This window comes from Bubalus bubalis, chromosome X (genome assembly GCF_019923935.1).
Source record: "Bubalus bubalis isolate 160015118507 breed Murrah chromosome X, NDDB_SH_1, whole genome shotgun sequence".
Classification (NCBI taxonomy): Eukaryota; Metazoa; Chordata; class Mammalia; order Artiodactyla; family Bovidae; genus Bubalus; species Bubalus bubalis.
The window spans coordinates 19710838-19855016 of NC_059181.1; the positions used below are offsets into that span (position 1 = coordinate 19710838).

The 144179-nt window shown below is 38.6% G+C and overlaps 1 pseudogene; it reads left to right on the forward strand.

The window, feature by feature from the left end:
• Positions 1-142966: 142966 nt before the first annotated feature.
• The window catches only part of LOC102403939, a 3916-nt pseudogene continuing 2703 nt past the window's right edge, over positions 142967-144179 (forward strand).

Below are 144179 nucleotides of genomic sequence, written 5' to 3' on the forward strand. Positions count from 1 at the left end.
GGTTGATTCTTGCATCTTACAAAAATATTGAATTAACTTACTAGTTCTCGGAGTGTTTTTGTAGATTACTTGGGATATCCTACATAGATAATCATCTGCAAATGATTGTCTATGGGCTTCCCTTGTGCTTTAGATGGTAAAAAATCTGCCTGCAATGTGGGAGACCTGGGTTCGATCCCTGGGTTGGGAAGATCCCCTGAAGAAGGGAAAGGCTACCCACTCCAGTATTCTGGCCTGGAGAATTCCATGGGCTGTATAGTCCATGGGGTTGCAGAGTTGGACATGACTGAGCAACTTTCACTTTCACTTGTTTCACATAGACAATCATCTGCAAATAGATAGCTGTATTTCTTTCTGCCTAATCTGTATGCTTTTGTGTGTGTGTGTGTGTGTCTAATTGCAGTGGCCAGAACATTCGATATTATGTTAAACAAGAATGGTGAGAGAATAATAGCAAATGAAGCAAATGACAAACAACTAATCTCAAAAATATACAAGCAACTCCTACAGCTCAACTCCAGAAAAATAAATGACCCAATCAAAAAATGGGCCAAAGAACTAAATAGACATTTCTCCAAAGAAGGCATACAGATGGCTAACAAGCACATGAAAAGATGCTCAACATCACTCATTATCAGAGAAATGCAAATCAAAACCACTATGAGGTACCATTTCACGCCAGTCAGAATGGCTGTGATCCAAAAGTGTACAAGTAATAAATACTGGAGAGGGTGTGGAGAAAAGGGAACCCTCTTACACTGTTGGTGGGAATGCAAACTAGTACAGCCACTATGGAGAACAGTGTGGAGATTCCTTAAAAAACTGGAAATAGAACTGCCTTATCATCCAGCAATCCCACTGCTGGGCATACACACTGAGGAAACCAGAAGGGAAAGAGACACGTGTACCCCAATGTTCATCGCAGCACTGTTTATAATAACCAGGACATGGAAGCAACCTAGAAGTCCATCAGCAGATGAATGGATAAGAAAGCTGTGGTACATATACACAATGGAGTATTACTCAGCCATTAAAAAGAATACATTTGAATCAGTTCTAATGAGGTGGATGAAACTGGAGCCTATTATACAGAGTGAAATAAGCCAGAAAGAAAAACACCAATACAGTATACTAACACATATATATGGAATTTAGAAAGATGGTAACAATAACCCTGTGTATGAGACAGCAAAAGAGACACTGATGTATAGAACAGTCTTATGGACTCTGTGGGAGAGGGAAAGGGTGGGAAGATTTGGGAGAATGGCATTGAAACATGTATAATATCATGTATGAAACGAGTTGCCAGTCCAGGTTCGATGCACGATACTGGATGCTTGGGGCTAGTGCACTGGGACGACCCAGAGGGATGGTATGGGGAGCGAGGAGGGAGGAGGGTTCAGGATGGGGAACACATGTATACCTGTGGCAGATTCATTTTGATGTTTGGCAAGACTAATGCAGTTTTGTAAAGTTTAAAAATAAAATAAAATTAAAAAAAAAAAGAATGGTGAGAGTAGACATATTTACCACAATTTTGATCTTAGGGGGAAAAGCAGTCATTCACTCACCATAAGGTATGAAGTTAACTGTAGACTTTTTAAGGATTCTCATTATCAATTTAAGGTAGTTCCCCTGTATTCCTAATTTTCTGAAAGATTTCTTTTTCCATGTATGGGTATTAGATTTCTTTCAAATGATTTTTCTACATCAATTGATATGATGATATTTTTGTTCATTAGCCCTTTGATATGGTGGATTGCATTGATTGACTTTCAGACATTGAACCAGCCTTTCATACCTGGACTATTTTGATACCTCTTATAAGTAGAATTGTGTAGTGTTTGCCCTTCTGTGATTGGACACTTACACTTAACACTATGTCTTCAATGTCCATCCATCTTGTCACATATGACAAGATTTCCTTCTTTTTAAAGCCTGAATAATATTTCATTGTATGTATACATCACATCACCCATTCATCTGATGATGGACATCTAGGTTGTTTGTATATTATGGCTATTATGAATAATGGTGCAATGAACATAGGAGTCCAAATCGTTTTTTTGAAATTCTGTTTTCAATTCATTTGGATAAATACCCAGAAATGAGGTAACTGGATCATATGGTATTTCCATTTTTAATTTTTCAAGGACCTCCAAACAGTTTTCTATAGTGGCTGTACCAGTTTTACATTCCTACCAACAGTGTAGGAGGGTTCCCACATCCTCAATAACACTTCTTACTTTTGGTTATTATTTTATTTTGGTTTGTTTCAGATAATGTTTATCCTGAAAGATATGAAGTGATACCTCATTGTGATTTTGATTTGCATTTCCCCTGTTGATTAGTGATGTTGAACATCTTTACATATACCTGTTAGTCATTACTATGTCTTCTTTGCAGAAATGTCTAATGAAGTCCTTTGCTCATTTTTAACTAGGTTATTTGGTATTTTTTGCTACTGAGTTGTAGGAGTTCCTTATATTTTTGGATATTAATCCTCTATCATATATATTTTGGCTTACATTATTTTCTTCCATTCCACAGGTTGTCTTTTCACTTTGTTGATTATTTCCTTTGCTGCAAAGAAGTTTTTTAGTTTGATGTAGTCCCACTGGCCTGTTTTTGCTTTTGTTGCCTGTGCTTTTGGTATTATATTCAAGAAATCATTGCCAATACCAATTTTATGAAGCTAATCACCTATGTTTTCTTCTATGGATTTTATAGTTTCAGTATCAGGTCTTAGATTTAAGTCTGATCCAGTTTGAGTTGATTTTCATGTATGGTATAAGATATGGGTCCAATTTCATTCATGTGGACATCCAGTTCCCCCAACACCATTTGTTGAACCAACTATTGCTTCTTTCTTTCTTTAATAATATATTTATTTTTATTTTTGGTTGCACTGGTTATTCATTGCTGAGTGCAGCCTTTCTGTAGTTGTGGGGGCTACTCTTCGTTGTGGTGCATGGGCTTCTCATTGCAGTGGCTCCTCTTATTGTGGAGCACAGGCTCCAGGCACACGGGCTCAGTAGTTGTGAAGTATGGCCTTAGTTGCTCTGTGGCATGTGGGATTTTCCCAGACCAGGGATCAAACCCACATCCCCTGCAGCAAGCAGATTCTTATCCACTATATCACGAGGGAAGTCCCCTGAACAAACTATCTTTTCCTCCATTGTGTAGTCTTGGTATGGGAGGGAGTAGTAGCCTTCTTTAGCATTTCGCTACTCTTCAACTTACATCATAGAAGTGGATAAGTGTTTATACCCGAGGAGGATTCTTTATACTGGGCATCTTGGAGATCAAATATTTTGGGTGGCATAAAACATTTATTTTATTTCTTCTTTTCCCATCTAAAAGATTTACTCTCTCTATTCCTCTACTTCTGAAAGTAATTCTTTTCATGTACACATTTTTCTCATTCTTTTCTTGTACAGGCTTTCCCTTTCATCTAATTGTAAATTCCTAAGTGAGATCTCATTTCCTCCTTTCTGCAAGATTTGCAGTTTACATGACATAGTACCCAATTAAACATCATAAAATTACAAATATCATAAAAATTACATTTAAAAAGGAGGAAACTGCATTTTTTTTTTTTAAATTTTATTTTATTTTTAAACTTTACATAACTGTATTAGATTTGCCAAATATCAAAATGAATCCGCCACAAAGTAAAAAAAAATGCAAGGATATCAACCATTCAGGGAGATTATGTTGAAATTAATACTCTCTCTTCCATTATAGTTGACAGCTAAGAAAGAAAAGGAGAAAATAATTTGTTTCTTAGAAGGATAGGAAGAAGCAATAGAACCTAGGGCTTGTGGTAAATTCTAAAGGAGAAGAAAAATAGATAGCATATCACTTCTAAAAAGGGTCTAGGACAGAGCGAGTAGTCAAATGTAACTAGGCAAACTCAAACTCATCTAGTTTTAAACAGAGACAAATTAAAGTATCTGTTTCTTCTCTTTTCCTCTGTGCCCCTAGAAAGTCACAGAATTGGCAAAGATAAACTAATTCCTCCTCTTTATAAGAAGTGGAAGGAGACATGGTTCTAGAAATTTCACAATGTGCATTCATCTCATCACACTTTCAGAAAGTGCCATCAAATGGATTATATTTGGACACCAAGGAACTTAGCTCCTGAAATCAATCTATCATTTTCTGAATGTTCTAACCATTCAAAGTATTTTGTAAGAATGTCCTGAATAGAAAAACTAGAGCACCAGTCGCTTATGGCTGCAGACCAGGGCATTGCACATGCTTCCAAAGGTTGCTTACTTTAATATTAGAATTCAGAAGAATTAAGTTTACTTGTCAATTCCTCCACCCACAAGGAAACATCAAAACACTAAGTTAACCTGTTAAGCTGTTACTCCTCTGGGTTGTTTTAGGAAGAAAATGGAAAAATGGTTCCCCAGGCTTCAAACTTCAAAGTCATCTTTGATACCCTCCTTTCATCAGACTCTCCCCAACAAGTCCTTTAACTAGTTATTTCTTCATATTATCGCTTATGTCCTGCCCTTCCTTTCCATGTTCACTATCAAGTTGGGAACATTGTAATAATACTTCAGCAGTGGTAGCAACTAAACAACAACAAAGGGGTATTCCTACATTTATTCTCTTGTCTCACTTCCAGTTCATTACTCCCACAGAACAGAGATTTACATTTCTAGAACCTATCATGGCAGACCCATATTTATAAAACTTCAGTGATTGCCCCTTGGATATAAGATGAAGTTTAAAATATTGCAAATAGCTTCTTGGACATATTTGTTGTTCTGTCGCTAAGTCATGTCCGACTCTTTGCAACCCCATGGACTGCAGCATGCATATCTTGGACATATAATTTACAGTAATTTACAGATAGTATCATATTTTAATTCTCCTTAGCCATGCCAGCTGTTCTTTTTGATACCACATACTTAAAAGAAGGAAGGATGACGATATATTGAATGTGTAAAACAGATAGAAAAGGAGAAATGGCACCAAATCCCAGAGCCTTGGTTCCAGGGTTGAAGATTCACTTAATTAAGAAGAGCATTGTTTCTCTTGGGGATGGATGTGGCTTGTAACTATCAAGGTGATAATAATACATATGTCCCCATCTTTCTCATCTTATGGAAAGCCAAAGGTCAGAGTTTTAAGACTCAAAGCATAAGCCTAAGTGAAAGGCTACAAAACTCATTATTGCACTCCAGCTTATGATAAGGACTCAAATTTCTTAAAGTGCACAGAACTGCCCAAACCCTATTCTTTAGCGCCAAGCCAACTTTTCCCTGATGCCTTTTCCACAAAGCTATTGAAAACTAAGAAGATTCAACTCTCTTGGCTCAGTTTATCCTAAGACCCAGTAAGAGAAATGTGGGAAGAAGGGATCTAAAGCGCCTACTCTATCTTACTTGGAGGCTACATTTAAGAAATCAAAACATAGTTTTCAAACTAAGCACGGATCAAAATTATCTATGATGCATAACACATTTTTGAGCCAAAGCATATGTACCATCTAAAACCTAAACGTTACTATGGCCTTTGCTGTAAACATTGATATTACCCTTTAGCTATAAGCTAAAGTTCAAACATATTGCAAAATGGTTCCTGAGCTAACCTCAGTCATTTACCGGCAGCCTATTATTTTAATTCTCCATAGCCATACCAGCTACCTTTCAAAAGGAAAATAACTCTGATAACATTCTGCAAAAGAAAATTCTAATTCACATACAGGTAATGGCATTATCTGATTTTCCAATTTTAAGAAACTCAGAGAACTATTTTAAAAAATCTGTCTTCAAATATCCCTTTATTAATCTAGCCCTAACACAATTTTTTTCAGCCAGCATTCTCTCAGTGTAGTTTAAATGAGCTAACCTATGCACAGAACTTAGAACTGTGCCTAACACACAGCAAGCCCTATTGAATTATTTACTATTATAAATATATAAATACTAATGGAAAATGTGCAATCCTTGGATGAAGAGAGACCTGAATCTTGGATTCTGTGTCTGGACTAACTAGCTTGGTGATCATAGGTGATCAATATTCTGAGCCTTGGTTTCTTCTTTCTCAAAATAAGAGAGAATAATAACTATAATGAAAGTTGTAGAATAAAAGATAATGAAGACAAAATGATTAGCACAAGACCTGGCGCATAGCAGGCATTCAATGAAGGAAAGATTTTACTATTATTCACTGCTGTACTTTGTTTCTTCTGCCCCCTAGATTGAAATACCCCTCACCCCTTCTTCTGTCTCCTCATCTGAACCCCATTTGTCTTTTACTGAGAAACCAGACACAGGGGAATTCTTCTTTCTTGTTCCCACCTTTGCATTTACCTGTACAGCTCATTTGGATCATATATGATAAGTATATTGTATAGTTAAGGACTCAATTTCAAATTTGCCTGATATGTTTTAACAGTTTTAATGATAAATAATTCACATGCCACATAATTCATTCATTTAAAGCATGCAGGTCAACAGATTCTAGCATATCCATAGAGTTGTCTGTATATGTCAAGGCTGTATATTGTCACCCTGCTTATTTAACTTATATGCAGAATACATCATGAGAAATGCTGGGCTGGAGGAAGCACAGGCTGGAATCAAGATTGCCGGGAGAAATATCAGTAACCTCAGATATGCAGATGACACCACCCTTATGGCAGAAGGTAAAGAGGAACTAAAGAGCTTCTTGATGAAACTGAAAGAACAGAGTGAAAAAGTTGGCTTAAAGCTCAACATTCAGAAAACTAAGATCATGGCATCTGGTCCCATCACTTCATGAGAAATAGATTGGGAAACAGTGGAAACAGTGAAAGACTTTATTTTGGGGGGCTCCAAAATCACTGCAGATGGTGATTGCAGCCATGAAATTAAAAGACGTTTACTCCTTGGAATGAAGGTTATGACCAACCTAGGCAGCATATTAAAAAGCAGAGACATTACTTTGCCGACAAAGGTCCGTCTAGTCAAGGCTATGGTTTTTCCAGTTGCCATGTATGGATGTGAGAGTTGGACTATAAAGAAGCTGAGCACAGAACAATTGATGCTTTTGAACTGTGGTGTTGGAGAAGACTCTTGAGAGCCCCTTGGACTGCAAGGAGATCCAACCAGTCCATCCTAAAGGACATCGGTCCTGGGTGTTCATTCGAAGGTCTGATGTTGAAGCTGAAACTCCAATACTTTGGCCACCTGATGCGAAGAGCTAACTCATTTGAAAAGACCCTGATGCTGGGAAAGATTGAGGGCAGGAGGAGAAGGGGACGACAGAGGATGAGATGGCTGGATGGCATCACCGACTCAATGGACATGATTTTGAGTGGGCTCTGGGAGTTGGTGTTGGACAGGGAGGCTGGGGTGCTGCAGTTCATGGGGTCACAAAGAGTCGGACTGACTGAGCAACTGAACTGAACTGATAGATTTGTCCATCCATTGCCACGGTCTTTAGAACATTTTCATTACCCCCCCAAAGAAATCTCACTCCCCATAGTCACCAACCCTAGATCACTCTATCCCCGCTAAAGACCTAGGCAACAACCAACCTAGGCAACAACCAAAGCCCTAGGCAACAAACAACTAACTTTCTATCTGTACAGATTTCCTTATTCTGGATATTTCATATAAATAAAATCAGATGTAATCTGCTGTGACTAGCTTCTTTCACTTAGCATAAGGTGTATCTAAGTTGTAGCATTATTTGTACTTCATTTCATTTTACTGCTGAATAATATTCCAATGTATGAACATAACATTAAAGTCTTTTTAACTGCTTTTCGATTCTGTGTGCTGCCTCTCAGAATACAATCTCCAAACTCTAAATTTCAATGTAAATGTCTACAGCAGGTGGATGTTAAGTACATGCCACATATATGAAGTTATTCAAATATCACCACCCAGCAAAACACATCTTCAGCCAAAATTTATCCACAGCCAATTAGTTTGCTGCCTACTCCAATAGGCATGAAAGGTAGTATAAGAATATAATCATTAATTAATTTGAATGTCTATTGAACACCTCCTATCTTAGTTTGGGTTCCCCTAGGAATAGCCCTTCGGAGAAGGCAATGGCACCCCACTCCAGTACTCTTGCCTGGAAAATCCCATGGATGGAGGAGCCTGGTAGGCTGCAGTCCATGGGGTCGCTAAGAGTCGGGCATGACTGAGCGACTTCACTTTCACTTTTCACTTTCATGCATTGGAGAAGGAAATGGCAACCCACTCCAGTGTTCTTGCCTGGAGAATCCCAGGGATGGGGGAGCCTGGTGGGCTGCCATCTATGGGGTCGCACAGAGTCGGACACGACTGAAGTGACTCAGCAGCAGCAGCAGGAATAACCCTTGAGACAAGGATTTCAGTGCAAATGGTATATTTGGGGGGTGCTGTCAGGAAACACTAATAGGGAAATGAGGGATAGAAAGTGAGCTATGGAAGGGAAGATAACTAATATAAGATGTGTGCCTCAAGCAAGTGGCACTGTGGCCAACTAGAGCTTAATTGCACTGAAAAACTCTGGGAGTTAGTCTAGAACATGTATCTTAGAGTTATACCAGCTGAGTGGGGAGCATGCTGAGGTTTTGATTTAACAACTCTGTCAATCAGCCAGTAGTTGAGGGCTCCTCTTAGACACCACTAATTCTCTGCCTATCTGGCCTATCATTTGCTTCATAGCAGAACAGGTTCTTATGACCAAAGAAATCCCTTTGGTAAAGAGATGATGCAAGCGCAGGTAGGTGGAGGTCATTCTGATGTGCTAGGAGGGGTGGAGGCCAAGGGGATGGGAGATGTGGACAGTGTCTGCTGTACCTCCTACCTGGATTTCCATACAAAAGGAAAGAAATACAAAAAATATTAATTGAATTTCCCTATGTGCAAGACAGTGTTATAGGCACTGAGGATACAATTGTGAATAAAACAGGAAAATACCTACCCTCAGGTAATTTATATTCAGGTGAGAGAGAAACAGTAAACAACATAAATAAATTGTAGAGTCTATCGGAAGAGAGTGAGATAAGGAGTCTGGGGAGTATCCTGCTAAATAAAATGGTCACTGGAATAGTAACATGTGAGCAGAGCTCAAGGGTCTTGTTTTATCCTCCAGTCTCCCTTTAAAGATGCTTTAAGATAATGACCAAGTTTGAAGGTTTGTGAAATCAATTCCAGATCCAACATTCCAGAAGAGGTTTTTGTTAACACTCAAGGACTCTCAGCAATGTTTCCCACTAATTAAGCTATGAGATGAAGAGAGCTAGGCAACACTAGAAAAGGGAAAAGGGAAGCCAAGTGTGGCTGGAGTCATGAGACTAGGGAGCAACCCCCTCCACAATCCCTACCACCATCCTATGTAGCTAAAAGTGCATCTTCACTGCAGCCTCCCTCGGGTATGGCACTCATTCCAGAGCTTCTCCTGGCACCAGCAGCAGGCGCCCACTGAGAAAATAATGAGCAAGCACCTCCTAGGAAAACCTTAGTGGAGCAATCCTTTACCACGTGTAGGACCTATAGCAAAGCAGCTTCTCTTTCTCTCCAAAGAACTTTGCCAGCTAAGATCATGTCAGGGTTCAAATAGCATGTTTGTTTCTGGCCCTGGGGGACATATTCTCATGGTTCATAAACCTACTGTGCTGCAATGTATAAATGTGTACAATAAAACCAACTCCAGGGCCCCCTTCCTACCTCCAGCACTTAATGCAAAGCCCTTAGCATTCTGTTCTACCTACTCTTTCAGTCTCATCTCTTGCTGCCCCCCAAGCAGCTGTTGCACTGGAGAGGGGGCTGGGGAAATGCTATTGACATACCGGACCACTCTCAGCTTTTGGAAAGTACCGCCTCTGTAAAACCTTCCTTTATCATCCTCTTCCCCTCCTCCTGTGTCTTCTCACATAATTCTCCAGCAGAATTAGCCTCTTTCATTCTTTGAAAGCATTTTTATAATAGCATTTAGCTCATTGCATTGAAACTGATTTTACACCTCTCTCAGAGCAGCCAGGCTGTGAACATTCCCATCGATATATTGGCAAACAAGGCCTTCTGCAGTCTATCCCTTCATCTTATCCCAGCTCGTCACTTACTTTTTTCTGCCATAAGCCCTCTGACTAGCCAGTCTTTTCACTGTCTCCTTCACTTCTACCCACCTTGAACGTGCTATGTTTATTACTGCCTGATACTATGGTCCACAATTGATAATTATTCATACTCTATCCTTCTGAATTTTGAACCAATTGATGAATGGATATAGGACTGTAATGGGAGTCAAAATCCCAGCTTCATTTCTACTAAAGCTGCCTTGGAGAATGTAGTTCAGGTCTGAAGCCAGAATGAACTTCCTATTTCCTTACCCCAAGTCCAGACCTTGAAACCCACACAAGGGAAACTAGATCTGCAGAAGAGATTCTTAACTAGACACTCCAGGGAACTTGGCCTTCCTCACACCTTAGCAAGCACAGATGGGCCAGGAGAAAAATATCAGTAGTCTCTAGTCCACCAGTGTAATTGTGTAGACTAGAATGGTCTTAAGGGTGCCACAGTCTAATCATTCCACCACTCAGATAAATAATTTCTGTTCCCACAGAGAAGACAGGAGTAAGGAAAAATAAAAACTTTCTTTTTAATACTCCCACCAGAGTAGATGTTTTCATTCAACAGGCTGAGGCAAGCATGTGAAGAGAGAGGCAAAATGTTCTTCCTTCAACTGTACATTTCCTTACCCATTACCCTCACCTACCTTACCCTCACCCAAGGAAACTTCTTGCCCCCTGTTTTTAAAAAACCTCTTCATTCCTCAAGTCTGAGTTCAAGGCTATCTTTTCCCTGAAGACATGTCTGATCACCTAAACCTCCATTTCCCTTCTCTTAAATACTGAATGTGTGTTCACAATAGGCCACTTGGTTGCATGTGGTTTTATGTTATTTTTGTTTCATATGTATGAGCTGGTCTCTCCAATGGGATTCTGTGTTGTTATAAAACCTAATTCACTTTCCATCTCCGAGCACCCAACTATTCTTTGTTGGATATTCATTGGTTGTGGAAACTAGCAGAATGAAATGGGACTAGATGGAATCAAAAGGAAAAGAATATGATAGGATGGGATGGGATGGCATGAAATGACATGAAGACTGGGGATGGGAAGTGGGATTAAAACACAAAGAGCCTGGAAGTCAATCAAGCATATATTGAATGTTTTACTACAGCAATGTCATCACATAGTCATTGAAAACTGATTTCACAGAGGCCTTTAGGAGCCCAAACATCATGTCTTCACCAGCATTCATCCAGAGGTTGCAGAAGCAGAATGGCCACTTGAGGTTCACCGAGCCCAGTTCCTGACACTGGGGACACCTGTACCCTGTCCTTCCAAGACAAAAATCTCTCCATCCTGACGTCAAAGGTGTTTGGGTATTGAGAATATTCTTCCTGCTATTATGTGCTTTCTTGCCAGAGAACTCAAGTCACCTCATAAACAATTCATTACTCTCCAAATAAGTTTAAAGGCCAGTTTTTATGTCCTTTCCTCACAATCCTTGAAATTAACTCTAAGCAAAATTGAGAAACTGAAAAATCTTATCTTTGGAGTATCTCCATTCCTCCAAAAAATGTTTCTTCTTTTCTTATCTCAAATACTATCTTTCCTTCAAAACCATATTGATCAGATATTTGGGATAAATGAGGCTTTTCTTGGTATCCTTCATATCACCCCACAAAGGTCTGAGGGAGAGCTCACAAGAATAATACAGATGAGCTGACTTATTTGAGGTTACAAGAGCTACAGAGACAATCCCAGAATAAGATTCAAAGCACTTTGTAAATGCCACCAGCCTCGACCTGAAAAAACACACAATTTTGCTCTAACATTATTATACCCACATAGTCTCTCAGAGTTTTTAAAAATATATATTGTTTTCAGGTCAGTAACTATTTTTCAATTTCCTTCTGTTCTTACAAAATAAGTACAATGCAATTCCAAATAGCATCTATATAGCTCTAGATTAAAAAAAAAAAAACTTCAGAACTAATTTAAGGCTCAAATGTTATACTGTCAACCTTAAAGTATCAGCAAAGGCTAGAATAAGGTGTAAAATAACAGTAGTGGATAATCTCCTACAGACAGAGGGGCAAACAGCTATATTTATGACCCAGACAAACTTTGCTCTCCAGCTTTTCTGTAAGGGACATTGATTTCTTGCTGCTACTGCTAAATCACTTTAGTCGTGTCCGACTCTGTGCGACCCCATAGATGGCAGCCCACCAGGCTCCCCCATCCCTGGGATTCTCCAGGCAAGAACACTGGAGTGGGTTGCCATTTCCTTCTCCAATGCATGAAAGTGAAAAGTGAAAGGGAAGTCGCTCAGTCATGTCCAACTCTTAGCAACCCCATGGACTGCAGCCTACCAGGCTCCTCCATCCATGGGATTTTCCAGGCAAGAGTACTGGAGTGGGATGCCATTGCCTTCTCCATTGATTTCTTAGGCACAATATATAGTAGATAGGTAGTGCCCAATGCTGAATCTCTTTCCCAATTAAGAATTTTATTTTAAAGCTCTTTTCAAATTCCATGTAAACAAAATATATTATAAAATGTTACCAAGTTACATGTCTAATAAAGAAACAACCTAGTGTTGCAACACTCACTTGCACCTAGTTCATAATATTATGGTAAAAGGAAGTACTGAAAGTAGCTTAGAATCCAAATTTTTGTCTACAAAAACAATGCTGATCTTTATTGCATAAGTACTGCAAATTAATAGTGTGTGTCCCCATCCTGATGGGGAACACGTGTATACCTGTAGTGGATTCATGTTGATATATGGCAAAACCAATACAATATTGTAAAGTTAAAAAATAAAATTAAATTAAAAAAAAAATAGCGTGTGTCTGTCCAGGATCTTTCTCCACCAACAGAGTGGCTATAAAGAGAGAACTATCTCACCACCTAATATGGACATCTGGATATATAGGCAATAGCTTCTTTTCATAGCCAGCTGTTGTGTGGCTGTGTTATGTGGTGCTGCTTATTACATATATCTGTTTCACTTCTTACTGCCTCTACCTGCAGATTCAGCAGTCTCACAGTGCTGACTCCCTAAAAATGGCAAGAGCTGCACAGTCAGTCAGTTCAGTCCCTCAGTCGTGTCCAACTCTTTGCGACCCCATGGACTGCAGCACACCAGGCTTCCCTGTCCATCACCAACTCCCAGAACCTGCTCAAACTCAGGTCCATCGGTCGGTGATGCCATCCAACCATCTCATCTTCTGTCATCCCCTTCTCCTCCTATCTTCAATCTTTCCCTGCATCTTGGTCTTTTCCAATAAGTCAGTTCTTCACATCAGATGGCAAAAGTATTGGAGCTTCAGCTTCAGCGTCAGTCCTTCCAATGAATATTTAGGACTGATTTCCTTTAGGATGGACTGATTGGATCTCCTTGCAGTCCAAGGGACTCCCAAGAATCTTCTCCAACACCACAGTTTAAAAACATCAAAAACATCAATTCTTTGGTGCTCAGCTTTCTTTATGGTCCAACTCGCATATCCATACATGACTACTGGAAAAACCACAGCTTTGACTAGATGGACCTTTGTTGGCAAAATAATGTCTCTGCTTTTAAATATGCTGTCTAGGTTGGTCATAACTTTTCTTCCAAGGAGCAAGTGTCTTTTAATTTCATGGCTGCAGTCACCACCTGCAGTGATTTTGGAGCTCCTCAAAATAAAGTCTGTCACTGTTTCAATTGTTTCTCCATCTATTTGCCATGAAGTCATGGGACCAGATGCCATGATCTTCGTTTTTTGAATGTTGAGCTTTAAGCCAGCTTTTTCACTCTCCTCTTTCACTTTCATCAGTAGGCTCTTCAGTTCCTCTTCACTTTCTGCCATAAGAGTGGTGTCATCTGTATATTTGAGGTTATTGATATTTCTCCTGGAAATCTTGATTCCAGCTTGTGCTTCATCCATCCATTTCACATGATGTATTCTGCATATAAGTTAAATAAGCAGAGTGACAATATACAGCCTTGACATACTCCCTTTCCATTTAGGAACCAGTCAGTTGTTCCATATCCAGTTCTAACTATTGCTTCTTGACCTGCATACAGATTTCTCAGGAGGCAGGTAAGGTGGTCTGGTATTCCCATCTCCTAAAGAATTTTCCACAGTTTGTTGTGATCCACACAGTCAAAGGCTTTGGCATAGTCAATAAAGCAGAAGTAGATATTTTTCTGGAACCTTCTTGCTTTTTCAATGATTCAACAGATGTTGGCAATTTGAGCTCTGCTTCCCCTGCCTTTTCTAAATCCAGCTTGAACATCTGGAAGTTCATGGTTCATGTACTGTTGAAGCCTGGCTTGGAGAATTTTGAGCATTACTTTGCTGGCATATGAGATGAGTACAATTGTGCAGTAGTTTGAACATTCTTTGGCATTGCCTTTCTTTGGGATTGGGATGAAAACTGACTTTTTCCAGTTCTGTGGCCACTGATGGGTTTTCCAAATTTGCTGGCATATTGAGTGCAGCACTTTCATAGCATCATCTTTTAGGACTTGAAATAGCTCAGCCTGAATTCCATCACCTTCACTAGCTTTATTCATAACAATGCATTCTAAGGCCCACTTGACTTTGCTTTCCAGGATGTCTGGCTCTAGGTGAGTGATCACACCATTGTGTTTTTCTAGGTCATGAAGATCTTTTTTGTATAACTCTTTTGTATATTCTTGCACCTCTTCTTAATATCTTCTGCTTCTGTTATGTCCAATGACTTCCCTGGTGGCTCAGACGGTAAAGCGTCTGCCTATAATGTGGCTCAGACGGTAAAGCGTCTGCTTACAATGCGGGAGACCTGGGTTCAGTCCCTGGGTCAGGAAGATCTCCTGGAGAAGGAAATGGCAACCCACTCCAGTATTCTTGCCTGGAAAATCCCATGGACGGTGGAACCTGGTAGGCTACAGTCCATGGGGCCGCAAAGAGTCGGACACGACTGAGTGGCTTCACTTTCACTTTCACTACAATGTGGGAGACCTGGGTTTGATCCCTGGGTCGGGAAGATCCTCTGGAGACAGAAATGGCAACCCACTCCAGTACTCTTGCCTGGAAAATCCCATGGACAGAGGAGCCTGGTAGGCTACAGTACATGGGGTCGCAAAGAGTCGGACACGACTGAACGACTAAACTTTCTAATCTTTCTTGCTGTTAGATCCATACCATTTCTGTCCTTTATTGTGCCCCTCTTTGCATGAAATACTCCCTTGGTATCTCTAATTTTCTTGAAGAGATCTCTAGTCTTTCCCATTCTATTGTTTTCCTCTATTTCTTTGCACTGATCACTGAGGTAGGCTTTCTTATCTCTCCTTGCTCTTCTTTGGAACTCTGCATTCAGATGGGCTTATCTTTCCTTTTCTCCTTTGCCTTTAGCTCTCTTCATTTCTCAGCTCTTTGTAAGGCCTCATCAGACAACCATTTTTCCTTTTTGCATTTCTTCTTCTTGGAGATGGTCTTGATCACTGCCTCTTGTACAATATCACAAACCTCTGTCCATAGTTCCTCATGCACTCTACCTATTAAATCTAATCCCTTGAATCTATGCAGTTCCACTGCATAATTGTAAGGGATTTGATTTATGTCATACCTGAATGGTCTAGTGGTTTTCCCTACTTTATTGAATTTAAGTCTGAATTTTGCAATAAGGAGTTCATGATTTGAGCCACAGTCAGCTCCTGGTCTTGTTTTTGCTGACTGTATAGAGCTTCTCCATCTTCACCTGCAAATAATATAATCAATCTGATTTTGGTATTGACCATCTGGTGATGTCCACATGTAGAGCCATCTCTTGTGTGTTTGCTATGTAGAGAGTGTTTGCTATGTAGAGAGTGTTTGCTATGACCAGTGCGTTCTGTTGGCAAAATTCTGTCAGCCTTTACCCTGCATCATTTTGTACTCCAAGGCCAAACTGCCTGTTACTCCAGGTATCTCTTGACTTCTTATTTTGCATTCCAGTCACCTATAATGAAAAGGGGCCTTTTCATCTTTTTTTGGTGTTAGTTCTCGAAGTTCTTGTAGGTCATTATAGAACTGTTCAATTTCAGCTTCTTCAGAAATAGTGGTTGGGGCATAGATTTGGATTACACATACTAGCACATACCTAGTCCACTATAGAGCACTTTTTTCATCCAGTTTTCCCAGGAGCCTACTGTCCAATGATAGTCTGTGCTACTAATGTAAATCAAGGAAAACCAAATGGGTAAGTAGTTCGACAGGAGAAAAAGAACTAGGAAAGGGCTTTGGAATCATTCTTAACTAACTGTAGTGAAATGAGAGGCTGTGAATTGCTGTTGTACCTGAAGAAATTATTTCCGGTTAAGTTTTTTGCCAGTTTTCCCGAGTTAACCTTGTGAACATTGCTGCCTCCTCTTGGCCAACAGTTGTCCAGTCACTGGTCTATAGAAACACAGGCCTGGAGGTATTCATCCCTACAATCTCCTGTCCCTCTACAAACACAGTCTCCCCAGTAAGTTCTATGGTCTTCTACTCATTCAAAAATATAGAGGCCAGTTGGGGACAGCCATCTAGGCAGGGTTTTAATGGGCATTAAAATATCTTTTCCTTTGCCATGGCTATGATGAGAATTTCTCTTTTCTCTTCATTCCCTTTTACTCTAGACTAGGAAGAGGCAAACTTTTTTTCTGAAAAGGGCTGGATAGTACATATGCTAGGCTTTGCAGGCCCTATAAGGTCTTTGCTGTATATTCTTCTTATTTTTTTAAACTACCTTTTAAAAATATAAAAATCATTCTTAACTCATGAGCCACACAAAAATAGGCCATGGGACAGAACTGGCTTACTGGCCACAGTTTGCCAACCTCTACTCTACACTATCAGCTACAAGTCAGTTATTGACACATAATGCTATATAGCAAACCACTCCCAAACTCAGTGGTATACAACAAGAAGCATTTCTTCTCCTACTCCCAGGTCTGTAGGTCAACCCAAGTAGCTCTGCTCACTTCTTAGCCTGACATGTATGTCTAATATTATTATACCCATAGTTTCTGTTTTTAAAGGGATTTTGACATAGGAGAATATTGCTGTTTTGGAAAAATATATCCTTATTTACAAAGGAAAGTCACTAAAGTTAAGAGTGCTCTGTATTGGAAAGGAAACATTATGCTAGCTGAATTTCTTCCATACTTACCATCTGATCTCTTTTAAATAATAAAGTAGCTAGCATTTATTAGCATGTGCCAGGCATTACAGTAAGCCCTATAAACATATTGATTTATTTAATCCTCATAACTATCATTCCCAGAGGAAAGCCATTGCCCAAGGTCATACTTCAAGGAAATGGAAGAGTCTGTGAATCACCAGACTGTACTGCCTCCCAAGATTTCATTATGGCCTTTGATAATCTTCATTGCACTTCTAACCGTGTAGAATAATAGAACAAACAAAAACAGGAGTCTATATTCCGATTTTAAGCATTAAATTACATTTTTTAAAATAAAACTAACCCTCCTGGGATGCAAGATAAGTGCCCTTATGAATTAGACTTACTGTGTTCATAATGCCCACATTGTGAGATCAACTCATAAAGCCTTTGAGCTACCTGAACAAAAGAATGACTGTATAATCACAAGCCAGTTTTGTTATGACAACCGATTGGGTATGCTGAAGGGTGATTATTTCAGGCACACACATGTGTTGAACATTGAAACATCTGGCCTTAGCCATTTGAATGTAAATGGCTTACGGAAAATTGCTTCTATCTTTTTATAACAGTGTATATCTCAAATTTTCTTTGAGATATAATATATACAGTGTAAACTATGTAAATGTACAAATCTTAAGGATGCAGCTTGGTAAATTTTACTACATAAGTACACCCTCCCCTTAACCTTCCTTCTCTCTTTCCTGTAACCATCATTCACATCGAGATATAGAATATTTCCAGTACCTTCCAAAAGCTCCCTCCTTCCTCTTTCCATTCTACACTCTAGTCCACACCTACCCTCAGGTAACCAGTATTTAATCTCTTATCTTCCTCACCTAGTTTTCCTCTTTTAAAATTTGATATAAATGGAATCGTACATACAGACTCCTTTGTGTCTGGCTTTTATCACTCAACATAATACATGAGGGGTATATCCATGTTGTTAAGTACACCAGTAGCTTGTTCTTTTTATTGCTGTGTAGTTTTCCATTGTATGAATATACTACCAATTATTTATTCACTTTCCTATTGAAACAAACATTTGGCTTGTTTCCAGCTTTGGCTATTATGAATATTCTTACATACATCTTCTTGTGGACATATGCACTCATTTTTCCACGGTATGCTAAAGAGTGGAATTACAAGGTCATAGGGGAGGTGTGTCTTTAGCTTTAGTAGAGCTTTCCAAAACGATTTTGTGGAGTTCCTTGTTAAAACACCTAAGCAAGATCTCTAACACTGCTTAATGATAGTGCTCTGTTTAATGGCTCATTTGTAAATAAGGTTTTTACATTATGTACACACACAATCATATTAAAATGCAATTATTTTCTAAATATCTCTAGATATGTTGGTTTCCTTTGTCTACTTTAAGAAATCTAGGAGTTAATAATACTATTTTTTATCACAGACAAATGAAAATATTTCTAAAGTATATCATCTCAAAACTGTTACAATAAAAAAAAATTATAAAACCAATTTTATGCCTCAACTGTGAGAGTTAAATCTCTCTGGGCCACCAGGGAAGTTCCCAAAATCTCCATCTTAATGAGGTAAGTAATAAGTGATCAGGATAGATATTGGGGAAAAAAGTACCTACAATAAAACTACAGGAACATGAGGATTTGGAGAGATAAAATGCTATTTTCGATACAATAAAATTTTGAGTTTTGATGTGATTACTAAGTTTGGTGAACATACTTGGTTATTTCATAGAACATGTCTTCATCTTCTAATTACATGCTTCATTTGAAATGAATCAAAAGGTTATGTTTATTGATTATGGCTATAATTGCATAGCAATCAGTTTTCTGAGCTCAAGAACTGAATTCCACTGGAACTTTTCTATTGGTCCAACAGTCAGAGAAGGCAAATCTCTGTGCTCTACAGCCACTGTAGAAATATAAAAGAGAAGACACCAGGAAGAGGGTGTTCCATTTTGATGGAGAACAAAATTCCCTGCTCTTTCTGAGTTAGACCTGGAGATCCTAAACTGAGGCAAGTTGTAGGATCTTGGTTTTCCTCCTGTTGGACAGGCTGTTTGGCTTATGGCATGCTATCTTAGGAGATATACTGCTAAGTCACTTCAGTCGTGTCCGACTCTGTGTGATCCCATAGACGGCAGCCCACCAGGCTCCCCTGTCCCTGGGATTCTCCAGGCAAGAACACTGGAGTGGGTTGCCATTTCCTCCTCCAATGCATGAAAGTGAAAAGTGAAAGTGAAGTCGCTCAGTCATGTCTGACTCTTCGTGACCCCATGGACTGCAGCCCACCAGGCTCATCTGCCCATGGGATTTTCCAGGCAAGAGTACTGGAGTGGGGTGCCATTGCCTTCTCCTAGGAGATATAAGAGGTGGGCAAAAGTCAGGACATGGGAGGAGATTGATATTAGAGATAGAGGTAAAGGCTGTGTGTGGCAGAGCAACCAGGAAGATCTGACATAGTATAAAAAATTGTGCCCAGCTCCATGGTAAGGGCTACTGTCATTTAGATTGTCAGGCTCTACTGGGGACCACATTTACACATAAGTCATTTGGTTCAGCTTTGGTCCTACTCTTCTCTCATTATCTTTTTGTGACTGAAGTCCCAGCCTGCTTTGGGAGCCACACATTAGTTCTTTCAGAGAGAACCACATTTTAGGCTTACCTGAGGGCCAGGATCCTTGTGAAACAATGTGGAAGCCCAGTTCTCTTTTCTCTTTCAGTTCTGGCTTACTAGATAGCTTTAATCCAAGCCTTGTCATCACTATGACTACTACTTCTTCACTTGATGCTGTGATTGACACTAGTGTAACTAAAATGTGCTCAAAAATAGAATGTAGTGATCATGAAAGTTGAGGGACATTAGTCAATTCACTCTGAGAAATTTGGGAAGGCTGAAGGTGAAGAATAGAACAAAGGGTAACACCAAGGATTATAGAGCAAAGGGCTACATTCATGGGCTACACACTAGGAAAACATGCAGATCAGGTGAGGAAATATTTCAGCAGAGCAGCTATTAGGGGAAAATACCTCAGCTCAGGCCAGGCTGAAGCTCAGTAAATCAGTGGCCATATCCAGTTAAATTTGTAATAGTGAAAGTGAGGCTGGGAATTTCCACAAACAATTATGCCCCCCAAATATATAACAGCAAAGGGTACTAAAGTGGCAATGCCAACAGAAGGCAAGGCATTGCAGAAGTATCAATGAAGTTGATCAATGAAGTATCAATGAAATGCACGTCAAAGCCAAAGATGATGATAAATACTCACAGGAGGGAAGAACAATGACCAGTTTCTCTTGAATGTGTTTGTTTATACTTCCCCATGAATTATCTAAAAGCAAATGGAAAAAAAAAAAAAAAGCTCCCTCATGAGAAGGACTCATGCAAGAGAATAATACTTTCTAAATACAAACATTAAGTTTTTTACCAATAAGAAATGTTATTTAAAGTAGGTAAATAATTAACTCTAGGAAACAGAATGTAAAAGTACACAAAGTTTGTATATTTGCCATTTGTTCTTTTCTGTAATTCTGAAGTGAGATATCTTTATCTGTGATATCTATATATCCTAGATCTCAACCCTAGTTGCAAATTAGAACCCAGGGTGGGTGAGCTTTAAAAAAATGATGCTGAGACCCCAAGTGCAGACCAAGTGAATCAAACTGGGAATGAAGCCTCATCAGAATCCAATTTAACCATATGTCAATATGGTTTGCTTTTTTTCCATAAAGGAGTTTGAAGTGCTTCACAGTTCTTAGGATGAAATTTAGTCTAGCATGAATTCACCTTACTTGGCTTAGTTACTACCACTGTTTAGGAGCCTGGTGGGTCACAGTCCATGGGATCACAAAGAGTCAGACACAACTGATCATGCATGCATACCCTCTATGGCTTGGTTGGGGTCACGTGAGTGAGGGTATGCATGCATTATCAATCATGTCTGACTCTTCATGACCCTGTGAACTGTAGCCCGCCAGGCTCCTCTGCCCATGGGATTTCCCAGGCAAAAATACTGGAGGGGGTTGCCATTTCCTTCTTCAAGGGATCTTCCCTACCAAGGGGTCGAACCCGCGTCTCCTGCATTGGTAGGTGGATTGTTTACCACTGAGCCACCTGGGAAGCCTGGGTGAGAATCTACCCACCTCTTGTTAAACCCTAAGAGGGTCCTGGCAATATCTTGGCTCTAATGTCAGAATGTGGTATATTTAACACCTACTGTCCTCAGTTTGCAGACTTTAATAGAAATTCAAACAACAGAAATATTTTTCAATCTCCTATTCCAGAGATTCTGTTGTACAAAAATAGTAGGAGGACAAACTGGATGGTGTTCCAAAAGAAGAAAGAGCCAAAATACATGTGCAATGAAGTAGCACTGTTTATAACTCTGAAAAAATGAAAACAACCTAAATACCCACCAATAAGGAAAAAGTTAAATAATTATGGTGCCTCTACATATGGTAATATATCAAGTATGAAACACTTTGAGAAAATAAGGCCAATGTAGCTGTACTAATTTGGAAAGGCTGTTAAGCAAAACATCAAATTACAGAATATAGAATAATCTTAATAATATATACATACACACTCATGAACATGTATACATACATATATATGTAAATATATAATCCATTCATACATCCCTATAGCAATCCTTTCCCCTTCTTCTAAAGAGTATTTTTATTTTTTTTCTGTATCTCAGATCCTGAGTCTTTGTAGTGCTGTTTAGAGGTAATAGGTGGCAATACTAACTTAGAGAAGCTTAGAGACTCTAATTTGATTCACAATAAGCAGAGTATAAGAGCTCCCTGGGGGTGGGGGGAAGAAATAGGTGGGCTGTAGTTTGTTGGAGAGAGGGAAAAAAAGAGACAGACAGACAGACATGGTGATCTTGAGTGAAAGAACTGTTTAAAGAGAAATTTTTGGAAATTTTGCTTTTTGTATGTGTTTACTGGGATATTATTTCCTGCTCCACATTCTCAGTTCAAGAGTTTTTGGGAAAAGCATACATTAGAGTTCAATGTTTTAGAAAGTTAAATTAGGACTCTTTTGAATGTGACATTTTGATGAGATCAGTTTAAGGTAGTAGGAAAGCCTTGTTTTATTGGTAGGATACATATATATTTTACATACTATATGTATTTCATATAATGTGTAATTCACATGTACAAAATGGATATTATGTGTGAAATATAGATTATATACTATATTATATATTACATTATGTATTATATGGAATTAGGGTTACTATATTACATTTTATTCATCATATTTATTTTATATGCATAGAAAATACCTTTAAAAAACATCCTATAAACTGTTGTAGCCAGAAATAATAATTTCTGGGTAACTAGGTTGGGTGAGGATGTTGGAGAGGAATGGAATGTATACATTCATATTATATATTTCTTCTATACAATATGAATTTTCACAGGACTTCTTTTTAATATTGATAATTTAAAAATAGCAACAAAGAAAATGGAAAAAATTGTAACCTATTCTAGGATCAATTGGTAGAGCAGTTGGGTAGCTGGATGCTAAGTTCTTGAGAAACGTTTAGAGGTGAGATTAAAATATTAAGCTGAAAACAGATTACATACCTTTATGTGCCTCACCAAGAACTTTGAACTTAACCTGGTTGGCAACAGAGGACCTACAGGAATTTTTGCCCTGAAATGACCTGACTGGTTGTAGTTTAGATAGAGGACACAATTTCTTAATATTCTTTAACTTAATACACTTACCATCCTTACTTCTTGCATTTTTTTTTCCCTAAGTAATTATCTCAGGTACATTAACTTGTTGGGCACCTGAATAAATTAAGATGTGTAGTGAATTCTTTGTTTATCATCATCATCATCATTATTACTATATCATCCAGCCTTAATTCATAGCTTTTGTATTTGAATAATTGTTTTTTTGGTTTATTACCAGGTTGCCAATCATGTAATGTATTCTTTTATTAGTATCTTTCAGTTTAGTCTTCTATTCCAGTTTTAAATAACATTTTAATCACCATATATTTATTCTTCCAGAGTCTATGCATGCCTTCCCTTTCTGCTTTATGTACTATTATTTTAAAACCTTGCTATTTTATCATTGCCTGTTATTGAACAAGTACTCATTTTGTCAGAGGGAGAAGAAATAGACTTATTACCAGAAAGTGTCCTCTAATATATACTATCAGACACCTGTGCCAGGAGAAAGAGAAAATTCAAGACAAGAGCAGATTTGGATTAGAAGTGATGTAATTGAAAGGCCTATGTAATGTCAATATGTATTTTCCAATAAAATAAACCTAATCAAGCCTTCCAGGACCTTCAAAAACTCAGAGAAAAGAGAATATTTAGCATTAATCAAGCAAATACCTAGCAGGTAGCAAAAGGAAGCCATATACCTGAGGCAAAAGGGAGAAAGCAAAAGGAGGGTAGTCCAACCTTCGTTTTGTTTTCTGAAACATGAATAGACTCCTGGTTTTTTTCTTACAACAAAGGGAGACCATTTTCATCATGACATTAATCAAACTCCCACTAACTCCTTTAGGAAAAGAAAGATCTACAGAATCCAAGAACTTGAGCTTCTTAAGAAGCTGTTTTCTCCCCTCTTGAAGAGCTTAATGGGAATTCATTTTGCCTTCAATTAAATCCAATATCAGAGTTCACTGCAGGCCAGAGACTTATCCTAGATAGTAATTCAGGGAAGCAAACAAATTTGCTGGATTCTCCCAGCAAGAAATTTTATTCCACATTAGTCTCCTGGAGAACTCGCAGGTGGAATTCTCCCAGAGAGAGATAAATGATGGCACTTTGGTTCTCATTTACCTTTCTAGGCACAGTGAAGCCAGAGATTCCTTGTTGCCTCATTCTGTTGGTTGTACAATCAGGTTCGGAACCTTTAAAGCTAGCAAAGGTTTTTCTATTCAGATTTGCCTGTTACGAAATCTGTTTATGCTCATATCAACCTCTTAAAAAATTTTTTTTTAGAATTGTCACTGTGATGTTTTACATGTTACTCATGAATATCCATTTCATCTTCAAATGATATCATCTAGTTTAAGTTTTTAGGGGCACAAAATTTGAACAAGGAGTAGTTAGTATTTAAAACAAAACTGAATAGAACAAAAGCACTACTTTGTGACTCATGGTGTTGTGTGTGTTAGGGGTGAGGCGGGTGTTATAGGTGTGGCATTTTCTGGAAGCCTCAAGATTATAAAACAGGGAGTTTAAAAACACATGTAAGAAAAAATTTGGCTGACTTCAATTTCAGGCTGTATGTCAGATTATATAGCATGAATTATTACTCTCTCAACTGAAACACTAAAATGCTGGATAAAATAAAAAGGGCATCATCACTGTTGAGCTCAAATAAAAGTAGAGAATCAATGGAGTCAGAAGTTTTTAAAAGTTAAACCAAGAATCTGGAGGAGCGGGATGTGGGGTCAGGTAGGAAGGGAAGACAAAGGCAACTTTTAATCTTGGGGTTTTGTCAAACCTTGGAGATTTTGAGCTTCTTCCTTTCACAACTGACAACTGTGCAAGGTGCAGAGGATAGGACTAGGGCCATTCCAAGAGGAGTTAGCAGTAAATCATCCTCAGTGTATATATGGGGCTCCAAAGGACCACACCCACCACACCCATGAGATAACAGTGAATGGAAAATCAAATTCCACAAGAGACAGAAGGAAAACTTGTGTATCTTGCCTTGCTACTAGATGAAAACAGCTTGAAATATTCCCTGAGAATTCAAAATCATAAGAAAGCCCTCGCTAGAGTTTACAGTTCAAACTCACAGTATTTATATGATCCAAACATTTCAAATGGAAACTTAAATTTAATATAGTTTAGGTTTGGTTTTACTGTTTCCCAGAAACAGAAATTTGTTCTCGAAGAACTCAATTTTAATCTAGACTTTGAAAAGTTACCTAAAATTAAATTGTAAGGAAAAAAAAAATCTCAGAGTTAAAAATCACAAAATACATCAGAAACAAACCATCAAGAGTAAAAACCAGAAAGATGACTAGGCAATAGAAACAGACACAAAAAACCTGAGATATTAGAATTGTCAGGTGCAGAATAGAAAATAATTATGTTTATAGAAATAAAAGAACAAGGTGAAAGCAGATATGAAAATAGCCAACTAGAATTTCTAGAAAGGAAAAATATAATACAGTAATTTTAAATTTTAAATAACAATAGAGTCACAGGAAGTTGTAAAGGTAGTACTGAGAGTTCCCATGTAATCTTCATTCAAATTTCCCCATTGGTTCTATCTTACATAACTATAATGTAATGTCAAAATCAGGAAATTGACATTGGTATAAAGTATGTATATTGTACTATGTCACTCTATCAAATAGATTCTGAAACCACCATGGCAATCAGGATATCATCCCAAAGACTTGCCTTTATGGTCATATCCATCCCCTAAACCTCCACCATCTCTAAACCGTGGAAACCACTTATCTATTCTTCTTCTCTATAATGCAGTGTCGTCATTTTGAAAGAGTCATAAAAATGGAATCATACAATATGTAACCTTTTGAGTTTGGCTTTTTTTTCACTCAGCATAATGCCCTTGAGATCCATCCAAGTTGTTGTGTACATCAATCACATATTCCTTCTTATTGCTCTGTAGTATTCATAGATGTACCACCCAAAGACTGTAGAACAATTTGGTAGTTTCTAGTCTTTTACAATTGCAAATAAACTGCCACGAACAATCATGTAAAGGTTGTGTGTGTGTGTGTGTGTGTGTATACAAGTTTTCATTTTTCTAGGATAAATACCCAGGAGTGGGTCATATGGTAAATGTATGTTTACTTTTTTAAGAAACTACCAAATTATTTTCCAGAATGTCTAAATCATTTTACATACCCATATTTTCTCCATCTTCTTGCCAGCACTTGGTATTTTCACTATTTTTTCTCTTAGCTGTTCTAATAAGTATGTAGGAATATCTCACTGTGGTCTTATTTTCTAATGACTAATGACGTTGAACATATTTTCACATGCTTATTTGACATCTGTATAGCCTTCTCAGTGAAATGTCCCTTATGTCTTTTCTCATTCTAATTGAATCATTTGATTTATTTATTACTGAGTTTTGAGAGTTCTTTATGTGTTCCATTGATATTTCTCCCGGCAATCTGGATTCCAGCTTGTGCTTCTTCCAGCCCAGCATTTCTCATGATGTACTCTGCATGTAAGATAAATAAGCAGGGTGACAATATACAGCCTTGACGTACTCCTTTTCCTATTTGGAACCAGTCTGTTGTTCCATGTCCAGTTTACAATCCACACAGTCAAAGGCTTTGGCATAGTCAATAAAGCAGAAATAGATGTTTTTCTGGAACTCTCTTGCTTTTTTGATGATCCAGCAGATGTTGGCAATTTGATCTCTGGTTCCTCTGCCTTTTATAAAACCAGCTTGAACATCTGGAAGTTCACAGTTCACATATTGCAGAAGCCTGGCTTGGAGAATTTCAAGCATTACTTTACTAGCATGTGAGATGAGTGCAATTGTGCAGTAATTTGAGCATTCTTTGGCATTGCCTTTCTTTGGGATTGGAATGAAAACTGACCTTTTCCAGTCCTGTGGCCACTGCTGAGTTTTCCAAATTTGTTGGCATATTAAGTTCAGCACCTTCACAACATCATCTTTCAGGATTTGAAATAGCTCAACTGGAATTCCATCACCTCCACTAGCTTTGTTCATAGTGATGCTTTCTGAGGTCCATGTGACTTCACATTCCAGGATGTCTGGCTCTAGGTCAGTGATTACACCATCATGATTATCTGGGTCATAAAGATCTTTTTTGTATTGTTCTTATGTGTATTCTTGCCACCTCTTCTTAATATCTTCTGCTTCTGTTAGGTCCATACCATTTCTGTCCTTTATTGAGCCCATCTTTGCATGAAATGTTCCCTTGGTATCTAATTTTCTTGAAGAGATCTCTAGTCTTTCCCATTCTATTGTTTTCCTCTATTCTTTGCATTGATCACTGAGGAAGGCTTTCTTATCTTTCCTTGCTATTCTTTGCAACTTTGCAATCAAATGGGTACATCTTTCCTTTTCTCCTTTGCTTTTCGCTTCCCTTCTTTTCACAGCTATTTGTAAGGCCTCCTCAGACAGCCATTTTGCTTTCTTGCATTTCTTTTTCTTGGGGATGGTATTGATTCCTGTTTCCTGTACAATGTCATTGAACCTCCATCCATAGTTCATCAGGCACTCTGTCTATCAATCAGATCCAGTCCCTTAAATCTATTTCTCACTTCCACTGTATAATCATAAGGGATTTGACTTAGGTCATACCTGACTGGTCTAGTGGTTTCCTCCACTTTCTTCAACTTCAGTCTGAATTTGGCAATAAGGAGTTCATGATCTGAGCCACAGTCAGTTCCTGGTCTTGTTTTTGTTGACTGTATAGAGCTTTTCCATCTTTGGCTGCAAAGAATATAATCATTCTGATTTCAGTGTTGACCATCTGGTGATATCCATGTGTAGAGTCTTCTCTTGTGTTGTTGGAAGAGGGTGTTTGCTATGACCAGTGCATTCTCTTGGCAGAACTCTATTAGCCTTTGCCCTGCTTCATTCTGTACTCCAAGGCCAAATTTGCCTGTTACTCCAGGTGTTTCTTTGCTTCCTACTTTTGCATTCCAGTCCCTATAAGGAAAAGGACATCTTTTCTGGGTGTTAGTTCTAGAAGGTCTTGTAGGCTTTATAGAACTGTTCAACTTTAGCTTCTTCAACCAGGAGAAATATCAATAACCTCAGATATGCAGTTGACACCACCCTTTTGGCAGAAAGTGAAGAGGAACTAAGGAGCCTCTTGGTGAAAGTGAAAGAGGAGAGTTAAAAAAGTTGGCTTAAAGCTCAACATTCAGAAAACTAAGATCATGGCATCTGGTCCCATCACTTCATGGCAAATAGATGGGGAAACAGTGGAAACATTGGCTGACTTTATTTTTCTGGGCTCCAAAATCACTGCAGATGGTGATGGCAGCCATGAAATTAAAAGACGCTTACTCCTTGGAAGGAAAGTTATGACCAACCTAGATAGCATATTCAAAAGCAGAGATATTACTTTGCCAACAAAGGTCCATCTAGTCAAGGCTATGGTTTTTCCAGTGGTCATGTATGGATGTGAGAGTTGGACTGTGAAGAAAGCTGAGTCCCAAAGAATTGATGCTTTTGAACTGTGGTGTTGGAGAAGACTCTTGAGAGTCCCTTGGACTGCAAGGAGATCCAACCAGTCCATCCTAAAGAAGATCAGTCCTGGGTGTTCATTGGTAGGTATGATGTTGAAGCTGAAACTCCAATACTTTGGTCACCTGATGTGAAGAGCTGACTCATTTGAAAAAACCCTGATGCATGGAAAGATTGAAGGCAGGAGAAGGGGACGACAGAGGACAAGATGGTTGGATGGCATCACCGACTCAATGGACATGAGTTTGGGTAGACTCCGGGGGTTGGTGATGGACAGGGAGGCTGCGCATGCTGCAGTTTATGGGGTCGCAAAAAGTTGGACATGACTGAGCAACTGAACTGAACTGAACTATGTGTTCTAGAGATGAGTACTTCATTGGATATGTGGTTTGCAAATATTTTCTCCCAGCCTGTAACTCATCTTTTCATCATCTAAACAGGGTTTTTACAAAGCAATTTTAATTCTGATGGTCCATAAAATGAAAAGAGAAGGTTATTATAGGCATTATGTTGACACATATAGATAAAAGATTCAATGTTTCAAGAATATACAATTAAAAATTTGTACATGTTTAATAAATTACCCTCAAAATATAGTAGTGGACCACCTATAATTCATGATAAACAGTTCAAATATCCACCAAATTAATGCCATACTCTCCTTAGGATTCCTGAGTTTCCTTTTGATGGCCATGTCTAGGATTAACTAGGATCTAAATGAGGAGCCAGACAAATAAAACCACCGGGACCTGAACCACTTCTTTTGTAGAGACCACGTTTAGGCATACGCAATCCTTATAGGAGTGTGTTTTGAAGCGGTGGAGGGTAGAATGGAGGGAGGAACTTGCTTAATGAAGCTAAGACCAGAGTTGTTGTTCAGTCACTTATTCATATCCGACTCTTTGCAACCCCATGGACTGCAGCATGCCAGGCTTCCGTGTCCATCACCAACTCCTGGAGCCTGCTCAAACTCATGTCCATTGAGTTGGTTATGCCATCCAACCATCTCATCCTCTGTCACCCCTTCTCCTCCTGCCTTCAATCTTTCCCAGTATCAGGGTCTTTTCTAATGAATCGGCTCTTCACATTAGGTGGCCAAAATATTGGAGCTTCAGCATCAGTCCTTTCAATGAATATTCAGGATTCATTCCCTTTAGGATCGACTGGTATGATCTACTTGCAGTTAACAGGTGCCAATAATCAATCAAACACACTTCAGCTTTGTGAATGGAATTGTGATTGGTGAGAAAATAAATAATATCTACCCCTGATGTTCAAACAATGTATAATCTAATTAGGAAAATGTTAATTAAATATTTGGGAGAAAAACTAAATAGTTCCCCCATTACATACATAAAACTCTAAATAAAAACTATGACAAAATATATATCACTTACATATTGAATCTAAAAAACATGATACAAGTGAATTTGTTTACAATACAGAAACAGATTCACAGACATAAAAAAGAAACTTATGGTTACCAAAGGGGATAGCAGGTTGGGGGTTGGACATAAATGAGGAGTTTAGGATTCTCATATACACACTACTGTATACAAAATAGATAAACAACAAGGCTCTACTGTATAATACAGGGAACTATACTCAATATCTTGTAATAACCTATAATGGAAAATAATCTGCAAAGGTCTAGATATAGATAAAAGGTCACTTTGCTGTACACTTGAAACTAACACATCATTGTAAATTAACTATACTTCAATAAATAAACTTTAAAAAAATTTTTAAATATAAGAAAATCCCCAATGTGGTATATAATCATTAATCTGTTGAATATCATTCAGTAATACCAAAGGAACTTCAAGTATGGGGTGATTCTTGTGTGTAGTACTGCAAAGGGTTTTAGACTGGGGGACATCATGGATTCCTTCAGGTACACAAAAATTATCCAAAGGGAATGCGAGCATGGATGGTTTTAAAGCAATCAATTTCTAAATCTTTAACTCTCCTGTGTATTCTTCCTAAAATTGGCCTGACCAAGACCAATCTTGCCATCATTTTGCTTCTCCTTTCCCACTTTTGCTATTAGAATAATATATCTCCCACTTTACCAAAAGAAAAGCCTATTTCTCAATCATCCTGAACATTACTCTTAAGCATTGCCCTCAAGTGTGGAAACTTCCCCAGTGCTAAACAAGGAGACAAATCGAAATATTGATTTCAGTGTTGTAAAAGCGAATGGTTCTGATGAGAAGATAGCAAACCCTTTGCCAAGTCACAGTTTGCAATTCTGTGCTTTCAGCAAAACTGAAATTAGTGCTTAATCAAATTACTGGTTGACAGATCATTAAAAGTAGTTTTTGATAAAGCATGTGTGATTTTTGGCATAAAACTCAGAAGATATTCAAAGACCTGAGTGACACTGCTATAACTAAGCTCCTTCCCTCTCATCCACTTCTGTATGTGTGCAAGCTTGCTCAGTGCTTACATAACATGTAAAATCGGAAAAGAATTGATGCTGACCCCTGTCTCATTCTAGCAATAAGTTATTGTCATCCTTAAACACATAAGTAAATGGAAAAAAGCCCCATTCTCACCATCAAGAGATGCATTTTCAATGAAATTTGGCAGTTTATTTTGATGATTATAAAAACTTTTAACATATTTATATTGTTTGGGTTATATACTAATATTGGCAAGTCAGGAGTTTTGGCAATTCTCAAACTCTGTAAGAATAATAAATATCTCTCCCACCCCTGCCACAAACACACTATTAAGCCTCCTACCATGACTTCATTTGTATCTGTTCTTTAAATTTTTTAAAATTTTATTTTATTTTTAAACTTTACAAAATTGTATCGGTTATGCCAAATATCATAATGAATCCGCCACAGGTATACATGTGTTCCCCATCCTGAACCCTCCTCCCTCCTCCCTCTCCATACCATCCCTCTGGGTCGTCCCAGTGCACTAGCCCCAAGCATCCAGTAACCATGGATGTAAGTTACTGTTAAAATATTCCAATGTGTCACAATTAAAGTTACCACCAAAGCAATGGTTATAAAGGCTCATCATGCTCTGTGGGGCAAGTATGTGGCTTAGCACATTGCACTAGGAAGAGTTAGATTTCCAGAGCTATTAACAGTCAAGCTTTGTAGCCATCCAAAGTATTTCCTTTTATTTGTAGTTTACTTCTCATTAGCCAGTATCTCACCTTCAGTTTATTTGAGATTTTTGTCATTTAAGTCAGAGTTTATTCTCAAACCTATATCAGTTATAATTTTGATTAAAAATATGCCAAATTGTATTGTATCTTGGCTCAAACTAAGCTGACTTGGGTTCCATGAAATGCCTTAGAAGATGGATGAAATCAAGGGCAGGTGCAGACATGGGGCTGACAAACTAGTTACATGTACACACTCCCCATAACAGTCTAATCTGGACCAGGTAGTGACTACAATTTGGTTAGACAAGCCAAGGTGGAGAGTGGCATGAGCTTTCAAATCAAGAGAGGGAATTTGGATGGGAGTGATCAGAGCTCCTATGCTGGCACAAGTCAGAGACGGTCAGGAGCTATCATAAATAGGCAAGAAGACATGATTAAGGAAGAGGAGATTCATTCCTTAAAAACAAAGCAGGCCTCAAATTCTACGGGGACAAGGAGAGGTCTAAGTTAATAACTATGCTGCTATAAGGCAAAATATGTTGATTGTCTTAAAAGTTCAGGCAAGTTTCCATAAGGATTTGTATTTATTTAGTAAAGTCAGGGAAAGCTTTCTCTGAGATGTGATCTTGAGATGGGCAGGATGATAGATCTTGACATTTCTCTTTTTTTCTGACATTTCTTTTTGTTTAACAAAGGTTCTGAAATGCATTTCTTTCATGCCCATGATTCTTCATTAATACTGTACTTAGAAGCCTGGTGGGAGGCTGAAGTTTGGAAAGAAATGTTCAGAGAGAAATTCTTTATGACAAAAATGGCAGAAGGATATTAAGACAGGATTTTCAGTAGTCCAGTGGTTGGGGAGGTTGTGTAATAATGTAACCATCCACTATTCCCAAGCCTCAAAATGTGGTACAAGCAAAAGCCTTTTCTAGTGATTGCTTTGTGGAATCAGGGAAATGGTCAATGTTCCATGTTAGGATTGGCAAAAAGGGAAGACCTGTCACTGGAAATGAGATATGAGGATGCAGAGACATGCTGACCAATACAGTAGCTACTAGCCACATGTGGATATTGAACATTTAAATCATAGCTAATGCCACATGTTGAAATGATAACAATTGGGCATGTTGGGTTTTAAAAGATATAATGCTAAAATTAATGTCATTTGTCTCATTTTGCTTTTCCTAATGCAGCTACAAAAAATTAAAATTCTATATATGGCTTTTATTATATTTCTTATTTTGGGGGGCCATGCTGAGTGGCTTCTGGGATCTTTGTTCTCCAACGAGGGACTGGACTCAGGCTTATGGCAGTGAAAGTGCTGAGTCTTAACTACTGGACCACCAGGGAAGTCCTATAATGGACAGTGTTGAATAAAGAATGAAGAAGAACACAAGTATTATTAATAGGACAAGAGATGACTAGGAGAAAAGTATGCTTCCCCAAGAATTCTTAGAGATGTTAGGAAATGCTAAGTCTCCCACAATGTGAGATGTGGACTCAAGCTACTTTAAGTATTAAATTGAGAGTACTCTCCCAGGGCTGAGGAATTTGGGAATATAAAGTTATAGGAATTACAAATCAAAATTTTAATCCAATGACTTTCTTATTTTAATAAATGATACCACTTAAAATTTACTAATTTCACCATTTTTTAAATTTATTTTTAATTGGAGGATAATTGCTTTACAATATTGTATTGGTTTCTGCCATACAACAACATGAGTCAGTCATAGGCATACATATGTCCCCTCCCTCTTAAAATTCCCTCCCACCTCCCACCCCATCCCACCCCACCAGGTTTGAGTTCCCTGTATCATACAGCAATTTCCCACTGGCTATCTATCTTGCATACAGTAATGTATAGGTTTCAATGCTTAAAAAAATACGTATTCTTATAAAACAAAATAGCATGTTGTTCACAAGAAACCCTGTACTGTGTTCTAAGTATTATATAAAGATGTTTTAAGTTCTCTCTTAACTGTCACATAAACAGTGAAATTATCCGCTCAAAGTTATCCACAACATAACATCTCTGGTAGGAGAGAAATAACAAGAGGCAGTCTATAAAACAGTTCAGCAGGTAGAATTATTCCTGCCCTTTACTCTCTCCACCTGAAGCAGAAGGTACTAGAAGAAAGAGAATGCTAGAATTAGCCCTTAGTTCTATAGAAACTAATATATTTTTTGATTACTGCTTGTGTCTCTTCTTCCTCTTACCTGGATATAATGGTGATAATGGTGAGTGGTGTCTGTTGAAAACAATGCCATTCCACCTGGGAAAATTCTGAGACAAAGGTTGTGAAGTAATGTTCCAATGTATCCTTCCCCTCAAAATAGCACTGGGTTTTTTGTATGTAGAGATGAGGAAAAGGAGTATGAGGCTAACATTGGAAATCACTTACAATGTAACTCCCCTCAGGAAAGTTAAAAGAAATGATGGTGGAATGGTGGGATTTTAAGTATGGTGTAAAAGGCCAGTCCTTTACAGTCAGTCTATGTGGAAATCTATGCCTTCAGATTCAACTGGACTACCTTCCATACTTTCGATAGAACCCCATCTAGGCTGGAAAATAATTTTCTTAGAAAAAACATCCAATGGGGATGGACACACTCACTGCTTTGAAAATTTTTTTTATATCTAACGTTAAAGGGAGATGATATTGTGAGGAGTGGTGTAGTTCATATTCTTTGAGATGTTGGAACAACAACAACAAAAATGTGTCTTTAACACATAACTCAGGAGAACAGGGGCCTTGTATATAAGAATGTATGCCTGACTAGTATGGTACTTGGCACAGAGTAGGTGCTTGCTGTAGATTCAAGATGACATGCTCAACATCACTAACTGTTAAATCAATGTAAATCAAAACTAAATAAGCTATCACTTCACACTGTTCAGAATGGCCATCAATAAAATGTCTACAAAGAAGACATGTTAGAGAGGGCGTGGAGAAAAGGGCACTCTTCTACACTGTTGGCGGGATTGTAAGTTGCTACAATCACTATGGAAAACAGTGTGGAGGTGCCTCAGAAAAATAAAAATAGAACTACCATATCCAGCAATCCAATTCCTGGGCATATATCCAGACAAAACTCTAATTTGAAAAGATACATGCACCCCCATGTTCATAGCAGCACTATTCACAATAGGCAAGCCATGGAAACAACCTAAATGTCCATCAACAGATGAATGGATTAAAAAAAATGTGGTACATACAGACAGTGGAATACTACTCAGGCATAAAAAAGAATGAAATAATGCCATTTGCAGCAACATGGAGGGACTTAGACCTTATCACACTAAGTGAAATAAGTCAGAAAGAGAAAGACATGTACCATATGATGACTTCCCTGGTGGCTCAGACGGTAAAGTGTCTGTCTACAATGTGGGAGACTTGGGTTCAATCCCTGGGTCGGGAAGATCTGCTGGAGAAGGAAATGGCAATCCACTCCAGTACTATTGCCTGGAAAATCCCATGGACAGAGGAGCCTGGTAGGCTACAGTCCATGGGGTCGCAATGGACTGTGTGGAGGTGCCTCAGAAAAATAAAAATAGAACTACCATATCCAGCAATCCAATTCCTAGGCATATATCCAGAGGAAACTCTAATTTGAAAAGATACATGCACCCCCATGTTCATAGCAGCACTATTCACAATAGGCAAGCCATGGAAACAACCTAAATGTCCATCAACAGATGAATGGATTAAAAAAAAATGTGGTACATACAGACAGTGGAATACTACTCAGGCATAAAAAAGAATGAAATAATGCCGTTTGCAGCAATATGGAGGGACTTAGACCTTATCACACTAAGTGAAATAAGTCAGAAAGAGAAAGACATGTACCATATGATATCATTTATATAACACAGCACAAATGAACCTATCTACAAAACAGAAACAGATTCACAAAGAGAACAGATTTGTAGTTGCCAAGGGGAGGAGGAGAGGGAAAGGAAGTATCCTGTGATATCCTGTGATACTGTGATCAATATCCTGTGATAAACCATAACGGAAAAGAATATTTAAAAAAGAATGTCTATCGTATATAACTGAATCACTTTGCTGCATAGCAGAGATCGGCACAATATTATAAATCAGCTATGTGTGTGTTAGTCACTCAGTGGTGTCCAACTCTTTGAGACCCCTGTAGTCTACCAGGCTCCTCCATCCATGGGATTTTCCAGGCAAGAATACTGGATTCATGTCAATGTATGGCAAAAACCACCACAATATTGTAAAGTAATTAGCTTCTGATTAAAATAAATAAATTAAAAAAAAATCAATACTGGAGTGGATTGCCATTTCCTTCTTCAGGGGATCTTCCTGACCCAGGGATTGAACCTGGGTCTCCTGCATTGCAGGCAGACTCTTTACCATCTGAGCCACCAGGGAAGTCCTAAATCAACTATACTTCAATAAAAAATTTATAAAATGTGTCTTAAAAGGATAAGTTATTTGGTTATCACTGGTAAGTGTGCTCAACACTTCATTTTGAGCTCAGAATATATCACCTTTGTTCTACTATGGGATTATAACAAAAATCCTATATAAATCACACATCTCTTTACCTGTGCTTCTTGTTGCATTTCCCCTGGTAATCTTTTACATCAATTTCTCTCTCTTACACCTTCCAGGACCAAATACTTTCTCATGTCCCACCATCATCTTGGAATATTCTCTTCTCTGGCAATGAGTAACCATGTCACTCATGTTCAGAACTGTCTTAAATGGCAATAACGTGTGTATGAACTTGCTGAAATCAGCTTGGGTTGTCTCCCCAGAGACTTGTCCACTTCTTCGTTTCAGACAGTACAGGACTACATGGTCCTCCATGTTGCACTTCAGGAAATCTGGCTCCATCCCTAGCCTCAGTGGGTGATTTAATTTGATCAAGCCAATCATTGAGATTCCATCACCAACTCATCCTGACCAGTTACTGACTGGCCAGTGAGATGTGAAAGGAAATCTTGTCTTATCGTCAGTTGTAAAGGATATAGCTGGGAAACATTTCTTAACAGGAAACATGCAAGTACTTTTTTTTTTTTCTGCCTCTGAATTTAAGTGTACAAAAATGTGATGATAGAGCTACTGCAGCCATTTTACAACCATGAAGGAAGCTATCATACAGAAAATTAATCTTAATAGTCCTAGTTTTCTTCCATTTTACAAAATAGCCTTAGGAAAATCTCTAAGTTTGGGCTTAAAAGGGATAATCCAACGAATAAATAAAACATAAAGGCTTTTAAGGTAGAGGGCTCTCTCTTTCATCATAAGTTTTATTATTCATTTTCTCTACCTAAATATCTCATTTTCCATTTCTCATATACTACAGGATTTTAGGTCTACTCTCCTGGCTGCTTTAGCAATCAGAGCTTTCTCTTCAGTCAGAGACTGATTTGTCTAGACCCCTGATAGTTGTAGCAAACATAGGCTGGCCAACATGAGTAGTGGTAGTGGCAGGAGCTGCTGTTGCAGATGCTTTCCAGGAAATCGAACAAAGAATCGAGGTCTACTATTGGGAAAGTTGAAGGAACATTAAAGCATAACTCAGCCAAGGTTATATGTAACATCTGAGTTCTCTCTGAGAAAATCTTTTGTACTAATAAAGTGTGCATTTCAGAGGCTAAAATTTCAGTAAAAAAAAAACAAAAAAACAAAAAAAATCATGTGCAAACAGAACACCAAAGAGACTATTTGAGGCTTCCTGATTCTTTAAAATGTGTCCTTAGAGGAACAAGACATTTGGTCAAGAAAGATATATAGTTTAGTAATTCCTTAACATTAACAGATTTATTTCAATTCGACAAGCCTTCACTGAAAGCCTAGTTTGACCTCAGCCCTGTGCTAGGCAGTTGGCATAAGCATACAAGAAAGAATCATTCTCTGCTTTTAAGAAGCTCAAACTTGGTCTTGAATCTAGCTAAGAACTAATAAATGGAGGTATAAACAGGGTTCTTTGTGAGCAAAAGGTTGGAGCTATCGATGCTAACTGGGAGAGTAGGGGATATGCCACAAAGAAGTAACATTTGAACTATATCATAAAGGATGAGAAAGATCAACAGGGAAGAATGGAACCCAGATGGTTTGATTTGAGTGGTGCAAAAAGACATCCCTGGAATGACAATAGAGCTGAAATTAGGTTGTATGGTTTTTATGACTTCATCTTTGGAAGTTAGGTAAACAATGAGACTCATTTCCCCCACCTTCCTTTCCCTGACTTGCCAGCTGTTAGGATTTCTCCCATCTTTGACTATTGTTCAGCTCCTCAGTCTGAGAGCTGCAATTTCAGTCTTAATGTCTGCTCTTTGTGTGACAGTTCTTGCATAAAATGCATTCTCAGTCCCTTCCATGGTACTTATTCTTGATGGAGGGAACAGATGGCAGAAGCCAAAGTCATTTCTCTTTATGAACCATTCAAGATGTAAGTGAGGGACATAGATGCTATGACATATGACTGTTACAGACCTTTTACACTGTCCTTACTTCAATCATTTGATGGTTTTCAAGAAGTACTTAGCCATTTTCCTCATTTAGATTTAACAGAAATGACCATCAATTCTCAGTCTTTTCCTAGTCAACTTCTACAGATTTTAAATATGATGGCATGATTTAACTTTTTACTATGGATTTAATAAAGGACTTCCCAGGTGACTCAGTGGTAAAGAATTTTCCTGCCAATGCAGGAGATATAAGAGACGCAAGTTAGATCCTTGGTTTGGGAAGAGCGCCTGGAGTAGGAAATGGCGACCCACTCCAGTATTCCTGCCTGGAAAATCCCACGGACAGAGGAGACTGGCAGGCTATAGTCCATGGGTTGCAAAGAGTTGGACATGACTGAGCACACATGCATGCGCGCGCACACACACACGGATGTAATGGCTATACTATATTGTTCTTTGGCATTTGCTCAGTCCTGGTGTCTTCAACATATAATATACACAGTAGGTACTACTGTTTGTTTGACTCATACGAAGAGATAGGTCACCTATCATTCCTGAGCAACATCATGATGATGAGCACTGGTCTAGATAAGACATAAAGCTTGGGTTCAAACTTGAGATCCACTACTTGATAGCAGTGTGGTCTTGGGTAAATAATTGCAACTTTCTATACTTAAAATCATTATGTTTAAGACAGGGATATCCACACTTAGTTCCTAAAAATTACTAGACAGAGTGCCTAAAATAATTTACGTAAAGGATTTAGCACAGTGTGAGGCACAGAATAAATGGTTACTATACTCATTATACACAGGGTACTATGCTCGGAACATGACTTGAGACAGTCAAGAAAAGCCTCATAGAAGAGACACTATCTGCATTCAGACTAGAAGGGTAAGTAGGGCTTCCTAGAGGGCAGAGACATGAAGGATCTTCTGGGCAAAAGGAACAACATGCAAAAATGTATGGGGACAAAGAAAATGACTTCATATCATTTGAGGACCTGAAAGTATGTTGATAGTATAACTGAAACCCAGGGTGAATCTGAAAGAACAGGAGTCAGGTCAAAGGAGTAGGTAGATGAGGCCAAAGGAATAGGCTGAAGGCAAAAATAAAAGCTTCTGTATGCCAGTAGAAGATATTCATACTTTAACTTGTAGCTGGTCAAGACTAACCATTTGCTATAGCCTGCCAGTCTCCTCTGTCCGTGGGATTTTCCAGGCAGGAATACTGGAGTGGGTTGCCATTTCCTACTCCAGTTTTAAGTAGGAGAGTGACATGGTCATATTTTCATTTAGGGTCAAGTTGGTAAATGTGTGTGTGGTGGCGATTATCAGGGAGGATGACACCAGAAACAGAGCAGCCATTAAAATCTGGCTATTGTGGTAATCCAGTCAAGAAACTACAAGGGACTGAGCTGAGGTAGTCAATGGGGATCTACAAGAGGAGGGCAGTATCAGCAAGGTGATCAAAGGCAGAATCAGTAGGAGCTTATGACCAATAGAAAAGACCAGGGGTTGATAAGAAGAGAGAAACATGTAGGATATCTGTCATCTTTCTAATTTGGAAAACTATGTGGATTGAGAGGTCATTAACTTACATTGTAAAAAGGGCCTAGTTCTGAACATGTTGAGCTCGAGGGCTCTGTCAGATGTCCAAGTAGAAAGATCAATTTGGCAATTCTACAATTCAGAACAGACTAATGGATTGAAGTTGTGGATTTTGTAGTGGTCAATTCTAAATTAACTACGACAACTATGACGGAGTTTGTAATAAAGAGTCTAACTCCATTTTTTATTTTTGACTGCTGATAGCTTTCAAGCTCTACCACTCTGTCTTTCTGTATATCTGGGCAAGCTGATAAGAAGGCCTAGATGCTCACCACTTTGGTGCTAGAGAAAAATTCAAACTATGGAAGTCCCAGCCCAAACAAGGGAACCCTCGTCCCAGCCCCACAACCTAGCCACAATAAAATCCAAAGCCAGGTGCCCCTCCTTGCTCTCTAAATCCATTTTTGGACCTACTTGGGAACCCAAACTTCTCTCTTCAGAAAGTCTCATTATGTGAAAATAAATATTATTCCTACCTTCTTGATGCATATGTGGCCTCATCAGTTTCAATATCCAAACCAGTTTTGAGGGGATTCCATTTCACCTCTCTAGTAATGACAACAACAGGGCCATTATGTAAAAGTCCAATGTTGGGGGTCTTTCTCATGGTAATATGTAGCTTTTGAGTACTTAAGTGATTAAGATGATAGCAATGGAATCACTTAGAGATGATATGTATAATGTATAATATGTATGAATATAATCAAAAGGGAAGTAGTCAGGGTATGTAGAACCTTGAGAGAAAACCAGCATTTAAACATTTGGTAGAAGAAGAGGAGTGCAGGAAGGAACCAGAAAATGACTTGGCAGAAATCTTTTAAGAAAGAATTCAATCAAGGAGAGCATTTTAAGATTTGAGAGAATAGCACTGAATCATGTATATTATCATATGTGAAACAGATCGCTAGTCCAGGTTCAATGCATGAGATAGGGTGCTCAGGGCTGGTGTACTGGGATGACCCTGAGGGATGGGATGGGGAGGGAGGTGGGAGGGGGGTTCAGGATGGGGAACACATGTACACCCATGGCTGATTCATGTCAATGTATGGCAAAAACCATTACAACATTGTAAAGTAATTAGCCTCCAATTAAAATAAATAAATTTTTAAAAAACAAATAAATACAAATAAGCTTAAAAAAAGGAAATAAAATAATTGATTAGGATCAAACAGTTAATAGGATTCAAATTAGATTTGAAAAAAATGTTATTAGTTTAATAATTAGGACATGACTGGTAAAAAGAAAGTATGGTTTATATTTACAGAACATCTCCATATAGGAAGAAAAAACTGTCCCTTGAAGTTTTGACCATTATTATCCTTGGTCCACTTTCCTTCAGAGAGTTAGGAAACTTTCACTGAGACAATCACACAAGCTGCTCTCACTTTAACACTCTAGGTAAATATGGATTATACCTGTGGTGGATTCATTTTGATATTTGGCAAAACTAATACAATTATGTAAAGTTTAAAAATAAAATAAAAAAAATAATAAAAAAAGAAAAAAATTATTGAATAAGCTCTTTAAATCATATTTCATTTGAAGCTCAAGGTTAACAAAGAACAAATAAACTCAAAGAATATCTGGCTGAAAAAGTACAGCCCATTGGCCAGAAATTATAGAATTCTTTCCTATCCTAAATTCTAGTCTTATTCCTGGTATTTGACACTAGCTTAGGACTCACCTAGATATTTGCACTTCTAAAATCCTAGAAACAGTAAAGCCAGCACAGCCTTGCACCAGCATTAAGATTTGTTATATGAACAGAATGTTATGGCTTATGAGAGTCCATGAGTTCCAGTTTGATATTATCTGCCAAAATCAGTTAATGTCGATGTTCCAGGTTGAAGAGGATTCTAATATCACAATGAATTTTGGTGTGTTTTCTGACTTTGATTTTTCCACAGTGAATAGAGATTTGTTCTGTCATCTGTTGACTGACTGTGGCCACATCTTACAGTACCTGTTAGCTCATAGTTCTGCCTTTAGACACCACAAGCTAATCTGTTTCTCCTCCAGTTTCACAGCTACAAGATCTATCTCAGTTATATCTCAAAGCCAGTATGTGATTTATGGTTTTTACACAAAGTCCTTTTTTTATACATTGTTGAACTTGCCAAGGAACAAGTCAAATTAGCAAGCACTCCCCACACTATGAATTAATTGTGATGTAGGTCAAAGTATAGGTTCAAAGTTAGTCTTTCTTATTGGAACACATAGAGGTTGTTTAGTTTTGTAGATTAGGATCATTGTCTATGGAATCAGACAGACTTTTGCTCAAATTGAAGACTGACCACACACAAGCCATGTGACCCTGAGTGAGATGTATAAGTTATCTGAGCCTCAGTCTTTACATCTATAAAATGGGAATTAAAATATCTATCTCATAGAGTTTTAAGGGCATAGGGTGTGTGTTTGTGTGCACACGCACATGTGTGTTATGTGTAGTATAGCACATAGTGCAGAGAAATACTTTAAAAATGACAAATATTATTACAATGAGAAAAACTTAGGTGAGAGTAACATTTTTAGACCCATTTTATATATCAGGAATCTAAGGTTTGGAGAAGATAAGTAAACATCCTGTGTAATAATGGATCAATCTTCAACTGTGGAGATGCTTGAGTAGTATTCACATCCGTGCAAGTCAGGGAAAATTTGGCTGCAAACAGAATACCCAAACATAACTAGCTCAGGCCAAAAAAAAAGAATGAAAGTAATTTATTGATTTACATAAATGAAATTCAGAGACTGCCTGATCCAGAGGCAGGGCTGGATGACAGGCACTGTTGGAGTCAATGCTCAAATGTGTCATCAGACTCATTTTGCTAGAAATGGACCCACATTTATATGGGCAGTTAATCAAAGAAGGCAACAATATATAATGAGGGAAAAAGCAGCTTCTTCAATAAATGATGCTGGGAAAACTGGACAGCTATGCACAAAAGAGTCAAACTGGACTAGTTTCTCATGATAGGCAGAAATAAACTCAAAATGGATTAAAAACTTAAAGGTAAGACCTAAAAGCATAAAACTTCCAGAAGAAAACACAGACAGTACACTCTTTGACATTGGTCTTAGCAATTTGTTTTTGTATATGTCTCCTCAGGCAAGGAAAAGAAATCAAAAATAAACAAATGAGACTAATCTAACTAAAATGTTTTGTACAGCAAAGAAAACTATCAACAAAAAGGCCACCTACTCAATGGGAGAATATATTTGCAAACAATATATTTGATAAGGAGTTAATATCCAAAATATACAAAGAACTCATACAACTTAATATCAAAAAAGCCCACATAATCTGATTAAAAAATGGGCAAAGGACCTGAATAGACATTTTCCCAAAGAAAATACACACAGGTGGTCAACAGGCACATGAAAAAAAATTCTCAACATCACTAACCATTAGGGAAATGCAAATCAAAACCACAATGAGATATTATTTCACACCTGTCAGAATGGTTATTATTAAAAAGACAACAAATAATAAGCATTGGTGACAATATGGAAAAAAGTGAACCCTCGTGCATTGTTGGTGGGAACGTTGATTGGTGCACCACTGTAGAAAACAGAGATTCCTCAAAAAGTTAAAAATATAACTACCATATGATTCAAGAACTTCACTTCTGGGTATTTATCTGAAGAAAAACAAAACATTACTTTGAAAAGATACATGCACCCCTATGTTCATTGCAGTATAATTTGTAATAGCCATGACATGGAAGCAATCTAAGTGTCCACTAATAGAAGGACACATATATACACAATGGAATATTACACAGTATAATAAAAAATGAAATCTTGTTATCTGAGACAATGTGGCTAGACCTAGAGAGTATTATGCTCAGTAAAATAACTCTGACAAAGACAAATGATGTATGATTTCACTTATATGTGGAATCTAAAAAAAAAAACATGAACAAACATAACTAAATACAAACAAAGTCATGTTGTTTAGTTGCTAAGTCATGTCTGAGCCTGGCAGGCTCCTCTGTCCATGGGATTTCCCAGGCAAGAATCTTGGAGTGGGTTGCCACTTCCTTTTAAAGGGGATCTTCCTGACCCAAGGATAGAACCTGCATCTCCTGCAATGGCATGCAGATTCTTTACCACTGAGCCACCAGGGAAGCCCAAACAGAGTCACAGATATAAAGAAAAACTAGGTGGCTACCAGAGGGGAGAGGGGTGGGGGAATAGAATAGGTGAGGGAGATAAAGAGGTACAAAATTTCAGTTACAAAATGAGTCATAGGTATGAAATGCACAGTGTGGGGGAAGTAATCAATAATTATGTAATATCTTTGGAGACAGATGGTACATAGACTTATCATGATGACAATTTTGAACTGTATGAAAGTGAAAGTTGCTCAGTTGTGTCCAACTCTTTGAGACCCCATGGACTGTACAGTCCATGGAATTCTCTAGGCCAGAATACTGGAGTGGGTAGCCTTTCCCTTCTCCAGGGGATCTTCCCGACCCAGGCATCGAACCCAGGTCTCCTGCATTGCAGGTGGATTCTTTACCAGTTGAGCCATATGGGAAGCCTAGAAATATTTAATTACTGTGTTGCATATGAAGAACTTAGCATCACTGACTCAATGGACATAAATTTGAGCAAACTCTGGGAGATAGTGGAGGACAGGGACGCCTGGTGTGCTGCAATCCACGGGATCACAAAGAGTCAGACATGACTTAGCAACTGAACTACAACAATACAAGGAACTAACATAGGACTGTAGGTCAATTATACTTCAAAAAACACACACACTCATAAAAAAAAAGAAGAAGAAATCAGATTTGTGGTTTCCAGTGGTGAGGATGAGAGGGAATTAGACAAAGGCAGTGAAAAGGTACAAATTTCCTGTTAATAAGATAAATAAGTACTAGGGATGTAATGTGCATCATGATACATTAACACTGCTGTATGTTATACCTGTGCTTCCCTGGTGGCTCAGATGCTAAAGCATCTGTCTGCAATGCAGGAGACCTGAGTTCGATCCCTGGGTTGGAAAAATCTCCTGGAGAAGGAAATGGCAACCCACTCCAGTATTCTTGCCTGGAGAATCCCACGGATGGAGGAGCCTGGTGGGCTACGGTCCATGGGGTGGCAAAGAGTCGGACACGACTGAGGGACTTCACTTTTACTTTCATGTTTTACCTGAAGGTTGTTAAGAGAGTGAATCGTAAGTGTTCTTATTGCAGGGGAAAACATTTTTTTCTATTTCTTTAATTTTGTACCTATATGAGATGATGGATGTTCACTAAACTTACTGTGGTCATCATTTCATGATGTATGTAAGTCAAATTATCATGCTATATGCCTTAAATTTATAGAGTGCTGTATGTCAATTATATCTCAATAAAACTAGAAGGAAAAAAAACACTTTTTTTCTCTCCTTCTGACTATTTCTGACCCCCTATTTTATTTTCTTCAGTCTCAGGCTCCACCTTGTAGCAGTATGAGAGCAGAAATACAGGCTTTATAGTCCTTCATGTTCAAGTAGAGCAGGAAAGAAGAATCGTTTCCCCAGAAGCTCTGGAAAAGCCTGAGTGTTCATAGACACTTGAAGGATAATGGGACCATCACTGAACCAACTATTGTACCCTGGGAAATGCAATATGCTGATAGGCTGTCATCTCACATGCTAGTAAAGTAATGCTCAAAATTCTCCAAGCGAGACTTCAGCAATATGTGAACCGTGAACTTCCAGACATTCAAGCTGGTTTTAGAAAAGGCAGAGGAACCAGAGATCAAATTGCCAACATAAGCTGGATCATGGAAAAAACCAAGAGAGTTCCAGAAAAATATCTATTTCTGCTTTATTGACTATGCCAAGGCCTTTGACTGTGTGGATCACAATAAACTGTGGAAAATTCTGAAAGAGATGGGAATACCAGACCACCTGACCTGCCTCTTGAGAAACCTGTATGCAGGTCAGGAAGCAACAGTTAGAACTGGACATGGAACAACAGACTGGTTCCAAATAGGAAAAGGAGTACATCAAGGCTGTATATTGTCACCCTGCTTATTTAACTTCTATGCAGAGTACATCATGAGAAATGCTGGGCTGGATGAAGCACAAGCTGGAATCAAGATTGCTGGGGAAATTATCAATAACCTCAGATATGCAGATGACACCACTCTTATGGCAGAAAGTGAAGAGGAACTAAAGAGCCTCTTGATGAAAGTGAAAGAAGAGAGTGAAAAAGTTGGCTTAAAGCTCAACATTCAGAAAACTAAGATCATGGCATCTGGTCCCATCACTTCATGGCAAATAGATGGGGAAACAGTGGCAGACTTTTATTTTTTGGGCTCAAAAATCACTACAGATGATGACTGTAGCCATGAAATTAAAAGGCGCTTGCTCCTTGGAATGAAAGTTATGACCAACCTAGATAGCATATTAAAAAGCAGAGACATTACTTTGCCAACAGGTCCATCTAGTCAAGGCTATGGTTTTCCCAGTGGTCATGTATGGATGTGAGAGTTGGACTGTGAAGAAAGCTGAGCGCCGAAGAATTGATGCTTTTGAACTGTGATGTTGGAGAAGACTCTTGAGAGTCCCTTGGACTGCAAGGAGATCCAACCAGTCCATCCTAAAGGAGATCAGTCCTGGGTGTTCACTGGAAGGACTGATGTTGAAGCTGAAACTCCAATACTTTGGCCACCTCATGTGAAGAGTTGACTCATTTGAAAAGGCCCTGATGCTGGGAAAGATTGAGAGCAGGAGGAGAAGGGGATGATGGAGGATGAAATGGTTGGATGGCATCACCGACTCGATGGACATGAATTTTGGTGAACTCCGGGAGTTGGTGATGGACAGGGAGGCCTGGCGTGCTGCAGTTCATGGGGTTGCAAAGAGTCGGACACGACTGAGTGACTGAACTGAACTGATGGGCTTGTGTCTTAGTCAGCTTGGGCTGCTATAACAAAATGCCACAGACTCGGTAGTACATAAACAAAAGGTATTTATTTCTCACAGTTTTGGAGGCTAGAAAGTCCAAGGTCAAGATACCAGCATGGTCCAGTTCTGGCAGGGGTGGAAGGAGGGGGTTCTTCCTGGTTCACAGCTAGTGCCCTCTCACAGTGTGCTTACATAGTGGAAGGCACAAGGGATCTCTATAGGGTCTCTCTTTAAGAACACTAATCTCATTCAGGAGGCCTCCACCCTCATGACCTAAGGACCTTCCAAAGGTCTCACCTCCTCATACCATCATACTGGCCATTAGCATTTTAACACATGAATTTTGAGGGGACACAAACGTTCAGACCATAGAGGCTTACTCTTGGCCATATATTTCATCCTAGTATCCCACTCAAATTCACAGCCTATAAAAAGGAGACAAGTAAATCCTCAGATATCTGTACAGATAGGATGAATAGATGCCCAGCCACCAAAATATAACATCTGTACCCTCTCTTCTTTATACCCCTGAGTATTTCCAATGCATCCCTCCCCCTATATGTAGGTCATGGGGTAAAGAATATTATTTCTATATTTAATTTCTGCTCACAGGTACTCTTTATGGGAAAAAAATTGCTCAAGTAGCAGTGCCCAGAATATATATTGTAGGAGTTGGCTAATAAGAATCTTTTGCATTCTTCTGCCACCTGTCATTTGGGATCTCTCACCATTCATTATCTGGTAGCAGGCCTGCAGTGCACAGATGGAAAGTCACCCCAGAGGGAAGAGAGCTGTTACCCCTACCCCCTTCTGGTTCCACTTCTGTGCAATGCTAATTTAATCGGGCACATGATTCACTCACTTACCTTAAGCTCAAGCCAGACCTCATTCTATTTTTAATGTTTTAATTTTATTATTCATCCACAAATGTATCCATCCCAGCTTAGGTATATTTTTGAATAGTCAGAAATATAAGCTGAAGGAAAAGGTCTTCTGACTCCTATTCCAATCCTCCCCAGGTCATTTCAAATACTTTGTTCTAAGCCACATAGAGGATCAGACTAGCACCCTGATTGGAAAGCCAAGTCAACATCCAAAATGGCCCTTTCTAACAATACCACTGGAAATGATGGACAAACCAGTGGAGAAACCCAAGCTGATTCACATAGGGCCAGGTTGGCATGTTTGGGTTATCATGCAAAAACAGAAAGCCTTTGGTCCCGTTATCAGATTCCTTATGATCAGTTTCAGGATTTGCAAAGGGTAATGTAGGTAGAGAAATGGAAGCAAGAGAAAAGAAGGTGGTAAAAGCCCAAGGAACCCATAATCACTACCTTTGGATAACAGAAACTCCAAAGCAAGAACCTAGGAGGAGAGATTTGAAAAATAAGAGTGCAATAAGCTTTCAGGTGATATTTGACTAAGGTCTTTCACAGCTAATTAAAATTCCTTTAGCCACAATAGTGACTGTGCGTGGGTGAGGGTTATAATGCACTGCTGCTAATTAACCATTAGAACTTGGTCAATAGCTTATGAGTCATCTCATCTCATTTAATAATACCAAATTATATTTGATTCAGCTACAAAGAAATGCTTAGCTGCACGACTGAAATTCACACTATATAGATAAATGCTCCGATTTGATTTTCAACTTGAAGACAGAGATATGGAAAAAAACCTGATAATATTATTTGCTGTCACATACATGCCTGGTAAAGTGTGTTCTGATTATCTTTCCAATATTCTGATTTATGGGAGGAAGAGAAGAAGGGAGATGGTGAAGTATACAAGATAACAGTCAAAATTTACATGAGACACCGCCATGTAAACAACATTCTGAAAACATTGGTCTTGAAGGCAGTCTCCTGCATGATAAATAGTCCTATGATGAGTCAATAATTACTTGAAGCACTAAAAATTATTTTAGACTTACTCTATAGTTCCATTAGAGCCTGTGAAATATCCAGTAATGAAAGTTGTAGTTTAATGTCTTTTAGTACGGGCATTATAAATTAGCTAATTGAGAAAGTTATTTCAGGAAGAAAAATAGAACATTGTGGATTTTTAAGTAACTAATAATTTTTAAACATCTCACTGTAAATTTTCACATCTGATAGCAACAGTTTAAAAGTCTTACTATTGATTGACAATGAAGATATTAAATGGTCCTTTCTGTGAAATTTTTAATAGCCATGGAAAATATGACTGAAAAGTTTTACCATCTAAAGCTGTTCTCCATATATCTTTGATTTAATGAGAAGCATTTTCATTCAACATTTTTTCTCATTCAATTACACCAACAGTTATTGAATGCCTACTATTTGGAAAGCAAATTACTAGTGACTGTGGGAGATACAAGAACATTTTGGATGCTTAGAAATTAGTACGAGAAAATAGACAATTGCATAAATAACACTTAAAACAAGGCAATGCTATAATAGAAATACCATTATTTAAAATTAAAGCAGAACAAATAATGTTTTTGTATTTGAGTAAAAATAATTTTAAATGTTTATTTTCCAAGTTGGCTACTGATACTGTCAGACATCCCTCTAGATGACAGATAATACTGATGGACAGCTAGAAAAGTACTCTGGAAGCCCTCAAATGAAATGTAGTACAGTATGGTGCAATGGTTCTCAGACGTGACAATGAATCAGTCATAAAGGGCCTGATTAAAACACATTATTGGGTCTCGCCTCAGAGTTTCTGATTTGATAAGTCTGGGGTGAGGTCAATTAATGTGCATTTCTAATAACTTCTCAGGTGATGCTGATGCTGCTGGTCTGGGAGAGAAGCACGGGAGAGCTCTAGTGCATGATCACCCAAGTCTGAATCCTGGCTCACTATTTCTACCTGCATAATCTGTGTAGCATGCCATTGTCACCTCATCCAAAAATTGTGCATAGTGAGAGCACTGTGGCTGAAACTGCTAGCCAATGACCAAACCTTTGTTTTGTCTTCCTGGTCCTACAGCTAGGCAACAGTGGGTGTTAAATGTGGACCTGTGACTGAGATCTAGTGAAGGAATATGAGCGGAATTGATGTGCATCACTTCCAGGCTTGACTCCCAACAACTCCCACACACTTCCTTCATGCCCTTTCACTTCTGGCTGGCAGCAAATGAGCATGGGAAACTTGGCAGTATTAAGTTGAACACAACAGAGCCATAAGATGGGAGGAGACTTGAATCCATAAAACAAAACTTGGAAGAGAGCTGCCCACTGAACAGCAACATCCATTTGGGCTTTACATGAGAGAAGTTGACTTATTCTTCTTCTTGGTATTCCTGACAGCCAGTATGCCATCTGAGACACAGCTGCTCAATAAATGCATGCTTAACTGACAGAGAAAAACTTAAGGAATGATTGAGCCTAACAGCAGACCTGTTTGAAAATAAGCTCCACAACAGTGGAGATATTTAAGCAAAACTAGAGGGATGTCAATGAAAGGTTCTATAGACGGTATTCCGGCGGTTGGGATAGAGGGAATAGGATGAAGGCAGTCAAAAGGTAAAAACTTCGCCAGTTATAAGTATTGGGGATGGAATGTACAATAGTTAAATATAATTAACACCAGTATATGCTATATATAGGGGCTTCCCTGGTAGCTCAGCTGGTAAAGAATCTGCCTGCAATGCTGGAGACCCCAGGTTGATTCCTGGGTCAGGAAATACCCCTGGAGAAGGGTTAGGCTACCCACTCCAGTATTCTTGGGCTTCACTGGTGGCTCAGATGGTAAAGAAACTGCCTGAAATGCAGGAAACCTGGGTTCGATCCCTGGGTTGGGAAGATACCCTGGAGGGGGTGACAGCCTACTCCAGTATTCTTGCCTGGAGAATCCCCATAGACAGAGGAGCCTGGCAGGCTACAGTCCATGGGGTCACAAAGAATTGGACACGACTGAGGGACTAAGCACAGCACAGCATATGTTATATACAAAAGTTAAGAGAATAAACACTGAGAGTTCTCATCACAAGGAAAACATTTTTTCTATTCCTGTAACTATAAGAGATGATGGATGTTCACTAAACCTATTGTGGTAATAGTTTCATGATGCCTATAAGTCAAATCATTATGCTGCATATCAAACTTATATAGTGCCATATGACAATTATATCTCAATAAAACTGGAAGAAACTAAAAGAAGTTATTCTTTAACAGGTAGATAGTTAGGTAAGATCATCTCTTGGGACCCTTCCAAATATAATATCCTATATTATGTCCTAAATTTAAATGATGAGGATGCAACTTTTGAGAACTGTATATTTCTCCCCAGCTCCATTATATTTCAATCCTTTCCCCCTTCTTTTTCAAATATTTCATCTTTCCCTGGTAATAATTCAATCAGCATTCAATGAACACGTAAAATATGCCCAGGCCTATCCACAAGATACTTGATATCTAGCTAAGGAAAGTGCTTGTGAAACAACAATACATTTGAAACAACTGGTAAACAATATCAAAGAGATCATTAACTGCTACAATAAAATGTGAGCAAGTTGCATCAAATGTATTACTGTGCATGATAAAGCACATCAGTCCATTGGACAGACAGTCAAAAAGCTCAAATTCAATTTTCTTTTCTGTAGATAAACTGTACAAATGTGGGTAAATCATTTAACCTCTCTTCTCTCATCTATAAAATAATAATCCTGTCCAATTTGTGTGTGTGTTTGCGCACTCAGTCACTAGGTCATGTCCGACTCTTCGCGACCCCTTGGACTGTAGCCTGTCAGGTCCTCTATCCACGGAATTTTCCAGGCAAGAATACTGGAGTGGATTGCCATTTCTTCCTCCAGGGCATCTTCCCAAACCAGGGATCAAACCCCCATCACCTGTGGCTCCTGCATTTACAGACAGATTCTTTACTACCGAGCCACCTGGGAAGCCCCTCTGTCCAATTTACTAAGGAGCAAAACAGAAGAAAAAATATTCATGAGTTAGGGAACATGATCCTTTGGATCATGAATGCTCTATTTTGGAACCTATTGCTTCAGTTCGGCTTTACTTGCCTTGTTTATTATTCCTTCTACATGCAATCTGAATTTTTGTTGTTAGTGATGGTTCATCTAAGAGTCCTTCATTCCACCTGCCTGCAGTATCCAAAAAACTGCCTGTTTGTGATCATGTTGGAAAAGCACAATAGACCTCTGCTCCTCCAGAGCAAGGAATGAGATCAATGTTTTTCATTTTGGACTTATGCCCCTTTCAGTAGCCAGTTGTCACCGCTGCTATCGACCTGCCACCTGCTTGAGTTCAGGGAGGAGGCAAGAAATTCAAATGTTTCAGCAGGACTTATTAGGCCAGCTGCTGATGACCAACTTGGAGATTATATTTCATGCGCACGATTTCATGTTCTAGTAGGTATACTAAACATCTTTTCAAATCTAAAGAGATGGCAAAGAAAAGTTACAAAGAGGAACATTTAACATTTTTCTAAATGAACATAATGTAATAATAATAGATGTAAAATTGGGCAAGTTCACCCTGACTAGCTAAGCTTCTTTCCTGCCAGCTGTAAATGTTGCATCCAGCTGCATTCTTTTCATGGGGAAACAGTTTAAGTTTCTTACATTTTTATCAGAGTCATTTTAAAACCATTTCCAAAATGTTTTACTCAGTTCTGTTTTAAAGTTCTTGCATCTGTAATATATTTATTAGATATTTCCCCCAATTAAACCATTTGAAAGAGAAATGAATGAAAAGTTCTATGTCAGCTTTTCCAAAAGTTTGACTCCATTTCAGATGGCCCCTTGGATCTCTATGAGCTGTACTTATGAAACGTCTTTTGTCTGATAATATTTCTGTATTCCAAACTAGTTACAATGTTATTAGCCCAAGAACAGAGACTTGGGAAAGAAAATTACATATCTCACTGTTCTGTGTTTTTAACTAAGCCAAAGAGGAAGGATTTTTCCACAAATGCTATAAATCAGTGCCTCCTAGACTTTAAAGTGCATAAGATTCACCTTAGGACCTTGTTAAAATGCAGATTATGACTCAAGATTTCTGAAGGGCCTAAGAGTCTGCATTTCTAACAAGTTCACAGATGATGCTGATGCTGCTGGTCCAAAATTTTAAAGCTTACATCAACTCTCAGCTTCCACCTGTATCTCAGTAGATCTTGCAGAGAGAACCAGTTGAACCAGTTTTACACAATTCCTTACAAAGGTAAGGAGATTTACTTTAAAATGACTTTTTAAATTCAATTAAAATGAAGTGGGGTAAACACCAAGTAGAAAGATGTCCTGGTAAGCATGGGTCAAAGATACATAAGATTCAATTAAAGAAAGAAAACAAATCTATTCTGTAACAGCATACAGAAGTGGAGTAAATAAAATACTCATAGACATTTTGCAAAGACCTATTCTGTTTTGGTTGGTACAACCTCTGGTTGAAATCGTCCCTCTAGGATACTAAGAAATATCCTCCACACTAGATGTCTTGTTGAATTTAGTTGCTTGCTCAAGTGTAAACATAAACAGACAATGGTGTCCTTAATCTCTTTAATCCAAGAAGCTGTCTGACCTGTCTCCTGATTTAGGAATCTGTTTCAGCAAAATTCTCAGGTAGCTAAAGATGAGAGTATTTAGTCTTTCCAAGTTGTTACATCCACGCTGAAAGAAGGGATATACTTTTGTCAAATGTCATGACATACTCATGCCTTTAGATGCCCATTTTCACAGTCATCCCCCGCATTACTAACCATGAGTCATTTTATAGGCAGATTTAAATTTGTTATGGAAGTGCATTCCACAAATGGAATAAACTCTCGAAGTCTATTAACCCCAAAGAAAGGAGAGCCACATTAAAAAAAAAAAAAAGTAACTAAAAAGACAGAAGGAACACAATAAAGAATTGATAAAAAATGAAGTTGATTGTTTTGTTACCAGAGCTTCTCTAGGGCTTTGCTCAAAACCCATCACAACCACCACCACCACCCCACCATTTAACAGGAGTGTTCTGAAAACCTGCCAAGCCCTGGAACCTTTAGCAGGAGTTAACATAAATCTTTTGAAGAAGGAAATGACAGCCCACTCCAGTACTCCTGCCTGGAAAATCCCATGGATGGAGGAGTCTGGTGGGCTGCAGTCCATGGGGTCGCTGAGAGTCGGACATGACTGAGCGACTTCACTTTCACTTCTCACTTTCATGCATTGGAGAAGGAAATGGCAACCCACTCCAGTGTTCTTGCCTGGAGAATCCCAGGGACGGGGGAGCCTGGTGGGCTGCTGTCTATGGGGTCGCACAGAGTCGGACACGACTGAAGCGATTTTGCAGCAGCAGCAGCAACATAAATCTTTAACTTAAAGTGTTCAGAGATAAGAAAGGAAGCTAAACAGACAAAAAACCAAATGGAACCAGTTGGGACCAAGACAGCGATGAATCAGATCTCCAACAGACCTTGAATCTCATTATTTGCTGATTTAACTACATTAGCATTTTAAATGACACAGCTAACAGGAGCCATGACCAGATATTAAGGACCAAAAGGAGGTGGCACCCCACTCCCTCAGAAAGAGTCCTGCCCCTTCCCTGGTACTCCCTCCCTTTATCTTTACTATTTAAAATTAAATCCTTTTCGCGAGGTGGGCAAGAAGATGATCTGTGAACTTAGTTCCCCTCCTCCGTTCTTGGGCCACTGAGTAAAGTGCTGTACCAAATCTCAGCTTCGGTTCATTATTTGCCTGCTGCTGCTGCTGCTGCTGCTAAGTCGCTTCAGTTGTGTCCGACTCCGTGTGACCCCATAGACGGCAGCCCACCAGGCTTCCCCGTCCCTGGGATTCTCCAGGCAAGAACACTGAAGTGGGCTGCCATTTCCTTCTCCAATGCATGAAAGTGAAAAGTGAAAGGGAAGTCGCTCAGTCGTTCCCGACTCTCAGCGACCCCATGGACTGCAGCCTACCAGGCCCCTCCGTCCATGGGATTTTCCAGGCAAAAGTACTGGAGTGGGGTGCCATTGCCTTCTCCAATTTGCCTACTAGAACCCAAACAGAGGCAGGGTCCATACAGCTTAATTTGGTAACGGTTGCTTTTCTCATTTACCCTTATCTGCTGAGACTGCTCATGCCACCTCTTCTTTACCAAATAGGTTAAAAAGGCAGGTAGAAAAGGACAATTGAAAGAATCAAACACTTATTTCCACCTGTGTTTTCTACCTGCCCTATTCTTCCTGCTACTCTTATTATTTCAGAGTTTGTTTGGCATAATTATTCAGTCTATGTTATTACTAATTCTACAGACCCAATGGCTAGTGCAGTGCTGTGATACGTAATGGATGCTCAATAAATATTTGCTAAATGAATGAATTAGTATATTATCCATATGGGGAATCATTATTTAAACCTTTTTCACCGTTTCCTGACTCACTAAGAGAATGGAAAAATACACATTGACATTTAAACACATATGTACACTGTAAAACTGGAATGAGTAATCTGTTTGGTTTTTATTCAGAGTAAAGGATAAAAAAATGCATTTCTTTTTATTAATTTTCTGAATACTAAGACCAGTGAAATGACTTTTCATACTTAGCAGAATTGCTTAAATATTTGCCCCAGGAAATGATTTATGAATCAGAAAGCTTTTCCTAATTTAAAAGTAAAAATCAAATCTCACTTATCTGACTTTGGAGCTCTTGGTACTTTGAAACCACCACTATTTGTGGTAGACACTGTGATGTACAATCCTGATTCCCCTTCAGAGAAGAGTTTGTTGCCTCAGCTGCTTGCAGTGCTGTTGGCAGGCAGCCTTCAGCTGTCGGCTCCTTCATGGTTGCCTCAGCTGAAAAGAGCCATCTGGCCCAGTATCTCTCCCCTTAACCGATGACCCATATCCAATGAACAGTCAGTGCAAGGGAAAAAGATATGGCCATCCTGACCCAACTTAGAACAACTCTGAAGAGCCATTCTAGTTACAGAGCTCTCTGTAAGGTAGGCCATGGCTGTTGTTGGGCCTACCTTGTAGCTCAAATTCTCCCTCTTTCCAAGCCTTGCTTCCTTTCCCCAGTACCCCAAGGGTACTCTCTAATAAATATTTTGCAAGTCAAGCTTCATCTTAAAGTCTGTTTCCTAGGGAGCTAAACCTATGATAATATTATTTCCATGAGCTCTTTAAACATAATACAGAAAAAGTATTCACTGAAGACAAAGTGCTGCATCATTTTATGGAGTCTACTCTCTGAAGGACACTTGCTCTGTGTCAAAGTTGGTTGACATAAATCCACGTTGCCAAGGTTATTGTTCCTAAATTTGTTTTGATTTAATCATTATGTTGATGACACAGGTGAGTGGACCAGGAGTCTTACTGACATGGTGATTCCCTTATAGTAGAAAGAGCCTCGTTTGAGGTTCTTTCCTTGTACTACAGGGATAGAGTCAGTACTAGTTTCTAAGTTGACCTTCTTCTAATCACCCCATGCTGGCATGATCTACCCCATGCTGACATGAACTAAGCTCTGGAAATTTCTCTTCTTCCCTGAAGAAACTACATAGCACCCAGAAACATGTGATTTTTGAAGACCAACTTTAGAAATTTTTCTGGATTATTCATTCACCCTATCACCAATCCTTCAAGGACTCTAGTCTGCTTGCTTTGTAATCTTCCCTCCCAAATGTATTTCTGTGTCTGTTTATATGATGTACTGATCATTTCAGGCAGAGAGAGGTAAGGAGAGATCTCCATGGTGAGAGTTCTTTGTTGTCTCCATGGTGATCTCTGCATAGCTAATAAATCTACAACTTAATTTTATTTCTTATCTTGAAATTACCAATGGCTTCAGCTTTGGAATATGTGTGGGTGAAACCCATAGGACTCATGGTGTAACTTGTAAAGCACGTAGTGCCAAGCTTCATTAAAGACTCGGTCTCTCTTTCCATTTCTTCTTTTCCCTTCTTTAAGAACCCAAGGTCCTCATATATTTTGTACATTGTTTCCTCCCTATTCCTTCTTTCATTATAAAAAAAGAGACTAAGGTATAAATAAATGATAAAGCAGTGTATTACCTTCATCTAGGGGATTGCTTTTTCAATAGAAACAAGGGAATGAATCTTTAAGGAATTTTAGAAATTGAGAAAATATGTGAATGAGGAAGAGAAAGAAAAGGCTGGAGAACAAAATCTATCCACTGATTACTCTGTGCTCCATTTTCCCCATCTGTAAAAGGGGACAGTAATATTATCTACCTCTGAGGGTTCTTGCCTTTTCATACTGTTCATGGGGTTCTCAAGGCAAGAATATTGAAGTAGCTTGCCATTCCCTTCTCTAGTGTGACGAACTGACTCATTGGAAAAGACCCTGATGCTGGGAAAGATTGAAGGCAGGAGGAGAATGGGATGACAGAGGATGAGATGGTTGGATGGCATCACTGACTCAATGGACATGAGTTTGAGCAAGCTCCGGGAGTTGGTGATGGACAGGGAAGCCTGGCATGCTGCAGTCCATGGGGTCACAGAGTCAGAAACGACTGAGCAACTGAACTGAACTGAGGGTTGTTGAGGGATTAAATAAGATACGACATTTAAAGTGCTTGGAACATATTTGGCTTGTTCCATTACTGCTATTTTTATATTAATATTTATCTTTATCCATAAGGACAAATTAAGAAAAGTTCCCCTCTTCACCTTTAACCCGAAATATTAAATTACCAAAGGTCTGGTCTCTCCCTTAATGGGGAAGCTGTGAAGCCTTTGTATTCAAACAGTGGTCAAGAAGCATCAGCCATAGCAGGGAGCTTGTTAGGAACCCAGAATTTCAGGCCCCACTCCAGTTGTGCTAAAGCAAAATCTGCATCTAAACAAGATTCTCTGGTGATTTCTACACACATTAAAGTTCAAATAGCCTTGAAGTAGGTATTGATGTCTCAAATTGGGGCTTTGGAATCAAAGACACCCAAGTTCCAATTTTCTAGCTGTGGGACCTTGGGCAATACTTAATATCTCTTGGTCTTAGGTCCCTCATGTGTAAAATGTGGGATAACCACATCTATTGCATAGGGTTGTTGTGAAGATTAAATGTGAAACTATGTATAGTACTTATTGACGTGTGTGCTGGGCAACTACCGACTGCTTTATCAATTGTGACTATAACTACTCTCAAAACAATCTCCAGGCTTTTGAAACATGGAATTTCAAGCTCCCAAGGGCAGAGAACTTCAGTGTAGGATTGTTCATACACTCATTTGATTTTAAAGATATCCAAGGAATGTTAGGGATCATTTTATTTATTTATTTGGATCATTTTAGATAAATCAAAAGAAAAATGGTTAGGTCTATTCTGTATTGGAAAGCTTGGTTGGTGGGGAAATGATTTTCCTTTGTGTCTCTCTGAGTCTTCCACTTCCCTGCTGGGAAGATACATTCAGGTTAGACAAAAAGTTGATCAGCTGGCTATGACTCCTCCGCTGGTACAGAGGAGTACCAGCAGGTTTCTCAGAATCTTTTAGACATGATTCTCTGCCAGTGAAGGTGACCAGCTTGTTTAGGTCTATGAACCTAAAATGTAATGCTCCCAGAAACTCTTTGAAGACTGGAACCAGAAGTTATTGAACTCAGATTGGCAAGCACAGATTCTACATTCTCAAATGTATTTCATTTTCATCTCTTGTTTAAGAGCAGGGGCTCAAGCATCAAATCACTAGGGTTCAAAATTCATTGTTTGTAAAGTAGGGATTTTTATAGCTCCTCTCTCTAAAGATGTTCAGGAGAATTCACTGAGATAACCTATGTAAATCTGTTAGCACAGTACCTGGCCTAAGAGTGAGCTCTCAATAAATATAAGCTCTTGTTGTTGCTATAGTTATCATATGTGCTGCTTCTGCTTTCCCTAGAATCCTACATTTGGCATGTCTGAGTCCAGCCTATTTTCTTGAACTCAACACTGATTTGGGGGCAACATTCAGCCTCTAAGTAGATCTATCATAACAGTTTGGTGAGAAGAATTAGAGTAAAAATCAAGACACACCACTGGAAAGGTGAGACTACTTAGTTGGAGATTTCCACATAATAGTCATCTACAAAGTGCCCTTGGGAGAACAAATTTCAGTACTGTTGAAGTGCTAGCACACCCAGACTCTAAGAGACTGCCAGCCATTTTCAGGCTTTTAATGAGTTCCCCAAGGAGAAGCAGAAGCTACCACCCCAGCAAGCCTTTCCCCACACTTAAGTTGTATATCGTTCAGTTGCTAGTGCTCTGGAGGCTAACATACTGGTACTCTTTGCTACAGAAAACTGAAACAACAAACTGACAAATTCTTGATCAACAAGTACTGGCAATGGACACCTGTTTGGAAATGGAATAGAGTGGCTAACATGAAAAGTTGGACTATTTTCCTAGGGACTTCTGGAAACAGAACACAGTATTTGGGAGTATACAGGACTTGAGGGACTTCAGTCATCTGAACTGAGGCAAATGACAAGGTTTTCAATGTGCTTCTATAGCCTGACTGAAATTTTACTTTGAGTGTAAATATCAAAGGACCTCATCACAAGATCTGTGTTTAAGAAAGAAAGTTCCTTGCACGATATAAAATTAACACACAGAAATCCATTGCATTCCTATACACTAACAATAAGAAACAGAAAGAGAAATTAAGGAAACAATTCCATTCACCATTGCAACTGAGATAACCTATGTAAATCTGTTAGCACAGTACCTGGCCTAAGAGTGAGTTCTCAATAAATATAAGCTCTTGTTGTTGTTATAGTTATCATACTTGCTGCTTCTGCTTTCCCTAGAATCCTACATTTGGCACGTCTGAGTCCAGCCTATTTTCTTGAAGTCAACACTGATTTGGGGGCAACATCCAGCCTCTAACTAGATCTATCATAACAGTTTGGTGAGAAGAATTAGAGTAAAAATCAAGACACACCACTGGAAGGTGAGACTACTTAGTAGGAGATTTCCACATAATACTCATTCTTCTACAAAGTGCCAGGGATAGACTTTTGTTTAGGTTCATAGACCTAAACAAGCTGGTCGCCTTCACTGGCAGAGAATCATGTCTAAAAGATTCTGAGAAACCTGCTGGTACTCCTCTGTACCAGCGGAGGAGTACAACGAAAAGAATAAAATACTTAGGAATAGATCTACCTAAGGAAACAAAAGACCTATATATAGAAAACTATAAAACACTGATGAAAGAAATCAAAGATGACACAAATAGATGGAGAAATATGCCATGTTCATGGATCAGAAGAATCAATATAGTGAAAATGAGTATACTACCCAAAGCAATCTATAGATTCAATGCAATCCCTATCAAGCTACCAATGGTATTTTTCAGAGAACTAGAACAAATAATTTCACAATTTGTATGGAAATACAAAAAACCTCAAATAGCTAAAGCAATCTTGAGAAAGAAGAATGGAACTGGAGGAATCAACCTGCCTGACTTCAGACTATACTACAAAGCTACAGTCATCAAGACAATATGCTACTGGAACAAAGACAGAAATAGAGATCAATGGAACAAAACAGAAAGGTCTGAGATAAATCCATGCACCTATGGACACCTTATCTTTGACAAGGGAGACAAGAATATATAATGGAGAAAAGACAATCTCTTTCACAAGTGGTGCTGGGAAAACTGGTCAACCATTTGTAAAAGAATGAAACTAGAACACTTTCTAACACCATACACAGAAATAAACTCAAAATGGATTAAAGATCTAAATGTAAGACCAGAAACTATAAAACTCTGAGAGGAAAACATAGGCAAAACACTCAGACATAAATCACAGCAGGATCCTCTATGACCCACCTCCAAGAATATTGGAAATAAAAGCAAAAATAAACACATGGGACTAAATTAAACTTAAAAGCTTTTGCACAATGAAGGAAACTATAAGCAAGGTGAAAAGACAGCCTTCAGAGTGAGAGAAAATAATAGCAAATGAAGCATCTGACAGAGAATTAATCTCAAAAATATACAAGCAGCTCATGCAGCTCAATTCCAGAAAAATAAACGACCCAGTCAAAAAATGGGCCAAAGAACTAAACGGACATTTCTCCAAAGAAGACATACAGATGGCTAACAAACACATGAAAAGATGCTCAATATCACTCATTATCAGAGAAATGCAAATCAAAACCACAATGAGGTACCGTCTCATGCCGGTCAGAATGGCTGCTATCAAAAAGTCTATAAACAATAAATGCTGGAGAGGGTGTGGAGAAAAGGGAACCCTCTTACACTGTTGGTGGGAATGCAAACTAGTACAGCCACTATGGAGAACAGTGTGGAGATTCTTTTAAAAACTGGAAATAGAACCGCCATACGACCAAGCAATCCCACTGCTGGGCATACACACCGAGGAAACCAGAATTGAAAGAGACACGTGTACCCCAATATTCATCACAGCACTGTTTACAATAGCCAGGACATGGAAGGAACCTAGATGTCCATCAGCAGACGAATGGATAAGAAAGCTGTGTTACATATACACAATGGAATATTACTCAGCTATTAAAAAGAATGCATTTGAATCAGTTCTAGTGAGGTGGATTAAACTGGAGCCTATTATACAGAGTGAAGTAAGTCAGAAAGAAAAACACCAATATAGTATTAACACATATATATGGAATTTAGAAAGATGGTAACAATAACCCTATGTATGAGACAGCAAAAGAGACACAGATGTAAAGAACAGACTTTTGGACTCTGTGGGAGAAGGCGAGAATGGGATGATTTGAGAGAATAGCATTGAAACATGTATATTATCATATGTGAAATATATCACCAGTCCAGGTTCAATGCATGAGACAGGGTGCTCAGGGCTGGTGCACTGGGATGACCCTGAGGGATGAGATGGGGAGGGAGGTGGGAGGGGAGTTCAGGATGGGGAACACATGTACACCCATGGCTGATTCATGTCAATGTATGACAAAAACCACCACAATATTGTAAAGTAATGAGCCTCCAATTAAAATAAATTAATTAATTTAAAATATAAAAAAAAGAAAGAAAGTTCCCCTTATCTTCCACATTGTAATTCATTAACATTCCACCATCTCTCCACAAAATAGTATTGTATTCTACCCAATGAAAGAACAAATCTGCTCTGGGTAGGACAGAGTCACAAAGAGAATAAAACAGACAGGGGATGGGGAAGGCAAAACATGGAGCAGGATTCTGACAAGCCTGCTCAGTCTGGCAGGACTGGTTCTAATGAATTTTACAAGATTTTTAAAGTATTCATAAGTTTAATTTAAATAGCATCTCTGGTGACACAAATAATATATGTTCCTTGCTGAAAGCAGAAGAGTATTAAGAAAAAATAAAATCTCCCATAATTAAATCACCAGAAGTTAACATTTTGATATATTAAATTCTGGACAATTTTCTCTATTTACATTAGTTCTAATTAACACAACTTGGATTGTTTGGGAACATGATTATTAATGGCTATGTAATAATCCATTATGTATCACAATTTCAACATCTTTGGGTACTTAAGATATTTCCCAAATTTTTGCTATTATGAATAATATTGTGTTACATCTTTCTTTAAATTGAAGTATAGTTGATTCACAATATAGTGTTAGTTTCAGGTGTACAGCAAAGTGATTTGATTATACATATATATGTATATATTTATATTCTTTAAAAAAATTCTTTTCCATTATAGTACATTGCAAGATATTGAATATAGTTCCCAGTGCTATACAATAAATTCTTGCTGTTTATCTATTTTATATATGGTAGTATGCATTTGTTAATCACATATTCCTAATTGTTGAACTGTGCTTTTGAACTGTGGTGTTGGAGAAGACTATTGAGAGTCCCTTGGACAGCAAGGGGATCCAACCAGTTCATCCTAAAGGAAATCAGTCCTGAATATTCATTGGAAGGGCTGACGCTGAAGCTGAAACTCCAATACTTTGGCCACCTGATGCGAAGAAGTGACTCATTTGAAAAGACCCTGATGCTGGGAATGATTGAAGGCAGGAGGAGAAGGGGATGACAGAGGATGAGATGGTTGGATGGCATCACCAACTCAATGGACATGAGTTTGAGTAGGCTCCAGGAGTTGGTGATGGACAGGGAAGCCTGGCATGCTGTAGTCCATGGGGTTGCAAAGAGTCGGACACAACTGAGTGACTTAACTAAACTGAACTGAACAACTAGCAATGTTGAATATCTTTTCATGTGCCTTTTGGCCATCTGTAGCCTTCTTTAAAGAAATGTCTATCTAGGTCTTCTGCCCATGTTTTGATTCGGTTTTCTGCTGTTGTTATTAAGTTGTATGAGCTACTTGTATATTTTGGAAATTAAGCCCTTGTTGGTTGCATCATGTTCAAATGTTGAATCCCCATCCATTGGTTATCATTTTGTTTTGTTTATGGTTTCCTCTGCTACACAAAAGCTTATAAATTTGACTAGGCCCCAATTGTTTATTTTTGCCTTTATTTCTATTGCCTTGGGATCTAAGAAAACACTGCTATGATTTATGTCAGAGAATGTATTGTCTGTATTCTGTTCTAGGAATTTTATGGTGTCATATCGTGTATTTTGGCTTCCCTGTTGGCTCAGATGGTAAAAGAATCAGCCTGCAATGCAGGAGAACTGGGTTCATTCCCTAGGTTGGGAAGATCCCCTACAGAAAGGAATGGTTCTTGCCTGGAAAATTCCATGGATAACTGAACCTGGTGGGCTACAGTTCATGGGATCCCAAAGAGTTGGACACAACTGAGTGACTAACACTTTCACTTTTCATCTTATATTTACATCTTTAAGACATTTTGAGTTTATTTTTGTGTTTGGTGTGAGGGTGTGTTCTAACTTCACTGATTAACACACAGCTGTCCAGCTTTCCCAACACCACTTGCTGAAGAAACTGTCTTTTCTCCATTGTATATTCTTGCCTCTTTTGTTGAAGGACAAATCTTGAAAAATCTTCTCTAAAACTTTGCCTGGCTATCTAATTGTTTCCTTAGGATAGATTCTTAGAAGTTAAATGCCTCAACGAAAGGGTAGGAACTTGTTTAAGATTCTCAGTACATTTGCCAAATTGTTTTACAAAAAGATTGTCCCATTATATCTTCCCATAACCAATGTATAAACATGCCTTTCCAAGAGCACTAGTGACTAATTGGAGTGTTATCTTGGATCAGCCTCCTAATTTCACAATCAAAACCATTATCTCGTTACTTTACCATCTTTTAAAATACATTTTATCATTTCATACATCAATATATTGATCATTTGTGGGTTACTTCTTTTTCTTTTGTGATTTGTTCATGACCATAGTCCATAGTCAAGGCTATGGTCTTTCCAGTAGTCATGTACAGATGTGAGAGTTGGACCATAAAGAAGGCTGAGCAACAAAGAATTGATGCTTTCAAACTGAGGTGCTGGAGAATACTCTTGAGAGTCCTTTGGACAGCAAGATCAAACCAGTCAGTCCTAAAGAAAATCAACCCTGAATATTCATTGGAAGAACTGATGCTGAAACCAAAACTCCAATACTCTGGCCACCTGATGCAAAGAGCGGACACATTGGGAAAGACCCTGATGCTGGGAAAGATTGAAGGCAGGAGAAGAAGGGGATTGAAGAGGATGAGATGGTTGGATGGCACCACCACCTCAATGGACATGAATTTGAGCAAGCTCTGGGAGATGGTGAAGGACAAGGAAGCCTGGTGTGCTGCAGTCCATGGGGTCGCAAAGAGTCAGACGTGACTGGGTGACTGAACAACACAACATGATCATCTCAGGACTTAATAAATGAAATTACCTTTAATATGATTGTCAGATATAAGTGAAAACACACAGTACCTGTCTTTCTCTGTCTGACTTTATTTCACTAAGTGTGGAATATAAAATATAAAATGAACAAATATACCAAAACAGAAACAGACTTACAGATACAGAGAACAAAGTAGAGGTTACCAGAAAGGTAGGGATAGGGGCAGAACAGATGAAGGAGATTAAGAGGCACAAACTACTAGGTATAAAAAAACAATAAGTTACAAGGATGTATTGTACAACACAAGGAATATAGTCAATATTTTATAATAACTTTGTATGGAGTATAATCTGCAAACATATTGAATTACTATGTTGCACTACTGAAACTAATATATCAATAATATTTTAAGTTAACTGTACTTCAATTTTTTTTTAAATGTAAGAAAAGAACAGTAGCTGTTATACATGTGAAATTTAAACTAAACCCTTCAGAGAAGTTCCACACTTCTGATTCACCAAAGGGAACAAATTTATGTCATCCTTGTCTTCATTCAGTTATCTTCATTTGCAACAAATTAACAAGCATCAAGTACTCAGATACTAATATATTATATTAGCAACATTGTGTAATACTGATTCACTTGGCAACGGCCTTTCTTGCAATGCAACCAACACACTTCAAAACAATTGAAGACACTACAACTGTATATTTGTTAACAAACTTTATCTTAAGAATACATGTTTCCATAATGAATATACACACAGGGAAAAATGTATGAACTCATATAAAGTAAACACATGAAAAGTAGAGAGGGATGGAGAGAGGAGGGCTGGTAAAAAGACAGCTGAATTCATTAGTTTCTATAAAATCTAAAAATATTTCCACTCAGTCAAATTTATTCTCTGAAAAATGAAAGTGATATGTAAAACTTTGCCCACATCACAGAAAACAGAGTCTACATTGGGAAGGAGGAGGGGAAAGCACTGGTTGTCAAGAAGTCATCATAGTCTCTGCCAATACCATTATCAGTGACAGCTGGTTTCCAAAAGGGTACCTTCAGGGAACCATTAATCAGAGAATAATGGGGACAACAAAAGGCAATGCTTCTCAACTGTTTACCATACTATTAGCAATAGATTCTTGTGGCATATATACTATGTGCATGAATATTGTGCTGGGTCACACGTTCTCAATAAATATATGGTGTGTGTGTGTTAGTCACCCAGTCATGTCTGACTCTGCAATTCCATGGACTGTAGCCTGCTAGGCTCCTCTGTCCATGGAATTCTCCAGGTAAGAATACTAGAGTGGGTAACCATTCCCTTCTTCAGGGGATCTTCCTGACTCAGGGATCGAACCTGGGTCTCTTGCATTGCAGACAAATTCTTTACTATCTGAGCCACCAGGGAAGTCTAAATATATGGTAGATTGTGGTAAACTGATTGCACTAATAGTTCTAGTTTTTAATTCCTTGTATTCATGTCCTTTTATAGTATTCTCTCCCACTGCCTTTGGGCCTGGCCATGTGACATGCTTTGATCAAAGGAATAGTTACAAACTTGATGTAAGCAGAGGCTTGAAAAGGCACTCACGTGGTTCTGGTTTCAGTAGGTCTGGAAGGGCAGAGCCCAAGCATGAGCATTTTGAAAAAACTCCTTGGGTGGTTCAGATATGCACTCTTCTTTAAAAATCTCTGACTTAGAACATTCATAAGTCCTGAAAACTGTGAATGCAGTGGTTCAGGATTCTTATATAATCCTAAAACATTAATACCTGAGAGAAGCTTTCACAGAAATGGATTTTTAGATTCTAAAACCATTGAAAATACTTGATGTTATCCAACCTGTAGCCCTAAGAAATAATATGAATTGTTTAATCAAGCAACTTTAGGGCTGAAAATGCCTTTAGAAACGTAGCCCACTTATTTCGCAAAAGAAGAAGTTAGTCTACCTTAAGGAACAGAGGTAAGAACAAGGCCAAATCTCAGGCCTCTTAGTTTTCAGTTCAACATAGAAAATCTAAGTTTATTTTCAAATGTTAGTTTTAATTTCCTCTACTATTACTTTTTCTCATCAGGCTTACTAATTTCACTAAAGTGAATTAATTTGAGATTTATCTCCTTTTATATTTTTCCCACTCAGTTATAGAGATGCTAATAAATGGGAAATAGTAAAAAAAAAAAAGCTTCTTATACTGTCAGGAAGGAAGAAAAACAGCAGAAATTGGCAGGCATGAGCTATACAAACCTTTGGGAGAAAAGGGTCCTAGACAGAAAAAATAACAAGTATGCATAAGGAAGAATAAGAGAGTCAAATGATTTGAGTGAGACAAGAGACACAGAAAATTGCAGATGATGGCACAAAGATTAGTAGTGTCTGTCTGATAGTTATTTGGGTTCACCTCTTTCCCTCACTACAATTATTTGCAAAATCTTAGATAATTACACTTTTCCCCACAGAAGACAGGAAGTCCATTAGGAGACTCTCCCTACAAAAAGCTATGACCTCAAAGGGCTACACTCTCAAGGAAGTGTAAGTGGTCTTTCAGCCTGGAATCCTGTCGTTTTTGTGGTTCAGGGAACTTAAAAAGTGAACTTGGATTAAAGGGAACCTAAAAAGCAAAGAAGAAAAGGAAAGATATAAGCATCTGAATGCAGAGTTCCAAAGAATAGCAAGAAGAGATAAGAAAGCCTTCCTCAGCGATCAATGCAAAGAAATAGAGGAAAACAACAGAATGGGAAAGACTAGAGATCTCTTCAAGAAAATTAGAGATAAGGGAACATTTCATGCAAAGATGGGCTCGATAAAGGACAGAAATGGTATGGACCTAACAGAAGCAGAAGATATTAAGAAGAGATGGCAAGAATACACAGAAGAACTGTACAAAAAAGATTTTCATGACCCAGATAATCACGATGGTGTGATCACTGACCTAGAGCCTGACATCCTGGAATGTGAAGTCAAGTGGGCCTTAGAAAGCATCACTACGAACAAAGCTAGTGGAGGTGATGGAATTCCAGTTGAGCTACTCCAAATCCTGAAAGATGATGCTGTGAAAGTGTTGCACTCAATATGCCAGCAAATTTGGAAAACTCAGCAGTGGCCACAGGACTGGAATTTTCATTCCAATCCCAAAGAAAGGCAATGCCAAAGAATGCTCAAACTACTGCACAATTGCACTCATCTCACATGCTAGTAAAGTAATGCTCAAAATTCTCCAAGCCAGGCTTTAGCAATATGTGAACCGTGAATTTCCTGATGTTCAAGCTGGTTTTAGAAAAGGCAGAGGAACCAGAGATCAATTGCCAATATCTGTTGGATCATGGAAAAAGCAAGAGAGTTCCAGAAAAGCATCTATTTCTGCTTTATTGACTATGCCTAAGCCTTTGACTGTGTGGATCACAATAAACTGTGGAAAATGCTGAAAGAGATGGGAATACCAGACCACCTGACCTGCCTCTTGAGAAATCTGTAGGCAGGTCAGGAAGCAACAGTTAGAACTGGACATGAAACAACAGACTGGTTCCAAATAGGAAAAGGAGTACATCAAGGCTGTATATTATCACCCTGCTTATTTAACTTATATGCAGAGTACATCATGAGAAACACTGGACTGGAAGAAACACAAGCTGGAATCAAGATTGCCAGGAAAAATATCAATAACCTCAGATATGCAGATGACACCACCCTTATGGCAGAAAGTGAAGAGGAACTAAAAAGCCTCTTGATGAAAGTGAAAGAAGAGAGTGAAAAAGTTGGCCTAAAGCTCAACATTCAGAAAACAAAGATCATGGCATCTGGTCCCATCACTTCATGGGAAGTAGAAGGAGAAACAGTGGAACCAGTGTCAGACTTTATTTTTGGGGGCTCCAAAATCACTGCAGATGGTGACTGCAGCCATGAAATTAAAAGACGCTTACTCCTTGGAAGGAAAGTTATGACCAATCTAGATAGTATATTCAAAAGCAGAGACATTACTTTGCCAATAAAGGTTCATCTAGTCAAGGCTATGGTTTTTCCTGTGGTCATGTATGGATGTGAGAGTTAGACTATGAAGAAGGTTGAGCGCTGAAGAATTGATGCTTTTGAACTGTAGTGTTGGAGAAGACTCTTGAGAGTCCCTTGGACTGCAAGGAGATCCAACCAGTCCATTCTGAAGGAGATCAGCCCTGGGATTTCTTTGGAAGGAATGATGCTAAAGCTGAAACTCCAGTACTTTGGTCACCTCATGCAAAGAGTTGACTCATTGGAAAAGACTCTGATGCTGGGAGGGATTGGGGGCAGGAGGAGAAGGGGACGACAGAGGATGAGATGGCTGGATGGCATCACTGACTCGATGGACATGAGTCTGAGTGAACCCTGGGAGTTGGTGATGGACAGGGAGGCCTGGCGTGCTGCGATTCATGGGGCTGCGAAGAGTTGGACACAACTGAGCGACTGAACTGAGACTTATAGTAACTTCAGGAATCTGGTAGAAACAAATCCAAGTTATTCTGAAGGAAGTTAATCTATGACTTAAGTTTTTCTTACAGGTAATTTCCAGGTACAATGAACAGCAAATACTCAAGGGCAACAAGACACACAAGGGGAAAAGAAAACATGCAGAGTCAATATACAATGGAAATAGACCTATAATGACTTTATATACTGCAATTATTAAATACATACTGTGAATAAACTATAGTTACTATAAAATTTTATATAGAATTTTTAAAGAGAAAATATTGAAAAACAAACTGTCACAATGTTTTGCACATAAAAGGCATTAAATAAATGTTTGTGGCTTTATTTAATGAACATCTTGCCTTTTCCATGTCAACTACTACTTCATTCACTCATTTTATCCAACAAACATTTTTACCTATTCAGGGTGTTTCATGCAATGCTTTCAGTATGAAGGATACAATAGTAAACAATATGCACACAGGGTTATTGCTGTCAAAAACTCTCACATCTAGTGGGAAACATATAGGTAGACAGCTAAATATAACCTGGTGGGATTAGTACTCTATCAGGGACTACAATAGGACTAGATAATTGAACACACAAAACTCAAAAGAGCCTTCCAAACACAGCTCTCCATGGTCCTTCTTATTCACCCAAGGATGTGAAAGATTTGGGCAATGAGTCTTTATTTAGGGAGAGCTGCCTAAAAGGTTCCAGCAGATTTTTCCATGACCTTCTGGTCACATTACCAAGCCAGACTGTCAAACTAGCTACACCAGCTGTAAAACCTCAATAAACTGGCCCTAGATCAGGAATAAGACAAGGGTACAGTGGCCAGGAGGACCAACCCCTCGTCCAAGGAGCCATGGCTGCACGGGTGCAGGAGGGCCTAGAGGAGCTATCCCACGTTGAAGGTCAGGAAGGGTGGCAGTGAGGAGATACCCCTCGTCCAAGGTAAGGAGCAGCAGCTGTGCTTTGCTGGAGTAGCCGTGAAGAGATACCCCACGCCCAAGGTAAGAGAAACCCAAGTAAGATGGTAGGTGTTGCAAGAGGGCATCAGAGGGCAGAAACACTGAAACCATAATCACAGAAAACTAGTCAATCTAATCACACTAGGACCACAGCCTTGTCCAACTCAATGAAACTAAGCCATGTCTGTGGGGCAACCCAAGACGGGCAGGTCATGGTGGAGAGATCTGACAGAATGTGGTCCACTGGAGAAGGGAATGGCAAACCACTTCAGTATTCTTGCCTTGAGAACCCCATGAACAGTATGAAAAGGCAAAATGATATGATACTGAAAGAGAAACTCCCCAGGTCAGTAGGTGCCCAATATGCTACTGGAGATCAGTGGAGAAATAACTCTAGAAAGAATGAAGGGATGGAGCCAAAGCAAAAAAAAAAAAAAATACCCAGCTGTGGATGAGACTGGTGATAGAAGCAAGGTATGATGCTGTAAAGAGCAGTATTGCATAGGAACCTGGAATGTTAGGTCCATGAATCAAGGCAAATTGGAAGTGGTCAAACAAGAGATGGCAAGAGTGAATGTCGACATTCTAGGAATCAGCGAACTAAAATGGACAGGAATGGGTGAATTTAACTCAAATGACCATTATATCTACTACTGTGGGCAGAAATCCCTTAGAAGAAATGGAGTAGCCATCATGGTCAACAAGAGTCCGAAATGCAGTACTTGGATGCAATCTCAAAAAAGACAGAATGATCTCTGTTCGTTTCCAAGGCAAACCATTCAATATCACAGTAATCCAAGTCTATGCCCCAACCAGGAATGCTGAAGAAGCTGAAGTTGAACGGTTCTATGAAAACCTACAAGACCTTTTAGAACTAACACCCAAAAAAAGATGTCCTTTTCATTACAGGGGATGCAAAAGTAGGAAGTCAAGAAACACCTGGAATAACAGGCAAATTTGGCCTTGGAATACGGAATGAAGCAGGGCAAATTTGGCCTTGGAATACGGAATGAAGCAGGGCAAAGACTAATAGAGTTTTGCCAAGAAAATGCACTGATCATAACAAACACCCTCTTCCAACAACACAAGAGAGACTCTACACATGGACATCACCAGATGTTCAACACCGAAATCAGATTGATTATATTCTTTGCAGCCAAAGATGGAGAAGCTCTATACAGTCAGCAAAAACAAGACCAGGAGCCGACTGTGGCTCAGATCATGAACTTCTTATTGCCAAATTCAGACTGAAATTGAAGAAAGTAGGGAAAACCACTAGACTATTCAGGTATGACCTAAATCAAATCCCTTATGATTATAGAGTGGAAGTGAGAAATAGATTTAAGGGACTAGATCTGATAGACAGAGTGCCTGATGAACTATGGACTGAGGTTCGTGACATTGTACAGGAGACAGGGATCAAGACCATCCCCGTGGAAAAGAAATGAAAAAAAGCAAAATGGCTGTCTGGGGAGGCCTTACAAATAGCTGTGAAAAGAAGAGAAGCAAAAAGCAAAGGGGCAAAGGAAAGATATAAGCATCTGAATGCAGAGTTCCAAAGAATAGCAAGGAGAGAGAAGAAAGCCTTCCTCAGCGATCAATGCAAAGAAATAGAGGAAAACAACAGAATGGGAAAGACTAGAGATCTCTTCAAGAAAATTAGAGATACCAAGGGGACAGTTCATGCAAAGATGGGCACAATAAAGGACAGAAATGGTATGGACCTAACAGAAGCAGAAGATATTAAGAAGAGATGGCAAGAATACACAGAAGAACTGTACAAAAAAGATTTTCACGACCCAGATAATCATGATGGTGTGATCACTGACCTAGAGCCAGACATCCTGGAATGTGAAGTCAAGTGGGCCTTAGAAAGCATCACTATGAACAAAGCTAGTGGAGGTGATGGAATTCCAGTTGAGCTATTCCAAATCCTGAAAGATGATGCTGTGAAAGTGCTGCACTCAATATGCCACCAAATTTGGAAAACTCAGCAGTGGCCACAGGACTGGAAAAGGTCAGTTTTCATTCCAATCCCAAAGAAAGGCAATGCCAAAGAATGCTCAAACTACTGCACAATTGCACTCATCTCACATGCTAGTAAAGTAATGCTCAAAATTCTCCAAGCCAGGCTTTAGCAATATGTGAACCGTGAACTTCCTGATGTTCAAGCTGGTTTTAGAAAAGGCAGAGGAACCAGAGATCAATTGCCAATATCCGCTGGATCATGGAAAAAGCAAGAGAGTTCCAGAAAAATAGCTATTTCTGCTTTATTGACTATGCCAAAGCCTTTGACTGTGTGGATCACAATAAACTGTGGAAAATGCTGAAAGAGATGGGAATACCAGACCACCTGACCTGCCTCTTGAGAAATCTGTATGCAGGTCAGGAAGAAACAGTTAGAACTGGACATGGAACAACAGACTGGTTCCAAATAGGAAAAGGAGTACATCAAGGCTGTATATTATCACCCTGCTTATTTAACTTATATGCAGAGTACATCATGAGAAACACTGGACTGGAAGAAACACAAGCTGGAATCAAGATTGCCAGGAGAAATATCAGTAACCTCAGATATGCAGATTATACCACCCTTATGGCAGAAAGTGAAGAGGAACTAAAAAGCCTCTTGATGAAAGTGAAAGAGGAGAGTGGAAAAGTTGGCTTAAAGCTCAGCATTCAGAAAATGAAGATCATGGCATCTGGTCCCATCACTTCATGGCAAATAGATGGGGAAACAGTGGAACCAGTGTCAGACTTTATTTTTGGGGGCTCCAAAATCACTGCAGATGGTGACTGCAGCCATGAAATTAAAAGACGCTTACTCCTTGGAAGGAAAGTTATGACCAACCTAGATAGCATATTCAAAAGCAGAGATATTACTTTGCCAACAAAGGTTTGTCTAGTCAAGGCTATGGTTTTTCTGTTAGTCATGTATGGATGTGAGAGTTGGACTGTGAAGAAGGCTGAGCGCCAAAGAATTGATGCCTTTGAACTGTAGTGTTGGAGAAGACTCTTGAGAGTCCCTTGGACTGCAAGGAGATCCAACCAGTCTATTCCGTAGGAGATCAGCCCTGGGATTTCTTTGGAAGGAATGATGCTAAAGCTGAAACTCCAGTACTTTGGCCACCTCATGTGAAGAGTTGACTCATTGGAAAGGACTCTGATGCTGGGAGGGATCGGGGGCAGGAGGAGAAGGGGACGACAGAGGATGAGATGGCTGGATGGCATCACTGACTCGATGGACATGAGTCTGAGTGAACTCTGGGAGTTGGTGATGGACAGGGAGGCCTGGCGTGCTGCGATTCATGGGGTCGCAGAGTCGGACACGACTGAGCGACTGAACTGAACCCATTCTTACCACTCTTATGCTGGAACGATCAGACAAGAAAAAAAAATAAAAGGCATCATAACCAAAAAGGAAGAAGTAAAACTTTTTCCATTGGTAGATGACATGATTTTATATATAGAAAATTCTAAAAATTCTGCCAAAATACTGTTATATCTAATCAACAAATTGAGTAAAACTGCAGGATAAAAAAAATCAATATTCAAAAATCATTAGTGCTTCTATACAATATACACTTCTATAGAGTAATAACAAATTATCTGATAAAGAAACAAAGAACAATCTCATTTACGATTGCATCAGAAACAATAAAATACTTAGGAATAAATATAACCAAATTGGAAAGATCTCCACACTGAAAACTATAAGACACTGATGAAAGAAACTGAAGAAAACACAAATAAATGGTATGATATTCTGTGTTCATGGACTGTAAGAATTAATATTGTTAAAATGTTCATACTATCCAAAACCACTTATAGGTTGAATGCAATCCCCATCAAAAGTCCAATGGCTTTTTTTTTTTTTTTTTTACAGAAATAGCAAATTCAATCAACAACAAAAGACTCAGAATAGCCAAGGCAATCCTGAGGAAGAAGAACAAAGCTGGAGGCATTAAATTTCCTGATTTCAAACAACATTACAATGCTATAATAAGCAAATTGGTATAGTGTTGGCATAAAAAAGACATGTATCAATGGAACAGAATTTAAAGCCCAGAAATAAGCTTTTGCATATGCAAATAACCAATATTTGACAGGGGAGCTGACAATACTCAATGGAGGAAAGACAGTTTCTTCAATAAATAATGCTGGGAAATTGGATATTTGCATGCAAAAGAATGAAGCTAGATCCCTACCTTACAGTGCTCACAAAAATTAATGGGAAATAGATTAAAGGCAAATGTAAGGTCAGAAACCATAAAACTCCTAGAAGAAAACACAGGGGGAAAGTTCCTTAATATTGATCTTGGCAATGATTTGTTAGATATGCACAGTTAGGAAAGTAAGAAATAAAGAGGTGGGACCACATCGAATTAAAAAGCTTCTGCATAAAAAAGGAAACAATTAACAAAATGAAAAGGCCACTTACAGAATGAGAAAAAACTATTTGCAAGCCACACACATGATAAGGGATTAATATCCAAAATATATAGGGAACTCATATAATTAAACAGCAAAAACAAAACAATTCGATTAAAAATTGGGTTCAGTTCAGTTCAGTCACTCAGTCGTGTCTGACTCTTTGTGACCCCATGAACCGCAGCACGCCAGGCCTCCTTGTCCATCAAAAACTCCCAGAGTCGACCCAAACCCATGTCCATCGAGTCAGTGATGCCATCCAACCATCTCATCCTCTGTCGTCCCCTTCTCCTCCTGCCCTCAATCTTTCCCAGCATCACAGTCTTTTCAAATGAGTCAGCTCTTCACATCAGGTGCCCAAGTACTGGAGTTTCAGCTTCAACATCAGTCCTTCCAATGAACAACCAGGACTGATCTCCTTTAGGATGGACTGGTTGGATCTCCTTGCAGTCCAAGGGACTCTCAAGAGTCTTCTCCAACACCACAGTTCAAAAGCATCACTTCTTCAGCACTCAGCTTTCTTTATAGTCCAACTCTCACATCCATACATGACTACTGGAAAAACCATAGCCTTGACGAGACGACCTTTGTTGGCAAAGTAATGTCTCTGCTTTTTAATATTTTTTCTAGGCTGGTCATAACTTTCCTTCCAAGGAGTAAGTGTCTTTTAATTTCATGGCTGGAATCACCATTTGCAGCAATCTTGGAGCCCAGAAAAATAAAGTCAGCCACTGTTTCCACTGTTTCTCCATCTACTTCCCATGAAGTGATGGGACTAGATGTTATTATCTTAGTTTTCCAAATGTTGAGCTTTAAGCCAACTTTTTCACTCTCCTCTTTCACTTTCATCAAGAGGCTCTTTAGTTCTTCTTCACTTTTTGCCATAAGATCTGCATATCTGAGGTTATTGATATTTCTCCTGGCAATCTTGATTCCAGCTTGTGCTTCATCCAGCCCAGCATTTCTCATGATGTACTCTGCATATAAGTTAAATAAACAGGGTGACAATATACAGCTTTGAGGTACTCCTTTTCCTATTTGGATCCAGTCTGTTGTTCCATGTCCAGTTCTAACTGTTGCTTCCTGACCTGCATACAGGTTTCTCAAGAGGCAGGTCAGGTGGTCTGGTATTCCCATCTCTTTCAGAATTTTCCACGGTTTATTGTGATCCACGCAGTCAAAGGCTTTGGCATAGTCCGAGAGGAGCTACCCCGCGCCAGAAGGCAGGAGCAGTGGCCGAGAGGAGCTAACCCACATCAGAGGTAAGGAGCAGTGGCTGTGCTTTGCTGGAGCAACCATGAAGAGAGTCCCCACGTCCAAGGTAAGAGAAACCCAAGTAAGATGGTAGGCACTGAGAGAGGGGATCAGAGGGCAGACAGACTGAAACTACAGCCACGGACAACTAGCCAATCCGATCACATGGACCACAGCCTTGTCTAACTCAATGAAGCTGAGCCATGCCATGTGGGGCTACCCAGGACGGCTGGGTCGTGGTGGAGAGGTCTGACAGAATGTGGTCCACTGGAGAAGGGAATGTCAAACCACTTCAGTATTCTTGCCTTGAGAACCCCATGAACAGTATGAAAAGGCAAAAATATAGGACACTGAAAGATGAACTTCCCAGGTTGGTAGGTGCCCAATATGCTACTACAGATCAGTGGAGACATAACTCCAGAAAGAATGAAGGGATGGAGCCAAAGCAAAAACAACACCCAGCTGTGAATGGGACTGGTGATGGAAGCAAGGTACAATGCTGTAAAGAGCAATATTGCATAGGAACCTGGAATGTTAGGTCCATGAATCAAGGCAAATTGGAAGAGGTCAAACAGGAGATGACAAGAGTGAACATTGACATTCTAGGAATCAGTGAAATAAGATGGAATGGAATGGGTGAATTTAACTCAGATGACCATTATATCTACTACTGTGGGCAGGAATCCCTTAGAAGAAATGGAGTAGCCATCATAGTCAACCAAAGAGTCTGAAATGCAGTACTTGGATGCAATCTCAAAAACAACAGAATGATCTCTGTTCATTTCCAAGGCAAATCATTCAATATCACGGTAATCCAAGTCTATGCTCCAACCAGGAATGCTGAAGAAGCTGAAGTTGAACAGTTCTATGAAGACCTACAACACCTTCTAGAACTAACACCCAAAAAAAGATGTCCTTTTCATTACAGAGGACTAGAATGCAAAAGTAGGAAGTCAAGAAACACCTGGAGTAACAGGCAAATTTGGCCTTGAAGTACAGAATGAAGCAGGGCAAAGGCTAATAGAGTTCAGTCAAAAGAACGTACTGGTCATAGCAAACACCCTCTTCCAACAACACAAGAGAAGATTCTACACATGGACATCACCAGATGGTCAACACTGAAATCAGATTGATTATATTCTTTGCAGCCAAAGATGGAGAAGCTCTATACCGTCAGCAAAAACAAGACCGGGAGCTGACTGTGGCTCAGATCATGAACTCCTTATTGCCAAATTTAGACTGAAATTGAAGAAAGTGGAGAAAACCACTAGACCCGTCAGGTATGACCTAAATCAAATCCCTTATGACTATACAGTGGAAGTGAGAAATAGATTTAAGGGACTAGATCTGATAGACAGAGTGCCTGATGAACTGTGGATGGAGGTACATGACATTTACAGGAGACAGGAATCAAGACCATCCCCAAGAAAAAGAAATGCAAAAAAAAAAAAAAAAGTTGGGTGAGGGACCCAAACATACATTTTGCCAAAGAAAACATACATACAAAGGCCCATGAAAAGGTTCTCAATGTCACTAATTAGCAGAGAAATGCAATTCCAAACCACAAAGAAACATCACCTCACATCCGTTACAATGGCTATTATCAAAAAGATAAGGAATAAAAATGTTTGCAAGGAGGCAGAGAAAAGGGAACCCTTGCACACTGTTGGTGGTAATCTAAATTGATACAGCACTATGGAAAACAGTATGGAAGTTCCTAAAAAATTAAAAACGGACTACCAACATTTTCCAATAACTGACAAGGTGGCAGAAGTGAAGCAAAAGAAGCAGACCTTCCACAAGTCCACCTACTTCAGGTGTGGACCTTGACCAGCTGCTGGAGAAGTCCTACAAGCCGCTGATGCAAATGTAAAGCACCTGGCAGCAACAATGGCTGAATTGGGCCTTCAGAGGAAGCAGCATCCCATGGCTGAAGTGCCTGCACAAGGCCAGAATGAGGCACCACCCATGGAGAAGCCTAAGGTTGTGATGACACACCTGTGGGACATGATCATCCTGTCCAAGATGGCAGGCGGCTACAATAGCAAGACATTCACCCAGGTGGAAATCAAGCCTGGGATGATTGGACACTGTGCAGGCAGGTTCTCAATGACCTACCAGCCTGTGAAGCATGAGCTGCTCAGGCACCAGGGGCACCCACTTCTCCAGCTTCAACCTCTTCAAGAAGCCTGCTTGGCCAATAAAGACACAGACTTCTCTAAAAAATAAGGAACTGTTAAAAATAACAATAGGACTACTTTATGATCCAGCAATTCCACTTCTGGGTATATACATCCAAAGGAAATAAAATCACTATCTCAAAAAGATATCTGCACCCATGTGTTCATTGCAGCATTATTTATAATAGCAAAGACAAGAAAATGCCTATGTGCTCATCCACATGAATTGATAAAGATGTTTTGATATATATATATGTGTGTGTGTGTGTGTGTGTGTGTGTGTGTATGCTTCCCTGGTGGCTCAGTGGTAAAGAATCCGCCAGCAATGCAGGAGATGCAGGAGAGGGGTTCAGTCGCTGGGTCTGGAAGATCCCATGGAGGAGGGCATGGTAATCCACTCCAGTATTCTTGTCTGGAGAATCCCATGGAGAGAGGAGCCTGGCGGTTACAGTCCATAGGGTCACAAAGAGCTGGACATGACTGAGGCAACTGTGAACACACACACACACACACACACACACACACACACACACACACATATGAATATTATTCAGCCATTAGAAAAATAAAATCTTGCCATTTGCAACAATATGGATGAGGGCATTGTGCTAAATGAAATAAGTCAGATAGAAAAAAAAATACCGTTATGACCTCACTAATACATATAATCTAGTAAAACTGATCTCATAGAAACAGGGAACAGATTGGTGGTTGCCAGAGGCAGGGAGTTGCAGAGGTGGAAGGGCGCCTGGGTGAAGGTGGTCAAAAGTAGATACTTTCAGTTATAAGATAAATTGAAGTTCTGGGGAATGTAATGTAAAGCATGGTGACTATAGTTAAAAATAGTGTATTGCATATTTGAAAACTTCTAAGAGAATAGATCTTAAAAGTTCTCATCACAAGAAAAAAAAAACTACATGAGGTGGTAGATTTAATTAAACTTATTGTAATCATTTCACGATATAGACACATATCAAATCTTATGTTTTAGACCTTAAACTTATACAACTGCTGCTGCTAAGTCGCTTCAGTCGTGTCCAACTCTGTGCGACCCCATAGACGGCAGCCTATGAGGCTCCCCCATCCCTGGGATTCTCCAGGCAAGAACACTGGAGTGGGTTGCCATTTCCTTCTCCAATGCATGAAAGTGAAACTTATACAACGCTATATGTCAATTATATCTCAATAAAGCTAGAAGAAAAAAATTAAAATAAACCAGTCCTAGGTGCTGCTAGGAGAAGGCAATGGCAACCCACTCCAGTGTTCTTGCCTGGAGAATCCCAGGGATGGGGGAGCCTCATAGGCTGCCGTCTATGGGGTCGCACAGAGTTGGACACGACTGAGCGACTTCACTTTCACTTTTCACTTTCATGCACTGGAGAAGAAAATGGCAACCCATTCCAGTGTTCTTGCCTGGAGAAACAGGGACGGCAGCACTGGGCTGCTGTCTATGGGGTCGCACAGAGTCAGACACGACTGAAGCGACTTAGCAGCAGGAGCAGCAGGTGCTGCTAGGGCAGTTTCCAACTTCAAACAGCATGTTACACATCGTTAGTTAGCCCACTGTCCTTATCTTGGCCAAGAGTCAGTGTCAGACAGTGTTCCAGCCTAGTTGTAAAATAATTCTATCCTTTGCAGCTACAAAGGTGGTAGCCTAGAGAAAATGCTGCTTAAGCCAAGTTTTGATGAATAAATAGTCATTTATGCTCTTTGTGAATTTAGTAGTGCCTGACAACCTAGATAGCATATTAAAAAGCAAAGACATTACTCTGCCAACAAAGGTCCATCTAGTCAAGGCTATGGTTTTTCCAGTAGTCATGTATGGATGTGAGAGTTGGACTGTGAAGAAAGCTGAGCACCGAAGAATTGATGCTTTTGAATTGTGGTGTTGAAGACTCTTGAGAGTCCCTTGGACTGCAAGGAGATCCAACCAGTCCATTCTAAAGGAGATCAGTCCCGGGTGTTCTTTGGAAGGAATGATGCTAAAGCTGAAACTCCAGTACTTTGGCCACCTCATGCAAAGAGTTGACTCATTGGAAAAGACTCTGATGCTGGGAAGGATTGGGGGCAGGAGGAGAAGGGGATGACAGAAGATGAGATGGCTGGATGGCATCACCGACTCGATGGACATGAGTTTGAGTGAACTCTGGGAGTTGGTGATGGACAGGGAGGCCTGGCGTGTTGCGATTCACGAGGTTGCAAAGAGTCAGACACGACTGAGCAACTGAACTGAACTGAACTGACCTGACATTTACTTGATAGTCAATAAATATTAAATACTTGTTAGTTGCTATATGAAGAAAGAAAAATAATTTCTGACTAAATTCTACAGTAGTTTAAATTTTCTTTCTTTAGCATTTGTATTACCTGTAAAATCTTTTGCCAGCATGTAAGATTATAATGTCTTACTATTTGGGGAATGAGCTCAATTTAGATCTGAGAAGCAAGATTTATTCTTATAATAACCAAAGCTATCTTTTTTAGGTCCTTCGGTGGCTCAGTGGTAAGGAATCCGCCTGCAATGCAGGAGCCACAGGAGACATGGGTTTGATTCTTGGGTCAGGAAGATCCCCCAGAGGAGGAAATGGCAACCCACTCCAATATTCTTGCATGGAAAATCCCATGGACAGAGGAGGTTGGCAGGCTACCTTTCATGGGGTTCCAAAGAGTTGGACACGACTGAAGCAGCTGAGCACACACAAACATTAAGTGCTTTAAATTTGTTATTTTACTGACTTTCGACAATCACTCTACGTGGTATCTATGTCCTCTCTGACTTGTTGATGAGGAATAGATGCAAAGAAGCTACATAAATCGTCTAAAGTCAAAGAGCTACTAAAAAGGAGAAATAAGCACCAAAGCTCTTAAGATCAGCCTAACTCCAGAGCTAGGGCTCAACAACTGTAGCAGATTCTATCATGCTCCAGTCATATCCATGCTTGCCCACAGCATTCCACTGCAAGGACCCATGATTTTCCACCTGAACAGCAAAGACCACGGGTACTGGGGATTTAATGTCCCACAGAACAGGGTGCAGCCAGGGATGAGGATGGAAGATAGATGCCCCTGCTCACTTACCCCTTGAGTAGGACAGTTCTGAAATCTGTTCCAGAGGTCCCTAGCAAGACTTGCGTCCCTACCATCCTACTGATACTTCCTGGGTTCGCTTCCACAATAAATCACTTGGATTTAAATCCTTCCCTGAGAGCCTACTTATGGTGCAACCCAGCCTAATACCACATGCCCTTGCCTTCCCTCCCAGCATTAGTTCACAAGTAACCTGAAAGATCAGCCAGCTCCATCTCCCAAAAATTGCAGTTTTCTACATCACTGATAGACAACCATCAGATCTCGCTTATAGAATTCCAGAAAAAAAGAGCTGAATATCAGCACAACAATCTATTTTACTTGTTTCTTACTTGAATTGAGAAAAGTCACTCTTTTGTGTAACTGAAAACTTTGCATTGTGGCTCAGTCCTCTAGAGCTAAGGCAGAGTATTTCCTCCTCTACTTGCCAGCCTTTTGCATATCTGAAGACAGCTTTCCAGTCCTCCCCAAGTCTTCCTCACTCTGTTTTTTCTAATGTTTACTTATGTAAAGGACCTGATTAAGAGATAATCAAAACTCTGGAAACACCTTTTAAGAGTTACCTGACATAGTCCCCCTTCCTGAAGCAAGGCTAGATCTAAGTCACTGAAGACAGATGGTAAAACTATGTAAATCTGTGCTCAATATAAATTTGAACACTTTTTTTTTTCCTGGCAACCACCCAGAATTATGCTCCCCTTCCCCCCACCCACAGTTCTATTTCCTAATTATAAAGTAGAAAAAGAAGGCTAATTGGAATTCATCTATGGCATGGCAATTTGCAGTAAAATATTAAAATTCATTTTTATGGGATTTTCAATTTTAGGGTTTGGCAATGATGAAAAGCACCCAGATCCTGGGAAAAAAGGAACATGATTGCTCTCTAATTCTGTGATCTTTCTAAGAGTAGAAAGTATGTCTTTTTCCTTTGAAAAAACTGTCCAAATTTGAAGAACTCAAAATTAACATGAAACTACTTCTTTCATAAGTGCTGGCATTATCAGCTTTCAAAGAAATGAACTACTCTCCATCATTATGTACAAATTTACATCATTATGTAAATGTCATCTATCCATCTCTAAGCCTTTTACAATGAATTCATCTTTTATTCATCTTGCGGGTGTGCACTGGGCATTTGTGCCATGTCCAAGATAGTCATTTTGGAGAGGGTAATCTTAAGAATTTTGTTTTCCTGGCTTTCTGTTAAGGTCTTAGAAAATTGTTGGACTAACACAACTAACAGCAAAGTGTCCTTACTGTTAACTTTTCCAAGTATGTGTCCCTTGGACTTATTATAACATTTCTTTTCTATTTAAAAACAAACCATTGGGTTTTGAGTAAGCTCAACCCTTAGCAACCCTTGGGAAGACTGTACCAAATCTGCCCATTCTCTCTGGAAGATGATGCCTCCTTTGCCCATGATTGTACATCAGGTGACTTCTTACTCTTCCCTATTCACCTGTTCTTATTAGTTGATCTTTTATGAATCATTTACACCTTAGACATGTTAAAAGAAAAAAAGAAATCTCTTTATCATGATGTGAATTGAAAGATCTTCTCCACTGTCAAAAGCATTTTAAAAATCAACCCAAAGATATGTGAGATATATGGAGGCAGGAGTGCGCTTTCTTTGCCCTTAAAATCACCTATGATTAGTCAGCTACCTACACAGAAGGCAAGTCCTGTTTTGAAACCTCTAGGAACACTGGAAACCTCTAAGGTATTCGCAAAACCAGTGCTGGGTTGACTGCATTAGGATGACAGGAGTGTTTACAAAATCCAAATGCCTGAGATGCATCACTGGAGATTCTGAATCTCTAGGTATGGGGAAGGAATCAAGGGAGGGAGAGAAGAAGAAAGTTAACAAATAATTGTGATAAACACCAGGTCCAAGTTTTTGTAATGATATATGTCCCAAGCTCATGAAATTTCCTCTTCTGAAGCCTGCTCTGAAAATTCATCTGCCTACATATGGCTGTGCAGAATGCCAGAAGTCTCCTCAATGTTAACAAGCATGCCTATTTGGGGGGCAGGGGAGATAAAGCAAAGAGGGTTATGATAATCATCCTGCTTCATAGAAAGTAAAGTACAGTGTTTCCTCAAGTCAGTTATCATTACAAGTCCAGTGGTTTCATACTTAAAACCTAGAATTCATAAAATTAACATGGTGTTTAATTAAGGCCTTGAACATAGTTTTTAATCTTCATTCTCTCCCAAATAGACATTTGTTAAGGTTTCTCTGGAGCCTCATATCAGATGGATTAGTGCTTTTGTTATAGTATTTCCCAGACACTCTTGGAAAATGGAGCAATATTTTACAGGCTTGTCAAAAATTTTCAATGGGGATCAAGAAAATTCTGCCATAACACAGCTGAGGCTTCAGGCCTGGTGGTCTTCATTTCTTTCTGATCCTCAGCTCACTCCATTAGAAACTGTCACCTGCCTGACAGTCCCATCCAGGTATACATGGAAATATCCAACTAGGACTTTCCAAGTAGAGACCTGTCATGATTCAAGACTTATTTGTATATTTGAAGCACATGCTACCTTGTCTCTGACTCTGCAGAGAATGTGCCCCTGTACTGATGATTCAAATGCCTTCATAGTCACAACTGCGGTCTGTGGGTAAGTTCCATCATTACCTCCTCCTCCTCGCCCACCTCTTCCCTTGGTGCTTTCCTCTTCATGCTTCCCTTTTTCTCTTCGCCCACTTGTGACTCCACTGTGCCTTATTTCCCTGATGTTCCCACAGCCTAATGCTGTCTTCTTGTTCTTCCTAGATCTTTCATCCCCCACATCCAGAAACATATCTCACAACTCCATATAACTCATTTTTTCCTCTTGGCCTTCCAAATTCTCCAAAAGGAAGCACTCTCACAGCTGGGTGTCTGGCTGTTCCCTAGTCTCCAGTTTTCTCACACGGGAGTCTGTTGTAACAATTTTGTTCTGTGTAATTTAGTAGTACTGCATTTTCTTAGGGAAAAAAGCTCAAAACTCCATTATTCTATCTTATTTCCTTTCCTTTTCTCCCACTTCTTTCATTAAATCATAATGCATTTTAGAGCTTCTTTCCATTTTTTAATGTTACAAACAGAGAAAAAAAATGCAATGAGTTTTTTCCCTCACTCCAAAAAGAACCCAGAGCTGATAGCATTAGAGATTCAGTCCAATTTAAGCTTTATTGAAAGTACAGTGTAGGCTTGTGGTGTTCTATAAATAACAACCACATTTCCCAAAGCTGTCCATGGTTTATACAGAGGACCCCAATTAAACTCAAAACAGCTGAAGGAATAAACCCATCAAAGAAAACGCATTTATAGTGTATCAGGAAGGTTAGACTACAGAATAAGTCAAATTTTAATTTCCTTAAAGTCATTGAGCTTCCATGTTTTGGTGAGATCAAATCCTAAATAATAAACCCATCTGATTTTACACACTCCTACAAACAGGCTTTTTATTTTACAGGTTCTTGGTAGCAATTTTTTTTTTTTTTGGATGAGATCACATTTAGGGCAATCTAATGAAAATAAAATCTCTTCTCTCTAACCCTGGAAGTATGAATCCACCCTTTCTACAACTTCTTCTTTGATAACTAATACATGGACCTCAACTCCATATGTAAACCTTTGGTTCTATGTTTCATAACATTGTGTTAGGACCCAGGTCAAACATTGGTGCTAAAATTCAACCCCAAATCCCCTGGTATGTCTAGGTTAGGGTGTGAAGAAGAGTGTGGGAGATGATACTAATGAGCACACAGTGACATTTGACTTCCATGAGCAGGTTTGTATCCTGATTTACTAAGAGTAGGTGGGCACAAATAATGGAGAAGAAACATGGTGGCAGTGAGAGATTTATCTGTCAATGAAATCCAGCTAAAGCCAACATTTGCCTTAGCAGGCTGAGGTATTTCTAGCTGATGAAATGTCTTGATTTGACATGCTGATTTCCAGATTAGAAACCAATCTTTGATAAAATTGTCCCTATCTCTAGTTCTGATATAAGGAGTTAAGAAATTATTTTGCCTTTCAGTAGGTATTGGATAAGAAAATTCTGCATTTTAATAAACATCACAAGTTCCCTGAGTGATGCCCTATAAGAGAGAGTACTTGAATCATTCTTAGACTTTACTATTAAGCATTCAACAAGAACTTTCTTCTTCCCTTCTAATACAATCACTTCTTCCTCCATTTGCTTCCCCAGGTTTGTCACCTAAGAATATTGACAATGAAGAGCTGGAAATAGTAAAATCAAATTGTTTTCTTCCCTACGTGTGCTAGCACCATGCTTCTATTTGCATGCCATCTTTTTAAACCAACACTATTCTTTCAGGGAAGGACAATGGATATCCTTCTACATCTGGTCTTGGGTTTAAGAGTAGATTTTCTAAAATGACCTCATAGATGGGGATGTCAATCCTTCCTACCCATTACTATTTATTATCAACATCCTGAAAAAAATGTCCATTTTACAAGTTAGTTCACACACATTTGGGGAGAAAGATGTCTTCTAATCCCCTAGAACTGAAGGATCCAAAAAAAAAAAAAAAAAAAAAAAAGGAAATGCAGTACCAAGTTGTGAGTATTTTGCAACTCGTGGTGCAAATTTCTTCTAAATATTCACCATAGCAGCTTCCCCAACATATTTAGTGGGCAAATAGACCCTAGTAACACCTGGCCCTCTCTATTCATTCATATCATTTCATTAATTTGTTTAATCTAATTGTGCTTATTCCATTCATTTTGCTCCTATTAGACTACTGAATTTTTCCCTACATTTTATCTAGCTTCCAAACAATTAGCATTAATCCTTATTCATTCAATCACCTTACTAGGAACTGACACAATACCTCTGCCTTCAACTTGCTTTTGAAACATTCATTACCATTCTCACTGTTTAAAATTGTGAAATATTCCTGATATGCACGCTTAGCCTGAGGTAGATGAATACAGTTCCATAAAATGAAACAATGGGGTGTGACAGTTCTTCAAAAAATAAAGTCCTTTGAAATTAGCTCTGCTGGGAGTTTATTAACCCCTCATTCATGTCTTCTGAATATTCTATATAAAACATAATACACTGCTAATATAATCTCTGGATTCTTTTAATCTTTAACGAACAAAATCTAAAGGAGAAGAGAAATTATCCCACAAGGGTGATATTTGAGAGCATAGTTAATTCTTTAATTTCTTTCTGAGAACTGACAATTTGTATATGTGACAGGTGGTTTTTAATTCATTCATTTATTCAGAATGTTATTATGCCCCAATCTGATCCAGGTACTGTGCTAGGTACTGAGGTATACAGTTATTAAAGACAACCCTTCACTCAAGTAGTATCTAAGCTGGTGCACAGAGAGACAAAGATATATATATATAAAACCGCATGTTGTTACAAGTTATGGACAAGCTAAGGAATATACCAGTTTAGGAGTTGAGGAAAGGCCTCTTCAGGACAGAAGAAAGAGGAACAAGACAGGTTAAAAATCAAGAATGGTATTCCAGGCAAGGGGAACAGCATATGCAAAGGCATAGACACCAGAGGATAAACTATGTGTGGGAGTGGGCTACATTTTAGGAAGGCCTCTATCCACCTGGATGCTCAAGATTGCAATGGGAGTGCTTGCCTTGAGTTTCCCAAATAATTTATTTGTGATATGGACCATTGTGAGAATAACGTATAACAAAACAGTATATGCCTGCATATAAGGATCACTTAAAACTCCATGCACTTGAATACTCTCAAGTGGTACTTGTTTGTAGATGCATTTGATAGGAATAGACAAGAAGGTTATTTATCTGGTAAGCCAATTTCAGATTATCAGTATGGGTGGAAAAAGATATATTATTTAGGAAAATTATTTAGCTAAGACCTTTCTTAGACCAGTAGTTCTCAAAGCTTAGCATTCATGAGACTCCCCTGGAAGCCTTGTTAAAACACAGACTGCCAAGCCCCATCTCCAGGGTTTTGATTCATCAGTTCTGAGTAGGGGTGAGAATTTGCATTTCTAACAAGATACTTACGCTGCTGATTTGGGACCATACTTGGAGAAACTGGTCTACAGACTTCTTTGAAGTCATTGCAATCAATAGAACTGAAAATAGCAAGTCACATGGACTTTATATGTTAACCATAAATCAGTTTAATGTTTTCAAAATAACAGATTGCACCCAAGATGTTTTCTAACTGAAGCCTAGAGACCTTAAATAGCATTCAATCCCCAGGCCCCCACTTCCTTAGTTTTGTCCTCTGGGCTTTGAGAAGCAACATGATTTAAATAATTTATTCCCATACTAAAAGCCTTGTTTTTGACAAGTGCACTCTCTCCTGTACTCTGATGCTTTTTGAAATATTTTGTTACGTAAGGAACAAATTACTCCCAAATTTAAACGATGTCAACAGCTATTACCCTTGTGAAAGCTGCTCCTGAAAGTGTACAGAGCAATCTTTAATGTTTTCTGTTTCTGGTGAATGGGAAATCAAGCAAAATAAATACCAGCCTAAAAGTTTAGATACTTGTAGGTGAATTTAAATAATGAAATATTTTAAGGACACGTTTGTCTTAAAAAAAAAAAAAAAAGCTTTCTTTGCTTCCCAAAACGTATATGGCATTTTGACTAAATGAACTTTTGCTAATACATCAACTGAGAACATTCACAGAAACCTTCAAGAGAACCAAGCCTCAAAGTAGCCTCGGGTTTTTCAAAATGACAAAATGGCTGTGGTTAAACAAAACATAAGCAATGAAGCTTCATTTTCACCCAGAAGAGCCTGTTCCCCACTTGCCTTGTTACGAAACTCTGCTGGCTGAGGAAGCCTCTGGTACAATGACTCCACAGTTATTTTAAGTATCCACGTGGGAGGGATGGGGGATGGGATGGACACAAGTTTGATAAATTCCCTTACCTACCTCTGGAGAAGAGGAACTCTGGGCACAACGCTGTCTTATTTATACAGCAAAAAGTGGAATCCATTAGATTTGGCCTTGGGGCGGGGAGGGAAGGAGGAAGAAGAAAAGGAGAACATTAAATTTAAAATATTTCCATTTGTCCATAATTTTTGAAGCAAAAACCACACAGCAAGCAGTAGGACATTTAAAAATTTTTTTCATTTTAATGAATATATCACCGATCATTCATCTCTTTCCTGTTTCTGTGCTCTTGATAAATTGAGCTGAAATGTCTCTGCAGCTCTTATCATCTGTGCAATTGGGGCTGTCAGAGGTATGATCGAGAGCAACCTAAGTCAATCTGAGTTAGAAGCAACAGATTTCACTCTGGGCAACGTTTTCTTCTTACATAAAAAACTATATACTATTTGTGGATCTCTTGGTGAGGTGATTTCTCCTAGGAAATTTGCCCAAGCCAGAACTTCTGTGTGTCTAGCCACTTGTACAGAGTCCCCTCTTTGTGGCTTCCCACCTCTCTATCCCAGGTCATGAGTCCAGAGCCCTGTTCTTTCCCAAGCCTCTCCCAGAATCTCAGATTAGAGAGAGCAAGAATAAACAAAAACAAGTGAAAAGCCACCTTCTCAAATGTAGGGACCCTGACATTCAAATCATGTAATTTAAATGAAGCCTCATTAGTTTTAGATCCAAGCCATATACCTAAAGAATACCATAATATGGTAAATACTATAATATTTAGAGAAAACATTCCTGATAACAGAGAAGACATTTGTCAAATGCATAAGCATCAAGAATAAATGAAGCATAAGTGGATTAGTGTAAGTATCCATTCTATGGGGTTTTGAGAGAGTCTAACTCAAAATAGTTATTTCTGTTTTTTAATATACTGCAAATTATCCATAACTAATGGCTTTGTAGAATAAATTATATTGCTATTAAACCATTAAACAACAATGATAACTACTTCCTTCATAAATTCTAAGGTGCAGATTTTTTATACATTTTTACATCTAAAAAATCAGGATGCATCTTACAGTCAATGATGTATCATATTGTGAATTTGTTGACAATTTTTAAAATTTAGTTATTTTATTCAGCTCATATAACAATATGGTTTATACTCAATGCTGTCTTTGATTTGGTAATATGCATAATTATCTACAACAAAAAGAGCTTTAGCATGAAACATTTCAACTAACAAATCATAATTTGAGTGACTTACTAAGTACAAGGCATTAGGTTTAGGCAATGGGGAAGCAAAGATAAATAGAATGTATCCCTGATTTCAGAGTTAACAGCACATTAAGGTAGAATCACAGAAAAGCAATTAAAGAAGTGCAAATTATAGTGCTATGGGAACACAAAGGAAGGAGAAAGTCATCTTGATTAAAGGATCAGAGAAAACCCATGGAGGAGGTGATTTTTGAGATGAGTATTGAAAAATGAGAAAGTCTCATTATGCACATTTGGTGTAAGTAGATATAAATGTAGAAGGTTGAAGGAGTAGGAGCTAACCTGAAGAAGAGGAGTCTGAAAATTGCTCAAGAAATATCAGAGTTGTGATATCACTGAATAAGAAAACCAACTGGCAAGCCCAGTTTGAGCAGAGGGTGGGAAGAGTGAGGGTGGAGTAAAATACAGATTGGGTAGGGTATGTTAAGTTTGAGGTATTCATAGGACATTGTAGTAGGCATTTGCCATTTTTCATTGCTCATCCCACACCAGAGAATATCCCCACTGTCTAAGTCTGGTTAGAAGGTAGAAATTCACTTCCTACTACAGCAGTTTAATAAGCCAAATATTTGTTTTCTTGCTCCTCTTCCTGCTAGGGTATAGCTGAGACTAGATTTAGCTAAACAGACATGCCTGTCTTGTGGGTTGAATCTTGAGTTAGTGATGCAAAAATGTAAAGCTCCAGTGTCCATTAGAAGCTGCAGTCTCCAGCATTCAGTGCTGTCTTTACCACTCTGGCTTTGCTGAGAGATTTTGGCCAGAGTCCCAGGTATGAAACCTCTCTACAATCTTGCTTGTTTTCTACCCTTGTTTTCCAGCTTTCCCAGGGATGCTGGGAGATAGCCAACATCTTTCAAATAGGTTGTTTTTTTGGCTTAAATCTGTAAGAGTCAATTTCTGTGGTTTGCAAAGTAAGAACCCAGAGTGGTAAGACGTATATCAGGAGATGCCTGACAAAGACTTGGAAAAGGAGCACATAGCATAAGAGGACAGTTGGCATAGAGAACAAAACAGGGGAATTATTTGAATAGGACTGAAAAGTAAAACTAAGAAAAAAAATACAGATACAGATAGAGAAAAGAGGGAGGAAGGAAATGGCATTGTTATGGAAGGAGGATGGAACAAGAACATAGAGCACATGTAGAGAAGGGAAGGAGGAAGCAGAGAACCATGGAAAGCACACGTCCTGTGCGCCTTTCATGTGCCCAGTATCTTGCATAAGCTAACTCATTTAATTTCTACAAATAGTAAGCATTGCTAAATAGGAAAAGGAGTACGTCAAGGCTGTATATTGTCACCCTGCTTATTTAACTTATATGCAGAGTACATCATGAGAAACGCTTGGCTGGAAGAAGCACAAGCTGGAATCAAGATTGCCGGGAGAAATAGCAATAACCTCAGATATGCAGATGACACCATCCTTATGGCAGAAAGTGAAGAGGAACTAAAAAGCCTCTTGTTGAAAGTGAAAGAGGAGAGTGAAAAAGTTGGCTTAAAGCTCAACATTCAGAAAACGAAGATCATGGCATCTGGTCCCATCAATTCATGGGAAATAGATGGGGAAACAGTGGAAATGGTGTCAGACTTTATTTTTGGGGGCTCCAAAATCACTGCAGATGGTGACTGCAGCCATGAAATTAAAAGACGCTTACTCCTTGGAAGGAAAGTTATGACCAACCTAGATAGCATATTGAAAAGCAGAGATATTACTTTGCCAACAAAGGTCCGTCTAGTCAAGGCTATGGTTTTTCCTGTGGTCATGTATGGATGTGAGAGTTGGACTGTGAAGAAAGCTGAGTGCCAAAGAATTGATGCTTTTGAATTGTGATGTTGGAGAAGACTCCTGAGAGGCCCTTGGACTGCAAGGAGATCCAACCAGTCCATTCTGAAGTAGATCAGCCCTGGGTGTTCTTTGGAAGGAATGATGCTAAAGCTGAAACTCCAGTACTTTGGCCACCTCATGCAAAGAGTTGACTCATTGGAAAAGACCCTGATGCTGGGAGGGATTGGGGACAGGAGGAGAAGGGGATGACAGAGGATGAGATGGCTGGATGGTATCACCGACTCAATGGACGTGAGTTTGAGTGAACCCTGGGAGTTGGTGATGGACAGGGAGGCCTGACATGCTGCAATTCATGGGGTTGCAAAGAGTTGGACACGACTGAGTGGCTGAACTGAACTGAACTGATCCTATCTATATAGTCAGCAAAAACAAGACCGGGAGCTGACTGTGGCTCAGATCATGAACTCCTTATTGCCGAATTCAGACTTAAATTGAAGAAAGTAGGGAAAACCACTAGACCATTCAGGTATGACCTAAATCAAATCCCTTATGATTATACAGTGGAAGTGACAAACGGATTCAAGGTATTAGATCTGATAGAGTGCCTGAAGAACTATGGATGGAGGTTTTCCTCAATAAGAAGAAATGCAAAAAGGAAAAATGGTTGTCTGAGGAGGCCTTAGAAATAGCTGAGAAAAGAAGAGAAGTGATAGGCAAAGGAGAAAAGGAAAGATAAGCCCATCTGAATGCAGAGTTCCAAAGAACATAAGGGAGAGATAAGAAAGACTTCTTAAGTGAACAGTGCAAAGAAACAGAGGAAAACAATAGAATGGGAAAGACTAGAGATCTCTTCAAGAAAATCAGAGATACCAAGGGAACATTTCATGCAAAGATGAGCACAATAAAGGACAGAAATGGTATGGGCCTAACAGAAGCAGAAGATATTAAGAGGTGGCAAGAATATAGAAAAGAACTATACAAAAAAGATCTTGCTGCTGCTGCTAAGTCGCTTCAGTCATGTCCGACGCTGTGCGACCCCAGAGATGACAGCCCACCAGGCTCCCCCGTCCCTGGGATTCTCCAGGCAAGAACACTGGAGTGGGTTGCCATTTCCTTCTCCAATGCATGCAAGTGAAAAGTGAAAATGAAGTCACTCAGTCGTGTCCAACTCTTAGCGACCCCATGTACTGCAGCCCACCAGGCTTCTCCGTCCATGGGATTTTCCAGGCAAGAGTACTGGAGTGGGGTGCCATTGCCTTCTCTAAAAAAGATCTTAATGACCCAGATAATCACAATGGTGTGATCACTTACCTAGAGCCACACATCCTGGAATGAGAAGTCAAGTCAGCCTTAAGAAGCATTATACGAACAAAGTTAGTGGAGGTGATGGAATTCCAGCAGAGCTATTTCAAATCCTAAAAGATGATGCTGTGAATGTGCTGCACTCAATATGCCAGCAAATTTGGAACACTCAGCAGTGGCCACAGGACAGGAAAAAGTTAGTTTTCATTTCACTCTCAAAGAAACACAATGCCAGAGAATGTTCAAACTACTGCACAGTTGCACTCATCTCACACACTAGAAAAGTAATGTTCAAAATTCTCCAAGCTGGGCTTCAAAAGTACGTGAACCATGAACTTCCAGATGTTCAAGCTGGATATAGAAAAGCAGAGGAACCAGAGATCAAATTGCCAACATCCGTTGAATCATAGAAAAAGCAAGAGAGTTCCAGAAAAACATCTATTTCTGCTTTATTGACTACACCAAAGCCTTTGACTGTGTGGATCACAACAAACTGGAAAATTCTTCATGAGATGGGAATATCAGACCACTTAACCTGCCCCCTGAGAAATCTGTGTGCAGGTCAAGAAGCAACAGTTAGAACCAGATGTGGAACAACGGACTGGTTCCAAATTGGGAAAGGAGTATGTCAAGGCTATATATTGTCACCCTGCTGCTTATTTAACTCATATACAGAGTACATCATGTGAAATGCTGGGCTGGATGAAGCACTAGCTGGAATCGAGATTGCCGGGAGAAATATCACTAACCTCAGATATGCAGATGACACCACCCTTATAGCAGAAAGCAAAGAGGAACTAAAGAGCCTTTTGATGAAAGTGAAAGAGGAGCGTGAAAAAGCTGGCTTAAAACTCAACATTTAAAAACTAAGATTATGGACATATAGGCGGATTCATGTTGATGTATGGCAAAACCAATACAACACTGTAAAGTAATTAGCCTCTAATTAAAATAAATAAATTTAAATTAAAAAAAAACTAAGATCATGCCATCCAGTCCCATCACTTCATGGCAAAGAGATGGAGAAACAATGGAAACAGTGACAGACTTTATTTCCTTGGGCTCCAAAATCACTGCAGATGGTGACTGTAGCCATGAAATTAAAAGACACTTTCTCTTTGGAAAAAGAGCTACGACCAACCTAGACAACATATTTAAAAGCAGAGACATTACTTTGCCAACAAAGGTCCATCTAGTCAAAGCTATGATTTTTCCAGTAGTCATGTATAGATATGAGAAAGTGAAAGTGAAAATGAAAGTCACTCAGTCATGTCTGACTCTTTGTGACTCCTTGGACTATACAGTCCATGGACTTCTCCAGGCTAGAATACTGAACTGGGTAGCCTTTCCCTTCTCCAAGGGATCTTCCCAACCCAGAGATTGAACCCCAGGTCTCCCACATTGCAGGCGGATTCTTTACCAGCTGAGTGACCAGGGAAGCCCAAGAACACTGGAGTGGGTAGCCTATCCTTTCTCCAGGGGATCTTCTCAACCTAGGAATCAAACTGGGGTCTCCTGCATTGCAGGTGGATTATTTACCAGCTGAGCCACCAGGGAAGCCCATGGATGTAAGAGTTGGACTATAAAGAAAGCTGAGCACCAAATAATTTATGGTTTTGAACTGTGGTGTTGGAGAAGACTCTTGAGAGTCCCTTTGACTGCAAGGAGATCAAACCAGTCAGTCCTAAAGGAGATCAGTCCTGAATATTCATTGGAAAGACCGATGCTGAAGCTGAAGCTCCAATACTTTGGCCACCTGATGCGAAGAACTGACTTCTTAGAAAAGACCCCGATGCTGGGAAAGATTGAAGGCAGGAGGGGAAGGGGACGACAGAGGATGAGATGGTTGGATAGCATCACCAACTCAATGGGCATGAGTTTGAGCAAGCTCTGGGAGTTGGTGATGGACAGGGAGCCCTGGTGTGCTGCAGTCCATGGGGTCACAAAGAGTCAGATACGACTGAGTGACTGGACTGAACTGAACTTCACAGTTGAGAAAAATGAGATGAATAAATATTAATTAAATAACTTTCTGAGGGCTGGTGCACTGGGATGACCCAGAGGGATGGTATGGGGAGGAAGGTGGGAGGGAGGTGCAGGATTGGGAACAAGTGTAAATAACTTTCTGAAAGTTACATAAATAATAAATGATGGGACCAGGATTCAAAGCCAGATTTGTCTGGTTCCAACATCACCCTGCCTCCCTGCCAGGAGTTTTAGGAAAGGATTTTGACACAGAAGCCAAAGATAAGGCTCAGTGCAAGGGTTCTCAACTCTGGCTGCACAATGGTAACAGAAATGGAGATATGGAAACTGCTAATACCTGAGTCAAACTATCAGAGTTTTCAATGTAATTGGTTTGAGGTGCAGCTGAGGGATTAGGACTTTTAAAAAAGTTTCCCAGGTAGTTGCAATGTGCAGCCAAGGTTGAGAACCACTGTGGTATGTGCTGTGTCAGCAGAGGGGGAAATTGATTTGAAGAATGAAAGGAAATTAGGCTACAAAGGCAGCAAGTGGTGAAGTGAGGCATTGATAGGGGAACACTACAGCAAAGGGGAACAGGTTTGAGTGACACGGGTTTCAAGTGCATTGAAAAGTAAATTGGAAGTGGACACAGAGAAAGTGAATGTAGACCATTCTTACAGTAATCACTATGGAGGTGAAGGGAGGTCGATAGCCACTCAGGAGTTCTGTAGATTGAGAAAATGCTTTGGAAGGATAAAAAAATGAGAACATCTGTGAGCTGAAAGAAAGGGGCCCATGGGAAGTGAGAATTGCAGATAAAAGTGAGAGAGTTGGGGTCCTAGAAAAGATGGGAGTCTGGTATTTAAGAGGAAAGAAAAGCTAACTTTTTTGGAAAGGAAAGTAACATTTTTCCTTTAATGAAAGAGGAAAGGTTTTTTTTTTTGTTTTGTTTAGTTTTCAGAGAAGCTGAGATAGGTTATGGGAGAGTAATAAGGGGGAGCTTGAAGAAAGTGAAAGGGTAGGATTGGAAAAGTGAATATAAGGAAAGCAATAAAAGACTCAAACAAAGGAATTAAATAGCTTTTACCTGAGATCATATAAAAGGCATTTCAAGTGTAACTAATCATTAAGCTTACATGACTTTCTCAAGCAATACTTGGGAGTTTTGAGAGGTGAGAAAATGGATAAGAAAGTTTACCCAGAGCTGGGAAGTGCCCAGACTGACTGGGCTGTAGGTCAAGGGAGTTAGGCATTTTGAGGTGCTACTGAGATCACATACAGATAAACATTTGAAATCTAAGCAAGGCTATTGACTTTGATATGAAATTTAGTATATTAAAATTTACATGAGGCTCCATTCCCTGACTTGGCACATAAAATATGTGAAATCCATACATTCATGTTGAAATCCAAATGCATTCAATGATAGGTAATGATGACTCTAACAGAGGAAGATGTTTTGGCTTCACATCAAGAAATGATTAGAATAGTGACCAGAGCCCTAAATACTTAATTTGGTAATTCACCTTTCCTGCTTTCAGACAGGCCACATTTCAGGTATTGGCTAAAATATATAGATTTAAATATAGATAAAAATCAGGCCAATAAATACAAAGTGCTACTTCCATTGATTATGCTTTTTTTTATTTTAATTTAATTTAATTTTATTTTTAAACCTGAAACACTGTATTAGTTTTGCCAAACATCAAAACGAATCCACCACAGGTATACATACGCTCCCCATCCTGAACCCTCCTCCCTCCTCCCTCCCCACACCATCCCTCTGGGTCGTCCCAGTGCACCAGCCCCAAGCATCCAGTATTGTGCTTCGAACCTGGACTGGCAACTCGTTTCATACATGATATTACACATGTTTCAATGCCATTCTCCCAAATCTTCCCACCCTCTTCCTCTCTCACAGAGTCCATAAGACTGTTCTATACATCAGTGTCTCTTTTGCTGTCTCGTACACAGGGTTATTGTTACCATCTTTCTAAATTCCATATATATGCGTTAGTATACTGTATTGGTGTTTTTCTTTCTGGCTTACTTCACTCTGTATAATAGGCTCCAGTTTCATCCACCTCATTAGAACTGATTCAAATGTGTTCTTTTTAATGGCTGAGTAGTACTCCATTGTGTATATGTACCACTGCTTTCTTATCCATTCATCTGCTGATGGACATCTAGGTCGCTTCCATGTCCTGGCTATTATAAACAGTGCTGCGATGAACACTGGGGTACACGTGTCTCTTTCCCTTCTGGTTTCCTCAGTGTGTATGCCCAGCAGTGGGATTGCTGGATCATAAGGCAGGTCTATTTCCAGTTTTTTAAGGAATCTCAACACTGTTCTCCATAGTGGCTGTACTAGTTCGCATTCCCACCAACAGTGTAAGAGGGTTCCTTTTTCTCCACACCCTCTCCAGCATTTATTGCTTGTAGACTTTTGGATCGCAGCTATTCTGACTGGTGTGAAATGGTACCTCATAGTGGTTTTGATTTGCATTTCTCTGATAATGAGTGATGTTGAGCATATTTTCATGTGTTTGTTAGCCATCTGTATGTCTTCTTTGGAGAAATGTCTATTTAGTTCTTTGGCCCATTTTTTGATTGGGTCATTTATTTTTCTGGAGTTGAGCTGTAGGAGTTGCTTGTATATTTTTGAGATTAGTTGTTTGTCAGTTGCTTCATTTGCTATTATTTTCTCCCATTCTGAAGGCTGCCTTTTCACCTTGCTAATAGTTTCCTTTGATGTGCAGAAGCTTTTAAGTTTAATTAGGTCCCATTTGTTTATTTTTGCTTTTATTTCCAATATTCTGGGAGGTGGGTCATAGAGGATCCTGCTGTGATGTATGTCAGAGAGTGTTTTGCCTATGTTGTCCTCTAGGAGTTTTATAGTTTCTGGTCTTACATTTAGATCTTTAATCCATATGCTTTTTTTAATTCAACAGACAAGGCAGTTTCTGAAACATTGCTCAAGCTGAGGAATCTGTTCTGTTCTCCTAATCCAGATCTGAAGGCTCAAACTTCCCGTTGTTTCTCAAACCTCATTTTAGCCACAAACCAGTTCATAAGTTTTATTTGTGACAGAATTTTTGAGATATGTTCCTCCAGACAGCCACGGAATTGAGCTTGGTACTTTCTGTTCTTTGAAATGCTCTCTTTCAGTTCTAAAATTTGGCACAAAATATCTCCTCTGCTTTGGAGAAGGCAATGGCACCCCACTCCAGTACTCTTGCCTGGAAAATCCCATGGACGGAGGAACCTGGTAGGCGGCAATCCATGGGGTCGCACAGAGTCAGACACGACTGAGCGACTTCACTTTCACTTTTCACTTTCATGCATTGGAGAAGGAAATGGCAACCCACTCCCGTGTTCTTGCCTGGAGAATCTCAGGGACGGGGGATCCTGGTGGGCTGCTGTCTATGGGGTCACACAGAGTCGGACATGACTGAAGTGACTTAGCAGCAGCAGCAGCAGCAGTCCCCTCTGCTTAGAATGCTCTCCCACCACCCTCATCCCTTACCCTCCCACCCTGCCCTCTTCCCTCTTTTGTTTAGACAACTCCTTCAGGACTCCAGTGAAGTATTCTGGTAGGCTTTTTCTGGACATAAAATCCCATAATATCGTGATCTTACTTCCTATTTCATACAGTGCATCCCAGTTTAATTTTATGTCTAGAATTTTTCTGCCCTGCTAAACTGTAAGATTCACCAAGCAAGGACCATGCCTGGCATGTGGTAAGTATTCAATAAATATTTGTTGAGTTTTTGAATGAATAACTGTGACTGGAAAATGAGTTGTATGGGAGAGAAACCAAGGCAGGTAGCTATCACAGTCAACAGACAGAGCAGACTCCTCTTCTGTCCACTCCATTCTGTTACAATTTGCAGCACACTGACCCCCAGTGTGCTTCCCCTCCCAACAGCCAGCACCTGCATCTCTTGGTCTGAGGACTGCCTCCAGGCTGCCAGAGCCTTCCTGTCACCTGTTTTCAGAGCCAGCAGGGCCTGGAAATTTATGTCCCTTAGGGACAGCCCTTAAGTAATGACTGACATTTACAACACTATAAATACCGCAGCTCCCTTGCCTCGTTAATAAATAGGCAAAACTAAACAATATGTTGTTTAGGGATATATAGGTGGCCAAATATAGAGAAAAGCAAGGGAATGATTAGCACAAAATTCAGGATTATAGTTATCTCTGTGAGGAGGAGCTAGGAGGAGGAGAAGGGGGAGGATGTGATTAGACAGGAACTCCAATATACTACTAGTATTTTATTTCTTGAGCTGGGTATGGATATATAATGTTCATTGTGTTATTTTTTTGTTATATATATGGGCTTCCAATTGTAGCTCAGTTGGTAAAGAATCCGCCTACAATGCAGGATACCCCAGTTCAATTCCTGGGTCGGGAAGATCCCCTGGAGAAGGAAATGGCAACCTACTCCAGTATTCTTGCCTGGAGAATCCCATGGACTGTAGCCTGCCAGGCTCCTCTGTCCATGGGGTCACGAGAGTCAGACACGACTTAGTGACTAAACCACCACCACCACATATATATACACACACACACACATATATACATATAAACAACAAAGGCAACAACAATAATGATCTAGTAGATTGAAGAGAAAAAGTAATGGGAAGCTTTTTTTCATACTGAAGGAGTATTGCGATGATTGTGGACGTAAGGCAAGGAAAAAGAATAAGGAGAAAAAAAGTGTTGGGAGAAATGAAGCAGGTTGTGCTAGCCTTGGGAAAATGTTGGACCATATAACCCAACAATCCCATTCCTAGGTGGAACCCAATAGGAAAGAATATATGTGTTCACCAAAGTATGTGTATAAGAATGCTTAGGAATGGCGTTGTGACACATGCTACCACATGGATGAACTTTTAAAAAGATCTAAGTGGAAGAACCCAGTCACAAAAGGACAAATATTATATGATTCCACTTATCTGAGGTACATAGACTAGGCAAATACATAGAGACAGAAAGTAGAGTAAGGTTATGAGAGGCTGGGAGGAGGAAGGAATGAGAGGAGTTATTGTTTAATGAGTACAGGCATACCTCAGAGCATATTCTGGGTTTATTTCCAATAAAGAGAATATCATAATAAAGTGATTCACACAATTTTTTTATTTTCAAGTGCATATAAAGGTTGTGTTTAAACTGTAGTTTATTAAGTGTGCAATAGCATTATGTCTAAAAATGTACATAGCTTAATTTAAAAATAATTCTATTGGGAAAATGGCACCAATAGATTCACTTGATGCAGGGTTGCTACAAAACTTCAATTTTTATATATATATATATATATATATATGAAAGCAAACAAACAAACAAAAAACAGTATCTGCAAAGTACAATAAAGAGAAGTGAAGTGAAGTCGCTCAGTCATGTCTGACTCTTTGTGACCCCATGGACTGTAGCCTACAATGCTCCTCCATCCATGGGATTATCCAGGCAAGAGTACTGGAGTGGGTTGCCATTTCCTTCTCCAGAGGATCTTCCCAACCCAGAGATGGAACCTGAGTCTCCTGCATTGTAGGCAGATGCTTTACCATCTGAGCCACCAGGGAAGTCAAGAAAGAGAAGTGTAATGAAATAAGGCATGCCTGTACAGATTTTCTCTTTGGGATGATGAGAAATTTCTGGAAATCAATAATGATGAAACTTGTGCAACATTGTGAAGAAAATACACTTAAAATGGCTAAAGTGGTAAATTTTATGTCTACTTTAGCACAATAAAATTAATTTAAAAAGAGATACAAGTATGCTTGTAACAACATTAGTCTTAATAACTTCAACTAGAAACAATCCTAATGTCCATCATCAGTATAATAGATAAATACATTCACACAATGGGGTATATTCACACAATGAAATACTATACAGCTTTGAAAATAAGCAAACTAAAACTACACACAACTACATGGAGCTGGAAGGAATCTTAGGGTCATCTAGTCCAACTCACAAACTAGATACAAAAGTCTTTCCTCCAACAGCTTATGGTTCTCTGCCAAAATACTTTCAGAGACCCTCACTCAAGATTCCCAAATTCATTGTTGAATCACTGTTAATACTATAAAGTTCTTCCTTAGATGAATTAAAATCATCTTCCTATAACTTCCACCATTGATTAAAGTTCCATCCCCCAAAATATAGTGGAATAAGTTAAACTGTTTTTCCATATGATGTGATAGTAAAAAACAGCATTTATTTTTTTTTTAATTTTATTTTATTTTTTAAACTTTACATAACTGTATTAGATTTGCCAAATATCAAAATGAATCCGCCACAGGTTTACATGTGTTCCCCATCCTGAACCCTCCTCCCTCCTCCCTCCCCATTCCATCCCTCTGGGTCATCCCAGTGCACCAGCCCCAAGCATCCAGTGGAACAGCCATGGGTTCAAGTTCTATCTCTTTCTCTTACTACCTAGCTGACCTTATTTATCTCATATTCAAACTGGAGTGAGAAGGTCATCTTGCAAATTTGCTAAGACGATTACACATATTTCACATTGAGTACCAGGAACAGATTCAGTTCCTCATAGCGTTGTTCTTGTTGTTTAGTCTCCCAGTCATGTCTGATTCTTGTGACCACAAGGTCTGTAGCCCCATAGGCTCCTCTGTTCATGGGATTTTCCAGGCAAGAATCCTGGAGCGAGTTGCCATTTCCTTCTCCAGAGGATCTTCCTGACCCAGGGATCAAACTTGCGACTTTGGCATTGACAGGCAGATTCTTTACCATTGAGCTACCAGGGAACCCCAGATCCAGTTCCTCAGAGTAGAAGACCAATAAATTGTACATTTTAAAACCTATATGTAAAGATACTATATTTCCCCTTTGTCATCTTTTCTCCATGCTGAATCTCCCAATTACTTTCAACTATTTTTTAAAAAATATTTTATTTATTTATTTTTGACTGTGTTGGGTCTTCATTGCCTCACAGACTTTCTCTAGTTGTGGAGAGTGGGAACTGCTCTCCAGTTGCAGTGCAAGGACTTCTCGTTGCGGTGGCTTCTCTTCCACATGGGCTTCAGTAGTTGCGGCACATGGGCTCAGTAGTTGCCGTTCCAGGGCTCTAGAGCACAGGCTCAATAGCTGTGGCATGTGGGCTTAGTTGCTTGGAGGCATGTGGGTTTTTCCCAGATCAGGAAATGAACCTGTATTTGCTGCTTTGGCAGGTAGATTATTTACCACTGAGCCACAAGGGAAAATCCCAAATATTATTTATATGACATGCTCCCCAGGCTTTTCATAGTCTTGGATCTTGTCTTTTAGATATATGCCACTTAGTTACCATGCCACATGATACAGAATACATTACACCAAATATTATCTTAAAAATTTTTTTTATTAAAATATAGTTGATTTGCAATGCTGTTAGTTAGTTCCAGGTATATAGTAAAGTGATTTAGTTATATATGTATTATATATATATATTCAGTTATATATATATTCTTTTATATATGTATATTAATTTTTAGTTCTCTTCCATTATAGGTTAATACAAGATATTGAATATAGTTCCCTATACTATACAATAAGTCCTTGTTTTATATATATTTTATATATAGTAGTTTACATGTTAATCCCAAACTTCTAATTTATCCCATTCCCACCCCACTTTGGTAACCGTATGTTGGTTTTCTGTGTCTGTGAATCTATTTATGTTTTGTAAATAGGTTCATGTATATCATATTTTAGATTCCACATATAAGTGATATCATATGATATTTGTCTTTCTCTGACTGAATTCAATATGAGAATCTCTAGGTCCATCCATGTTGCTGCAAATGGCATTATTTTGTTCCTTTTTATGGCTGAGTAATATTCCGTTCTCTATATGTACCACATCTTCTTTATCTGTTCTTCTTTTGATGGACATTTAGGTTGTTTCCATGTTCTGGCTATTGTGAGTGGTGCTGCAATGAACACTGGGGTGCATGTATCCTTTCAACTTATGGTTTTCTCTGGATATATGCCCAGCAGTGAGATTGCTGGGTCATATAGTAGTTCTATTTTTAGTTTGTTAAGGAACCTCCATACTGTTCTCCATAGTGGCTGTACCAACTTGCATTCCCACAAACAGTGTGTGGGGGGGTTCTCTTTTCTCCACACCCTCCCCACTCTTTATTGTTTGTAGACTTTTTGATGATGACCATCAAGCCCCTAATCTATTACTTCCAGCCTAGAATACTTCTATGGTCTGAGAGGCTAGGGAAATGGAGGACCCAGCAACCCAGGAGCATGTATCTCCATAAGAACATCATCCTTAGAAGGTTTTTTTGAGAATCTATGATAGATGTGAAGGGATAATAAGCTGAAGAATGCTAATAAAATGTGAATTGTAGTTTTATTACAAGAAGTCTTCTTACAGAAAGGTCTCTGTTTGCAGCTCCTTGGCCACAAAACAAGAACTCAGAGAAGATGGCAGTGGAAATCATGGTCCATAGTTGGACCAATGTAAGAGTCAAAGTCACTACTTATTCTACTCTTTTCTTCTTGATTTGTATCCATAATGCTGTCTATACTAGCCAAATTTTAATTAGAAGAAAATGGAATAGTAAGATACAATTTTTCACCTATAAAATTAGCATATAGGTGGGAGTATTACAGCTTTCTTGGAAAGCAATCTGAGATACTGTTAAGAACTTAAAAGATGAACATGAGTACCTATCTTAAGGAATTAATTAGAGAGACCAATGAATATTTTGACAGGGTTATTTATCATTCTGAATAATTGGAAACCTAAATGTACAATGTCTGATATTGAGTGAATGAATATATAACGTAGCATACTAAAAAATTTAGTGTATTCAGATAATATGCTGATATGCACTCATTAAAACAATGCTTTAAAATATTCATTTAAATGAATATGTTTATGATATAATGTTATAAAAATTATGTATAGCATAAAATCTCATTTGGAAGATAATATTGGTAAAATATTAGTAACTAGTTATCTGCAGGTATTGGCTTTAGAGTAATGCTAATTCCTTCTCTATCCTTTTATGTATTTTCCAAACTTTGCATAATACACAAATGTCATGATTATAATCAGGAAAAAAATCAATTTGAAAAATAAAAGAACTTGATCTGAAAGTGGAGATACCTATTGATCATAAGAAGCTTGGTTTCAGATGCTCTTCATTACCAGTATCAGTTAACAAGACTAAGACTTTGTTGGCAAGTGCCTGGGATCAGGTTTGCTAGAATTTTAAAAAGACCTCTGTCTGTGAGCAGTAGACGGGAACAGCTTAGTTTTATAACATGGTAAAAGAATGGGCAAATGGAGCCTGATTCTACCAGCCTGTCTGCCTTTGAAATTATGTGCTATTTGTGTAACTGCTCGTGCTTGGTTGACAGATCAAGGGGCACCCTGCTGATCCTCACATGGCAAGAACTTAGATGGTAATTTCAGTCCACAACAGATGGGAACTGTAAGCGCAGAAGGTCACTCAAAATATTAGTTGCTTTATCTCTGTAAAGCTATGGAGAGAGGAAAAAAGTTGCAGACCTGCCATAAGATAATGTATTTGGTTCATTCCAGAATGCTCCTATCAGTACGCATGAAGGGCGGAGTACATACAAGGGCAGACTTTCAATTAAGTCACTCACCAAAGACCATTGGGAACAAGGACTGAGAATGACAGCCCGGCCAAAAGACTGTCAATGACAGCCTGGCTAATAAACAGTGAATTAGGGGTTTCCATATACATATAATATCACAAGGCCCGACAAGTACAAAATGTATTCTGGAAAAAAGCATGCTATACTGTTATTATTCTTAGTAATTTAGGGCCTTAAATGATTCAGAATGCAATTTAAATGAAAAAAAAGTTTAAAATATTGGTAACATAATACTTAAAGTGGTCGAATTTGCCACTGAAATCTTCTTTAGAAATGAATTTTCCTTTTTAGGACTGAGGTGGTGCCAGTTTTTGTAGACAAAAAGAAAGTGTTTAAGGAGTGCAGCTAACTATGAAAAATGTTTTCCAGATCTTAATAAGATGACTGAGTTTATGAACAGGATACTTATAAAGAGTAAAAAGTGATGAAGTCATGGGATGTGAATTAAATTTAGAATACATGAGACCAGTTGGGCTTTGAGGATCATGGCCCATAGTTTTTTCCCCCTGCCTTTAGCTGAATTTAATGAAGACCTTTGAGATTCTCAAAAGTTTCAAAATTTTTGAAATTTTCAAAATTTTCATCATTCAAAAGACCTCTTCAAATATGCTTCATTGTAGAAGGGTGACACCATCATAGACATATAATTAGATAAAGGAGAATAAAAAGTGATACAGAATTAAGATAAAAAGAAACAAAAATAAACCATTTGAAAATTGCTTGCATTTAATTTAGAATATATTTGAAGGAGTTATTAAAGAAAAATAGGGAGAAAAGTGAAGTCGCTCAGTTGTGTACGAGTCTTTGTGACCCCATGGACTGTAGCCTACCAGGGTCCTCCGTCCATGGGGTTTTCCAGGCAAGAGTACTGGAGTGGGTTGCCATTTCCTTCTCCAATTAAAGAAAAATAGGGAAAACTTTAATAAATAAAAATATTTATTTATTGTATTTTTTAAAACATTACGTCTGATGTCTTGACATCTGCTATTTGATCTTCTAAATGGACTTTTCTTAACCGGTACATAAACTATTTCTATAATAGGCAAATTGTCAGAAGAGTAAAAACTTTACAGATTAAGAAATGGTTAAACTGAATGATTTTATATTTAAGCAAATGAGACTCTTCTTAAGTCTTAATGCAACGATATAGAAAATCTTGACTGTGGATACATTTTTATGACTACACTTTACAAAGAATTTGAAAGTTGAAACTTAAAAACTATATGGACCACTTCTTTGAAGAAAGTAATTGAAAAGCACTCATAGACCTGGCCTGGGCTTTCTTGTTCTCTCAAGCAGTTTAAGTGACATTGTTTTGTGTGTGATACCAATGGAGAGGCTCGTCTGTGCATATATGTCATAAAGTTGAGTAAGGAGATGAAGAATTTCTAAATATAGTCCTTCTTTTTGATTGTATGTTCAATGTAGTGAACATTTGTTTAGGTGACTACTATGTGCCAAACACTGGGACCACAATGAATAGACAAAGTGAAGTGAAGTTGCTCAGTCGTGTCCAACTCTTTGCGACCCCATGGACTATAGCCTACCAGACTCCTCAGTCCATGGGATTTTCCAGGCAAGAATACTGGAGTGGGTTGCCATTTCCTTCTCCAAGGGATCTTCCCGACCCAGGGATCGAACCCTGGTCTCCCGCATTGTAGGCAGATGCTTTACCCTCTGAGCCACTGGGGAAGCCTTGAATAGACAAAGTCTCTATGCAAATTGTTCATAGCTCATGCTGTCCTGCCTCAGCCCCCAACCCACATATATAAGCAAAATGATGTCTACTTTGCTAATCATTGCCTTACTTCTTAACTTCTTCAACTTAATATGCCTCATTACTCAAACCCCTGGCCACAGGTGATTAGACCACAGATGATTTGACCACAGTCAAATTATCTTCTGGGAATGAAATTAAGACTCTGAATGTTGATTTCATTTAGAGATGGTGGACACTTAAACAGAAAGAACATGTGAAGTAGAACTGTAGTCAACATTTGGTAATTAAGCCTCTAGAATCAAGTCTAGAATTAATGACTTAACATCGCTTCCTACCAAGACATCCTGACTTTTCTAATCTGGCAACCACCAAGAATAGCTATATCCATTTATATCTATGGGTTTTTACTCATTTTTCTATCATTACCTTTCCCTTTCCATCTAAATCAAAATTTTCCAACCTTTCAAGAAAAATCCTCAAGCCCTACTTCTTTTATAATTTTTTTTTTAATTGAAGTATATTGATTTACACTGTTGTATTAGTTTCTGGCATATAACAAAGTGATTTACTTATACATACATACATATATATATATGTGTGTGTGTATATTTTTCATATTTTGTCCACTATAGTTTATTAGAAGATATTGAATATAGTTTCCTGTTCTATACTAGGACATTGCTATTTATCTATTTTATATATAGTAGTTTGTATCTGCAAACCCTAAACTGCTAATTTATTCCCATCTCTACCCCTTTCCCCTTTGGTAACCATAAGTTTGTTTTCTATGATGTGAGACTGTTTCTGTTTTGTAAATAAGTTCATTTGTATCATATTTTAGATTCCACATGTAAGCAATATCATATATTTGTCTTTGTCTGACTGACTTCACTCACTCTGAGAATCTCTAGGTCCATCCATGCTTCTGCAAATGGCATTATTTCATTCTTTTTATGACTGAGTAGTATTCCATTGTCTATATATTCCACATCTTCTTTATCCATTCATCTGTCAATGAACATTTAGCTTGCTTCCATGTCTTGGCTATTGTGAATAGTGCTTCTATGAACACTGCATGCATGAATCTTTTTTAATTTATGGTTTTCTCTGGATACACAGCCAGGAATGAGACTGTTCTATCATATAGTAGTTCTATTTTTAGTTTTTTAAGGCACCTCTGTACTGTTTTCTGGAGAAGGCAATGGCACCCTACTCCAGTACTCTTGCCTGGAAAATCCCATGGATGGAGGAGCCTGGAAGGCTGCAGTCCATGGGGTCGCTAAGAGTCGGACACGACTGAGCAACTTCACTTTCACTTTTCACTTGCATGCATTGGAGAAGGAAATGGCAACCCACTCCAGTGTTCTTGCCTGGAGAATCCCAGGGACAGGGGAGCCTGGTGGGCTGCCATCCGTGGGGTCACACAGAGTCAGACACGACTGAAGTGACTTAGCAGTATACTGTTGTCCATAGTGGCTATACGAATTTACATTCCCAACCACAGTGTAGGAGGGTTCCATTCTCTCCACATCCTCTCCAGAATTTGTTATTTGAAAACTTCTTGAGGGGGTTCCCTGGTGGTTCAATGGTAAAGAATCCACCTGCCAATGCAGGAGATGTGGGTTTGATCCCTGGAGAAGGACGATCTCTTGGAGAAGGAAATGGCAACCCACTTCAGTATTCTTGCCTGGGGAATCCCATGGACAGAGGAGCCTGGCGGCCTATAGTCCATGGGGTTGCAAGAGTCAGACACGATTTAGTGACTAAACAACAGCAATAAGACTTTTTGATGATGGCCAGTCCTGAATATTCATTGGAAGGACTGATGCTGAAGCTGAAACTCCAATACTTTGGCCACCTGATATGAAGAACTGACTCATTTGAAAAGATCCTGATGCTGGGAAAGATTGAAAGTGGGAGGAGAAGGAGATGACAGAGGAGGAGATAGTTGGATGGCATCACTGACTCGATGGAGATGAGTTTGAGTAAACTCCGGGAGTTGGTAATGGACAGGGAGGCCTGGCGTGCTGCAGTCCATGGGGTCACAAAGAGTCGGACATGATTGAGCAACTGAACTGAACTGAACTGATTCTGACTGGTGTGAGGTAATACCTCATTGCAATTTTGATTTGCATTTCTCTAATAATTAGTGATGTTGAGCATCTTTTCCTGTGTCTGTTGGCCATTTGCATATCTTCTTTGGAGAAACATCTATGTAGGTCTCCTGCCCATTTTTTGATTGGGTTGATTTTTTCTTTGTTTTGTATTTTGTTACTACTGAGTTGTATGAGCTGTTTGTATATTTTGGAAATTAAGCCCTTGTCAGTTGCATCATTTGAAAATATTTTCCCCCATTCTGTAGGTTGTCCTTTTATTTTGTTTATGGTTTCCTTTGCTGTGCAAAAGCTTATAAGTTTGACTAGGTACTATTTGCTTATTTTTGCTTTCATTTCTATTGCCTTGGGAGACTGGCCTAAGAAACCATTGCTACGATTTATGTCAGAGAATTTTTACCTATGCTTTCTTCTAGGCGTTTTATGGTGTCATGTCTTATATTTAAGTTTAAAAGCCATTTGGAGTTTATTTTGTGTATGGTATGAGGGAGTGTTCTAATTTCACTGATTTACATGTAAGAGAAAGTAATTCAATAAGCAGAAACTAAGATGTTCTAAAAATATTTGTTCTAATAAGGGGCAAAAAAAGAAATATTGGAATAAGTTAGCCAAAGCAATAACTAATTTTTTGCTTATGATGAAAATGAAAATTATACATTCCTCTGAAACCATAAAGCTCCTAAAAGTTAATTAGCTTTGTGTTAATATTTTGATGCATCTCTGCACTTCTTAATCTAACTGCAAATTATTATTACATCAGCCATTCTGTCTGTGGCAAAATTAGGAAGGACAATACAGCCTCCAAGGTTGCTTATCCTTGAAAGATTTTCAGCTTGATATTTTGCTATTTGCCTCTTGGCTTATTTCACCCAGGATAGAAAAAGAGGAATGATTATCGTGTGGGTGTTTTTGCTTCATTTCCTTAGCAGTAGAACTATATTTCATCCACCTATCGAGGGTTGAGAAACCTCAGCTTAGAAAAGGAAGTAAACACAACCCATTTTCAATAGAAAGGAAACAGATCAAGTTATACCTGACATTCAGGGAGCCCAAGGGACTCTATTCCCCACCAATTAGAACAAAATTGAGTCTAGTTCTTTCTGCAGCTATTCTAAAGGAAGGTTTGGGGTGAAGTTTTCTGAACCTTCTGTTCTGTTGATGAATGATGGGGAAGCCATTGTTGATATCAAGGGATTAGTGGAAATGAGAATGAAGTATTGGCTCTCAGAGTTGGAAGAGAATTCAGAAGTCATTTATGTTTAAATATCTCCTGCAATGTTCCCACCAACTGGTCATTGCCTATACTTAAAAGCATTCCAGAGAATACTTGGATTCCAAGGTTGATTCATTCCATCTTTGGGTGGCTCATCATCATATTAGAGTGAAACATTTCTTCCTTTCCAGTCCCTTCATAGTAATAAATTATTATTTTAATATTGCCATAACTAGATTTTATTATCATTATAGCAATTACTGTTTTATACTTATCACAGTGTGTATCTACTAACAAGATATTTGACAAGTATTTCCCCCACATATAAAATTATAATAATAGGTACTGTTTATTGAACCATTATAATAAGAGATCAAAAAAATTAGTTATTTTATTGTTATTGAGCACTTAGGAGATCTTTGAGGCATAATATTAAGCACATTATGGATACTTACTCATAAAATTCTCACAATCATATTATGAGGTAGATGTCATGATTTTTGTATTGCAGATCAGAAAACTGAGACTCAAAGAAAACCATAGTTGTGTTCAGAGTCATACAGCTCAGTGGTAAAGTCAAGTTTCCTAGGTCCTAAGTTGGTGCTCAAAAAACTAGTCTGTACCACCTCCCAAATCAAGAGAGTAGCTCCATGCAAAGTCGCTGCAAACATTTCCTTGCATTGGATCAGATAAGTTCACTCACAAGGCTTTATGTAGTATTGCAAACATTAGTTCTGTGTCTCCGTCAGCTTTTGTGTGCATGTCTAATAGTAGAAAAAAAAACAACAACAACAACAACAAAAAAGAACAAAACCTAAATTCATGAAAGCACATATTTTGCCAGTGTTGCTAGAAATCACTAGGGAAGAGTGCCCTCAGTTCATGCCATACTGGCAGACAAGAAAATGTCCCACTTTTATGGCCATGGCACCTATCCTTTGTTTCAGCTCAAGTACACCCTGAATTACTCTTTTCCACTTTCTCTGTGCCAAGGGGCAGATAAACATTGATTTGACATGAAGTCAACCCAATATATCCACCCAGAGCAGCATGTACTCTCAGCATCACAGAGGATAATATCTAAAGGTAAAAGAAAATAAGAGAAAACTCATGTTCCACCTGATATCACATGAACATACTTAAAATGTTTTTGCTAGATTTTGAAACTCTATTAAATATGTAGTGGATCATTTTGATGTTGTTTCAGTTGTTCTTCCAGCCACTATTATCATATGCTTGTCTCTACAAGAATCATGTTTTAGTTGCCAGTTCCACAAAACTCTAACTAGTATCTTAAGTAAACTTTTAAAATTTGACTGCTTATTTTGTTACTACACTAGACCTCATCTGTAAAGCTTGTTTAGTTGTCTGATTGTTTGCCTACAAATACATGTAACCTGTCAAAAGCCTTATAAATTAATGCAACTTCTTGGCAATGAAATTACTCTCCAAGAATCCTGTACACATGGGAAGGCTGTCTTTTTTGTCTAGAGATTATAGCAAAATTCTACCAACAGTCCCTTCTGAGCTAAGTATTGAGTACAGTATACAAAAGTGTAGTCCATCTTCATTACCTATTGTCTTAGTCACATATCACATTCATGGGGAATCTTGGATGACAAAGTTACTCCTGAACCACTTCACACCCATGGTGATGGCTATAATTTAAAAAAAAAACAAAAACAATAAAGAAACAAGTGTGTGAAAAGAAGTGGAGAAATTGGAACCATTGTGCATTGCGGGTGGAAATGTAAAATGGTGCAGATGCTATGGGAAAGCAATTTGGTGGTTCCTCAAAAGTTAAACACAGAATTATCATATGACCCAATAATTCCACTCCTAAGTATATTTACCCAAAGAAATTGAAAGCAGAGGCTCAAAGAGATACTTAAACAATAATGTTCATTGCAGCATTAACAATGATAGCCAAAAGGTAAAATAACCTAAATGTGTATCAACAGATGGATGAATAAACAAAATGTACTATAATCATACAATGGACTCTTATACAGCCTTTAAAAGGAATAAAGTACTTGGAATTAACAGATATATACTACTACACATAAACCAGATAAACAACAAAATCCTACTGTATAGCACAGAAAGCTATATTCAGTACTTTGTAATAACCTATCATGGAAAAGAATCTGAAAAAGAATACAAACTATGTATATATATAAATAAATCACTTTGCTGTACACCAGAAATTAACACAACATTGTAAATCAACTATACTTCAATGGAAAAAAAAACAGAGAATGTGGTACTGACATATGCTACTACATTTATGAACCTTGAAAACATTATGCTAAGTGAAATAAGCCAGTCACAAAAAGACAAATATTGCATGATTCCACTTATTTGAGTTATCTAGAATTATCAAATTCATAGAAGGAGAAAGTATACTAAAGGTTTACAGGGGGTGGGAGTAAGTGAGAACAGAGAGTTATTGCTTAATGGTTTCAAAGTTTCTGTTTTGGAGTGATGAAAAATTTTGGAAATAGTAGTGAAGGTTGCAAAACATAAACATAACTAATACTACTGAATCTGTACACTCAGAAATGATGAAAATGTAAAATTTTTATGTTACATATACCTTTACCACAGTTTAAAAGTATTAATAATGTAAAAAAAATTGAATGGGTAAATTGTACAGTGTGTGAATTATATCTTTTAAAGCTGTTATAGAAGAAAAACAATATTGCAGCTGAACTAGCAACAGTAAATTTGATGATGATGATGAAAGACAATCATTCTAACAAAAGCAACAGCTACCATTTGGCAAGCATCATGCTAGGAGCTTTACACAAATTTACCTCACAATAATTCCTTAAGTTAAACATAACTGTATTGTCACTTTTCCATGAGGTGCAAGGAGCTCAGGTAGCTCATGTTATTTGTGTAGGATCACAGAACTAATCAATGGTGAATTGAAGTGTGTCTGAATCCAAAACGAATGCTCAAACTACCTCTCTAGACCATATCCCTTGAAATTTGGAGTATTTGTTGAAGTGCGAGCCTATAACTCCATTTGGGGTAAGGGAGAAAGAAGGAGTCCTACTCTTTCACTTTAATAAAAGAAATCTAATGCCTTCATGTGAGCATCTCAAGTTCCAAAACGATGCTAGTCTTGAGCCACATATATCTCTATGAGATAAAATCTGAGTTGGAATAAAAGATATGGGGATGACTAAAACTATGGCAGCCAGATAGGGACTAATTAGGGAGACAGAATGTTGTTGAATTAAGAACTTGGTCTCTGTTGACAGATCAACTTGAATTTCAATCAGTCTGCCACTTTCTCTCTGTGTCATTTTGTGCAAGTCACTAAATCTCTCTAAAACCCACTTATCTCATCTATAAGATGAAACTAATGCCTTTACTAAATAAGTCTGATGTGAGGATTAAGGGCAATAATGCTTGTAAAGCATCTGGAACAGTTCCTGGCATAGAATCAACACTCAATGCATGCACCTTTTATTGCTACAGTGTAGAACTGGATGGTAACTTTAGCAAAATAGAGTAAAGAGGCAGAAACTGTACTAGTGAGGTAAGATACAGAAATCACAAGATGAGGCGAGTTCAATATTAGGGAAAAAAACAACTGTGTTTGTCTTGTGTTTTCCTCTCAACAACAGAAGGAAATTAAACATCTTCTCCAGAGATATACAGGACTGGGTGAATCTGAAGGGACTTGGGGGAGGAGGAAAAGGGCAGAGTTAACTTTCTGTGGACTCTTAGGACTTTATGGAATCAGTACAAAATTATTTTATCCCAGCCTCTACACTCAGTGTATATTGAAGATAATTTTATAACTATCCCTCTCCCTTCCTCTCTCTTTTAAGCAATGAACTTTATGTAGATGCCATCTCAGACATTACATACATAACTAAGAGATAAGTAAGAGGTTACAAATATTGTTACCGTTAATAGTAGGGAGAGCCCAGATTCCACAGATGACTCAGAGTTAGTACTAAACGATGTATATTGGGTCCTCCTCAAGTAGTTCTCTTATCTCCTAATAATCTGAGGATGAAATGAAAGGGTTCAGTAAAGACTCCCATTCTGCCTCACTTTTTAAAATTATAAATATAATATTTACATGTGGGAATAAAAATTAAACCATACAGAAGTAAATAAAAGGAAAGCCTAAAATGCTTCTCCTTCCGACCTTTGTTCCACCTCTAATCTTAATTTCCAATTGTAACAAGCAGTTTTTATATTTAATTTTTCTTGTGGTTACTTCCATTACTATAAATTAGTGGTTCTCAAATTTCTGTGTACATAAGAATTACCTGAAAAGCTTGCTGCTTGCTTAGAAAGCAGATTACTGGGCATCACTCCAAAAACATATGGGGTATAGCCAAGGAATCTGAATTTTTTAAAACTACAGTGGGTAATTTAGACTCAAGTAGTTTGTGGGATGAACTTTGAAAGACGCTATTATAAATTATAAATTATGCATTTATATCTCTATATTTTAACCAAACAACTTATTAGCAGTGACTTTTCAATATTGAAGATGGGAAATTTTAGCACACAATTTGCTCTCCCTTTCAACATTTTGTAACATTATTTTAGTCTTTAGTTCTCTATTGATTGCCATTTTAATTTTATAATGCAACTAAACTTTCACTTATTGACACTTCATGTGGTTCAGTTCAGTTCAGTCACTCAATCATGTCCAACTCTTTGCGACCTCATGGACTGCAGCACGCCAGGCTTCCCTGTCCATCACCAACTCCCGGAGTTTATTCAAATTCATGTCCATTGAGTAGGTGATGCCATCCAATCATCTCATCCTCTGTCATCCCCTTCTCCTCCTGCCCTCAATCTTTCCCAGCATCAGAGTCTTTTCCAATGAGTCAACTCTTCGCATGAGGTGGCCAAAGTACTGGAGTTTCAGCTTTAGCATCATTCCTTCCAAAGAAATCCCAGGGCTGATCTCCTTCAGAATGGACTAGTTGGATCTCCTTGCAGTCCAAGGGACTCTCAAGAGTCTTCTCCAATGCCACAGTTCAAAAGCATCAATTCTTCAGTGCTCAGCTTTCTTTATAGTCCAACTCTCACATCCATACATGACTACTGGAAAAACCACAGCTTTGTCTAGATGGACCTTTGTTGGCAAAGTAATGTCTCTGCTTTTTAATATGCTGTCTAGGTTGTTCATAACTTTATGTGGTATATATTGACTTTCACAGTATAGAGTAAGAAATTTAATCTTTCTTACTCTTATCTACCTTTCATCCTTCCTCCACCTCCCAGACCTCTGTCAACTTCGTGCTCTGTGCTCTGTCACTCAGTCATGTCCAACTCTTTGTGACCCTTTGGACTGTAGCCCATAAGACTCCTCTGTCCATGGGATTTCCCAGGCAAGAATACTGGAGTGGGTTGCCATGCCCTCCTCCAAGGGATCTTCCTGACCCATGGATTGAACCTGAGTCTCCTGTGTCTCCTGCCTTGCTGGGGAATTCTTTATTGCTGAACTGTTGGAGAAGCCCAGCTTTACCTTTACTATAATCAAATTTACTATGAAATGATTCTACAACCAAAAGGCATAAACATATCTATATTGATATGATTAATGTAAACCTTATTTCCTTCTGAATCAAGGTGCATTTTTATACAATCAGATCAGATCAGATCAGTCGCTCAGTCATGTCGACTCTTTGTGACCCCATGAATCGCAGCACGCCAGGCCTCCCTGTCCATCACCAACTCCCGGAGTTAGTCAGACTCACGTCCATCGAGTCAGTGATACCATCCAGCCATCTCATCCTCTGTCGTCCCATTCTCCTCCTGCCCCCAATCCCTCCCGGCATCAGAGTCTTTTCCAATGAGTCAACTCTTCGCATGAGGTGGCCAAAGTACTGGAGTTTCAGCTTTAGCATCATTCCTTCCAAAGAAATCCCAGGGCTGATCTCCTTCAGAATGGACTGGTTGGATCTCCTTGCAGTCCAAGGGACTCTCAAGCATCTTCTCCAACACCACAGTTCAAAAGCATCAATTCTTCAGCACTCAGCCTTCTTCACAGTCCAACTCTCACATCCATACATGACCACAGGAAAATCATAGCCTTGACTAGACGAACCTTTGTTGGCAAAGTAATATCTCTGCTTTTGAATATGCTATCTAGGTTGGTCATAACTTTCCTTATAAAGACATATAAATATATGTCACAAAACCTTAAGCACTAAGAACCTGTGCTACTGCTCCAATTTTTCTTACACTGTATCAATTGATTAAAATCAAATCAGTTTCCTCCATATTTGAGTTGAGACTTTCTTGTATATATTTTTCTTTCTGGAGAACTTATTTTATCTTAATGACTAGAAAATATATACTTTTATTACTATATCACTAAGATCATACAATTTCTTAGTCACACCACTACTTTCTGGGTTGGCTGAATCCTGGGAGCTTCTTTTTAGTATAAGACTATATTATTCTATTGCTTCTTAGAAGCACCCTCTCCTCAACTTCATGTTAGTTAAAAGTGAACTCAAATTTACAAAATGGAAAATTATCTGAATCTTAGCACATCTGAAAATATCTTTATTTTGCCTTCATAAATGATTACTATTTTAGGTGTGTGTAGAATTCTTGGTTGAAAATAATTTTCTAGGACTATTTGAAAATTTAAAACTTCTCTGCATCGAAGGACACAATCAGCCAAGTGTAAAGGCAACCTATGAAACAGGAGAAAATATTTTCAAATCATATATATGACAGAGAGTTGATATCTAGAATATATAAAGAGCTCCTACAACTCAACAACAACAAAATAACTCAATTAAAAGATGAGTAGGGAGGGAGTTTTCCTGGTGGTCTAGTGGTTAGGATTCAACACTTTCACTGCCATGGCCCAGGCTCAATCCCTGGTCAGGGAACTAGATCCCACAAGCCAAAATGAGGGAAAAAAGATGAACAAAAGACTTGAATAGACTTTTATCCAAAGAAGATACATAAATGGTCTATAAGCATATGAAAAGATTCAACACCACTAGTCATTAGGGAAATGCAAATCAAAACCACAATGAGAAATCACCATGTACCTATTAGAATGACTAATATAAAAAAAAAGAAAGAAAATAACAATTGTTGGTGAAGATGCAAATAAATTGGAATCTTTGTACACTGTTGGGAATGTAATAAAATGGTGCAGCCACCATGGAAAACAGTATGGTGGTTCCTCAAAAAGTTAAAAACAAAACTGCCACATGATCTAGTAATTTCACTTCTGGATATATCACCAAAAGAACTGAAAGCAAGGTCTCTCTATTCACCCATGTTCATACGAGCATTGTTCACAATAGCCAGATGGTGGAAGCAACCCAACTGTTCATCAATGGACAAATTAGTAAACAAAATGTCATATGTATTACATAAAATGGAATATTATTTAGCCTTTTAGGAAGGAAATTCTGATGCAGGCTTCAATGTGGATGAAACCTGAAGATATTTTATTAAGTGAAACAAGTCAGTCATGAAGATAAATGCTAGGGACTTCGCTGGTGGTCCAGTGGATAAGAATCCTCCTTGCAGTGCAGGGAATGAGGGTTTGATCCCTGGTTGGGGAACTGAGATTGCACATGCTGCAGAGCAGCTAAGGCTGCATGCCACAACTAGAGAGTCCATATGCTGCAATGACTTCAGGTGCCACAACTAAGACCCCACAGAGTCAAACAAATAAATAAATTTTTTTTTTAAAAGACAAGACTGTATGATTCCTTTTATATTCAGTGCCTAAATGAGTTGGATCCATAGAGACAGAAAGTAGAGTAGTCTTTGCCAGGAGCTAAGGTAGGGGAATGGGGAGTTATTGTTTAATGGGTATAGAGTTTCAGTGCTTCAAGATGAAAAAGTTCTGGAAATTTGTTGGATAACAATGTGAACTTAACATCACCAATCCATACACTTAAAAATGGTAAGTTTTTAAGATGGTAAATTTTGTGCTATGTGCATTTTATACAATTTGAATTTTTTAATGCTAATAATAATAATAATTTCCATTAGAAATATGAAAGTATTGTTGTATTCCCTCCTGATAATTGACTAACAATTTTATTGTGATTCTTTTGTAGCTAAGATGTTTTATCCTCTCTAAAATACTTTATGTTCTTCTCTTCATCTTTGACATTCTGAAATTTCATAAGAATATGTCTAATTTGTCTTGCTGGACATTAGAAAGGTTTCTTTCAATCTGAACATTACAACTTTTCTTCAGTTCTTAGAAATATTATATTATTTTCCATAATTTTATCCCCTCATTCAGTTCAGTTTAGTTCAGTCGCTCAATTACCACTGTCTTATTTTTAGGAATTTAGCATGGATCCACCTTCTTAATCTCTCTTCTCATATTTTTACATTCTTCATCTTTTTCTTCTGTCACAGATTTCTTTGATTACTTTATTCATGTCTTTTTATTCAGTTTATATTTTGGCAATAATAATAATGTTGCTCTTATTTGTACTCTGATAATTCTTTTTTATTAGCAGATAAATTTTGTTTTATATACAAGCTCAAATGTCTCTGATGATACTCATTAAATTTTTTTTAAACTTTTCTTCTCTGAATTATCTGATTCCACTATAGACTTATCTGCTCTGTTTATTGACTTTTGTGCTGGTTGGCTTTTCTCAAATGTAGGATGGTCCTTAGTTGTCCCTTTATTGTTCTCTAAAGTCACTTTTCTGAATAATCAAAGAGCTACCTAACAACATTTAGCTGTGACTAGGACACTATTGGAGAAAGCAATGGCACCCCACTCCAGCACTCTTGCCTGGAAAATCCCATGGACGGAGGAACCTGGTGGGCTGCAGTCCATGGGGTTGCTAGGAGTCGGACACGACTGAGCGACTTCACTTTCACTTTCCCTTTCCATTTTCATGCATTGGAGAAGGAAATGGCAACCCACTCCAGTGTTCTTGCCTGGAGAATCCCAGGGACAGGGGAGCCTGGTGGGCTGCCATCTATGGGGTCGCACAGAGTCGGACATGACTGAAGCGACTTAGCAGCAGCAGCAGGACACCATTAAATGGCAGCCCCCCTTTAAGTAACAGAAGCAAAGTAGCATTCAGGCAGGATGGCTGCAAACAACCTTTGCCTTACCAAACCTCCTTATACACACTATACATTCCCAGCTACCATTAGATAATATCTCAAGGCACACAATATAGCTAAGTCATGCTTCATCATCAGATAGGATGTACCTAAATCTGTATTTGAAATAGTTTATCAAAGAATTTTAGGGGTTGGCTTTTTGTATTCAATTCTTTTTTTTTTCCTTTGACTGCACCACTGGGCATGCGGTATCTTTGTTCCCCAGCCATGGACTGAACCCATACTCCTGCAGGGGAAGCATAGAGTCCTAAGCTCTCGACCACCAGGGAACTCCCTGTATTTAATTCTTAAAGAGCACTTCAATTTTATTTTTATTCATTTGTGCTTGAATTATTGTTGTTGTTGTTATTCCTCACAGAAATCTTTTAGGCTATTTGTCAATTTTGTGACAAAGAGTCAATCATCTTGACTATAATTCAGTTCAGTTCAGTCGCTCAGTTGTGTACGACTCTTTGTGACCCCATGAACCACAGCATCCCAGGCCTCCCTGTCCATCAGCAATTTCCGGAGTTCACCCAAACCCATGTCCATTGAGTCGGTGATGCCATCCAACCATCACATCCTCTGTCGTACCCTTCTCCTCCTGCCCTCAATCTTTCCCAGCATCAGGGTCTGCTCTTTTCAAATGAGTCAGCTTTTTGCATCAGGTGGCCAAAGTATTGGAGTTTCAGCATCAGCATTAGTCCTTCCAATGAATATTCAGGACTGATCTCCTTTAGGATGGACTAGTTGGATCTCCTTGCAGTCCAAGGGACTCTCAAGAGTCTTCCCCAACACCACAGTTCAAAAGCATCAATTCTTCAGTGCTCAGCTTTCTTTATAGTCCAACTCTCACATCCATACATGACCACTGGAAAAATTATGATTAGAGCACATTTAAAGCAATTATGATTAGAGCACATTTAAAGTACAAGATAACACAATATACTGAAAATGAACAGATGAGTGAAAGTCTTAGTTTTGGTTCCCTCAGAAGCAGAGCCTGAGTAGAGGATTTGAGTGTAAGTAGTTTATTTGAGACGGAGAAAGCAATGGCAACCCACTCCAGTGTTCTTGCCTGGAGAATCCCAGGGACAGAGGAGCCTGGTGGGCTGCTGTCTATGGGGTCACACAGAGTCGGACATGACTGAAGTGACTTAGCAGCAGCAGCAGCAGCAGTTTATTTGAGAACTGACTCTAGGAAGCTCCAGGAAGAGAGAGGGGAAACAAGAAACAGAAGTAGGCTAATGAAGAGTTCATTATTGAGCAAATGACCACGGTGGATGACTGGGACAGAATCCTGCTGGCAATTTCTAGGAGATCACATAAGTTATCCATAGTGCCTGCCCACCAGTTTTTCTTTTCCTTTCATTTTTTATGCCTATTTTTTTTGTTCTTCAATTTTATTTTATTTTTAACTTTACATAATTGTATTAGTTTTGCCAAATATCAAAATGAATCCACCACAGGTATACATTTTTTATGCCTAAAGGTTTCCTAATTTCTTGCAAGCTCAGCTATGACTCTAATAATTTTCATAATAGTTGTATTTTCTAACTATTTCTGTATTTTCTAACTATTACATTGTAGGAGAGTTTTCAGTTTAATTTACCATATTATCCATTTCCCCACAAATATAAATGTTAAGACTAAAGAAAGACTAAACAAAATCAATAAAATTATAAGATGTAAATATCTTAGAAAAATGCCTAGCACCCTATGAGAGCTCATTAAATGTTGTCATTTGCTAATAATGAGATGATAGTAATAGAAATCATAGATGTAGGTGCAGTATTGAAAGAAAGAGTGAAAAATTGATAGGACTACTCTTGGTGTTCCTGAAAGGAAGAACAAACAAGAGTGTCCCAACAGTGTTCTATTTCTATTACTCTCACTAAAGTCCCATGTCTCAGTTTGCATACTTGAACAACATATATGAATTATGTGAGAAAACATTTCATTTTATTAGCAGGTGGTATAAGAACATTTTTGTAGGGAAAGAACAGTTTTATTAAAAAGGGTTTGATAAGCTCACTATGGGATAGAAATAATTTTCAGATTGCTGAAGTTTCATCAGAAATGAGAGAGGGTCACAGCCTATTAAATAAGAACATGTTTGGGAGTTTCCTGGGGGAAGGATCAAGGAGATGAGGCCCCTAACTGTTGGAGTGCCTGAAGAAAGATTTAGAGGAAGAATCAAAGTGTTGAATGGAGACATTTCAATACTGCTGTGTGTTGTGAACTAAAACTTCTCTCCTGTAAGTCCCCTTTGAAATCCTTGATACAACTTTCAGTATTCACTAATCATTTTAAGTGAATGGAGTTTCAGTTTGGAGGAGCCCAAAAAGACCTGAGTGACATGGAATTCCCTGGTGGGCCAGTGGTTGGGATGCCACTCTTTCACTGCTGAGGGTGCAGGTTCAATCCCTGGTTGGGGAACTAAGATCCCACAATGCTCAACACACAGCCAAAGAAATAAAAAAAGACCCGAGTGACAATACCAATACTCCTCCCCCTTGAGAGCGGGAGCAGTGAGATATTCTATGAACTGCCCCTCCAACTAAAGGACTGAATGGAGAAAAGAAGGGCCTTCTGGAGAGAAGAAGCAACGTGGAGCATCTTCTTGGAAATGAAAGCAGATCAATGACGATACATACCAGAGTACTGTGTGGTAATGAGGCAAGACGTTTGACCAGAAAAGGCAGGGGACTATGAAGAGTCCCCTTCAGTGCTAAGCCAAGGGCATATAATTTTTAATACAGATGATAAGGATCATTGAACATTTTTCAAGCCGGGTATGTATTCCCATTTAATAGGTAATTATTGAGAGTTTGAGATAATGCTTTGTAGAGAAGTAAGACCAAAGGCAGGCCAGAAAACTAGTTTAGGACTATTGTACAGTCTCGGCCTAAGGAGGGTGAGAACATAGATAAAAAAAAGGACAGCTGGCCTGGAGGTGATGGGAAAAATTCGATAACTATCTATAAGATAGAACTGATGAACTGAGGAACAGCATTGTACTAGTAAGGTAGGCTAAGCTGCAGTAAAAAATACACCTAAATATGTACAATGGTATAAACAATATAAAAGTTTATTTCTTGTTTACTCTCCAAGAAAGATGTTCCTTGTCAGCTGGAGACTCTCCTTCATTTGATGATTCAAGAATCCAGTCTCCTTCCATCTTCTGATTCCAATATCCATTAGAATCTTCATGATAGTCAGCAAAAGGGGAGGGAGAATGTGAAGGGGGTACACCCTCATTTGAAAAACTGGCCAAGAAATGGCTCACAACATTTCCACACACATTCCACTCACTAGTACTTAGTACCATGGCCATATCTTACTGAAGTTTGAGAAATGTAGTCTAGCTGCATGCCCACAAAGAATGAAAAATGGATTTTGGAAAACATCTAGAATTCTCAACATGATCATTGAGGGAAAGAAGAGGTCTTAGAGTAACTCCCAGAATTCAGACTAAATAACTAGATGACTGGAATACAGATTCGATTGGAGAGAGGCAGGATAATGAGTTCAGTTTGAAACATTACTGAGTTAGAGATGCTCATGAATTATTAGGTTGGTGCAACAGTAATTGCAGTTTTTACATTGTTGAAATTTGCCTTTGATATAGAAATACATTCTTAAGTAAATGTGGTTATGTTATACATCATTTTAATGAGAATTTCTCATTTCATTATTTTTTTGCTAATGACTTACATATTTTAGACTATGGGAATTATGCTAGACAAAAAGCAAATTTGAGCAATTTTCTTATTTGAGTTCAAAATGGGTCATGAAGCAGCAGAGACAACTTGCACCATCAACAATCCATTTGGCCCAGGAACTGCTAACGAATGTACAGAGCAGTGGTGGTTCAATAAGTTTTACAAAGGAGATGAGGGCCTTGAAAATGAGGAGCGTGTGGCCAGCCATCGGAAGTTGACGACAATTGAGAACCATCATTGAAGCTGATCCTCTTACAACTGCATGACAAGTTGCTGAAGAACTCAACGTTGACCATTCTACAGTCATTCAGTGCTTGAAGCAAATTGGAAAGGTGAAAAAGCTTGATAAGTGGGTGCCTCATGAGCTGAATGCAAATCAAAAAAATTGTCGTTTTGAAGTGTTGTTGTCTCTTATTCTATGCAACAATAACGAACCATTTCTCTATTGGATTGTGACCTGTGATGGAAAGTGGATTTTATATGACAACTGGTTATGACCAGCTAAAGTGGCTGGTCCTAGAAGAAGCTCCAAATTACTTCCTAAAGCCAAACTTGCACCAAGAAAAGGTCACTGTCACTGTTTGGTGGTCTGCTGCCTGTCTGATTCACTACAGCTTTCTGAATCCCAGGGAAACCATTACATCTGAGGAGTATGCTCAGCAAATCAACAAGATGCACTGAAAACTGCAGTGCCAGCAGCCTACACTGGTCAACAGAAAGGGCCCAATTCTTCTCCATGACTACACCCAACTGCATGTTGCCCAACCAATGCTTCAGAAGTTGAATGAATTGGGCTACAAAGTTTGGCCTCATCTGCCATATTCACCTGACCTCTTGCCAGCTGACAACCACTTCTTCAAGCATCTTGACAACATTCTGCAGAGAAAACACTTCTACAACCTGCAGGATGCAGAAAATGTTTTCCAAGAGTTTGTCAAATCTCGAAGCACAGATTTTTATGCTGCAGGAAAAAACTAACTTATTTCTCATTGGCAGAAATGTGTTAATTACAATGGTTCTTATTTTGATTAATAAAGATATATTTGAGTCTAGTTGTTTGTTGTTGTTGTTGCTATTATTCAGTCATCAAGTTGTGTCCAACTCTTCATGATCCCATGAACTGAAGCACACCAGGCTTTCATGTCCCTCACTATCTCCCAGAGTTTGGTCAAGTTCATGTCCATTGCATTGGTGATGCCATCCAACCATCTCATCCTCTGTTGCCCTCTCCTCGTTCTGCCCTCAATCTTTCCCAGCATCAGGGCCTTTGCCAATGAGTCAGCTGTTCACATCAGGTGGCCAAAATATTGGAGTTTCAGTTTCAGCATCAGTCCTTCCAATGTGTATTCAGGGTTGATTTCCTTTAAGATTGACTGGTTTGATCTCCTAGTTATAATGATTTAAAATTCAAGGTCTGAAACTGCAATTACATTTGCACCAAACTACCTGTGGGAAATATCCACTATATCAGTCTATGCACATCTTTAAGGATTATAGACATACAACTTTGGCTATTATGTTCCCCTGGAGCTTCCTGGCTCAGTGGTAATGAATTTGCCTGCCAAAGCAGGAGATGCAGGAGATGTGGGTTCTATCCCTGGGTTGGGAAGATACCGTGGAGGAGGAAATGGCAACTCACTCCAGTATTCTTGCCTGGACAATCTCATGGACAGAGGAGCCTAGTGGGCTACAGACCATGGGATTGCAAAGAATCAGACACGACTGAGCACACATGCACTAAATCTTGTATAAGCTTTAAATGTGTATGCAACATGCAGAAGATTTATTTGAATCAAATCTCTGAAAATTTTTCCATTGAATCCTCCATTGGTCTGTGCTCACAGGCACAGATGGGAAAAATACAACTTAATATTATTCCAAAGCAGGAAGCAAATTGATTTCCCACGAAAGCTAAATGATATGTTCTATTCAAAACAGAATTATTACACAGTGCACATCCATCCACAATCGAAAGAGACTGTGAGCATTATCCTGGCATGGCTGTGCTTAATTTCAAATCATGGGACTGGCAGAGGTGGGATTCTTTGCTTGTTTATTTTTCAGAGATCTCCTTTTAAAAATAAGCTCTATGCACTTGAGGAAGCTGAAAAGGAGCTGTTAAAGTATCTGATGCTTTGAGAGTAGGCTCACTTCAGTTCTGATTCTCTCAAAGTAAATTGCTTCAACATGAAATCAACTCTCAAATTCTAAGGTACCATCTTCTCACTGTCTGTAAACCAGTCATTAAGACAAATCTGAATGTTGTTAAGCTCACTTGGTAAGTCAACAAGACTTCAGTGTTTTTGGTGATTATCTTGGGGCCTGAGAGTGTCTTGTCACCTCTAAGACAGGTTTTTCACTTGAAAGATCCAGGTGACTGGATAAATTTAAATAGTTCCATCTTTTTTTACTTTCAAGAAAATAATAAAATATGTATCTTCATTATTAATAAACCCATATAATAACACTTAAATTAAGATTTTCTGAACCTTTTATGTGTCAAACTTTGTTTCATTATTAATTGTGTGATATTGGTACAAGATAAATGCCTCACTTGGTATCATCACAAAACAGGAAGTTTGGTGAGTCTACATATTTTAACACATTCAGTCAAGGTCAGCTGAGATAATATAATTCAATAATAAATGGCTATAAAGTATGCTTAAGGATTGTCCAAAATATTATCATGTGAAATATAGGAAAACAGGAGAAAAAAATGAGCTATAAAATAAAAACATTATGGAAACCTGTAAATCACAAATATACCCAAGTAGTTCAAGAGAGAAAGGAAGAGAGACACACAGAGAGAATGTGTACATAGTGGTTTTTGCCTTTGGAGGAAAAAGACTCTGGCTGTACAATAGTTTGAGTGTTAGAAAAGACCGGAGCACAAAATGCCAAAATGACATAAATGAAAAAGGCTCTCTTGCTTTCCTTCACAGAACAAATATTTTTCTACTCATACCAATGAAAACCCCAGATACTACACAGCCAGCCAATATGTGTTTACTTCTCCCTATTATGTAACCTGTCTTTCCCCTAACTCTCATACTCCACAGGGAAGTCAGAGTTCTACAAACAACCTGAGATGAAATCATCATTATTATGGCTTTTGCATGCCGTGTTATGGCCTGGTCCCATAATTCTAAGGGCTAAGCCCATAGAGATGAAAAAGATTAGCAAAAGCTCTTTGCCACTCTAGCTGCGGGAGTCCACTTGGAGGGCTTCTCCACTGACTAACCCCCATGGAAATCTAGTGCCGGATTCTGTATCACTACAAAACACAAGGCTGCTTTATACACCTCTTTACGTGGATGCCAGATGGAGCTGCCAGTAGGAGAAAATGACTAGGTCTTGAATCTATATTTCTTCCAGGTTTGAGGGGAAAAAGGAAAATCCGTCACATGTCAATTGATAACATGTCTTTGTCAGTCTTTGTCCTTCTCCCTCATTGGGAGTTCATTGCTTCAATTAATTTCTACCTTAATTAATATTCATCAAGTGTCCACAGTAAGTTAGGCCCAGCTGGGGGTAGGGGACCAAATAAGGACAGTCACACTCTCTGCCCATATTACTAGTGTGGAATGTATTCATCAATATGGAAATTTCCAGTACCCCCACTGACCTTGAATTGCTGGTCTACATGAACTCTTCAGAAGTAATTATTAAGCCATCTGCCTTATGTAGACATATATGACCCTAGAGGAATTTCAGTGCAAGTAAGAGGTACATCTGTCTGATAGATCTGCCTTTGCCTGTGCCAAGGACCTTTTTATACAACTCCCTGTAATAAGATGTTTAGAGGATGTCAACAAACCACAATCCCAACTATAGAAAAATATGCAAAACTAATACAATTATGTAAAGTTTAAAAATAAAATAAAATTAAAAAAAATAAAAATAAAATTACTAAAAAATAAAAAAAAATATGCACTTTTATTTTTCTCTGCAAAAAGCAAAATGGAGAGTAATAATGTTGACACTTAGAATGTATTTGGCAACTAGTTTCAGATGAATCTGGTTACAAAAGAGAAGCCATAAAGAGATAACCTAGTGTTCTCTCAGCTCTCTATGAAACAAAACTGAGTTAAAAGATTTCCAAGTGTGAAGTGATGACAATTTTCTAAGTTTCCTTTGCTCTGAAATTTATTGCTTAATATTTCTCAGTGGCAGGCACAGTCAGTGGCAGTCCTCTGTATTCTTTTCAGGATAAAGAGCAAACCTGAATTCGCCTAGTCTATTAGCTTTAGAGCTACCTATAAATGCAAATAAACTCTTACCTGTATTTCCTACATTTGAAAACTTGCACATTGATAGGTAGACATGAATATTTTTATACAAGTCCACACCAAGGTTGAGGCATTTTTTAAGATTATTTTGAACCATTCTAAATTATTGATTCTGGCTTAAGGGGAGTAATGAAAATTATTCTGTTTCCACAGGAAATTAATTTTGTTACCTTTCTTGGTAATAAAGGCAAAGATCTCTGGATCCAGTGTTTCACTAGTACCTTCAAATATGTCCATTGTTTATTCTGCTTGTTTTAAATTGAAGGTTTTAAAATGTTTGCATTATCAACAGATCTTCTTCACAACTAATGGGCACCTCAATTTGTCTTAAATGACATGCAACAATATTCTACACTGCAGCAATGCCCACCTTTGCATAATACTCCAGGTTTCACACTTGGGCTATAACGAATTCATTTACTGATATCTGGGTCTTAGAAAGTCAAATGTCCTTTTCTATCAATTTAGCTTACAGAGAGCATAATAGAGTAAAAGGTCAATGATCTGACATAATCTTATAGTCTACTATGGTGTAGTGTCCTAGGTTCCTGCAGAAAGAGATGGCACACTCAACCGGATAACTGAGGAGGATTAAAGGACTGGACCATTTACAAAGGTGTGGGAATCTGAAGCCTGAAGAAACAAGGGGAGGGTGTCATTACTAGAAGCTGGAAAGAGTATCTATAAGGAGACAGTTATGACCTTCATTAAGAGGGAAGCAGTGAGCTTCTGGTGACTAGGCAGAGATGGAACCAGGGGTAAATATTTTCATTCTTCTCACTTTCCTATTTCTTGCAGGTGCCTCATATTGGCCAAATGGGAAGTCAAATGGCAAAGGGAACTTACTGAAGCAATCTGCAGAGGTTAATGTCTCTGGGCACAGAGTAGCAAGCAGAGTAATACAAGGATATGGGACATAAAAGGGCACATGTAAGACATTCAGCCAAGAAGCCCTGCCTTATCATTGGGTGTTTTTGGAGATTACTCTAATGATAATGCCAAGACCTCTTCATGTCACAGGGTGAAAGGCAAGATTAATACAGCATGTACTGTATCATAAATATATTAATTTAATAAACTATATAATAAATTTGGCTTAATAAATAATAATAAATAGTACACTGTATTGTAAATGTGGTAGTCTTCCCAGGTGGCACCATGGTAAAGAATTCGCCTGCCAACACAGGAGACTCAAGGCTTGCAGGTTCGATCCCTCGGTCAGTGAGATCCCTTGGAGTAGGAAATGGCAAACCACTTCAGCATTCTTGCATGGAAAATTCCATGGACAAAGGAGCTTGGAGTGTTACAGTTCACAGGGTCACAAAGAGTTGGAGATAATGGCTGAACCATAAATATAATAATTTAAGTAAACTATATAAGAAATAGTACATTGTATTGTAATTGTGGTGGCCTATAGTTATGATGCACTGATAAACTGTTATCTGAAAATTCAGCATCCCAGAGCTATACTGGTTTAATAGATCATAGGTATTTATCAATAACATATCAGAGCTTCATGAAGTGAAATAACCTGTTGCAGGAGATTAATGTGCAGTTCTGAGTCTGCATTAACACATTTTGAAAAACTTTACAATATTTGTAACTTAATCCTTCATTTCTTTTTATGTTTTCCCAAATGTCACTGTATATATAGTAATTATAGCTTTAATTTAATGGATTGTTCGTGTTAACACAACTGGTTTAGTCTTGAATACAAAATGTCAATAATTTGACAAAAAATGTGCACTTAACTCTAGATCATGAAGTTACTTGAATAATCAAATAAATACTCCACTGGAGTCTTGAGTAGAAATGCTTCCAAACACTATCCAGACACATTATTTCTGCTGCATTAATGACTTTTGGACTCAACATATTCAACCATGTCATGATGTTTGGGTTAATCTACTTCTGGACTTTTGTCTCTTCCATTGCTTGAAGCATTTCTGGATGAATAATATTTTGAATAACTCATTCACCAGTTGCCTATTCTACTACTGTAATTCTTCCATTAGTATCAGTTGATTCTCATTTCCTCTCGTAGAACTGAATTAGGGGACTCCATCTATAAAAGCTAAGTCATCCCTTGAAATCCGGTTCATTATATTAAATCCTTCAGGCTCCTCTGAAGAGTGCTAACTCTTCAAGTACTCCTCAAACAGAATATTTGGCTGCTTGGCTGATACTGTGACACTACTCAAGGAGTCCTTAATGGCCAGGCAGGGAGCTGGCCCTCCTAAATGACTCATTCTGCCTATCCACCACTGAAATTCCTCATAGTAATCTGTTTGTGTATTGAGACAAAGCCTAGGTGCTAGGTGGCCAGGACTTTGTAGGGTCCTTAAAAGTGTTTCTCAACTTTCTTTTAACTCTTTTGGTAGGTCAACTGAACTTTTAAATTCATCTTTTTATTGAAGGATAATTGCTTTACAGAATTTGTTGTTTTCTGTCAAACCTCAACATGAATCAGCCATAGGTATACATATATCCCCTTCCTGTTGAACCTCCCTCCCATTTCCCTCCCCATCCCAACCCTCTAGGTTGATACAGAGCCCCTGTTTGAGTTTCCTGGGCCATACAGCAAATTCCCATTGGCTATCTATTTTACATATGGTAATGTAAGTTTCCATGTTACTCTTTCCATACATCTCACCCTCTCCTTCCCCTCTCATGTCCATAAGTCTATTCTCTATGTCTCTTTCTCCATTGCTATCCTGTAAATAAGTTCCTTAGTACCATTCTTCTAGATTCCATATATATGCATTGAATATGATGTTTATCTTTCTCTTTATGACTTACTTCACTCTGTATAATAGGTTCTAGATTCATCCACTTCATTAGAACTGACTCAAATGCATTCCTTTTTATGGCTGAGTAATAGCAGAGATATTACTTTGCCAACAAAGGTCCATCTAGTCAAGGCTATGGTTTTTCCAGTGGTCATGTATGGATGTGAGAGTTGGACTGTGAAGAAAGCTGAGCACCGAAGAATTGATGCTTTTGAACTGTGGTGTTGGAGAAGACTCTTGAGAGTCCCTTGGACTGCAAGGAGATCCAACCAGTCCATTCTGAAGGAGATCAGCCCTGGGATTTCTTTGGAAGGAATGATGCTAAAGCTGAAACTCCAGTACTTTGGCCACCTCATGAGAAGAGTTGACTCATTGGAAAAGACTCTGATGCTGGGAGGGATGGGGGCAGGAGGAGAAGGGGACGACAGAGGATGAGATGGTTGGATGGCATCACTGACTCGATGGACATGAGTCTGAGTGAACTCTGGGAGTTGGTGATGGACAGGGAGGCCTGGCGTGCTGTGATTCATGGGGTTGCAAAGAGTTGGACACAACTGAGCGACTGAACTGAACTGAACTATGTATATGCACCACAAATTCTTTATCCATTCATCTGCCGATGGACATCTAAGTTGCTTCCATGTTCTAGCTATTGTGAATAGTGCTGCAACAAACAATGGAATACATGTGTCTTTTTCAATTTTGGTTTTCTCAGGGTATATGCCTAGGAATGGGATTTCTGGGTCATATGGTGGTTTTATTCCTAGTTTTTAAAAGAATCTCTATACTGTCTTCCACAGTGGCTGTATCAATTTACATTCCCATCAATAGTGCAAGAGTGTTCCCTTTTCTCCACACCCTATCTGGCATTTGTTGTTTGTAGACTTTTTGATGATGGCCATTCTGACCGGTATGAGGTGATATCTCGTTGTAGTTTTGATTTGCATTTCTCTAATAATGAGCGGTGTTGAGCATCTTTTCATGTGTTTGTTAGCTATCTGTATGTCTTCTTTGGAGAAATATCTGTTTAAGTCCTTTTCCCACTTTTTGATTGGGTTGTTTTTCCAGTATTGAGTTGTATGAGCTGCTTGTATATTTTGGAAATTAATCCTTTGTCAGTTGTTTCATTTGTTATTATTTTCTCCCATTCTGAGGGTTGTCTTTTCACCTTGCTTATAGTTTCCTTTGCTGTGCAAAACTTCTAAGTTTAATCAGGTCCCACTTGTTTACTTTTGTTTTTATTTCTGTTACTCTAGGAGGTGGGACATAGAGGATCTTGCTTTGATTTATGTCATCAAGTGTTCTGCCTATGTTTTCCTCTAAGAGTTTAATAGTTTCTAGTCTTACATTTAGGTATTTAATCCATTTTGAGTTTATCTTTGTATATGGTGTTAAGAAGCGTTCTAATTACATTCTTTTACATGTAGCTGTCCAGTTTGCCCAGCACCATGTATTGAAGAGGCTGTCTTTGACCCTTTGTATATTTTTGCCTCCTTTGTCAAAAAATAAGGTACCCATAAGTGCATGGGTTTATTTCTGGGTTTTCTATGCTGTTCCATTGGTCTATATTTCTGTTTTTGTGCCAGTACTATACTGTCTTGATGACTGTAGCTTTGTAGTATAGGCTGAAGTCAGGAAGGTTGATTCCTCCAGCTCCATTCTTCTTACTCAAGACTGCTTTGTCTATTCGGGGTCTTTTGTGTTTCTATACGAATTGTGAAAGTTTTTGTTCTAGTTCTGTGAAAAATGTCATTGGTAATTTGCTAGGGATCACATTGAATCTGTAGATTGCATTTGGTAGTATAGTCATTTTCGCAATATTGATTCTTCCTACCCAGGAACATGCAATATCTCTCCGTTTATGTCATCTGATTTCTTTCATTAGTGTCTTATAATTTTCTGTATACAGTTCTTTTGTCTCCTTAGGTAAGTTTATTCCTAGATATTTAATTCTTTTTATTGCAATGGTGAATGGGATTGATTCCTTAATTTCTCTTTCTGATTTTTCATTGTTAGTATGTAGAAATGCAAGTGATTTCTGTGTATTGACTTTGTATCCTGCAACTTTGCTAAATTCACTGATTAACTGTAGTAATTTTCTGATACTATTGTTAGGGTTTTCTATGTACAGTATCATGTCATCTGCAAACAGTGAGAGCTTTACATCTTCTTTTCCAGTCTGGATTCCTTTTATTTCTTTTTCTTCTCTGATTGCTGTAGCCAGGACTTTGAGAACTTTGTTGAATAATAGTGGTGAAAGTGGACACCATTGTATTGTTTCTGATCTTAGGGGGAATGCTTTCAGATTTTCTGCCATTGAGAATAATTTTTGCTGTGAGCTTATCAGGCCATTACTGTGTTGAGGTAGGTTCCTTCTATGCCCATTTGTTGAAGAGTTTTAATCATAAATGGGTGCTGAGTTTTGTCAAAGGCTTTTTCAGCATCTATTGAGATTATCATATTGTTTTTATCTTTCAATCTGTTAATGTGGTGTATCACATTGATTGATTTGCATATATTGAAGAATTCTTACATCCCTGGAATAAACCCGACTTGATCATGGTGTATGAGCTTTTTGATATATTGCTGAATTCTGTTTGCTAAAATTTTGTTGAGGATTTTTGCATCTATGTTCATCAGTGATATTGGCTTGTAGTTTTATTTTTCTGTGTTGCCTTTGTCTTGTTTTGGTATCAGGGTGATGGTGGCCTCATAGAATGAGTTTGGAAGTGTTCTTTCCTCTGCAATTTTTTGAAAGAGTTTTAGAAAGATAGGCATTAGCTCTTCTCTAAATGTTTGATATAATTCTCCTGTGAAGCCATCTGATCCTGGGCTTTTGTTTTTTGGGAGATTTTTGATCATAGCTTCGGTTTCAGTGCTTGTAATTGGGTTGTTCATAATTTCTATTTCTTCCTGGTTTAGTCTTGGAAGATTGAACTTTTCTAAGAATCTGTCCATTTCTTTCAGGTTATCCATTTTATTGCCATATAGTTGTTCATAATAGTCTCTTATAACCCTTTGTATTTCTGCATTGTCTGTTGTAACCTCTCCTTTTTCTTTCTAATTTTGTTGATTTAATTCTTCTCTCTTTTTTTCTTGATGAGTCTTGCTAAAGGTTTGTCAATTGTGTCTATCTTCTCAAAGAACCAGCTTTTAGGTTCATTAATCTTTACTATTGTTTCTTTCATTTCTTTTTCATTTATTTCTGTTCAGATCTTTATGATTTCTTTCCTTCTACTTCTTGGCTTCCCTGGTGGCTTAAAAGGTAAAGCGTCTGTCCACAGTGTGGGAGACCCAGGTTCGATCCCTGGGTCGAGAAAATCCCCTGGAGAAGGAAATGGCAGCCCACTCCTGTACTCTTGCCTGGAAAATCCCATGGACGGAGGAGCCTGGTAGGCTACAGTCCATGGGATCACAAAGAGTCAGACACAACTGAGTGACTTTCTTTTCTTTTTCCTTTTCTTCTACTAATTTTGGGGTTTTTTGGTTCTTCTCTTTCCAATTGTTTTAGGTGTAATGTTAGGTTGTCTATTCAATGTGTTTCTTTCTTTAGGGTGTCCACTTTCACCACTATTATTCAACATAGTTCTCGAAGTCCTAGCTACAGATTATATTGCTAAACTTCCCTCTTAGAACTGCTTTTGCTTCATCCCATAGGTTTTCAGTTGTGTTTTCATTGTCATTTGTTTCTAGAAATTTTTTGAGTTCCCTTTTGATTTCTTCTGGAACCTGTTGGTTATTTAGGAATGTGTTGTTTAATCTCCATGTGTTTGTGTTTCTTACAGCTTTTTCTTGTAATTGATATCTAGTCTCATAGTGTTCTGTTAGGAGAAGTTGCTTGATATGATTTCAATTTTCTTAAATTTACTGAGGTTTGATTTGTGTCCCAAGATGTGGTCTATCCTGGAGAATGTTCCATGTGCACTTGAGAACAAGGTGTATTCTTCTGCATTTGGATGGAATGTCCTGAAAATATCAATGAGATACATCTCATCTAATGTATCATCTAAGACTTGTGTTTCCTTATTAATTTTCTGTTTTGATGATCTGTCCATTGTTGTGAGTGGGAGTGTTGAAGTCTCCTACTATTATTGTGTTCTCTTTTTATGTCTGTTAGTGTTTGTCTTATGTATTGAGGTGCTCCTATGTTGGGTGCATAGATACTTACAATTGTTATGTCTTCTTCTTGGATTGATCCCTTGATCATTGTGTAGTGTCCTTATCTCTTGTAATCTTCTTTATTTTAAGGTCTATTTTGTCTGATATGAGGACTGCTACTCCAGCTTTCTTTTGCTTTCCATTTGCATGGAATATATTTTTCCATCCTCTCACTTTCAGTCTATCTGTGTCTTTAGGTCTGAAGTGGGTTTCTTGTGGACAGCATATATATGGGTCTTGTTTTTGTATCCATTCAGCCAGTCTGTGTCTTTTGGTTGGAGCATTTAATCCATTTACATTTAAAGTAATTATTGATATATATGTTCCTATTGTCATTTTCTTAATTATTTGGAGTTGATTTTGTAGATCTTTTTTATTCTCTTGTATTTCTTGACTATATAAGTCCCTTTAACATTTGTTGTAAAGCTGGTTTGGTGGTACTGAATTCTCTTAACTTTTGCTTGTCTGAAAAGCTTTTTGTTTCTCCATCAATTTTGAATGAGATCCTTGCTGGGTACAGTAACGTTGGTTGTAGATTTTTCCCTTTCAGTACTTTAAATATATCCTGCCATTCCCTTCTGCCCTGAAGAGTTTCTGCTGAAAGATCAGCTGTTGCTTTTCCCTTGCTGCTTTTAATATTATTTCTTTGTGTTTAGTCTTTGTTAGTTTGATTAGTATATGTCTTGGCATGTTTCTCCTTGGGTTTATCTTGTATGGGACTTGATTGTCGATTTCCTTTTCCATGTTGGGGAAATTTTCAACTATAACCTCTTCAAAAATTTTTCTCATACCATTTCTTTTTCTCTTCTTCTTCTGGGACTCTTATAATTTGAATGCTGGTGCATTTGATATTGTCCCAGAGGTCTCTGAAACTATCCTCAGTTCTTTTCATTCTTTTTACTTTATTCTGCTCTTCAGAAGTTATTTCCACCATTTTATCTTCCAGCTCACTGATTCGTTCTTCTGCTTCAGATATTCTGCTATTGATTCTTTCTAGCATATTTTTAATTTCAGTAATTGTGTTGTTTGTATTTGTATGTTTATCCTTTAATTCTTCTAGGTGTTTGTTAATTGATTCTTGCATGTTCTCCATTTTGTTTTGAAGGGTTTTGAGTATCTTTACTATCATTATCTGAATTCTTCTTCAGGTAGTTTGCCTATTTCCTCTTCATTTATTTGGACTTCTGGGTTTCTAGTTTGTTCCTTCATTTGTGTAGTATTTCTCTGCCTTTTCATTATTTTTTTTTAACTTATTGTGTTTGAGGTCTCCTTTTCCCAGGCTTCAAGGTTGAATTCTTTCTTCATTTTCATTTCTGCCCTCCTAAGGTTGGTCCAATGGTTTGTATAAGCTTCATATAGGGTGAGATTTTTGCTGAGTTTTTTGTTTGTTTGTTTTTTCTCTGATGGGCAAGGCTGAGTGAGGTGGTAATCCTGTCTGCTGATGACTGGGTCTGTATTTCTGTTTTGTTTGTTGTTTAGATGAGGCATCCTGCACAGGGTGCTACTGGTTGTTAGGTGATACCAGGTCTTGTATTCAAGTGGTTTCCTTGTGTGAGTTCTCACTATTTGATACTCCCTCAGGTTACTTCTCTGGTAGTCTAGGTCTTGGAGTCAGTGTTCCCACTCCAAAGGCTCTGGGCTTGATCTCTTAGCACTCCTAATCTTCTCAAATCTTGAATGCAATGTTCAGAGCAACATTGGGGTTGAGATAATCTGCTCAGGCCACCACCAGAGGGATGGTTTTTGTAACCTCCACACAGGTTCCAAGACAGCCTTTTCCAAGTCTCTGAGGACTGAGGTTTCTTCCAGGTCTGTGGTGAAGTTTGTGGTTGAGCGGCAGACGGCTTCTGCATCTTACTGGGGACTCTCTTCACCCTGAAATTCAGCATCTTAATTGTTTGCATATCTTTTGATTACTTTTATCTTTCTTGATTTGGTGCTGAACTGCTAGCTCTGATACGGTCCTCCAGTGGCTAATTATAATCAACCTGCATATGGGCGCTGCCCCGCAGGAGACCTCAGCAGACCCCCGTGTGTGTGGAATCCATGAAACACCTTGGTGTCTCACTCCTCTCAAACTTTTTTGATTATTACTCCCCACCTAAGGAGACTTTTTAAGACATATTTGCCCAAGTAATTTCTCAACACCGTGAAATTTTTAATACCAGGTCACTTTGCACCTGTTTATGTACTATGCAGGGCCACAAGGCATTATAATACCTAAGATATTTTTGGCTCTACCAAGAACCAGTTTGCTCCCTTGGAGGTGATATCACCTCCATTGAGAAGGCATGTCTTACTTGGAGGAATTGAAGGACTACTTGGAGGCCTCGAAAATTACAGGATGCTGGTTCACTTAATTTCCATTTTATCTGGAGGAGAAGGAAGAAGAGTGAAGGGTAATGGCAGAAATGAGATAAAAATAACACTACCATGACTTTGAACTGAGGTCCTAATCAATCAATCAACAAGTGAGTTACTGCTTTCTGACTGTGCTGTGTAGGCACGCAGATACAAAAGATATAGAGTACAGTGTTTAAAATAAAAAATGGCTCCATTTTATAAATATCCATTTCATATGCACAGGCCCTCTTCTGATGTGCCCCAAGTTTGTGCCATAAATTTCAAGCATAATTGTATTAAGACTTTACTCTGTGGAAGGCACTCTTGAAAAATACTTTCCTATGTACAGATATGCTTACAAGGATGTGAAAATTCACAAAACTTCAGTGGAAACTCAGGCTTAGTAATTTTGCTATAGAGTCAGGGGAAAGAATATATGATCTGCTTTCTAAGCAGGAGCTTCTAAGTTTTATGCCAGTCCAAGAAAGAGTAATTGTTATGCCAGTAATGTAATTCCCTTCATTTCCTATCTTAGTAATATAAATATTCCTATTAATGCCTGTTCCATCACCATAGTAACAATGAAGTCTTCCTGGACCTGAATTTAAAATAAGTACCTAAGAGCACTTGGGCACAGAGCTATGTCCTGGGCAAGTGATTCCTAGACTCAGGTCAGTTGATCTCTCACATCAGAATCACCTGTGGAGCTTGTCAAATGTACAGACCCATACATTACAGCCAGACTTAGTGGAGAAGAATTACCAGAAGTAATGCCTGGGGATCAGCAATGTATTTTTTCAAAATACATTGATTTTGAAAATCAATGTATTTTCAAAATCAGAATTCCAGTGATTATGATTCACAGCCACATTTGGAAGGCACTGTGGGACAGTCAAAGGTATCTGTTTGTTATAGAAGCAGAAAGAAAATGGCTAAATAGAATTCTGATTCAGATGTTGCTAATCACTGAGTTTGTGACCTTGGGCCAAGCATTTAAAATTACATTGACTTCACGCTCTCCTCTGTATGTTTTCTAGTTCCTCCTCATTCCTAGCTTCCTCTCATCCATGAATTTCTCACAGTCCAAGTTGTCTCAGGGCCTCTCTCACCAGCTTCTCTTTGTATTTCTTTCAGCTTCTGCTGCTACTAACAATTTCCTTGTTCTTTCCTTTTGTTTCTTACTCCAACTAACTGAAGGAGATTAAATTGATTCAATCCATCACCATCATCCCTGATAGACAATTTTCTCACAGGCCACTGGAACTACTAGGACCTCTAGGCCAGTAAAACACTCGATAGCCTATAGTTTGGCTGCTTTAGAGTTGGATGGTCTCCCCATTCCAGGCAGCTGAGGCCAAGCATATGGCACACAACAAGGTCATCTGAGCATCTGAAACTGCCTAGATCATTTTCCTTAGTAAACCTTACACTTGAAGTGATAGTTGCCTAAAATAGTCCCTTTCCTCTTTAAAATTGTATAATTTTATTAATATCTGAGCCAAGCATGTGGACAATGACAAATGTATGCTTGATGCAGTATTATAATCCTAAATAAGTCACCTACTTCTTAAATGAGCTTAAGGAACCATGAAGCAGCCATATTTGTTTCTTATTAGCTTAAGGTCATCCTTGACGTGTGGATGTATGATGTATGGATGACCTTATTAGCTTAAGGTCATCCTTACTTATTCCTTAATAAATACGAGGTTATTGTGGTATCATTCATGAATATTTAAAACAATTATATTTCACTTTTTTATTTTGGTTTTGAAGAAGGGGGTCACCATTAAAACCTAACTCCTACATATGTGCCATGGATTGCATTGCCTCCCATAAGCTTCGGGAACAGAACTTATGGATTATCTTTAACTGTCTTTATCTTCAACTTTTCTTTTCCCCTAGCTCCTTCCTCTCAGTCTATACCCATGTTCACTTCGTTGCCATCTTCAAAAGAAAACTTTCCTCAGACCAAAATCTCAATACAAGTGATGAGCTTGTAGTTTCTTCCTCCGCAATTCAGGGGGGAAAAAAAATAAAAGTGATTAGCTCTCATATTTCTTCCCAGTTTTACTCTCACACTTTAATCTATTGCAATCTGATTTTTGCCCCAATCCTTCATCTGAAATGATTTTGTACAAAGTGACCGGTACCAGCCTACTTTCTGAGCCCTTTAATCGGGGGCGGGGGTGGGGGGGGCGGCGGGCATGGTTCTTACTTGAAATTTGATACTGCTGAACATTCTTTCCTTCCTAAAACTATCTCTTACCTTGGCTTTTGTGACATAATTCTTTAGTGGTTCTCCTCTTGCATTTCAAATGAATTACTTTTACAGACCATTCATATACAAGGAACCACACTTTGATCACCATCTCTACTCATTTCATGGTCTGAACACTAGTCTTTCCCTAAGGTATTTCCAACTAGTTCTTCTAATATTTTTTCAACTTATAGCTATGTCTTGAGAAGCATTTAAAGATTCCATTTTGAGAGAATGTAGTCAGGTGCAGCAAAAATTTCTTTGATTCCCCTTTCCTCTCAAGCATTTGCTCACAGGCCAAATGTATCAGTCAGATTTGGCACAAATTTTAAGATATGTCCTTGGTTCCATTCTGAGTATAGTAGATACTGTGTTGTGCCATCTAGATCCTTTTTCATTCTCTCAGCTTCTGGTAATGCAACCAAGAGACAGTCTTCAGCTGTCAACCCTCTCCAAAAACAGCAGCTAGAAAGAGCTGCTACGCTTAAAGTCATGTGTCTTTCCCAGGGGCAACTTGCATCCCATGAACATAATGGAGAATTATATACACATAGCCCCTTTGTTGTAACGTGGGTCAATCCTTCAGGATGCAGCTCTGCCTGTGGGATTTGTTAAAGTCTCTTTTAAGACTATTAACACCCAAATTCTCCCTCTGCCCAGTACACTTCCTTCCCTTCTCCTCCAGGTTTTGGTTTGTAAAGCACTCCCCAATAAACCTTCTGGAAGCTAATTTCTCTCTCAGAGTCTGATTCCCAGTGAGCCCAACCTGTAACTCTGAGTCACATAGGCAGTCAACCTGATTATTCACTATGTCCAGCTTATCACCACCACATGTATGCACACACTTTGCATTTCAACATTCTCTATGTTGCCAGACCTCATGGAAGCCCACCTCTCACTTGGTTCCCAGCAATTAAAAAGGTGGCTAATAATATTCAGTGCAGGGGGTAATGCATGTGAAACACTTTGAAAAGGCATGAAAGAAACTTGAAAATGTTCTCGTAAGTTGATCAGGGAAGCAAACAAATCAAAGAGAAGAAAGCCATAGTGGCATAAAGTTCTGAATTAAGGGAAGTTTTAGAAAGAAATAGTCCTCTACAATGTCCTAGAACTAGGATAAGCACACAGTGAATTTCCTGGGACAGTTCCCCAGACTAACAAAGCATGAGATGGAAAAGTGTGGACAGAAGAATCAACCTGATTATTCATTCTACTTCAAACAAACTTTTAAGTGTGTGCAATCTAGCACTGGATGAGCTCAAAGAAAGCCTAGCATGACTCTGAGAGCCAGGAGAGCAAGACTTGCCCTTTAAGATTTAATCCCTAGCCTTACAAAACACTTAGTGCCGAATTTAAGAGGATGAAGCGATGGACAAATGTTCAAGTAGTTTCCAAATTCCCCTTGTTTGTTTTCTCTCTGTAGTCTGTGGCCCAACCCTATTCACTCTCCAGATCCATCTACTTTCCCAACTCTCAACTGTGGCCCTTGATTTCACAAACCCTTAAGTTCCTCCTCATAGCCTACTGTCACTGGAAACTAGTATTCCTGTGACAGATGCTTTGTGACCCAATTCTCATAATCTCCCTCATACTTGTATGATCCTTCAAGAATAGTTTTGACTTGTTTTAGGTTGTGCTCTTGTTTAATCAGTTACAAAGAAAAAATAAAGTGTGGATAAAGTTATAGAGGAGAAGGAAATGGCAACCCAGTCAAATATTCTTGCCTGGAGAATCCCAGAGTCAGAGCAGCCTGTGGGGCTACAGTCCATGGGGTCGCAAAGAGTCAGACACGACTGAGTGACTAAACAACAACAAAGTTATAGAGAGAACCACTCTACTAATGAAATATGCATGATGGAATGTTAACAGTCAAAGTACTGGTTCAAGCAGTGATATCTGTCTCTTCATGCTCATATGCATGAGTATTGAAAAAAATCACCATCATATTGCCAAAATCCAAATGTGAAATGGCTCTTTGATTTGCAGCTGTGACCACTGTATGCAAAGTCACTTGGTTCTCTACCCTGCCTCTCAGAGATACTGTTGTCCTCAAGCTATTGTTCTAACTGGGCTCTCCTGCATCCTTCAGATATTTGCCAGCCCTGTCCAACAGCTGCTAGTGTTTCCCAGCCATACCCAGCAATGTTGTCCTCTCTTATAGCTGTGATAAAAGTGGTTTTTAAAAGGTTCCTTTTTTGCTTTCTCAGTTTATGGTTACTTCAGTTCTCCATTTGATAGGGGTTTGAGTGTTTGTTGCCTACCATTGTATAGTAGGACTAGATTAGTTCAAGCATTTCATCAATGCAAGCAAACTGATAATGTTTTAGAGCCCTCTGTCTAATTTAATTGTTGCTATACATTCTGGTTGTCCATTACTGCATAACAACAACTCCACACTTAGTGGTATAAACCAGCAACAATCACCTATTATTATTACTATTATTATTTCACATTTCTGAGGTTGACTGGATTCACCTAGGTACTTCTTGCTCATGGTTTCTTGTTCAGCTACATGCAGGAAGTTGGACTCATCTCAAAGTTTTCCTCACTCCCATGTCTCATGGTGGTGCTGGCAGTTGACTAGGACCTCAGTTGGCTGGAATTGTTGGCCAGAACATGAACATATGACCCCTCTATGTTGCCTAGACTCCGTCACAGCATGGCAGTTAGGTTCCAAGAGCAAGCATCCCAGAGAGAAAAAGCCAGATGAAAGCTCTACCACCTTTTATAACCTAATCTTGGAAGTAACATGGCTTAACTTCTGCTATATTCTACTGATCCAAATAGCCATAGAAATTCACCTGGTTTCAGGAGGAGAGAATATAGACCACCTCTCTATGAGAGAATGGCAAAGTACATTTTAAGAAGAGAATGCAGAATGAGAGATATTGTTATGGCCATCATTAGAAAATAGTCTCCGACAATATACATTTCTTAAATTGCACAAATAATATATTCAGTGCTGAAAATTTTGAATACATATAGGTAGAAATTCTTTTTTAACATTAAACAAGACTTATAATCTGATAAGTAAAATAGAAGCACAGTAAACTTTGGGGTGTTTCATACCTATATGAAAATCATATTTTCTAATCCCAGTGTTAAGATTCTTTGGTGTTTGTGCTGCTTCCAGATATAAAAAGCAGTCTGAGAGATAGTTTGAGTGCTTAAATACTTAAAATTTTGAACATTTGATGATTAATGGGGGGTCAGCAAGACAAAGTATATAAAGACAAAGTCCTCTCAGAAAACTCAGTGGATGTTTATTCCACTTACAGAATGTTATAGAGAACTATTCCTTTTTAAAACTTCACTTAATTTGGAGCTTTATTCCACTTTGCCTTTCTTACCTTTGATATGTTTACTTTCCTGAATCAATTATAAGAATATTTTCAGAATTGCTTTCATGCCTTTTCAAAGTGTTCAATGTGTATTACCCCCATTTGATCCCTTGTAGTGCTGTCAGTCATTTGTAATGCAACTAGAACAATTAAGTAACAACTTTGTATTGTCATTTAAAATACTCATTTGCACAGTAGAACCTAAGAAGATAAAAGATGGTAAATCAATGTCATGGCAAATCACAAGGCCACTAATACAGTATCTAAGAATATATATTGTAAGGGGAAATGTGCATAATATATTAATTTTAATATCAAAACTGTATGTATATACATTGCAATATCTGTTGTTTCAATTACATGTGTGTATATGAAGAAAATGGCAAGAGGGTAGTGAGATTATAGATAATTTCATTTGCTTCTTTATGCTATTTTGTATTTTCCAAGTTTTCTACAGTGAACATGTATTAGGATTTTAACTTAAAACTAAAAGTTTATACATTTAAAAGCAAGGTCAAAAGAAAATAGGAAGAGAAAAAATCCTCAACACCATCCCTGAGGAGGTTTGTATACATCCTTAATTTACCTAATTTTCATTATATTGCTGTGCATCCAACCATTTAACCAATCCTGAAAAGTAGAGTAACTTCCACTTCATATCTTTTGAGAGGTACATTTCAATTGACACAGTTATACTACCTGGATAGATCTCATTGAAACATGATGATACTTACAAGAGAAACACAAAGCAAAGTGTTATCAACAAATTCTAGTGTAAAATTATAATGGTGGAACTGTATTACCAGTCTAAACTACTAAGAGTTGTGAATTTACACTTGATTCTACAGTTATATTTGTCATCAATATAAGAGAGTGGAATGGAGTTCTTTTTGAGATGGCTTAACCTTTTAAATTCATATTCCCACTTCAAATGACTCATTTGGTGAGAGCAACAATGTCACACGCCAATATGAATAGAGAAGAGGGAGCAAACATAAGAACGGAGGAGACAGAAGCAGCATTTTATAATTTATCAATATGTGAAAGCTTACAATTAGTTTTTATTAAAAAAATAAGTACTAGAAGAATAAGTGGATGCTGTGAATATGTGGCAACAGACAGTACGATGGGCCCATGACTGTAATGATGAATCAACCATTTGAGCTGTGAGTCAAAGTATAGCACATCTACTGCTATGTGTGAGTAGAAAAATAATCCTTGTGTTTCATTCCTGTCTTGCATTGCATTCATTTAACAGGTTTACCAAGTATTACAAAGGTAAATTGATGTATTTTAACCAAATAAATGCAAATACTTATAAATTACAAAGGATAATTTCCAAGGATTTGTGGGGGACATTTATTCAATCATATTACGCATTTGCTATAACTCATAGAGAGAGTACCTCTTGGTTTTCCTTCTACCTATCTGGCAACTCTTCACTCTACCTTACGAGTACCTCCTCCTCTCCCCTCCCTTTTTGATTTTGCTGCTGCCACAAATCCACATTCTGTCCTCTTTTCTTTTTACACTGGATAATCTTTTGGGGAGGTTCTACCTTCACCCAAGGCTTCCACCAATACTAATGACAAATGACTAACATCTATGTCACCAATCAGAATATCTCTTCTGTGTTTCAGACCCATAAATCCAACAACTTCTAGACACCTCATCTGAAAGTACCAGAAGGACTTCAAACTCACAGAGTCTAAAATTGATCTCATGATTTTCCCAACCAAACATGGCATAACTTCAGTATCAGGCCTTCATTTTCTCTTCTGATTATAGAAAAAACATCCAAACTACCCTCTCCACTTTCAATTGTGCAACTTTCAAACATTCAATTCAGCACTTGGGAATTTGGAGGGAATCATTCCATTGTTTAAAATTCTTCATTATCTCCCTATTATTTTCAAGACTGTTATTCTAACTGCCTAGGTCTCCAGTCTTAATTCTTATCTCTCACTTCAGTCCCTTACTGAACTACTTGCAATTCCTTGGACACAGGTAAAATTAGACCCTTTAGATTACAGGAAACGGAGACTAATTCTATCCACCTAAGGTATTTGGAGTTGTTGCAAAACTTTTATTGTAGCAGAAAAGAATCTCACACAAAACTAGGAATAGCTGCCACTCAGGACCTAAGGCATCAAGACACTTGGTCAACTCTTAAGCAGCAAGATTCTGTGGAACTTTGCAATAGTGTTCTAACACTATTCTTTTCACTCCATGCTATCTTTATCTTTCTATATTACACCTCCTTCTACTAGCAATTATTTGATACTTTCCATACTTTGTTGAGATGCCAAAGGTACAGTTGATGATTGACACAATTAATTGTCATTACTTTTCTAGGCACAGTTTTGGACCACAAATTTCCTCATATATTACTAGCCAGCCAAGCAGGGTTGTCAGTTCTTGAGGCATTTCTAGCCATTAAGTGGCTAATGTTCACCAAGATGCCTTTCCTCAGGCTGGAGGATTGAGTTAGGCAATTCTCCTCAAAAAGAGATAATGGGCTTTCTGCTGTAGGCCCGAGTGGTCGCTGTCAAAATGGACAAGTTCACAAAACTTGGGAAGGTGATACTCAGTCAGACAGTTCAGTCACTCAGTTGTGTCCGACTCTTTGCAACCCTGTGGACTGCAGTACACCAGGCCACTCTGTCCATCACCAACTCCCGGAGCTTACTCAAACTCATGTCCATTGAGTTGGTGATGACATCTAACATCTCATCCTATGTTCTCCTCTTCTCCTCCTGCATTCAGTATTTCCCAGGTTCAGGGTCTTTTCCAATGAGTCAGCTCTTCACATCAGGTGGCCAAAGTATTGGACTTTTAGCTTCAACATCAGTCCTTCCAGTGAATATTCAGGACTGATTTCCTTTAGGATGGACTGGTTGGATCTCCTTGCAGTCCAAGGGACTCTCAAGAGTCTTCTCCAACACCAGAGTTCAAAAGCATCAACACTTCGGCACTCAGCTTTCTTTATAGTCCAACTCTCACATTCATACATGATCACTGGAAAAACCATAGCCTTGACTAGATGGACTATCATTGGCAAAGTAATGTCTCTCCTTTTTAATATGCTGTCGAAGTTGGTCATAACTTTTCTTCCAAAGAGTAAGCATCTTTTAATTTCATGACTGCAGTCACCAACCACAGTGATTTTGGAGCCCCCCAAATTAAAGCCTGCCACTGTTTCCACTGTTTTCCCATCTATTTGCCATGAAATGATGGGACGAGATGCCATGATCTTAGTTTTCTGAATGTTGAGCTTTAAGCCAACATTTTACTCTCCTCTTTCACTTTCATCAAGAGGCTCTTTAGTTCTTCTTCGCTTTCTGCCATAAGGGTGGTGTCATCTGTGTTTCTGAGGTTATTGATATTTCTCCTGGAAATCTTGACTCCAGCTTGTGCTTCATCCAGCCCAGCATTTCTCATGATGTATTCTGCATATAAGTTAAATAAGTAGGGTGACAATATACAGCCTTGACATACTCCTTTTCCTATTTGGAACCGGTCTGTTGTTCCATGTCCAGTTCTAACTGTTTCTTCCTGACCTGCATACAAATTTCCCAGGAGGCAGGTCAGGTGATCTGGTATTCCCATCACTTGAAGAATTTACCACAGTTTGTTGTGATCCACACAGTCAAAGGCTTCGGCATAATCAATAATGCAGAAGTAGATGTTTTTCTGGAACTCTCTTGCTTTTTTGATGATCCAGTGGAGTTGGCAATTTGATCTCTGGTTCCTCTGCCTTTTGTAA